General features: G+C 37.5%; 1 protein-coding gene across 9 annotated transcripts; it reads left to right on the top strand.

Annotated features, from left to right (window-relative positions):
- Nucleotides 1-43,010: 43,010 nt before the first annotated feature.
- LOC309591127 (sodium channel protein type 2 subunit alpha) lies at nt 43,011-102,376 on the top strand (the record flags this gene model as incomplete). Of its 9 annotated transcripts, none has more annotated exons than XM_082313013.1 (26): nt 43,019-43,285; nt 46,471-46,619; nt 49,154-49,234; nt 50,955-51,083; nt 51,562-51,653; nt 52,753-52,965; nt 56,588-56,651; nt 57,220-57,361; nt 58,205-58,411; nt 59,830-60,120; nt 63,346-63,693; nt 64,720-64,852; nt 66,501-66,739; nt 67,701-67,874; nt 69,607-69,963; nt 71,577-72,056; nt 86,418-86,538; nt 86,910-87,064; nt 88,046-88,219; nt 90,380-90,502; nt 94,676-94,957; nt 95,493-95,546; nt 96,621-96,762; nt 98,453-98,577; nt 99,613-99,883; nt 101,181-102,376. In XM_082313013.1, 26 exons carry the CDS (start codon nt 43,019-43,021, stop codon nt 102,374-102,376), a joined length of 6,009 nt encoding a protein of 2,002 aa, XP_082169139.1. The 9 variants fall into 9 exon arrangements, with proteins under 9 accessions (XP_082169141.1, XP_082169139.1, XP_082169137.1 ...); XM_082313011.1 differs by having other exon boundaries at nt 63,346-63,726; XM_082313009.1 differs by having other exon boundaries at nt 52,753-53,025; nt 59,833-60,120; nt 63,346-63,726.
- Between the last annotated feature and the right edge of the window lie 19,165 nt (nt 102,377-121,541).

Here is a 121,541-nt window from a genome sequence, read left to right as displayed (position 1 = left end):
TTTTCTGGAAGTGAAGTGATGTTTAGGTTACTATGCTCTGATGAAATTCCAAATTGGCTAATGCTGCGTTCGATTTACCCTAAAAATAAAAGGATGGATAAATATTAGTTTGTTGTGAAGACAATCTAAAATGAAATCTTTTTATTGAAATTTCTCATGCATTTGTGCACAGAGGCTAATTTCACAAAGAAAAACCTATACTCTTATGTGCTGAAATGCTTTGAAGTATTTTTTTACAGTTATAGATGATCTTTTCATAACTGACATTTACCTTGTTTTCCTGGTGTGTTTACACTATTTTTCAGTGCTTTAAAAATATTTGAATAAGAAATAGAACTCCAAAAAGAAAAAGAGACCCCCAAAATGTCACGGTTGTAATTCAAACTGGTAATGCAATGTAATGCAGAGTTAATGGAGATATCTAAAGAGATATCCAGTCAAAACTATCCATGGGTCCTAAACGAAGGAATCCACGAATGTTGGTTCCACAAAAGTAGGTATTTCCAAGGAAAGGAGTGACTTCCTCAAAGCTGAAAATAGCCCCCAGCATTTAGCACCTGCTCAGAACCTGCCTCTTCTTTAAACTGTAATCTACTAATTTAAACTATGATAATTTGTGTTTACAGGTCCTAACTGACTAATATGTAGGATTTGTTTTCCTTTTTTCCATTCCTTCCAACATTTATCATTCATCTATTGTGTCATTTTCCTTAGACTATAATTTATCTGTAGCAATGACTGTCATTTTTGTCTGGATTTGTACAGTCAGCCTCAGTAGCCTGTAGGCATTAGTGTTATGTAACTATTTAAAATAAAAATAATGAAATCACCACCAGGTATTTATTAATAAAATTAATAAATCACAGAAGACAAAAATACTTACTTGTTATGAGAATACAAAAACAACTAATAAGGGTGTGTAACAGAAATAATATTTCCTTAACAAAACCTTACTTTAAGAAGATTTAGAATGGGGTAGTGATAAGTGGCTGAATATGAATTGGGAGTTCACATTGGCTGAAACCCGACCAAAAAGAACAGTAAATACAGGAAACACTAAGGAATTAATACTAACGTGGATCTTCAGGGATGTTACCTGCAATTTTATTTAATATCCTCAGTAGTGACTTGCAATAAGGTGTGAAAGTACATTAACTAAATCTTAAGAACCTCTACCTCAACAAAAGAAAGTACTGTAAGAGTCTGGAAATCTGGGCAGAATATAATGCATGAGGTTAAATCTGACTGGTGAAAGACTAGGCAGATGGGAGAACACTCAAACCAGATTAGATTAGAGACTGGAAAGCAATCTCAGACCTGTCTGAAAGATCCAGAAGCTGCTTCTTGGGATATCTTTGGACACTGCTCTCTCTCACCAAGACACTGCTATGGATAATCTTTCCCCCTGCTTGTTTGCCTTTTTGTACCCACTGCCATTCCACACTCATCTCTTTTCTCCCCGCTCTACCTCACTGCAACATTTGCTTTTGAATTAATTTGTTCCTATTTCTTCTCTTCTCCTACCTAGGAGTGGAAATAGTGGCTTAGGATTCTTACATCAAGGCTAACGTATGCTGTACCTAGTAAACTAGAGTAATCAAAAATAGGTAAGTTATGTAAAGAAATGAACCTGGATTCCTCAGATATGTACCTTCAAGTTGTAGAACCCCCAAAATAAATAATTTGAACTATTTATTTATAAAAATTGACAAAAACCTCTAGGAATTCTTTAAATGCAGGCCTGCCTTATATTTTCTTTAACACCTTAAGTTGCCTCTGAGAAGGTGTAAAAGGAGATCAAGTGTGAATACTTGAAGTATTGGAGAAACCTGAAGAAGGCCAAATGAAAACCATATGCAATTTAAGAGGAAGAGGAAGGGTGTCTTTCTTAGCCCATCAACCTAGTTGCAATACAATACTTAATTAATGTTTTGCAAAAACCTTCCAATGTTAAAGATCCTTACATTCTAATGGAAAATAGCTGCAATACATGTAACACAAATTTCTACAGCTAGACCTCATTAAAGATGATAGTTTCATTTTTCTACTGATATTTTAGTGAAGATATATAGCACTATAGCAAATGGCCATCTTATGAAGTGAAACATTATTTCTGGCTGAGAAGAAAAGATGGTCTTACCTTTATTTTTCTAAGAAATGCCAAATCTCAGAATTTAGCCACTGGATCTTTTGCTATAATGAAAACAAAAAGGCTGCATTTCTAGCAGAAAATGGAATTGGTGAGAAAAGTTTCTCCTTGGGAGCTGAAGCTTCTTCAAGACTGAAGTTTCTTCAAGACTCTCTCATTCTTTGTTCCTGTGTCCAAAGCTTCTCAAAATTAATTGTGGTAGACAAAGATAAGTACATATTCCCATAGACACATTTTTCCAACCTAAGAGCAAAGAGATGTAGGAAAAGCAGGATGGAACATGGGTTAGTCCACAAAACCTAACACAGCCCAAAAGTACCTTTAAGAATATCCTTTAAGTGATATGAGTTTCAAAAATTCCATTTATTCTTTTAACTAAAAGGGAAAAATGGGTCTTGTTGAGATTACTGCATGACTAGTGAAGTCTTTAATAGACACAGGGTAACTGTGCCCAGGCTAACAGGAGTGTTCTCATCTGTGGCTTAGGGAACTGCACAGTGTATCATTACTCCCCACTGGATTTACTGTCTTCAACCAGGAATAGAAGTTAATTCAGCCTATATTTGCATGAAAATATGGATACTTCTGCATGCCATTTATCTTAGAGAATGTTGGTATAAGTGTTTTTCTTTGTGTGACAAAATTTTTCTTCCATCTCAAGCAATGTAATAGCAGAAAAAGATGATTTCTTCCCCGGGTTCATCAATTTAAAGATTGCATCATTACAAGAGCTGACCAAAGGCTGGCTGTGGCTTCCTCAGTCTTTAAAGCTTTATTAATCTGAGTATCTAGTTCATTAAATGTAAACAGTCTACTTACAGCTTGCAAACTTTAGTCTTCAGCCATTGAGATTGAGCTGAGATGTCTTTGAGACATTTATTCTCATTTGGACCAGATATATTTCTGGATCTTTTCGTACTATTTTTATGTTGTTGTTATTTTGGTTTTATACCTATAGAAGAAAAGAAAAAGAAGACATCCCTCTCTTTTAGGTCTCAGCTCCTGCCAAAGCACCCCTTAATAATACTTTTCTCCAAATGTAGTGAGAATGAGCAGCCACTGTAGGAACTCTGTAGATAAAATAAAGAAATTCTGTGTAGACCCAGATCGGGTCAAAGAGAGCACAAAAGGTGGGAAAACAGAACATGAAAGCTTTCTACTAGGCCACTGCTTCTCTTATTTATAACGATGGAAGATCTCCAAGTACTCCTACAGAAAATGTATTTAAAATACTAACCTAGAATTTACCTAGTACTAGTTACTATTAATCTAGAATTACATTTTCACAAAGATACAATAAGTGGTACCACAATTACAGCTTCTATTTCTTTAATAATGTAACATAAAGTCATTCTGATGATTGCTAACAGCAAACTCTTTCAATGTGCTGGTCATTTTGAGTCAGGGACTGATTCAGCACATCTTACTGGGGTGAGTCACTACTGGAGAGGCTCCACTGAAGATATCTGAAAGCTGTGTCTCCAGTACGACCCTCAGGGGATCGTGACTCTCATACTGCCACCAATGATACTTATCCACCAATGCATATTTTCCACGGAATGCAGCTTTCCCTGGGGGTACATAGGGGATTTCCCCATCCCTTTGCCTATTGGGTGCATCTGGATTCTGCCTCTGAAGTAACATTGTGGCTGAAATCTGATCTCATGGTCAGATACAGTGCAAATAAGCAAAAGGTGTAAGTGCTGCTGCTTGCAGGCTTTAAAATAATATGAAAGGGATACTATAGCTTCCTAATAAAAGACTAATCACTAATAGTAAGCATTCATCTGACATTTATTTTCAAAAGAGAGGGTGTAACTTCTATCCAGTTAAAATATTTGCCAGTTTGCAAAATATTGAGGAAATCATCTTTAATGTGCGTTGAGGAATTAATCTTTAATGTGAAAATTGTTAACAACACTAGTAATTTCAATAAATCTTTATTTTGAATTAGAGCACAAGGCAGTCACAGAGAACCTTTTTTCACATGTAACCCTATCACCTAGTATCCATCTCCCTATTTATTATATCCCATGTATGTTTGTACTGGCTGTATCTCCAATGGATAAGGGATGCAGCTTTGTATCTACTAATGCTATACATCGTGGTAGTATAGTAGTATCAATTGTATCAATTTGTCCTGAATTTATAATAGGCCTAGGCCATGTCAGAGTAATTCCATTATGGAATTTCAATTAATAACTCATCTCATATAGTTTTAAGCATTTTTTTCTGTATAATGCAAATATTTGCAAAACATTGAAAAATGGTTTACTTTTTTTTTAATCTAGTGTCTTTGATTCTCACCCCAAGACTAGAAATTTTTCATAGGCAGGTCCAGATTATACAGTTTTACTGTAGCTGAAGGTGATGACAGAGAATTATTTTGGCTGATATGTTTACCAAAATCATTTTTATTTGGGATAGATTATCCTGATTCAGCTTCCAAGAGAGAATCATAGATAAAATCTCAGGCCTAGTGAGTGGTGATTCCTGATGGACAGACTATATATATTCTTTCCTGTGGGACTTTTTCCTGAACTCTTCTGTCTATATGGCATCAGCATTTATTTAAGACTGGTTGAAATATCCTTTGAATTCTGAGACATGATATTGCTTCAAAAAAAGGTTCAAACTATATCCTCATGCACTTGAGCTCCCTTTCAATGTAATGATGAGCTGGAAAAGATAGCTGCGTATTATTATCACATTGTCCCATGGCAAAATGTGTTGATTCCATCTGAAATGTGATTTAGAAAAGAAATGGGGCTATTCAAAATTAGACACTTTTATAAAGACCATTATAGGACGATACACCAGTGATGGCTTTAACTAAGTGAAATCTCATGTTAGAGACAAATGCCAGACAATGAATGGAAATCTTGGGCAATTATACGGATATTTGAAGTGTTAAGTGGTTATAAAAATCTTAACCCGATTTTAAATTAACAAGAAACAGCATTACCCACAAAACTACTTGTCCAGATTCAGAATGATTTGTTTCATGTTCCCCATATTCTAGATTCAACTAATTCCTAATCCTTTTTGTAATGAAAATTTAAATGTGCTGACAAGTGAAACATTGGAACATACACCAGTATCCACTGCAGAGGTGTTAAAGAAGTCACAATAAAATATCAGTTAGCAATATCTAAATACATCGCAGTATCACTTTTACTTTGTAAAAAAAAAAAATAGAAAGCTCTGTTTTTGAAGTAATACTCTTTTCTAAATTTTTCTATGGAAACTTATGAAAATGCATTTGCAACACAAAATAGTGCTTATGAACCTAAAAAGAAATAACAAACTAAACTCAGAAAATTAACTGAATCATTAGGAACCATGCAGCTGGAACACTTACTTTCCTAGTCTTACTTAGCCCCGGAAACTAATCAATACAAAATATGAAAGAATAAACTTTGTATAGCACAAGATTAATGGATTGCATTTAGACTTTGACAGTTGTCTAGGAAACTGAAAGGGAAAAAATTGGAACTTCTGTCTGAGAGGCTTACACACAATTCTCGGCTGAATGTGATCGTTACTACACAAGGAGGAAAATGCACAGAAAGTCAACATGAAAATAGAGTGCTTTATACCTCTGGTTTAACACAGACTATGAAAAATGTACATGGATTTTTTCAAGGCGTTCATTCAGGCATCATGGAAGTGCCTAATAAAACTTAACCAAGCCCTAAGTTTGGAATGTTTTCCAAATGGATTGTGGAAGTAAGACTTTGATCTAGTCACTACAGGTGTGTAATAAATCTAAAGGAGCACAGCCTATGAGGTACAAGTTCTACCACCTCTTTAAAAGGTGTCTCGTAATGTTGAAATTTAAGTATGTCAACTAAATATTGTACTAATAAAAGGCCTTTAGCTTTAAGTAATATACACTACAGGATGATAGCTAGTGTTATAGCAGCTGCTAGAATTCTAGTATTCTTCCTGTTATAACACAAATTAAAGCAACTTGATATGTAGGAAATACATGGCAAGTAACTTAAACTGGTGTTAGTAAAAACCTCTCAGGAAGACTTCTTTAATACTCAGTTACAGCTTCACTCGATAGGAAGAAATTCCTTCCTAGCACAGGTTGAATTTTTTTTATATTGCTTTTGGTCTGAACTTGTGTCTCAGGTCAGACTTCTTCATATGAACATTTTGGCCTTAAATATTAGTGACAGGTTTTTCTTCAGACATTTCATCTGAATGAAGGTAAACATTAGGATTGCCCTCTCCATTCTTTCAGTTCAATCTGACCTTGGACTCTTGGGCCCTTTTGAGATTAACTACTTATTTCTGCCATCAAGTTTATTTCACTTAGACCTAAAATAACGTTATAAATTATTGCCTTTCTTACTGTAAACTCTAGCACTTTTGCTTTCATCTGTCGTACACAAATTTTGCAGATGATTGGGCTTTAAGTTAAAATAAAGTGAAACAGAATTTTAAAAAAAAGATTCAAAGCTGTTTGTGATGAGTGAAATTTGCTTTGCTCCTTGATGGGTGTAAGAGTGCAAGTTAGGCATATGCCTTCACTCATCATTTAAAAGTGCTCTCTCTGTGTAACATAAAAGTTATCACAGAAAACTTGAATTTTTGGACACAGTTTAGATTTAGGGAATTCTTTTCATCTAAAGAGTGCCTTTCAATGGAGAACGGACTCAAGTATCTGTTCAAATAAGAACAACTTATCTGTGGTTAAAAATCTCTGTCTTTGACTATGAAGTTAGGTTAAATTTTATAAAATGTATAGGGCTTCTTCATTCCTTCGTTCTTAAAATAAATTATGCTAAAAGACCAGAAACATTGCTCCCCTCTCATATCAAAAAGGAGGGCCTAATACTAAATAAGCAATGTCTAATTTAAGCATAAATCATCAATAAATGGAAACTGCCTGCTATGTATCTCTATCCAAAGATCTTCCTGTTAAGTGGTTATACTGCAGCATAGTAAAGGGTATCACAGAGCCAGTAGTACTGATACTCTTCCAAGCCATTTTCCATATTGGCATCTGTGATATCCTTTCAGATTTACTAGGGTCCCTCATACTTTCATTCAGGAAATCCTACAAAGAAATATGAGGATGTGCCTGATGCAGTGCAGGTATAGGGAGTCAGCTGCAGGTGCTCTTCAGCTGATCTATACATATGTAGTAACTTCAACACATGTGAAACACGTGTGAAACACATTGGCTTTGCTGAGCAGGTAGCTCAACAGTACAGCATGTATGCAATCGATATATCCGGGATCTGCCAGACTCACTGCATATGGACTACACAGTCAATATATACATATTCAAAACATGATCATTTGATAAGGATATACGACATCCATCAAGTTGGTGGATCAAGTCAGGAATCCAGAGAAGTAGCAGGAAAAACAATTCCAGGTTGAAAAAGGGACCTGTGCACATGGTAGCTCTATGATTAAACTTGCCTAAGTAAAACTACTCAGTAAGAAGAAATCAATAACAATGAAGAATGAATGACTAGACAAATAATTAATCTGAGCACAAATAACCTTTTCCTTAACGTTTTTACATGTGAAAAAGCCTCATAAAAGCTTAAGCTCTTTAATTAATTTTTAACTTTTTTGTTGCATTTTTTACTGTAAAACACATCCCATGATCTGTCTTAGTTGGTAGAGTAACTGAACAGTAATTTTTTGTAGGAAGACCTTACCAAGACTGGTGACCATTTTAAAGTTTAGCAACAATTTGAAATGACAGTTTTGGGGTGGGCTGGCTGGTGCTTTTGGTTTGGTTTCGTTCTTTTTTTTTTTTTTTAACAGAAAGAAATCATTTTGGGATGGGTAATGGAAAAAAGAGAGACCAGATACTCTTGTGACCTAGAATTTAACTTTGTTACTCCTGTTTAGGATTGCAGTGATAGTACGCACACATTATGGTTACTCAAGAGCATATGGTGCTCCTACTCTATATTTATATTTTGAAGTAATACAGTCCCTGCCTGAACTGCTCTTATCCCCAGTCCCTCTGCTTTACCTTGTCATAAGACAAAGAAAATCAAGCAATAACATTGTGGCAATAATATACTAGGGATTCCAGTTGTCCATAAAGAAAATTTTGATGAAAGCAGATGAACAGCTCCCATATCAAGGTCCTATGGGAGGGCAATCAATACCAACCTTAGAGACAGATGCCATTGGCAATGTGCTTCAGAGCTTTTAATCAGGAGTGGTAGCTGTAATGAGTAACAGCAGCTTTCCACTGAGGAGGATGCAGTTTCCTATAGATGGATTTTATGGTGGTTGACACTTGATTTGATGGGCTTACTGAAGCCACAGCTCAGACTCTGTACATTTGTTCTGTAAACAGTCTGGACTAGTGAGCATCAATTTTATTACGATATTTTAAACCTTTTATTTGTTCAAGTGAGGATGAAAAAACAGTATTTCCTGCAAATGGCAACAGTAGATATTACTGATTAACAGCAATAAGGTAAAAAAATATAGAAGAGTTACACTGTGTGGCAATTAAGATAATTAGACTTTTGAAAGTTGTTTCTAAATTCTAACTAGAATTTTCTGATAAAGAACAGAGTAACTGTAACTTCCTGAACTTACTGTCAACAGTCATTTTCAGAGGTCAACAAATAGATCATCTTAACAAATACAGTACCAAATATCAGAAACTTGCATTTATTTTCCCTTAGGTTTAACTCAAGCAGAATTCAAGCAATTTTTTCATTTGTCACCTTATGGCAAGAACAGCATATGGGTAAAAAGGGCCAGGATTTGCACTTTTGAGAACAAGGTCACAACTTTCTTGCCTTGTACAAAGAACTCTCTTAGCATCTACTATTCTCTGATCCATCAAAAGTTGTGGGACTCCAGCAATGGAATTAATACATAGCACACACATAGCATATTATACAGGGCTGAGAACGTCAGCAGCAGAAGAAAATGGATACCATCAGTCAGAAAGTTCCATCTTACATCCCACCATCCTTTTTGCTTCTAAAATCCTTAGTCTTCTCAGGCAAATAAATTTATCTCCACGCCTCATCTTCATAAGGTACAAGTTAACTTATCTAATGCTATCTGATGAAGAAAAAGAGGTGAAAACACAAAATGTGTCATCAGCATATTGATTAAAAACCCCATACTTTCTATACTTCCTCCTTTCTCTTGATCCCTCCCCACTCCAAGTTACCTGACAATAAAGGGAAATGACCAAATTCTCACTCTGACAGAATCTGAGAGGGCACAAGGGAATTGTTTCATGTTGTCCAACGAAAATGGGAAAGTCTCTACCTCTGCTAGCATCTAGTATTATCTAAAGAGAACTTTACAATACTGAGCTTAATTGGCACAGCTAAGAAAATCAGTATGGGCTCTTAACTTCTGCTCATTAGAGGGAAAAATCATAAGCTAACAACACAAGCACAATTTCTATAAATATCAAGGCCTAACAAACAACATGTCTGTTTAACAGGTGCTACGAAGCTTCAAATTACTGCAGCAGCTCACATTTTAGTCTTGAACAATCTTTTCTCCCAAAATGGAGATGTGTAAGAGAGCAAAAATTAAATATTAAACTGTTAGAGTTAAAAAGTCTTCTTCTGCAACTGTTTTCTTGACAAATCAGTTATGAAAGCACAAACGTGATATGTTTTTAAAACAAACATCATCATTATTATTATTTATTTATTTTGAAGTTACACAAGGATGCCACAGGCACATTGGTTTGGCACCATAAAAAATACAAATTAAAAACTTCATTCTTTCATATCACTACTTCAGGTACAGGCCTCACTTGCTACTCTGAGTACCACCTGAATCCCAGTCCTGCTTTCTTTTTCATATATGGATTGAGATGGTGATATGAAACAGTGGGCTTCTTATTCTGTTGTATGGGGTTTTGGCATTTTTTTATTTCTACTGTTTTCTCTTGGAAGTAATTTCCAAATTAATACTATGACAGCATATATAGTTTTAATATGAACATGTGTCTGTAGAACCACTACTGAAAAAAGAATTCACGTATCAAGTGATCTTCAATAGATATTTTCCTTTTACCTTTAATAACTGACTGCTTTAATTATTACTGATAACAATGAATGAGACAATAGATAAATGGAGAATAACATGAAATATAATAATTCTTGTGCTGATTTCTTCAAACAGTCCTATTAAGAAGCATATATTAAGCTAGACAGTAATGTTATAGACAAAATGTGAACTGTATCGTCAGTGTGGACCTCTGGTTAATTAACAGTTGGTGAGCCCATTCTCTCATACACACAGACACACAACCATGCAAAAAATGGCACAGAGAGAAAATATTTCCTTACATATCTTTTACAAAATCTAGCTAATAAGGGAATTTCTTCAAATACCATACATATATATATTGAAAATAGCAGTAACTAACCATATAGATTTTATTCCTGGATCATCAGAATCTGAGATGCTGAGAATCTTATGAGACCTGGTGTTCCTGAGCCTGCATATCACCAGATTTTTCTTCTTAGGAAACAAGGTCACTTCTATAAAATGCTAGGAATTAATTTAGTATACCTTGATTATAAAATGATCTGATTTTGCAAGTAAGACTACTACATTGCAACATCACATTAAGACTAAGAGGCCAGATACCAGATTTAATGAGGTTAAAATGAAAAAATCACACCATCATCACAATCAGTCAGTACAAAATGGCTTTGAATTCCCCATTCCATCTTTGACTCTACCTTAACAGCAAACCAGAGGGTACAATCCGATTCTGAAACGTGGAAAAGATCATATTGCTAAGATTTATTATGGGTACAATTAAATGTTTTGCCAGCTTACCTGATTGAAAGAGAATGACAAATCACTGCAAAGCCCAGCATCCAAAAATAATATGATAATATATGTCTCCTCCTGAAATAGTCCAGATTTCCATCCACAAAGCTTTACAAATTAATTATCATTTCTGTATTCTCAGTGGAAAAGAAAACACAGAGACCTTTCCAGAATCCTCTCTGATTCTGCCTCCGCTTCCTGTTCTCAGTCTCACTCTATGGTACCCAACATATATCAGAAAACAGCTTATTAGGAGAGGGGGGGTGAAGGGTGGGGGAACGGAGGGGGAGAAGAAGTGAAAAAAATGCAGCACCTAACGTGGCAGCTCCACCTACTGGTAAAGATAATGAATACGTACAAAGCGTCAGTTTAGGAGGCATCTTTAGCCCAGTTTATTCTGACCTACGCTTCAAACAGCTCCTGTGTAGTAAGTTCCTCCAGGCAAGAAGCAGAACGGACCAACAAAACCACACTGATTATTGAATAACCCTTCTAAACACTTTTTCTTAAAATAATTAAATTTAAAAACAGTTGTCTGTATACATTCAGCAGAGCATTTAGTTTTAAACGTGCTGTTCCCTTTAAAAATCCATGGGAAGAGAGGAATGTGTAAATAAGAGAGCACAGACACTGACTGCACCCCTGAGTGGTGTATGCTGAACTTGCTGATGATCTTTATACTGTCTTATTCCTTAAATACTACCACGCACTTTTGGCATCACGTTCATTTCTTTTATGCGCGTAAAATGTACTATGCTTATGTAAAAAAGCATAGCTCAAAGTCTTTTCCTTAGACAGGATTCCTGGGCATGTGCAGATTTACATCTGCTTACCTAGGATTCCTTTGGCCATCCTGGGAAGAATTATTAGAGCAGTGGCTCCAACATTGCCTGGTCCATGGGCAACAGTACTGAGTGAATAATGTGCTTCAGGCAGCATATTATTTTGTCCTGCATGTCAGTTTGAGGAGTATTGTGTCTGTGGAAAGCAAGATGTAGAAATGCTGAGCAATGTCAGCAAGTGTGTGCAATATATTGACTCATAGCCTTGGATTACAGACCACTACAGTTCCCAACTAATCTAAAATCAAGCTACCAGCTTTGTTCAGTCATGTGGGATTTAATGAACAAACATTATTCCACAAAACAAGAAAAAGGAGTATAAGAGACAATGAATATTTTGCTATCCAGTAGCTCCTGTACTTTCTTTAAGTACCTCTTCAGTAGTGACTAGAGACAGCCCCATTCTCTGTCCCACTGGTCACGTACTTTGTTTGGGAAGCGAGGACTCCAGGGCAGCCAGCACCTATCCAGCCTGATGGCCGCTACTGAACCACAGCTACGCAAAGCAGCAGTAATGGTGACAACTGCCTACAACTGATATCCCTTATCTCTAACATCATACAGATATCTCTATTTAAATTAGCATACTAAAACCACAATCCCTAGGCATTTATGTCAATTTGTGAGTAGTCCTGTTTATTTCAGTTAAGCTTGCTGCGTGCTTGACAGATATAAATACCAAATTCCTGAATTTGGCTAATAACAGCAAACAGAAATACATTTTCAGAGGATGCATGTATTCTGTATGTAAATAATAATCTCTGTATATTAAGTGAAAGAGATGTTCCCCCAGCTTGCAAATGCAGCTGCATTACTTTGCTTGTTTGTTTTTGTAAAACACACAGGGACACTCCTGGTCACCCTGTTCAAGCAAATCCCCCCTTCATTTCCAAGAGACTTTGAGGGTGTGAACATATACCACAGTTTTATAAGAAAAAAAAATTGTTCTCCCTTTGCTTTTAATATTTACCTTTTGAAACTTTCAGAAGTTAAGAAGGAATGTATTTTTAATAAAAATGTTCATTGTCTCTAAAGCTTTGTTTTGCTTTCATAGGATTATGTTGCTTGGCCCATGAATGAACAGAAGCTGGTGTCTTGATTTTAAACTGCTTAGGAACATTGTTTTGCAACCGTATTGTGTTTTGAAAATGAAACCAGTCCTTGGATAGGACTTTCCTTTGCTTACATGCTGCATTTCTTTTATTTATTATTTTTAATCTTAAAAATTTTTCTTTGGAAGTTTTCTTTAGGAAGTCTTTATGTCACAGTCCAAATGCAATCAATCATCATCTAGTAACATCCTAGTTAAGGGTGGGTTATACTTCTTGCATCTGTTTCTCCTGGAAAAATAAAAAAATTCTAATCTACATAACAAATTGTTTCAACCTCATAAAAAATAGGAAACATAGTCCTTAATACCAGCAGTGTAATTCCAACAGAAAAGGGTGTATAAAAAGCAGTTTTGAACCTGAGCTGTTTCAGAGATTTGATTCTCTGATAAGATTTATAACAGCGTATTCTTAGAAAAAGTAATTTTTCTGCGCTGATGTTCCCAAAGATGGTTAGATTAATGTCATATTACTAGAGAACCCTCAGTCCTGCTTTTTTGTGGCAGTGCCTTTATATTGATTGCAATCTTCTGTGAGGTACCCATTGGCACAATGACTATACATAATGTATTCATCTATACTAAGGCAGCCTTCTCATAGGTGTAGGATAGAGAAATCTTGTGTCACTGATTCAAACAGTTCAATTATCAACCCTCATACTAAAAAAAAAAATCCAGAAAATAAAAGTTTTGTTTGTAGAGATGATCATGCCACACAAAGTCATAGTAAGTATTCATTTATGAATACAGCTCATATATGGCTCATATTCTTCTTTAATCAATGTACAGGATTGCCTGTATAGTGATTCAAATTCATTTAAACCAGTCAGAGTCTTTGATTTACTGAAGCAGAGTTTGAATCATGTTCTTATGAATTCCTCAGCACTTTTTAAATCTATCAGTGGAACAACAGGGCAGAAACAAATAACTATGCAATATGCATAAATATACACTGATACTATAAACACATCAAACCATCTATATGGAGCAAACACCCCCACACACACCTGAATTTTTAAATATGAAAATTTCATTTTAAAAAATGATCTTTCACCACAAATCTATATAAAATGTATATATGCGATACATACTATGTATAGCAAATGTATACATACTGTGTATACAAAATCTCTCTCCCTCCTTTCCTCTGCCTCACTAGATCCCACTCAACAGTCAACTGCCAGACCTGAAAATCAGAAGTGGTCATTTAAAAGACAACAACAAATAGACTGCTTTGACAAAAGTAATTTATAACAATGCCAGCCTGGCACTTGTTTCAATTTAAATTATTAGTACAACTTTTAGTGAATAATCACTGAAAGTTCATTTCAGAAATTACATTTAAAAATGTAACTTGAAAAGCCCTGACATTTCTAAATAATCTGTTTGTCTGGGAATCCTGCCCCAGGTGCAGTTATGCTGTTATGCTCTCAGTAATGAGTGAATAAATGCAAAGCTATTCAGTCACTTTTAACTAAGCAGCTGAAACAGAAATGTTGAAGTATCTTAGTTGCAAAAGAGAAAAATAATTTTGAAGTGTTAAACACGAATGAATACAGCCCCTGTATGAATTCTCATATAAGGGCAAGCCCTGTACATAGCTCACATGTAACTTATCAGCAATGCAGTCATCAGCTTGTTTTAACATCAAATATTTTGTTTGATTAATACCATTATTTTGGGACAATAATTCTCTTCAGTAATTCTCAGGCACTTTTGTGAACACTATACATTATACTACTCATAATTTGCCAAATCAACACGTACTTAAAAGCACCAAAATATAAGACATGCTTTCATATCTATTCCTTTGACTACTTACCTGTATTAGCCTTTGAAAGTAACCTAAATTGCAGTATTTAGCTGTGTGATGGATCTGACTTTAATTCAAGTTCAAGACTGGCTGATATAAGTGTATAAATGTATTTTTCCACCTTTGGGTTCTTTCTTTTTTTCTCCTTTTTGTCTCTAGAGTGCAGAATAAAAAAAAAAAAATGCTTTTAATAAATTTTGTCCCAGAGTTACTAAAGCATATTTACAAGCCATGGACCTGCCATAGTGGCTTTCCAGCTAATAATCTGCACTTTTACTTGAGTATCTATTTTTATTTGACTCCCGCTTAGGGTGGTAAGCAAAATTTAGGGAAGGCAATACACTCAGCTGCCATGGAAGAATCTGCTCTAACTTTTAAGGATGATCAGTGGTAGGCTTGCAAAGGAGTTTCAACAGTTTCTTTTTATTCAAAAACTTATAGGTTGCACATGTGGAATTTCAAAACTGGGAAAGAAAATACAAAATGTGGCAAGCAGTCAGATGCTATAGAACAGAACTGCAGAACTTCCTGGGATAAAGAGGAGCCCTAGGATACGCCTCAACTCCACACCCTTCCTGTATCATCAGTAATAACATAATATTGTTTGTGTAGGATCACTTAAAAGTATAAGGACTTAATAGTAACTTAAGTCTTTGGCTGCTAAAATATTTTAACAGGCCATAGAGGGTACTATCTGAAAAATTATCTGCTTTAAGGTATTCATAATAATATCATAATAAAGATGCAATCAGCAATCTGTACTTTAATGGTTGTAGCTTTCAATAATAATACAAATTTATTTTAACATTAATGTTACTAAATAATAGTTAGACCTCTCCTGTTCTTGTAGAAAAACAATACAAAGGCCATACCCAAATGGCCTCAGAAAATGCGGTCCAAATAATTCCATCGTTTTAGTAAAAATGAATTAAAAGTAAGTCTCAAAGCATAAACCACCCCGCCCACCTTCCATAAGTGCCTAAGTGCTTCCAAAATATTGATGTCTAGTTACAACTTTCCTGTCATTCACATGAACTACAATCGCAATTATAAAATTATTGTGAGTTGAACAAAATGTACACAACAATCACAGCTTAGAAATGTCTTAAAATATTCACATTATATATACAGTGTATATATAGACACACACACTTTGTGTACCTATATAGAAAGAGTAAGGATCTTGTGTATCTGCCTTTTCAATAAATAAGATCATCTGAGACTGATATCTGTTTAGTCCGGTGGTCTAACAGTGGCCAGTACCACAGGCTTCTAAGTTCAAGATAATTAGAAGCAGACAATAGTGAAATAACTGGTCAATAAAAAGATTTTTTTCTTACGCTGGTGACCCTCAAGCTAGAGGTGGGTCTAGCTGGCACACTGCTTGGTTGCAGGAGCTCCACAGCTAACTTGGTGTTGTTAAGTACTGAGTGAGAGAGTTGTTGAAAAGTTTCATAGGTTAACTGGAAAGATATAGCTTTCCCACCATATAGGTCCTAGATGTTTCTATCCTCTAGCATGTAGCAGGCACTGCATCTGCTGCCACTACAGAAGTAGTCTGGGAATTTCTGGGTGCTAGGAGCAACATTCCTTCTAATCTTGTTAGTCTTGCATGAGAAGACTTCTTATTTTATGTTTATTTCAGCATAAGACGGGAGAGTGATAGAAGGCAACTAATTCACAAGGAAATACTTTTTTGCATGACATATAATATACCTTAAGAACTTACAGATATACAGGCCAAAAGCCTAGGAGGATTCTGAAAAACACTAGATATTTATGTGAGTAATAAGAGCTAGAACAGGGAGCAGGCACTGACTCAGATAATAAGGATTCAGTGTCTAAGGCTTCCAAACTTCTTGTGTAACTTCCAGAACATAATGTATGTTTGTATCTCAGTTCCTCATCTATGGAATGGGGATAATAATTCCTGACCTCGGAAGAGGCTATAGGATAAATTAATTTTGTTAGCCAATCATGCTGTAGAGAACAAGACCGAAGAGGTATTTTAATATTCCCTGTAATGTCCAAAGAGGCCAGACAGGCCTAGGAAGCTATTATTTTAGGCACTATATATTCACAGGACACAGACCATGTTCAAAAGAATCTACTATATATATATATATGACAAGACAAATAAATAAAGACGAAATGCAAGCAAGCACTTTCAGAGTGAACAAATACAATTTCAGACAGACAGATTTTAAGAGGTGGACAAATGAATTAAATGATACCTCAGCAATGAGTGCAGTAGTGCTCTCAGAGCTAGTAACAAAATCTAATAATGTTCTCCCAGGACACCTATAAACACAGAGATTGCATTCATATGTTTTCATTCCATTTATTGCTACTGAGTCATGTGGTTTAATTGGTCAGATGAAAGGTAATCATCACTTGGAGAGAGGGGAGGTTTTGTTAAGCAAACCTCAAGTTATGATTTATTTATTTGCTAGTCTTTTAAAGCTGGAATGCCTAGAAGAATTGCTCTGTTTAATAACATATGCTTGCCAAGTTGATTTTGCATTAGAAAGTTTCTCTGCATCTCGCAGTATGCCTAGCAGTTATCTGCACTGAAATAGTACCTTTATAATTAAACCGTGAAAATGTACTACACTGAGAGAGATTATACACAATTTCAAACAATTTACTCTAATATGTTAAAGAAAAATAACTTTACCTTGATTTGCTTTTGGCCAAGAATGATAAATATGCAGAACATGTGAACTGTTTGGTGCATTGAATCGTGAAGCAAGCACAAGTTAATGCCTTAATGGTTCTGACTATAGGCATACTAATGTCTCAGAGAGCAAAGATGGAAGTGATACGTACTTTCAAAAACTGTTGTACACATTCCTTTTCAAATCTGTCTTCACCGTTGATCATTAAAAGTGACTTCAGTATTAGCCCCAGGCAGGCAAGAAATTACTGTCTTTACATTTTGAAAATATTATGAATGTGATTTAAAATATTCCCTTCTTCAAAAGTAATTACCAAGACCAAATAGTTTTCATTACATAGAAAAATGTTCAGAAATTTTTTAAATTCCAAAGCTGTCTTTCTTCTTAGGCGGAGGCAAAAAACTAGCAGCCTGCACTAATACACCTCAGATGCAAAGATTTTAGATATGAAAACAATGTAACAAAATTGAAAGATTGATGACGTTTAGTAGTCACCAGGGTAATTTCTGTTAAAATAACTCTGGAACAGGGAAAAAAATGTGCTTCATATTTAGAATCATCTTAAAGTTCAGTTTCACTTCAATGAGTAATTTGCAAAGGTGACTCTCAGACTTTAAAGGCAAGAATGATAGGCCCTATGATTTCATCAGAACTAAATAACAAAGGCTGATAACTTTTGATTGAGATTCATTTATGTCTTTTAATAAGACAGATGACACATCAAGGAACCATGAACCTGTTCACTCTGCAGACCTGACTTTTGCCTTAGCAATTTACAGATTCAGGTCTAGAGTTTGAGAGTTAAGAGATTTATGGATAAAAAAGACAAAAAGGAAAAGTAAGGGTTCTAAATACATGAAATAGCTATTTCTTTGAGGCATGTAAAGGACAGGTGTAGATAAGGGTCTGTTGGCCAGAATAGCCACTGGCATTGCTCCTCAGGCTTAACATCCCATGCGCTGTGGAAACTGGAGTTTGACCTTTTGCTCCATCTCTTCTGGGTAAATGTTTTTGCCTGATTTAATAGAATGGTTATTTTTTATGCAGATGACTGTTGGCCATGCTCTGAGAGGCAAAGAGAAATTTCTGGTAGAAATGAGCTCTATCAGCATGGTTGAATAAGCAGAAAGATTCTTCTAGCTATCCTAGTTTTAAGACACTTAAAAAAAAATTGGGAAATGAGAATGGTTCAATGGATATTTGTTTTCATTCCTAAATAATTACTATTAATATGATTAATAAAACCATGAATAAACCATGTTTGTAGGTGTTGTTGGAGAGCTTTAGTGGATTTATAATCAGCTCTGAGAGGTTTACTGGAATTTGTTGATTCTTACAGTGGTCTTCTGAATTTTTCATAGAAAAACTCTATTTTCTCACGTACTTGTAACTGGGCAAGTCTGTGCCACTGACAAATGCAGTTTTCATAAGAAAATGTAAACTTAGAAAATTCCTGTGAATTTCAGCAGTTAATTTTTTATTGTCTTTGACTTGTTGTGGCATTTTATTGTGGTATATGTGAGATATTATCATATCTCATTTTATACTCTTCACAGAGGATACAGAAAAGCAAAGCTAGCTTTGCCAATGAGCTTTACCATTACGATGTAATTGTCATATACCTACAGATTAAAGAAGTGAGAGAGTGATAGACTGAAGAAGGATTAAGATTACAGAATAAAAAAAAGAATAAAAGTTTCTCTGACTTTGGGAGAGAGAGACAATAGTGTTTATAATGGAGCTGAAATGCATGTTTCTTCCCAGTACTCCTTTAACTAAATCGTTACTCTACAGCTAAGAATTATACATTAGTATTATTATAAGTAATAAAGATTCATAACAATCTTCAAATCTCTTGTAATACTTTTATCTCACTTTTCATATTTCAAATTTTATTAATTCAAATGATTTTTTTAATATAGTATAGAAATTCCTGTTTGGTTTATGAAGTAGGTTAAATTAATACTCTAAATTTTAATGTTACATATTCCAATGAGATGATTGTTTTGCGAAAAGTACATTCAATAAATGACTTAATTAAAGCAGGCTTTAGAATATCAGCTTCACCAGTTTAGGCCTGTAGTAGGCCTATATTCATTCAGGGTGCATTTCCATATTTGTACAAAGTTGTCCAAGTCTATTCAAAAGCATTTCATGTTCCACGCGCTTCGGACGCTGGCCATCTTGAAGTGCAAGGTCTTCGTGGAGCGGCAAGATGAGTTGCAGCACCACGGACAGCGCCCACGCCCTCCCCCTTGAGGCGCGGCTATAGAAGTTGGTAAAAATTGTCTGTACTTTTCAGTGAAATCTTTTTTCACAGTATAAATATTATTTTTTATATCACATAGTACTTTAGAGCAAAATTTCCTTAAAACAACGTCAAGTGACAGTGTACTTTTTTGTGACAATAGGATTTCTGAAACACTCAGTCCATGCTCGCATATTAGGTATTTTGACCTATTATTATCATTACTTGAACTATTTTAGTACTTCGGAATGCTTTCATGGTCCAGGATCCCATTGTAGGGATGGAACAAGCATAGAAATTGATCTTTTTGCTGAAGAACTGACACTCCAAGGGTTTGTGATAACTGTGATGAATGGTTTAAGCTGATACAAATATGAGTTGCTACTGAAAGGGGGAGTCTCTCCAGCAACTTCCCTGTGTTGACATTAGTGATTTTTGTGATGAGTTAGATCATGGATCCTATTAAAAATTCCATGGTTTTCATCTAGATCCACTCCTAGTTAACTCTTGCACTTTTTCCTCCCCCAAACCCCATGTTTTGTTGCGATGAAATTTTCCTCCACAGCTGAGAATTCTTGAGCCAGCCCTGCATGCAGGTGGCTGGTAACTGTTTGATGTGGCAGCACAGGTGTAAGTGACAGGAAGCTTTGAGATAAAAGTGGACACACTCAGCTATACAGCATTCCAGTATAAGGCATCCTTTAGTAACAGTAAATCTAACATTGCTATCATGGGGATCGTAGCTAGAGGCAACTGCGGTGAGGCAGTCAACTGGCATATTAGTCTTTTATAACTAATAGTATCCAGAGTACCAAAGAGCAGTTTCAAGATGCTATAGAATACAGACGAGAGCCTTGGACGAAAATAAGTAAAACAGATCACCATAAGAACTCTTTATTGAGCAATAATGTAATAGTCCTGGCTAAATCCAAGCATCCATTCCTTTTGTCTTATGTAACATTTTTTTTTCCTCTGCCTTTCAATAAAGATATAAACGTAATTTATATTTTGCAGAATCAATAACCAAAGGGGGAAAAAGCAGGCACTCTTATTTTCTACTATTTTGTAGTGGTGGGTTCTGAATAAAGAATGACTTCTTTATTTTTAAACATAACGTGCATTAGTACCTAGTAAAATAAAGATATCTGGCAGAACCTTGAGTTTTCTGCAATTATTTGTATACAGATGTATCCAAATACTCACTTCATTACTAAGACAAACCGTTGTGCAGTTTAAATCTCAAAACAATATTTAAACATATATAAGCATTCATTAGTCCTAACCTACTTACTTTATTTTAAAGCTGTAGAATCAAGGGCTAATATGCGATTTAAACCAAGTGCAGTCGTTTTGATAGGGTGTTAAGAATCCAGCTGAGCTCATTTCCTTGCCAGTAGGTGGAGCTAGCACGTAATACGCTGCCTCCTTGTTTCCTCCTCCTCATCTCTTCCCCCCCCCCCCCCCCCCCCCCCCCCGCCTCTTTTTTTCGCCACAACCAATTTTCTGATCGATGCTGGGATTCAAAGAGTGAATCTCAGAACAGGAAGCAGGCGAAGAGACTACGGAATACTGCAGAGGTTCCTTTGTTGCTTTGATGGGGAGGTTCTTTCTTCATTTCTTTCCTGTTTCATTTCAGTGAAATTAAGAGTTTACAAGCTTCTTTGCCCAGGAACCTGAACCTGCAGCAGAAGGAACCTCATCATCTACAAGTGTATGGATATTTCTTATGCCATGATTTGTAATTCTCTTTTAATCAGGTAAGACAACGTGATATTTAATTAAAATGCTTAGGCAACAAATTCCAGTTCTTGTTTTGTACCAAGATTCCTCTCTTGTGGTGCCACACCTAGTATTCAATTAATATTAATAGAGCAAGAGGAGAGGAAATAATAGCCATCTTCGCCACTGCATGGATTTTTCATAGTATTTAATTAGGTCTTAGCACAATAATAAAAAATGTTGGTCTTTTGAGTTCTCTGGTCCTATGGGTTTTTAAGATTGTACATTTATAATTGGAAGTTCTTTTGAGTTTGTATTTTTCATCCTAATTGTGGTAATTTGTTGCTGTTGTTTTGAAGTGGTCATCCACAAGTGTTTTCTTTTTCTACTGGAGGTTATATTGGTGCTGTATCCAGAATACAAATTGGAGTGTATTTTAAAGCATATGAATACATCCCTGGGATTGCCCAGTTTTAATGCAGAAATGTGCTGTTGCTTCTTTATACCATCCTCAGTCAGAAGCTTTCTTTACTTCCTAAATTCATCTTTTTTTTTCTGTGAGGTACAGGAGATTTACAGGATTCTCCCCTCCCTCCTCTCCCAAAACAGCCTCTCCTTGATGGAAGACAGAATGGAGGACTTGTCTGTGACTAAACATGGTTTTGCACTACTGCAAATATCATATGAAACACATGTGTTTTGTGAATCGTTTTATAGATATAAAAGAATGATTTTTTTGTTGTAAAAACCTCATTCCGTATTGCATGAGAAACAAAAATATTCTTTTCATTATTTTTTCAGATGCATGATACACACTGAGAGAGACAGCAGAATGACTCAGGAGGTGGGAAGCTCATGCAGCACCCCCTGACTCTTCTTTCAAATCTTCTATTTTTATTCTTACCTCCCCTTAATTACAGCAATAATTTATTTAGTCGGGAAAAACAACATAGAAATGCATTGACTTACACAGTCACAGGTCAGAGAAAGGGCTCGGTAGCCAGTATGTGAGAAAAAAAGAATGTGTGATTAATTTAAACGCATTTTGCTTTCTGTTATACGGTGGTAAGTAGGAAAGCACTGAATCAAAATTTTCACACACCTGTGTAAAGGTAAACTTCTTTTTTTTTTTTAGCAGTGATTACTGAAGCAACAGAAAATTGCCTGTTGGGATTTGAATGCTAGATGCTGCCTTGGCTTTAGATGATTCCTTAGATATATGTGAAACGTTAAGAAGGTTCACACGCATTCTTGCCATCTATGCATGTTGCCTGCTTAGTTGTATTTTTCTGATCAGTGTTTACAATATGTATATATGGGTATGGCTCAGCCATTGTAGTGCCTGAAGAGATCTTCACTAGGTGGTAAATGATCATCCATTCTTCAGCAGAAATGGAGAAAAGATGAATAATAGCATCCAAATGATCTGCAGTTTCTTCCAGTGACAAATGCATTAAATAAATTATGCTCTCTTATGTCTATAGGCCCCAATTCAACAACACACAGGCATGTCAATGAGATGACTCACATTCTTAATATTAGACAAGTGGATAAGTACCTGGCTCTGTTCTCTTGATTTTTAAACTACAATGTTCAGGGAGATAATAACTTTCTTTTTTAATCACAGAGATTTTGCAATGTTCATAAAATGCAGTTAGTAGGCCAAACTAGCATATAGCTTCAAAGACAAGCTATAGATTTACTCTTACATTTAAAAAATAAAAAGAAAATCCACTGAGTTGTTACAAGCCTTTAAAAGAAAACATTGAAGCTGAATTCTTTCTTACAGATTTTAGGTACATTAATTGTGAACATTAGTCTTTGGGAAATCGAAACACATAAATGGCCATATCATATCAAAGCATGATCCAGTTACCTTTCAGCAGCGATGGCTAGTCAGATGTTTCTGGAGGAGTTCAAGAGAAAGTTGACCCTAAGAGAAAGCTGGCCCTCCCTACCTTTTGTGAAACTTAATTTTAGGGGATAGGGGATATTTAAGCCTTCTTGTTATTTTTGTTCATCTGAATTACTCTAATTGAAGTGTACTCTGTACACATATAAGCATCAGATCTCCGCAGCAGAGACCAGCAGACCCACTCTGCAGCCAGAGCAAGAGCCCAGCAGCAGTTACGCTGCCAGCGCTCCTTGCTCGATTTCTTCATCACAGACCTTGATGAATGGATTTGCTGGGTCACTACCTGCAGCCCTGCTTTACCCTCAAGTAGCCCCTAAACTCCCCCCCCCGAGGGGACAGAGAGGACACTGAAATCTAATATAGCCTATCTGCTTGAAGCGTACTAGGCACCAACAAATGCAACCGTAATCCCTCCTTATGCATTGAGCTCTCGGATGGAGCATGAAAATCACAAACAAGCTTTTTACTGTGTTGCTTCCATTGTTTTAAGGGCTCACACACACTCGCACCAACTTCTCCAGAGGATGATGTAGATCCTTTGCGGTGGCAGACCCTGGTCCTGTACCCCCCCAGAGTGGGGGCAGCCTCTCGTCCATCAGAGGCCCCCTGTTCCTCTCTTCGCCCTCAGCTTGCTGAGCAGGCGTCGGGGAGCCCAGAGGCCTCCTTTCTAGAGGCTTCCTGAAGCCACTCGAAAGAATCCATTTCTTGTCCCTCCTCTCCTCTCGCTGACACCTACCAGTCTGAGAAATGCTGGGTTAAAAGACATTTCTGCCAGTGATGGCCTGAATCTCCTGTTCTTCTCTTATTGTCTTTGAAAGACAAATAATGTACCTGATTTCAAAGAGGTGTTAATGAGGGGAGGCAAGTGATGTTGTGAATCACTAAATACCGTAAAGATAAGAATCATTAAAAAAGCTAAGGAGGAAACTAATAATTCTGTAATCACTGCATGTTTGGGAAGATATGCAGTAAAGAAGGTTTGGAGCCAAAATACTGAAAGAGGACAACTTAAAGAAACATTGAATAACTATATTCATGTTATTCAGTTCAAATTCCTATTGCTTCCCAGCTTGCAACTTTAGCTCTCTTATTTCTGCTCCTGAACCTACTGTTGTTCCTTTTTCTACCCTTCCCTCCAATTTAAGTGAGGCTTCTTCCTCTTTCTGCCTCTTACTGGTTTGGAAGCAGCAGAAGGGCTTTGCTTCTGCTCCTAGTTTCAGCATTTGATGCCTCAGCATCTATCGTTATCAATTGCACTGAAGGGGCTGCTAATGCTAAGCAGAAATACAGTCAACACGTGTCAGCTCTGTAAGTATTTATTGCAAGCTGCTAAGAAGCTTTTTCTGAGCATATTTAGAAATTATTTTAGAGAAGTGCTGAATGGCCAGATTTCAATAAATTTAAACAGGAGCAACAAAATGCAAACTCTTACATTGCCTGAGCAGCCTACTTGACAAAATTCAGAGTAAACAGATTGTAGCAAAATTTCAAAAAAAAAAAAAAAAAAAAAAAAGCTGGAAATACACTTTAATGCTGCAGTATTATCAACATACTCATTAAATAGGCACAAAAATAGTTTTTAATCTTCCTATTAAAAAAACCAACAACATAGATTCATTGTTCTTTCCTTTTGGTTTTTAAACTTTTAGATTAGTGAAATAACACTTTCAAACTCTTCCCAATAAGCAGACTACTAATGTACTTTTTCTATTAAATGGTGAAGTTTTTGTTTTTATAAGCATTCAAGCTGAAAGAAATAATAAGTATCATGAGGACACATGGATCCGCATTGTCAAGTTAAGCTCTTCTTTCTAACTCATTGAAAGAAGTATCTCACCATTTATACTGTCATTAAAGAAAGAAATCAGGATGAGGCCAACAGCATAACCAAATTCAGTCTCAACAATTAAGGTTTGGCAAAGCGGAAGCAATTGGAAAGAGACTCTCATGATGGAAACTATTAAGCAAGCAAAACTCTGTCAGCTCCATTCATACTATATAGGAAACAGTGCAAAAAATATTTAGAAATCAGCAATAAGTTATTTTTCAGGTGTCTCTATCTGAAGTTCAGTGATTGTTTCTATATGAAGTTTTCGTAGGTTTTGTGTAATTGCGATCACAGTTGCTTCTTGATTCTTAGCTCAGCTTCCCTTAAATGTGGGCAGAATCTGATTTTGGCCAGATGAATTCTTCTTTTGACCTGCTAATGCTAGCGAGTTCTCACGCACCATCTTTCCAGAGATCCTCACAGGTACCTCCCATTATGTGGTGAAAATGCAGACCTCCCCCATCAAGAAAGAGGATAATGTTCAATAAGGTAATGATTGCTCCATGCAGTGTATAGTTACATTACTTAGACAAACTGAAAACATGTAACATTAGCAGACATGCATTTAATAATGATGGATGTCCAGGCTTTGAACACAGAGCAAGTAGTCTTCTCGTGGTCCAACGTGGACCTGTCATATGACAGGAGATGCCTGATTTTTGTGCCACGTGGTGCTGCTTGTCTGGTCTTAAATGGAGTTGTAACCTACAGCTTTTGAGTACATTTAGAAGATGTCAAATGACCCACTTCAGCCAAAAAAACTGTGTACCATTCAACCCCGCAGTAAAAAGCATGACTGCAGTAGGTTTAGCCAGCTCCCAGCTTAGTCCTTTGGTTTCAAAGGCATGGGTGTTATTTATACATTATTTTTTTCTACACCATCCTCACCATGTTTCACCCTCCTCAGTGTAACAGCAAATCCTCAGCAGAATTTGACCCCAATGTAGTTTTGTTTGATGATAAATGTAAATGACTCACTCTGAAATTAGGAGTCTGACTCAAGTTCTCTAAAGCAATACACCGTGTTCTAGACTCACCCATTTGTCTCGGTAGGATCACAGATATATTAGGAGCCAGATTCCACATATGCATACAAAATGGAGTCAGATGCATGCAGAAAAACTTGACAGTCTCTGATCTCGAGAAGAATAGTGGCCAGAGTTTAATGCATTGTAAACTGCACACAGATAGAGCAAGGTTAGAAAGAAGTGTCCTTTCCCTAGACACTGTGGTCTGAATTTGCTGTTTAAAGATGAGTTCCATACACAGGTGCCAACAAAAAGAAGGCTGAAGTAGCACCCAAGTATCTAAACAGACCATGTACTTATAAGGAAGCATATGGCAAATTTCTATACAACCACAACTATTATGAAATGAGAACTCTGCCCAGGATATTTGAAATTTCACAGCCTATCTCTAAGTATACTCATTGTATTTTGTTTATTAGCAAATATTTGTACCAAATGCAAACCAGTGGAAAATCCTACCTCTTGGGCCACAAGGCAAGCTTTGTTAGATCAGCTTTCCCCACTGAAGTCTCTGGAGACGTTATTCTAACTGGGGCTGTGGCATGCAAGGTCATATCACAAGAGTATAACAGGTGTATTTGTAGAGTGTGTGAGGTCCATATGTTTTCTCTTTACTGAGAGTCAATAATGAAACCATGGAAACTAAAAGATAAGTACTGATACCAGGCAGAATGAAAAAATCTTCCATCTGTAGTTGCGTTAACCTGAAAGTGGACATGGGGCAATCACTGCACGATTGTTTCCAGATTGAGACTTCAGTGATGGCTGCACAAACATCCTGATGGCAAATGCATTCGCAGAGGTTTGATTTTGCAATGCAGGGGCATGTTTCCATTTTGTAGAATGGGAAGTACCACAAAAGTGCTGACAGTAGACAGCCTCCTAGGTACCACGACAACACTGCTGAAAAATTATCCTAGTGAAGCAATGGGATTATGCTTTGAAAATACTGGGGTGCAGGATGAGCTAACAGTTTATTTTAATCTGCCTTCTGGAAAATACTAACAGACAAAATGGAAAGTGCCCAATTTCTCTGTCAGTAGCAATGGTAAGATGCAAATCTTAAAGTTATTAAGGAAATCAATTTGATTAGGAAGCAATAGACTGTAAGTGTTACCGGGCCATATTTATGAGAGTCACTTTTCAATAGAGTAACATTTTACGTCTTGCAAACAGTTTGCTTTTGTAGTTTTGTTGGCTAAACATAGGCAACAGTCAGAACCTTTTCAAGAGTTATTGTTTCAAATGATTTTTTTTTTTACAATATTTTCAGTTAGTTAACATATAAAGCGCTCCACAGCCTTTACAACATTTATGACTGTAAAAAGGTATTTGTGCTTTTTCCAGCTGTAGTTTTTATGAATTACATGATCTTTGCTCTGAAGCAAAGCTTTGCCCTCTAAGCCAAGCTGAAGGCAGGTTAGCCTTCACACAGAGAAATCTGTTACTCCATTCCACCAGTATCCTTCAGGAAAAAAAAATTATTACATTTGAATGTAAGCCTTAGGGTATGAAGATGATGACCTTTAATATTATATAGGACACTTGGGTGCTATTACTCATGCTGATATCTTGCTCTGTGGAGTGGCAGAGGCTGGGAACCCAGAAGCATTCTCCGTTGCAGGGAAAGGGATTATATTGCTTTTCTCGGTATTGACCTCACTTCCAAATTAGTTTAAGGATTCACACATTCTCAAAATAATCTGTCCTTAGTGAGAAAGAAGATGGATATGATGCAGAAATTAAGTGAGCTGGTATAAATTTTGTAAAGATGGGTGAACAGCTCTGAAACTGTGACAAGGAAAGGAAATATCCCTTGGGGATCTAGAGAAGAGAGAATGATGGGGGGAAAGCAATCAAATGTAGGAGGGGGGGAAGAGAAATTTTAGGAGGGTACACAAATTCAGATCATACGAGAAAAAAGCAGAATCCATTGTAAAGCAAATATTGAAACCCGTATCCATGTTCCTGTACGGAGGTGAGAGGCGTGGCGTGCATGGCTCCAGTGGGAAGATCTCCTCACGGTGGTATAGCTCCAGGTCGCAGGTGATACTGTGAGCAAGGAACGTTTCCAAGAACTCTTTGGGGAGCTCTTGTATTCCCTCTAATCAGAACCAGTTTTGCTGGCTCAAACATAGTGGGAAAGGAAAAACTCTCCTGAGGAGGTTTTCAACATCTGCTCCCTTGCTTTATTCACATGTACCAACAAATGCAAATGGCATATACTCAAAGAAAAGTTACAATTAGGAAATGATTCTGAACTGGAGTAAATTATCAAACTCCACTGAACAAATCGCAGTTCCAAATCATCCAGCTATAATGGGCTGCTGTTGTATTTTAACCTAGACTTTTGTAGATTACCCTGAGCAATCCTTCTTTTCCCTGTAGTTATAAAATGATACTATAATGAACAAGCATCACCTCCTTTTTGTTTTTTGGTTTTGTTTTTTTAAAGTTACCTTGAAACTAAATCTGCTTTTTCAAAGACAGTGACTGAACTTTACAGCTGTTGGTTCTCTGTGGATTCTTTCATAAGTTTTTCCCCTCTTATGAAAAAATTGAGGAGCTAAAATAGATTAGTTTGGGGCAGATACATGGTGTAACTGTTCAGCTTTCCATTTCTGGCACATTCCCATACTTAAAAGAAGTGGCACAGAAGTTTTCTTAACTTCACTACCCGGGAAAGTGATGTCTAAGTATAAAGTAAGGCACCCATTTTATTGCAATAATACTTTGCCATCAGGTAACTTACTAAGGGATTCTCATGAATTTGGCATTCTAAAAAGGTATGTTCCAGCCGAGGCTCATGTTAAATCAGGGGACTGTTATAAGCCATACGGTACAGAATGTCAGAATAAACACTCATAACGATCTCCTCTGATCCTACATTTATGAATCTGTGTTGCTCCCTCAGGCCTTTCAAGTTTCCTGATGGAATAGTGATATTACCTTTCTGCTCTTACTTAACTGTGTATGTCTGTCATGTGTACTTTGTCCCTCAGGATACCTTGATCCATAAACGTGTTTTTATAGCGTTCAGAATATTCTCAATTAATGTCTTGAGATGACAGTTAGGTTATCAGGACACTATAAAAGGCAAGCAGAAATTGGGCCTGGCAAGCTGTTTCGGTTTTTTTTTTTTTTAATGGCATTTCTATTTAATTGTGGGCCAATTAACTACTTGGTTTCCTTTCAGATAAAAAAATCTTCTGAATTTAATAGAGTTGTTTAATGCTTCCTAATGTTGTATATCTGACTGAGCTTTTCATTACCCAGAGAAACAAACACGCTGGTCAGGTCACCAGGGAGCAGTGGTGATGTTTGCTGTCTTCCTTTGCATGGGAGGCGGGGGGGATGAAGCTGTAGCTCTTAAGTTTTCCAATGATTCCTGTATGATGGTTTGGGAAATGCCGCGTAACCATTTGGTTGTGTTCTGCACAAGTCACCAACCGTATTATTCATCATGGGATCTAATTTCATGCTGCTTGGTTTAATTCTTCCTTTTTGGTTGCCAAATTTTGAATATACATCCAGCCTTAAATGCCTCACACTGGTGATATCTTCATTTAAAAGACTTACTTAATCAACTGTAGAGATGCCTGTAGTGTGAAGTTTTGGACAGTTGGCAGAACTGTAATAAATCATAACTATTAGAATTACAGTAATTAATATATATGCTAAATACTACAACAGGAATATTCAGTCCTCACCCTGCCTCTGTTAATGTGTATCAGTATGCAAACCACATACATTTTGATATGTCATTCTGTTTCCAAAACCACGCATGGTTCTGTTTCTCAAAATGGAAAGGGGGAATAATGTCAATAGGTGCAAAATGAGTGGCTGATGTTTAATAAAGAGGTGGTGGAAGTACAAGGTTCCACTAAATATTTCACATTTTAAAAAATCACATTAAAAGTATGTTTGTAAGAGGCAGAGTGGAGCAGTCAGTTATGGGACACTGAATTAAGGCTGTCTTTACATTCTGGAAATCAGACATACGATTTGTAGCCACCTGTGAGAAGAGCGATTAGAGTGAATTGGTTGCCATCATATCAGAGTACTGAGTAGGATTCATCTCATCTTTCTCCCTTTGTAGTCAGTGGAGAGAAACAGGCACTTCTAGGGCACAACTTACCTCATCTTAAGGTAGATATCTAAAATAGGTCAGAAGAATTGCCTTTTAAAGGACCCATTTTTCTCCAGTGAATATGAAAGGAGTTCAGATTGGCTTAGATGCAGATGCCTACAGATACAGACATCTGACACCAGGCAAGGTGAATCCTACTCGTGACACAGGCAGAGGTAACATCCAGTTCTCCAAGACAGCATACAGACCTTCCACAAAGGACGGTACTTTTTGCCGACATAGTTATCATCCTTTTTCCCTTTCCCGCTAGTCACTTCTCCCGATCCACGTGCAGCACCAATGAATCAAGGAAGTCTCCAAAACAAATCTCACTGCTTTTAAAAGCTTGGCCAGTGAAGACAGTGAATGTTGCATTATAGTATCTACTGACAAATGGACCAGAAGTAAGGCAGATCTCAATTCTAGCATATGCTGTCATTTCAGTCCTTCTTCCTGCAGTAATAGGTGTTTTTATTGGAGTGTTTGTACACAATTGTAGGGAGACCACATTGCTACCCATACGAACAATTAGGAGTTATTGAATATATGTTTACACATACTTCACAGACCTCTGAACTTGTCATCTTTGTAGTTCTCTATAAACTCATTTACAGATCTTATTGTCCATCCTTCCAAATAATTCCAGTCCAGTTACGTCAGCTTTTTATTCCCTCTCTTGTCCATTCAGTTCAAGCTTTTTGCTTTGTCCTATCTTGGCTTGCCCCACTATACTGGCTTCCCCCTTTCCCCCCTCCCTTTTCCTTCACTTTTTCCCAGCCTGGTCTCCTGTGAGGTCAAACTGATCAACCTAGATGATTTTGTTGGTCATAATAATCTACAGGTCTTTGAGCTTCTCTTGTCTGTCCAACCAGCCCCAAGGACTACTACAATTAATTTTGAGACAATCTCTTTATCCAGGCAGACAGTTCTTCCACATTTCATTTCCCTGGAGGCTCTTTCTGCTGCCAGTCTTCAATCCCAGATATGTCTCCCTTTCTTCCTACCTCCCTCTTTTTCCTTCTGTATTTTTTTTTTTTTAATAACCAACGTATAGGATCATTAAGAACTCAAAGATGAAAGCCTTCCCACTCTTAGGTCAGCACAATCCATGAAGACACAGACTTCAGCTACAGGAAAATCCCCTCAGCTGGACACTGAAACATTAACAGAAGAGGCATTATCTCTGGAATTCACACCTTTAAACCTCTGGGGTGTTCTTCCAAATATATGCAAACTAATTTTTCAAAATTTTTCAAGTCTGGGCAAGTATTATAGATATTACTCCAACAGAAAAGTCCAAAATTCAGAATGCTGTTCTGCAAAAAGTTCCGCAAGACTTCATGTTCATGCTTTGAAAATTGGCAGCTATAAAATTTTAAAGAGAAATATATGTCCATAGCTTTTTCTTCGAAATAGTTGCATCATTTGAGTTGAAGCTTCCCTCCAAAAATCAATCCGAGAAAAAAATGGAAAATTTTAGCCCCAGCACTTGAAGTTTGGTGTAATCAAGCAAGGGAAAGGAAGGAGGTGGGGGAGGAGGAAAACAGGACAGGTCAGGCATCTCAGTAATAAACAGTACCGCCAGCCCCATCTGTAATTGTCATGAAACATGACAACCCGTAACTAGTAGCTGGCTTGGACCCACCTGCACTCTATCCCTAAGGATATAGTAACAACTGCTAACCCATAAACCATCATAAGAGTAAAAGAATATTTAAATATGGGACCTCATCTATGACTTAATTTCCAGAATCACTGAAACCACTTTTCTTCTGGCTGATTTGAAGTGGCACTTCGCTGAAATAAAGCCAGCTCTTCCATTCCGGTGGCAAAGGGAATCTGGTGGAGACAACGCATGGGGAAGGGAGTTGTGCATTTTAGTTGTGCTTTTTGCTGTTTCTATCTGCTTTGGAGACCTTGGTGTGTTTCCAGGTGCAGCTGCATAGTAGGACACGCAAGTAGGGGCATGAGTAGTGCTGATGAGGAAACGCAGTCTGTGGCATTCTGCCCTTGGAGGCTGATGGATATCCAGGGAGTGAATGCTTCTTTCAAGCTGCATTAACTCCTGCAGGGTCCCCTCGGCAGCTGGTGCTGTGCAGCTGCGGGGAGCCTGTTGGCGGCAGCGCAGTTCCCGGGGGAAAACTCTCATATGTCATCCATGGAGATGTTTGTTTCCCCCATGTGGGATGGTCCTCATGCTTTCTGTGTCTATTGCATTTTGGTTTTAGAAATAAGTTCCTCAAGAGGCAGTTGTGTTTGTTACTAATAAACTAACTTTGCGATTGCAGGCCTATTTAGAGAATGCTCAGATTCAGATTATCTTTGTTTATTTTGCAAAGTTACAAATTAGATACATACCTCCTCATGCTCTCTCACATATACCAAACCTAAACTCAGGGTTATTTGGCATGTGGTGGGGGAGGTTATTTTTTCTTAAAAACATACCAACAGCTTGAAATAAGGACAAAGTCTTTTAAAAGCGGAGATGATGTAAAAACTGTCCCAGCACCCCGCTCCCCATGTCCGTTTCTATGGTTTTACAGTCACCATTTCCTATTTAAAAAAAAAAATAACAAACACCCCCACATGAAGAAGGGGAATTGGCTGAATGCAGACAGTAAGCAGCATGGCTGACTATCTGTACCCAATACAGACGGTAAACAAACTTAACAGAAGGAGGGATGATGATCCCCCGGTTCCCTCCCACCTTGGTGGTAGAGCCTGGATTTGGGACCATCCCTGCTCAGCTCCTGGGACAGAGGGGACCCTGCTCGCCAGGGCTCCAGCCTCTGCCCGGGCTGGGGCTGGCCCAGGGCCTCAGCTGTTCCTCCCTGTTGGCTCTGAAAGGCGGGTTCACCTCATCCCCGCGGCGTCAGGCCCCCTTCTCCACAGCAACCCCCCCCTTCCACTCTGTAACCCTGCCGCTATCTACCCTACGCTAAATGCCTGCTCTTTTCCGCCCCTCCTGCTTCTCCCGTTTGATTAGGTCCTGCTGAAGCAGGCAGGGGAACCTTTCCTTCTGGGAAAAATGATCTGCCTGGAGCAGGTTTTAACGGGGAGCCTCCGCTGCCCGCGGGCGGCGGCGGCGGCGGCGCTCCCCTGCGCTGCGCTGTCTGCCAGGCCGCAGCGCGGGTGCCGCAGCCGCCGGGCCGGTTGCTAGGCAACCTCCCCCCCCCCGCTCCCCTCGGCGCCGCTCCGTGCCGGCGGCCCCGCCGCCATTGCAGAGCCGCGTCCCCTCACAACCCAACAGCTCCCCGTCCCTCTCCCCACCCGGCTTTTCACTCCGTGTCGTCGTTTCGAGCGACATCGGGCTGCCCGTCTTCTCTCGTTGTAGTCCGGTGTGGCAACGTGAGTTGCCGAGGCCCAGGGCGGAGGCTCGGCCGCCGCACCTGAGGCGCCCGGGGGCGGGCTGGGGGGTGGCACCCCGGGTGGGCTCGGCACTGCGGCCTGCGCTCCGCCCTGCCGTCTCCCTCCTCTTTCCGCAACGCCCATGTCACCTGCCTGGTGGCTCTGCCAGGTTAAAAGGAGCGGGTGGAAGTGGTTTGGGTTGAAGTGGAAGCTGGCTGCAGCAGTTTACTGGGGGGGGGGGGGGATCCTTGGCCCTTTGTCCTTGACGTGAGGGGAGTTTGGCCCAGCTTTGCTGTCAGAGCCTGACCTGGGCTTATGTAAGCGATAACTGAAAAGGCTCGGTTTTGTTCATAGGTTGTGTTTGCAACAGAAGTCAGTAAGACGCTATAAAAGTGGAAACGCACAGTGTTCTCCATGATCGCTTGCCAGTAGGTTCAGAATCACGATTTATGTTGTTTGTCCAAAATTGCTAGGTAGTTGTTAGGGGGATATTAAAATCTCCTATCTACCTGGTGTCTTTTATCCAAAAGGATATAAATTATATATGACTGAACTTTCTGTAGCCATGCTGTAGTTAAGATTAATGGAGATTTCATTCTAAGCATCTTTACATAATGCCCATACTGGGAATGTTAAACTCAGGGTTCTGGTTTGTCAAGAAAGAAATCACAGCATGTTTTATTAACAGCATAAGTAGTCAGCACATTCTCCTATTCAGGCATCTGGAAATATCTAGCTCATCCCATACATATGGCACTTCTGTTATCATTACATCTTTGAATTGTATAGTCACTCTCCCCACACAAACACACTAAAAATGGATATATCTCTAGCCTGACACTTATTTATACAAGAATGTACTTGTGGGGATACATTTCTCACATAGGATATCAGGGCAAAGAGCGATTTGATGAAAAGCCCACCTCAGCTACATGGCTGAAAGGCCTTAATCACTTAACCAGCTTTATTAGGGATTTGGTGAATGCTCTTCTCACATTACTTTGTCTCCCATGTTGCTGTTTGCTTTGGAGACAGACAGTATTGTACTGCTATTATTACTCTTTTTGTAAAGGGACACTTGAACTGTTGTTTTGAATCTTTCTCAGGTGTGAGTTGCCCTTTGTTTGTTGCTCTGGTCATGGAGCACCAGAGGAGCTCATCTGAGTCTGGCAGAAAGCTTATTTCACTGTATACAAAAAAAAAGTTAAGAATGGGATTTTCATCAAGCGAAAACCCCAAATTGTCTAATGCTAGAAAGAACGACTTAAGGGCCTCTTATCTGGAAAAACAACAAAAAAAAAAGCTTTTTTGTTCACTGACATTTGATTGAAATTGTTCAGAGACCATTTCTGATGAGGAAAATGGAGTATGTAACTATAACCAAATGCAAGTCATTGCCAGTTATTGGCTGACTGTAAGTAAAGATAATGATCGACTGATTTTTACCAATGTATTTTTCATACTTCCTTGGAGTACATCTTGCCATAGCCCTACGGGCAGTACCCTGAAATAAGTTTTAAAGAGGATGAGAAAATTGATTTGAAGGAACCCCCAAACTTTCCCAATAGAGGTCTTTCTATACCTATCTTCACCTTAGATGATTCTTGCGGCACATTTTGCATAAAATGCTGTCCTGATGTCATGATGTCCATGTTGAAAGGCAGAGGGTGATCCTGATCTTGGAAGAGCAGTCCTGAGGCTGCTGTAACGGAATGCAAGCCCAGTTTGATGCCTAGATTTGCCAGTGTTTGGGCATTTTAATAAACCTTTTTGCTTTTTTATACTGCCTATACTGAGTTCTACACCAGGTAAAAGATCTGCACTAATATTTGTTGACTGTACAATTGTTAGAGCTCTGTTCAGCTGCAGCATTCAAGCATTGAAGATCCATTTATTCATACTCTGGTGCCTTAAGCCCTATTGAGCTTTGCAGTTAGGAGAAGCACTAAAATTTGGAAGACACTATAGATAGTCAGCTAGTCCTTTGCACTCTAAAAGTGAGGGGACAGAGTAGCCTCTTAAATTCTGTAATGTGACAGATCAGCTCTTTGATCTGGCTGAAATGCAGCCACTTGTTTGTAGTTTTCAGCCAGACTGGTGAGCTGATCTGGCTAAAATGCAGAGGTGCAGAAGTGCTCAAGCCAGCACAGCGGGAACTGACCAGGGTGAGGGTGGGTGGAGAATGGAGCTGTCCCTTCTGACAGCACCATCTCATATTGGCTTAAGATTTTCAGTAACTGCATTTTCAAAGGTGACTTGCTAGTTATACATCCATTTAAAATATTGGACAATGTGTAGGAAGATGTATTTTTATATAGCTCTTCTAAGAGCCATTTGGAAAAAATTGTTGTATAGAAACACCTACTGTGCAAATCTCACGATTCAGCACATAGATACTGTATGAAGAGCCTTCTGTCAGAGCTCTGACTACTGAACATACAATGCAGCATAGTATGAAACACACAAACCGCAAGCACAGGAAAATTGATTTTTATTTGCTGTCTACTAATTTCAGCAGTGGAGTGGTGAGACCATAAATCTTGGCAGAGATACTACACCAGCTGTAAACCTTCCACCTTCAGACAGGGCAATCAGATGTTATACAATCTTTCATGGGTGCTGACACATCCAGAAGGGCTATAGCCCTTTGAAACAGAACAGGATTTTTTTTCCAGCATTTATTTTACCCATGTGTAGGAATAGCAGGGAAGCGAGGTGTGAGTAAGAGAAAGGACTATGAAATGGCTCTTTTAAACTTGATTGTTTTAATTTCTTTTTGTGAGAGTAGGGGAAAAGGAAAATACTGGAAGGAGAGAGACATAAGTAAAGAGAAACTGGGGGCACCTCTCTCCTGTTTCACACCAATGCTTCCTTAGGCACTCTCATCTCTTTCTCTGTAAAGAAGTCCTTGGGACTTTCCTGCATGTGGTGTCACTTTTTTCTATCCTGCACCCCACTGACTCTTCCAAGAACTTCCTCAGCCAACAGTGATCGAAATGAAAACCCCTTGCTTTTCTGCTTCTCTGTATATAAACAATAAGCTCTTGCTCCCTTGAGGCCTGCGGAGAAACGCAACAGATGGAGCAGCACAAAACAATGAGAAACCTACACTAAGTCCCCAGAACAGTGATGGCCTGTTACAAGCTTCTTGATTCTCATCCTGATCAGTTTTGCTACAAATCTAACACTCATCACTGATCTTTCTTTTACAAGGCCTAGCCTTTCTTAAAGCCCTTGAACGATTGTGGTGTGTCTACTCTGTTCATTCTCTATTTTCACTGGTAAAAGGTTTTCCTAACAAATCCCGCTTGCCGCAGTTTAACCCCACAGCCTCTTTGCCTATATGCCAGATAAAACAAATTCCTCCTCTTCCTTGGAGGAGCTTTCTAGATATATAAAGACTGTCATCGTGTCTTCCATCAATCTTTTCGAAGTAAAATTAAGACAGAAAGAACTCAAATAAATCCCACAATTCCTTGGATGTTTTCTCATGAGTTATGTTTTTATCACTGTGGTCTGAATTCTTCCCAGGTGGCCCCCATATTTTTTGAAATGGAGTACCCAAGTTGGACGTACTGCTCCAAACAGAAGAGTAGAAGGTCATTTTACAAGTTTATAAATCCCAAGTACTTGTTTTTGGTTTTTTTTTTGTAAAACTCACAGTTTTCACTCATGCTTGGTTTGTGATGCAGTAAGTACTCTAGATCTTTTCCTGCAGAGCTATTGGTGGGGTTTTGTTCCTCATCCTGTAATTTTTCAGTTACTTATTCTTGCCTAAACAGAAAACTTAGAACTTGTATCTCTTGAATTGCATCATTTTTTGAGACCATTTTGTTATTTGCCAGGACATATTAAATTCTAATACTGTCCTCCTGTTTATCTGTAGCCCCTCCAAGTTTCATGTCATCTGCAAAGCTAGCTTTTCAGTCATCTAGATCACCATGAATAATTGAGTAGTATAGTAAGTGTTTTAAGTAGCATGGGGGGAAGAGGTGACAGGAATTTCTTTAGATACAGTGTATTTGATTAAATGTATACTATTCACAAGATGAAAAAGCTCCTTTTTCCCTCTTCTACCCCCTTTGCTCTTTAAATGCAAAAAATACTATTTCATTTTAGAGTATAAACCTCAGGGTTTTTTAAAGATTAAAGTTCTTAGAGTAGTATTAACATATTTTGCAAACTACAGCAAATACCACAGTAACCTACACTTTGGTCTAGGTTGCTCGTCACCATTATAATTTTGGGACAGATTTTATTTAAAATTTAATTAATTGTTTCAGGAAAGAAAGTGGAAATATGCCAATGTAATTTGCTCCTATCACAAAGTTGGGAGGCATTGTCAAAGAAGGAGCAAGCTATTATACAGAGAGGACTAGATGAGCTCGATGACTGGTGTTACTGGAATGAGATGAAATTCAGAACTATAAATGAAAAGTCATGCACTTAGGGACAGTTCTAATATAGCACAGGAGCACACAGCTGGAGAGTAGAAGGATCACAGAACCACAGAATGACAGCAAGTTGCCACTTGTGCATTTTAATGCTCCGCTTTAACATTGAACAAAGACAGTTAATTTTTACAGATTTCTGAGGAGAAGCTGGTAATGTGTTTTCCTTCTGATTTTATTAATCAGGATTGTCTGTAGATGAAGGGCTCCTAGACAGCCAGGAAAAGACTCAGAAGTTTCTCTCAGCTCTGTCCTGTCAAAAATCATTCACCCTCATGTAGAGTTTCTTTACATATGACACTGAACAGTTCTTCAACTCTACCCTTTATATGGGCCATAAGTGTTTTTGCCAAATGAGTAAAAGACAAAGTCCACTTCAAGCTTTCAGATGTGCAATAGTAGTGGGAAGGTGGATACCACTGGTGATAAAATTATTCATAAAATGTACCCATGGCTGTAGGTAGGAAGTTAGACAGCAGTCAGAAGTTACCTATTACCAGAATTATTCTTATTCCATGTTTATATTTCAGGTAAATTTTGACCATGTTTGAACAATAGTTTTTAAATATAGGTTATGTTGGGTTGGTTTTTGATTGATATTTACTATTTGATTTGATCATTTTCCCTTCCTATCTCTACTAATTTTATCTGTTACATTTTGTCGTGGTTTAACCCCAGCCAGCAACTAAGCGCCACACAGCCGCTCACTCACCCCCCCCATGATGCGATGGGGGAGAGAATTGGAAGAGTAAAAGTGAGAAAACTCATGGGTTGAGATAAAGACAGTTTAATAGGGAAAGCAAAAGCCATGTTTGCAAGCAAAGCAAAGCAAGGAATTTCATTCACTACTTCCCATCAGCAGGCAGTTGTTCAGCCATCCCCAGGAAAGCAGGGCTCCATCACGTGTAACGGTTACTTGGGAAGACAAACGCCATCAAGCCGAACGTCCCCCCCCTTCCTTCTTCTTCCCCCAGTTTCTATACTGGGCATGACGTCATACGGTACGGCATAGCCCTTTGGCCAGTCTGGGTCAGCTGTCCTGGCTGTGCCCCCTCCCAGCTTCTTGGGCACCAGGCAGAGCAGGGGAAGCTGAAAAGTCCTTGACTGGTGTAAACTCTACTCAGCAACAACCAAAACATCAGTGTGTTATCCACATTATTCTCATCCTAAATCCAAAACACAGCACTATTACCAGCTACTAGGAAGAAAATTAACTCTATCCCAGCTGAAACCAGGACAATTTACTATTGCTATGTACTATCTAATTATTCGAATATATTTTACGGATTGTTACTAGCTTCTCTAGAGGTACTACCGTGGTCTCCTCTTTAGAAGTATATATATTTCTCTTTTAGACTGCAAAGATCATATTGTATTTCCTGCCTATTCTGTCTCTCTAAAATACTTGTTTTTTCACCTTACAGCCTAGCAAGACTGTAGACCCAAGCGTCTGAGGCAATGGGGTACAATGTCCCACTGGCTATTTCCTTTTTGTCTTTACTTTTCACTGTCCCTCCTAACGCTATGTGTGTAGATTGTATAGCACTGGTGGAAATTAAATTGAGATCTTCGGTAATTTCAGACCCAAACAATAAGAAACAAATAATCAGACACTTTAACTTAATATACTATTAATGGGAGAATGAAGCTCCTTTTCTATATTGTGTGAATTAGCCCAGCTTTTCAGGTACTTGGTTTATTGTAACTTCCATAAGCAGTTGCATAAAGGCATATGTATGTATCCACACACATAAATAATCAAAACACTTTTGTAGTTAGAAGCTCCTTTACCCCTTCTGTGAATCTGTGCTGTCTCATAATCCTCTTATTTTGAGACTGCAGAGCAGCTCCAAGTAAACCACAGTCCTAATTAGAGCCAGCCAGAAGTTTTCATCCAAAGCTTTTTAACAAAAATATTGGTTACATGGAATTGTCCGCAAAATTTCTATTGATTTCATTGAATCATTTGTGAAATTAGAAAGGCCTGTCAAATAAAAAACTTTTCTAAAAAGGCTTTTAACATTATTTTAAAATGTTTAAATGATTCAAAACCAAATCAATACTTCTGATGTGGTTAAATTATATTTCTCATTCGACACATTTTTTCTTAGTTGCTGAAAATTTCAAAAGCACTGTTTTGATCCAGTCAAGCTGTTCATTCCCTCACCACAATTACCAAAGAACCAAATTATCAATATTTGTCCCTCTCGTCATTGTCCTTTTTTCAAAGCCACAGTGGCGTTTCTTCAGCTACTGTATTCTTTCCTTCTCCAACCTTTCTCGCTTTAGAATGACCCTTTGCTTTTTATTGCTTTCCACAGCTTCTATAGTCATCTTCACAGCTTAAGGAAAGGAGATGGCAGAGGGACAGAAGTAAATGACTGCCTAAAGGTCTGAATCTATAGATACAGGAATGTGTTGCTTGAAAAGTTTGAAAGAGATTTGGGTACATGTGAGAGCAGGAGGGAAGGGCACCAGGCCGATGATGGGGAAAGAGAGAGCCTAAAAAAGTGATATTAGTGCAGTGAGACAAAAAGTATGAAAATCAGTAAGCACAGAAAATACAGAGAAAGCAGGAGAGTGAAAAGAAGTAGGACAGCATTTAGGTGGGGTGATGCCCAAAGATGATGTCTTATTGATTTGCCACATGGGAGGGGCTTGCAGTGCTCCTGATCATCCAGTCTTTCTCCCTGCTACAGTGGGTGATTTCTGTCCAGGAATTCACCACTGCAGTGAACACTCAAAACTGCCATCCTTCCCTCTCATTGCTGGCTTTCCTGGGTTTAGAAAGAATACACATCAAATACATTGTATAAATTTATTTTAGAAAACTGATACAAGCTATATCTTAAAATAATCCAGACTGCCGGTAATCCAGTCTCAGCAACTGCTTTGGTTGTACACTGTCTGTGCAACCTCCATTTTTCTATTTCTCTTACTTTGCTCTCCCTCCTACTTTCTTTCTGTGTCACCTTCACAGTTTTAACAGCTATGGTCTCATCAGCAGTAGCTGCTATATTTTCAAAAGAATTTTTGAGAATCCTGAGACCTGGCTGGTTATATAAAATCGTGTATTTTAGTCCCAGAGTCTCAGTTTAAGCAAGTGTTCGAGCATGCAAAAATTCTTTACCATTTCTGACAAGAATTTATGGCTGTATATCAGTACCATCTAGTGGCAGTAAGAGTTGTAGCACTTAGTAGGCTCGCACAGGAAATGCCAGATTTGACTTCAATAACCAGGATCCTTCAGCAGGAAGTTAGGTGTGGTCTGTAGAAGGAGAATTTGGGGGAAAAAAAAAAAAAAGAAAGAAAAAAAAAAAAAGAAAAAGGAAAAGACATGATGGAATTTTAGCTGCAGTCTTCCCTGGTGCCATTCCAAACCCACATAAGTGCAAGATTCTCCACTGGTAATGAATTTTTAATTCTTTCCTGCAGTATTACAACAGGATTATGCCTTTTTTTTTTTTTTTCCTCCTGTAATTAACAATAAAATCTAAGAGGATTCTGCAGCAGGACCACTTTCATTTTCCTAATTAACCCTTCTGCTGCTACTAGTCAGTGCAGCTTCCAGCAGCAGTTTGCTACAGACCGTCCATGACAGAATGCACCAGGTGCATTTGCCTGCAATGCAAGAGCATGCTCATAGGGAGACCTGCAGGAGTTGGGATGTGTGTGGATGTCTGTGTAGGTGTAAATGGCTGTGTGCATATGGTTGAAAAGAGGAGAAAGCATCGTGTTGCAGTTTATTTAGCAGGTTTCAAAAATATGAATTTGTTGCAGCTGTCCTGGAATATATGTATCTAGCGAGACAGTAAAATAGGATCATGCTGATTGTATTCTATCTATTGTATCATTTTAATTTGATAATTGTTTCTTGGGTATATTGTCTTACTCAGAAGTTGTTACTTTTTATTGCATTTGCTATATTTTTAATGTGCTTACTCAGGAGAAGGACTCTTGAGAAAAATTCTTGAAGGCTACGCCAGAGATCCCGTTTATGATTTCAGAACAAAGTATTTCCATTGGGAATATTTTCCACTTGTTCTTTTTAACTGAACTGTCTGGAGACATTAAGAAGAGATGGTTTGTCTCTTGTTAGTGAAAATTGTGAAAAATATATGCAATTGATATGGTATCAGATGTAAAAGACCTAAGTGCAGTATGTAATGATTAAAGATCATTTTTGTTTAATCCAGCAATTCTTCCAGTGCACAGTGTGTTGCCAGGCAGGGGATCTGAATACAGGTGCTTATGCCTGAATCTTGTTTCCTGAGCTGGCAGCTCTGCAAAGGCAGCATATTTGTACCCAAAGAGTGCTTTCAACTGATCCCTATGGCCTTACATGGCAGTAGTGGATTCCAGGAGTCATTTCTGGTCCTTCTAGCTAGAGGGAGGGTTGATCCAAGGGGCAGCTTTCAGGATAATAAGGAGGTGATTTGTCTGGAGTCCCACTCCTCAACACCAAACCAGGAATGCTTCAGAACTGTTGATTCCTCACACTGAATGTGGTGGAAAATATCTCCTACTTTATTCACTGGAATGCATAGCATTACCCTTGATAAAGGCAAGAAGATGTTATTATATTGTATGTGACTTTTTTTTATACAGTCTATAAAATTGGCAATCTATCGTCACAAGCACTAAGTGAATTTTAAACTAAATGTTTTAAGAATTGATACCTTCAAGACAACTCTAAGAGGCCAGCTGCAAAGGAAAATGGTTTGTCTTGAAATAAAAACAAATTAAAAAATCCATGTCACAGCATCCTCATCTTGGATGATAATTACTGAATGTAACAAGATGTCCCACAGAAAATTCTATGAAGGTTTTTTGTCCTTTACATTGTTTGTAGCTATTTGTGTTGCTCCAAATTTTTTCTGTTTTTTATATTTTTAGCACTTTTTTATGAGAGAGGCTAAACAGTAATTAAGAGGTGCAGGATGAAAAGATGGCACAATCAGTGCTGGTACCACCAGGACCTGACAGCTTCCGCTATTTCACAAGAGAATCACTTGCAGCTATTGAGCAGCGTGTCAATGAAGAAAAAGCTAAAAAATCCAAACAAGAACGCAAAGATGATGATGATGAAGATGGCCCAAAGCCCAATAGCGACTTGGAGGCAGGAAAGACACTGCCATTTATTTATGGCGACATACCTCCAGGAATGGTGTCCGAGCCCTTGGAAGACCTGGACCCATACTATATCAATAAAAAAGTGAGTGTGTTATATATTTCTATCAGACCTTAAGAAGATTAAAATATAAGGAACCATCTCACAGACATAGTACTTCCAGTATTTTGGACCCTGTCTTTAGGTATAATACATTCCCCCAGCAGCTGATTTCATTGGCAGAAATCTCAATTGTAAGAACAGAAGTTAGTAATGAAAGTTGGTGAGACCTGGTATGTAGGTAGAGATGCGTTTAGGTTTATTTTAATATATCTGGTATTTTACTAAAATTTGTAACTTTCAATGTTTTACACACAGGAGAATTGAAGAAGTAGCACAGGGGTTATCTTTAGAATTATTTTATTAATTGCTGTATTATAGATGTGAAAGGCGCAGATCTTCACTATAAAACCCATCTCAAAGGTAGCTAGACACCTTCTCACTAGCTTTCTTTACTGTCACATGGAAAGCCTAGTTTGCATTCTCTTGTTGCTGGGAAGGATAGGGAAGTATGCAAATGTAATTTCTCAGGATATGCTGAAGATCTTCCTCTTCCATTTTGTGCTCAATAGAGGCATCATATATCCGATTTAGACAGTCTGGGTGAAAAAATTTTCATATCCAGATTTATATTGTTCTATGATTGTTATCAAAGAGGAGGTGTTTAAAAGCGGGAAATAAATAAAGAGGAGGTAGGAATTCCTCTTGGAGTGTCAACAGAATGTTATGTAATTTTAAAAATATTTTATAGAGATGTTCCTTTTTTAAAAAATAAAACCTCATATTTTCTTTTTGTTTAAAGTAACAACAACTGTTGTGGCCAAGCACAGAAGTGCTGAACTTTACACTTTTGACCAGATGGCCTTGGGTTTCCTCCAGAATTCCAGTCCCTCAGATTTTGGCATCATATGTATTGCACCATCATTATTCTATTAGTAAAGAAAAATTACTGATATTCTTTTATTTTTGTGTCTTCATAATTTTTTTCTCATGCTTTCTATTCTTTCCTGTGGAAATTAGCTAATGAATAAAAACAAGTGAATTTAAAAAAAAAACCATGAAAGCAAAAAAACTACTTCAAAGAAAAAGGAAGAAACCCCCCAAGAATTGTTAGGAGTCAAACTTGAACTAAGTAAAAAAATACAAATGAAGATATTTCCTGCAAGAATTAGGGGTATGCCTCATCACTAATGTGTTGAAACAGTAACAATATAGGCATACCGTGATAAACTGAAGAGAGACAACAGCTTTAAAAAAATTAGCTGTACCTTAAATGCTCATTGCAGAATTTCTAAAACTCAATTCATGCTATGGAGAGTCATGAGTTAAATTTAAAAACAAGGTTTTCAATTAAATATTGTGTTCTGCTCCCTTTACTCAAGTGATTTACGCTGTTGAAGTCTGGAAGTAAGGCAAATGGAATTTGGGTCAAAGTGCTGATCCCTTTCCTTCCTTCTTTCCCAGTTCTGCAGTAGTAAATATCTAAATTCAGTGCTGGAAATCCTGAAGTTAGCACACGTATTATCATGCTTTGGAAACTATAAAAGTAATTCTGCAATGAACTGTGGACACAAAGTAAAATCCTGCTGAATTGCTTGTTTCTGATAGAGAAATGCATAGCAGTTGTCTTGATCTTTTCCAAAAGCATAGCGGTTTCTAGTGGGAGACGTAAGACTCCAAACTATACGTGCATTGCAATCATAATTTCTCCTATTATTTGTCTTGATGTTCTTTGCATATCTTTGAACATCCTTCTTTAAGTCAGGCTCCATTTTAATTTTTTACTATGTCTTGATGAGTCAGCATCGCACAAATGATGCTTCATCAGAGGTTTTCTCAAAGTAAAGGGAACAGAAAACATTTGAAAAACTCTAATTTGAAGGCAGGTTTTCTTGAACTCCAGGAAGAATAGTAATAGAGTTGAAAAGCAATGGTAGCAAAGATAGTACCTTATAGACCAATACTTTCTCCTCTACAATAAAGGACCAAAGTATGGCTTAAGAATTAATGGGTATCTGGGAATGCAAATATGTTCAGTTTGGAAGAGCTGAAAGTTATGATTTCAGGCAGGGGGAGGCATTGTGTTTTCAGGATTTCAGCTGCTGTATTTGGCACACCTGCTCAGAAAGTAGAGCATAATCTTTACAAATGCTGCCCTCTGATTCCAGCTGAGGCAGATCATGGCTCCTGGCAGTGCTCCAGGTTTCCATGGCTTATGTTCCCTTTGGGCTTTTTGGGGCTGCCACAATGCTAGCTAGATCCACTTACTTTCAATGAGCATGAACTTTCACCCATGTGTAGAAAGAAGAGATGATAGAAATAGATAGGAATTTCCCCAAATGCAGAAAGAAGAGATGATAGAAATAGATAGGAATTTCCCCAAATGCATGGAAATCTAAATAATTTTAAAACTTACTGCATGTTAAATAAAGGCTTTATTCTTCTTTATTTCCCAGGTTTTAAGAAAACTATTACATTTATAGATGCTTTTTTAAATGTTGGCAGTATGCATGAGTTATTTCTGAAACTGTGGAGACAGTGAAAATACATGGATTATTGAATTCTGTATTAGGTAAAAGTAAAGCATGACATAAGAAAAATAGACAGAATTGCAGGTATGAAACTCTCGTAAGAAATAGTTAAAAAGAGAAGCAATATGTAGAGTACCGAGAAAACTATCCAGTACATTAGTGTTATGTTGAAAAACTAGTTATTGAACACTCTCAATTTCCTTATTTTCATGAAGATCACTCCTCAAATTTAGATCACTTTGTAGTACTATTGTCGTAGTACTTTGATGTGATAATTAATGCTGGTTATTTGATTCAGGGAATGTTGAAGTTTTGATGGCTCTCATTTTTTTTAAAGTTGTGTACATCAGTGTATATATTATAAGGTACAAAAGTATACTAATTATTTAAATATTACGTACATTTGTGCCTTATATACCTGTCTTTGTTTTCTAGCTAGCAATATCAGAATTACTTATGATTTCTAAATAAACTTATTCAAATGTTTTCATGCAATTATATTTGTAGTAATTTGGCTGGACTGTACTATGTGTGAACTGGACAAGGGGATTGTGATTCTGGGGGAGGTGTAAGTGGAAGAAGAGTTTAACCAAATATGATTAACAATGAAATGAAAGTGGTTCTGGGTTTGAACTTGTAACTTGTTTGTAACATGGTATCTTTTAAATGCTGTTTTTCATTCTGTGTTTCTTTTTCCAGACCTTTATAGTATTGAATAAAGGGAAGGCAATATTCCGATTCAGTGCCACCTCTGCCCTGTACATGTTAACTCCTTTCAATCCTCTTAGAAAAATAGCTATTAAGATTTTGGTACATTCATATCCTTTTCAAGTGGTTAGTCTAAAACTGTAGTGAATGAGATGTTTCTTAGTATTTAAATCATTCTCTGGCACATGTCCCAGGATCAGTATGATCTATAGTCCTTTGTCCCTCTTCTCTCTACTATTTCTGTCTTCTGTTCTTTTTCTTATTCCCTTTTTACAGTTGTTGCCATTGCTGGATCTTAATATAGTAATATCAGAAGCCAGACAACCAGTCATAGTCCTTTGCAATTTCTTCCTGTGTCTTTTTTCTTCCCCCACCTATTTTTTCCCTTCCCTCTTATTTTTCCTATAAGCATCACATCTTTTTTTGTCTTTTCCCCTCCTCCACATTTTTCATAAACTGCAGATGTAGTGCTCAAAATACTGTCAGTTCTTCACTGACACTTTGTGTTAAAAATCCAATCTTTGATCCCAGGTTTGTGCTTCCATGAATATTTAGTGAAAATATGGTTTCATTATTCCTTTTCATTTTCTGATACAGATCACAATTGCAGAAGGATAGGTTGATAAAGCAGCTTAGGTTTCTTGTTTTATTATACATTCTCAGTCCTATATGTATCTTACATGTCCATTTTATTTCTTGATCATTGTTGCATTATGCACTTGTAATCCTGTAGATGTTTTAATTTCAGTCTTCAAGTAGGTCGTGAGATTTCCACATTGCAGATAGAGATTTGCAAAGCTAAATGATCATAATGACTTACCTATTATTTTGTCTTTTTCAGTGTTTTGATAGCTGACTATAGTAGGCATCCCACTGGTCTGATCCCAAATGCTGATACGAGCAATGAGGGCATTGACTTCAGCAAGTCTGCTTACTTAAGGAACAAATACAAATGTTTGCATGCTTACATTTTACAAGAGTCTAACATAAGCACACTGAAAGCAGTTTTGTGTATCATTACATAAAGGGATCCTAAGATCATGTGCAATAAATCTTGAAAGGATTTTTAAAAATCTTGGTATAATGGAAATCTGATAATTACAATGGTTCTTATGTGCTGGGTGTTGTTATCAACGGCTAGCCTGCAAATGACTTCAGAATCAGTCATGATACTACGTAGTCTGTTTTGTATTTGCTTGCTACAGGTGTCACTACAAATAATTATTTGTCAATTATATGACACTCCTTAGCATGTTATAGAGCATTATTCAATTACGTGGAATAATGGAAGATTATGGGACGGAGATGGTGGTGAAGAGCTAGAGTCACCAAAGTCAGAATGTCAAAAAATGTTTAAAATTGTGGGAAGGTATATTCTAGTTATTTCTCTACTGATGAAAGAATAGTGAGGATTTGCAACTCTGAGAAGACATTTCATCAAAAAGGATTTTGAAAGCCTATGTAAAATACAGGCTTGTGAAACACTCTTATAAGACATTATTTTTTATGTTTTTTAAAATACCTTTCTTTCTCTTCTGCTCTGTTCATATATGAATTATATAGTGAGAAGCTAGATTCTGAGTAAAGGATTTGAAATATATTTACTGAGCAGAAAACCCGAAGAATTGTTGAGTAATTGTAATGCCACAGTTGTTTGACAGTTCAGAAGGCAGAAGTATTTACTGTCACATGAAGTTTTTTTCATTAATGTAGACATGCAAAGAAAACTTTGTGAGGGGAACCTCACAGTACTTCCCACCCCTTGGTTTTCAATTTAGGAGCACTGTGTGAACCTGCATTTTAGTTACAGAAGCTAAAGCTCTTCTCAAAATCAAGCTTTATCCTTTTTATAGTTTTAGGTGATGGTACCATCACGTGGACATTTTGTGCTTCATCTATATGGTTTTCATTTTGGTGTTTGTATTTTCATTTCTAAGAAGAATGTCATCAGTCCTGAGAGTGAAAGGTTGTAGATGAAGAGCAGTTCTGTTAAAATCAATGAAGTTAGTTATGAATTGGACCTGTTCTGGAATTCTTTTTAGATTTCTTTTTTTGAGAATATAATGTGCCTTCCCCTCCATCAATATTTATATTACAAAAGCCATCCATAAAGCAAACAGTAATAAAATAATTTTCCCCCTAAAATTTCCCTGTGCTCTCTCCTACTATGTGATAACTAGGTTTCAATATATGTATTATAATGATAAGCAAAAATGATGATACGTGCCAAAATTTATGGTGAAACATAAAAGAAGTAAGAAAATGTATTTTTCACTGTTTTGTATACATGAAGTAGATCAGATTTGTCTAGATCATCCAAAACAAAGGCTTTTTGTGTTATTCCACTAAATTAGAAGCTACTACTTCAAACTTCCACATTTTCAGTCAAAAGAAAAAGTAATCTAAGGTCTTAAAATTAAGCGCTGTTTTTTTTTTTTTTAATATCTTTCAGATTTTCTAATTTTTAGTACGTGATTGTTCTCTCTTAGCTAGGAAGCAGTGACTATGGAAGCTTTAATATATTCAGGGCTTTTCCCTGAGTGTTAATGGAGCAGGGGAGGAATAAATAGCTCCTGATAGTGGAAATCTGCAAAAGCAGCATGTTATTTGATACTCTTTTTATGAGATTTTCTTTCTGGCTTACGTTCCTTAACTCTTAACCTACATTATTCAGCATGCTTATCATGTGCACTATTTTGACCAACTGTGTATTTATGACCATGAGTAACCCTCCAGACTGGACAAAGAATGTAGAGTAAGTTAAATGGATTTTCTTTGAATAATATTCAGTAATCTGAAATAAACTGCTGTAAATTATTTTATATTAGGATGGCATCCACTAGCAGCAGCTACCTTGTTGGCATATCCTTTCAACAGCTATTCTGATGATAGTTTCTTCTGTGTAATATTAAATACATATATTTTACAACACTTCCCTCATTACAAGTTGTTCGATGTCCATCCTTGGCAGCACTAGATGGGGAATGTATGAAGAGAAGCTAGTCTTATGACCATGCAAAAAAGTGGATTATAAATATTTTCCACTGCATTCTGTGTTATGTCTGTGCAAGAATGTGGGGAAATACACTCTTCCATCTCTATTGCAATAACCGTTACAGATGAAGGGAGCATCTAATGGATGGCTATGTTTGCCATAGTGCAGCTTTCCTTTACCAAAGACAGTCTAACAATGGAAAGCTTGTATGAACAATAAGCTATTAAAAAAGAGGTTTAAGTGGTTGGCTATTTTTTCCATAGGAAGAGAAAAGGTCCAATATGATGTCAACTACTTGGCGCTGATATACAATTGGTACATATTTTGTGATAGTTTCAAGGCTGTAGACCACAGTGTGAAACAGTGCTCTTCATGGTGCTTCATTTTTGCAATAGCATTTTATGCTTCTGCTGCTTCTTCATTCCTAACTGCTTTGGATGATATGTACCTGTTTAATCTTCAGTAATCAAAAGTGAAATCATAGGGCTATTAAAGTCAGTGGAGGCATTCTCATTTTAAGTTCAATATGAACATATATGTATTCAGGATGTCTAGCATATAGTAAACATTTATGAATAAAGATAGCTAGCTTGAATATTTCTTCATGTCATTATATTGTGCCATTTAGATATACAACAGAAGTCCTTCTCATCTGTTGAGTAAAGTTGTGCAGGCAAGAAATTTTCGCTTTAGTAATTGAACTGAAAAAATTCACATTGGAAAATTGGTTTAAGGTTGGCTCAAGTCTGAAAACCTTTCAAGCCTTTTAAGCAGTTTAATTTGAATTTGAAATTACTCAGAATGCCAGAATTTGAAATTACTCAGAATGCCAGAATTAAATATTTTTACTTTTTACATTTCAACCACATTTTTTAGTCAAAATGAGTAGGTGAATTTTATTGGCATTTGTAAATATTTTTGGTTGTTCTTGCACAGGATTTGCATCTGAAAACACTCGTTTCATTCCAGTATTATGCCTGTCTTGCTGAAGGTGAAGTACTGGATCCACCTACTCTGTAACATAAAGTTGATGAGGGCTGATGAGGGTTGGCATGTTGCCAGCTCATGATACTAAGCAACATTTCAGCATAAAAATAACATTGAAGAAAGAAATTTTTAATCTGGAAGCAAATTCTGAAATCCTAACGTAATCCATCCGTGTGTTGGTTATAACATGGATTCAGATTGGACATAAACATGCACCAATGAAGTAACCGGGAATTTTGCAGCTGTCTTGTGGGTATAGATTATAGAAGTTGAACTTAGGCTATAGGTTGTCATTTAGTCTTGTAATCATAATTTGATACCTCCTTCTTCCTTATGGTATAAATTCTGCAGATGTTTAAAGTTGGTTGTAACTTCCATTAAATTCTTGTGCCACTTAAAGAAAAGAAGATGACAATAAAGCAACTAGAGAGCATAATGTGTAATGATAACATGTATGTGTTTCTATAAACTCTGTCTTGCATATTTTCCTCAGATACACATTCACTGGAATTTATACCTTTGAATCACTTATTAAAATTCTTGCAAGGGGCTTCTGTTTAGAAGATTTTACTTTTCTTCGAGACCCATGGAATTGGCTAGATTTCACTGTCATTACATTTGCGTAAGTCTACTTTTTTTTTTTTTAAATCTTTCTGATAGCATGAAATTAGTGACTAAAAATTGCCTCATATTTTGTCAGCCAGAACATTTGGAGCCTGGACTTCCTGCGGTTTCAATATGTTTCTTCTACCTCTTTTACACATTTTAGTGTTTCTAACTAAGCATGTGCTGCAGAGGCCAGCATGGTGTGCCAGCTCATTAGGATTGTGAATGCCATCAGCCCGAACTGTTCATATCCTGTCTCCTTTCTGCATACCAGAATTAAAGGAATCCTTTTGACTTCCTGCTATAAGCTGACCAAATTAGGTTTCAAACATCAAGTCAATGTGGTTTATTTTGATAAAACTTAATTTTATGGTCAGAAGCATATTTATAACACAGGCAAAATACAGCGAACAGTGAAGAGGTCTTGATCAAAGACCCAAGCAAACAGGATAAAATCTGCCTCAATTTTGAGTAACTGTGATTTAATTCTACAGGTATGTAACAGAATTTGTAAACCTAGGCAATGTTTCAGCTCTTCGAACTTTCAGAGTATTGAGAGCTTTGAAAACTATTTCTGTAATTCCAGGTAAGAAGTAGTTGGTGTAAGGTGTTAGGCCCCTCGTAACTCCAATTGTTATTTGTGTGCTGTCATTGTGTTTGTGTGTGAACTCCCCTATTACAGATATGTGACAGAGTTTGTGGACCTGGGCAATGTCTCAGCGTTGAGAACATTCAGAGTTCTCCGAGCTTTGAAAACAATATCAGTCATTCCAGGTGAGAGCTAGGTTAAACACTGAGGCTGACTTTTGTTCCACAAAGGCTATACTCACGTTTTTAAAGCATACGCCTTGTTTGCTACACATTGTTAACAAAATAAAAAAGCAGGAATCAAGACATGTAATTTTATTTAAATTGATTCTTGCTTTTCTTATATCAGTTGTATTTGCTTTTCAAAAAAATCAGCCTTTGAGTTTAACAAATTCTTGCATGAGATATTTGCAGTAAACAGCCTATGTGATTTGCATCTTATGACATCGAGCTTTCCTTTACATGTTTTAAATATAAGTTAATTTTAAGCTTTCATACTGATGCAAATTTTGTCATTTATTGCAGGCACTTGATATAGCAACTTAATTCAGTTTTAAGTCATGTATAAAAAAATTAAACTCTAAAGGATAGCATGGGCCGTGCATGGGGTATTGTTTTAAAGATGTCTTTCTTCTCCAAACCATCACCCCTCTTATACTGTAAGAAGATTATTATGAGGATATCATTCAAATATGCACTTATACTGTCTTTATAATGGGTTTACTAATGCAGAATACTTTTAAAAAGGTTCTTATAACAAAGGTTTGGGCAAGAAGCATCAGCAAAAGCAAAAGATGCTTTTCTATGTAGGTTTGAGATATAGCATGAATTATAAAATCACTTGTTTTGGCATAAACAATGTGTTTGGTATTATCTACTTTTTATTTCTGTACACTATAAAATAAGCATAAACTTACAGCTTTTCATTCATCTTCACAAGTAATAAGGCTTTTCATGAAAATTATTGTATCACAAATATTAGACTCATTTAGTTGTCATTTTGCATGAAATCTTTATCTTGTCAGGAAAAATCACATGATTTTTTTGTGTGTTTAGTATCTGTTTAGCATCATAATAAAAATCTTTTCTTTTTGTAGGTTTGAAGACTATCGTGGGAGCCCTAATTCAGTCTGTGAAGAAGCTCTCAGATGTTATGATCCTGACTGTGTTTTGTCTGAGCGTATTTGCACTAATAGGGCTGCAGCTGTTCATGGGCAACTTGAGGAATAAATGCCTGCAGTGGCCTCCAGACAATTCTACTTTTGAAACAACTGTTATTTCCTACTTTAATAGCTCTATAGGTGAAAATGGTACATTGATTAATACAACAATGACAACATTTAACTGGGATGAGTACATCGAAGACAGAAGTAAGAGTTAATTATATCATCTACATTGATCTTCTAGATTTTGATTTTCTAGAAATTCTAAACAGATACAAAGGCATCGGTATCTTTCCATTGCAATTAAAATGGTGTAATCTGGCCAAGAGACATGAAAGCACTTATTTTGTGAAGTAAATAAAAGAAGAGTCATAATGTAGTTTAACATACTTATAATGTTGTACTTGGTACCGAAATATCCTTTTACCGAATATGACTTTTAGAGTAAATCCACATTGCAGCGCAAACCAGAAATTTCCATGCTGGCTTCAAGCCTCCTGAAATAGTGTGACAGTCCTAATATGGGATCCGAAATCATATAGCCACATCAGTGCAAGATAAGGCCCAATATCATAAATCCACATTTGAACGTCAGTTAGCTCATGAATCCTGCCACAGTATGTAAACGCAGCTGCGGTGTTTCTTCTGGAACTTGATGAGTGTCTCTGCACCATACTTCCTTGCACAACATAGAAATGCCTTTATGAGAGTACTGGCAATTTATCCCATGCTTCTTATTCTAGGAAAATAAGAACTAGATTCCATATTATGTATCTTTTAATTTGTTTCTTATCTGTGGAAAATCAAGAAATTAGCATTTTGGTCTCCTTTGTACCTCCTAATACAGTGTTTTCACCGTTTTAGGCAGTTAATGTCACTACTGTGTTAACAAAAATTATTTTAAAATTCACATAGAACTACTCTGAACGTATCTATAGTATATTGCTATTCTGTCTCTCACAATGGTAAATAGCTGCAGTCTCTCCTGTTTATCTATACAGTCTCTCCCATTTTTTTAGTGTATTTAGGGTTTTAACTTTGTAATTAGGCATAATCTTAGTTTTTTTATAAAGTCTGTATAAATGTTGTAACTGATGCCTGTATTACTGAAAGTTAGGAAACCTCCGTCAAACAGCTAAATGTTTTTGGATCCAAGTCTCATTGCCTTATAATCTTTTAATACACTTACCATTTCAGCATGCCTATAGCATCATAGAAATGTCGTCTTGGACAAGATGTTGAATGATAACCTATTCTTAAAAACATCTGAAAAACAGATTCCATTCCATTCCCCTTTAGCAAATTCTACTACTACATCACACAAATAGAAAGATTTTTCTAAATATCTGACCTAAATTTTCCTAATTTCATATTGAATATATTACTACTTCTCCTGTGGACTTAGAAATAAGATAATCGTAGACTACTTTATATTAGTCTTTATAATATTTAAAAATTGTTACCTTCTTTATTTCTGGTATTTTGTAAACCAAGCAAGCCTATTTTCTGTTTTGCATTTTCTATATCTATTTTAACTTTTTTTTTTTTTTTTTGGACTCTTTCCAATCAGTCTGGGATTTTGCTTTTTCTTTTTTGTTTGGGTTTTTTGTTTTGGTTTTTGTTTGGGTTTGTTTTTTGTTTAATGAGATGCTCAAATCTGGTACTTATTCCTCTAATAAAGCTACGAATTAGAAGTAATTACCTAATGTGCCATATATGGAACATTCCTATTAACACATCTCAAATTACATCATTTTTATATCAGCACCCTATTGTTGATTCACAGTCAACTTGCAGTCCATGACAGTCACTGCATCTTTTTGTACAGCAGTGGCTGTGGCCAGATCCTATCTATTTTGCATTTACGTATTTGATTTTGCCTTGTCAACTGTAGCATTTTCCACTTGTCTCTGTTGAAATAAATCCAATTGCTTTTGGACCAGCTTGTCGGTTTGTAAAGGTCATTCTAAATTTCAATCATCTTCTCTCCTAGCTTGATGTCCTCAGAATACTCGATGCGTATTTTCTATTATTTCATGTCTTGAGTTGGTAATGAAACTTGTTATGAAAACCGTGTATAGCACAGATCCCTGGAGGATCTTCAGAAAGATGCCCTTCTGAATTGACATTGGGCCACTGGCAACTGCTCTCTGAGAATCTTTTTTCAAGTATTTTGTGTTGATTCCAGCCAGAACATATCATCTCCTTTGTTTGCTTATGAAAGTGTCATGTACTTGTACATGACAAAAAAAAGTACAAACTTGTACCCATGAGTGTTGTCCTGTTATTAAGTTGGCAGGAAAGAGGAATCGTTTTATATATGGCATATTTTTTATAAACTCATATTGACTATTTTTATTACTTTATCATCTTTGTATTGAAAAATTTATTTATTTATTTATTTAAATTTAAATGTTTTCCAAAATAGTGGGGTGAGAGTTGAGCTGACTGGATAGTTTAACTGGATCCTCTGCTTACCAGAAGAGGGTCTGTGCCACATAAGAATATGAATTAGGCCCACAGACCATTTTGAAAATCCATTTTGGTGCCTATCTGCATCTTTAAACTTCTAAGCTTTTTAAGTAGGGGTTAGATCTCTCACAGGCCATGACTATGTGAGCACTGGAATGTCTAAAAATCCACTGTTTCCTTATCTGATATCTGAGAATAGATTGCAGATGCATAAATTATGCACAGAATCTCTCTCTCTCTCTTTAAAATAAGCAGATTTTATGCTGTCTCTATCGTATACTGGTGGTGACAGAGTAGAAGCAGTCAATAGGAACTGGTTGCAATTCCCTGCTTGTCTCTTTAGCATTAGCCCTCGGTTAGTTCATGCCAGCTAAGCTAGTCCATGCCAGCTGGCAGTGAATCTCAAGGAGCCATCTGCTTCCTGGGAACAGCCAGAACATACCTAATTTTGGCAACTTTAGCTTAATATGCCACCTGACCCAAAAATCTCCACTGGAGATTCCCATTTTACCGTAGGAATCCCAAACTAGGAATTGATGGCAAATTGGTTTTCCCTTTCTGCTTCAAAGCAGAAGAAAGAAAAGAAAAGAACGTGCCGGGGGCTTTTAAGACTTCCATCTCTTTAAATTGTCTTTTACTTCATTTTTAATAGTTAGCCTATTAACAAAATACGTATATATACTTCAAGTACATTCCTCTGCTATAGAATTTGGTGTACTAATTTTTTGTAATGTACAATAAAAGCTTGGTTTCTCCTTCAGCTGCTCAAGTCAAGATCCAGTTAGCAGTTTCTTTTGCATGTTGTGTTGTGTTTTCATGCTGCAAAAATTTCAGTACTTTTTCAAGTAGTATTTGGATAAAATAGTATGTAATGAATAATAATAAATTAATAACACTAAATAGTATATATCAAAATGCATGATCAAAGGCAGGGAATTGCCCTCATCCTTTGTCTTGTTTTCCTGTTTTTGTTCACTCATTTGCTGACATACACAATTTGGTAATCCACCCATTGTATCTTACTCATTTGGGTAGGTTACTGAGAATTAGCTGTACAACTACCTTTCTATTTTCTAAAGAAAGGCCAACTTCAAGACTCTATAGAAAGTCATTTTCCTGTCAAAACAGTATTTTCCATGCTTTTCTCATTCCTAATCATTATATATTGCAGTTAAACTGTTTGTTAGCTCTGCTTATTTCTTTAAAGTGTAAAAGTCTATATCATTGCTCAATTTCCATTAGCTATAAATGATGTCTTTCTTATCACCTTTTTCATTTTTTTTTTTAAAAAAAACAGATCATTTCTACTTCTTGGAAGGACAAAATGATGCTCTGCTGTGTGGCAATAGCTCAGATGCAGGGTAAGAAAACAGTCATAATTTTTCATTATGCATCAAGAAAAAATAATTAGCTACTTAGAATAGTTCAGGTGGTCAACTTTAGTATCAGCTGTACCGTAGAGTTGCAAATTACTGATGTTTTGCAATTGAAGCTCTACCTAAATATAACCATCTATGTGATTTAAGTTTACACAGGCACTTTCTTCAGCATCTTAGACTAATTTTGTAAAGGTAACCACGTGAATGCTATGTGCATAAATGTTGCTGCCAGTTGCGGACAATTGTTTATCAACAGCCATGCTAGTTGACATTCTTCTCTTGTCCTGGTGGAGATGTGTTGATATGACAAATTGTGGGGAAGGGTAGATTATTATTAGTTATGTTATTAAAGCATTTAAATATGATTAGGAAATGGAATTAAAAATTGAAAACCAATAAGACATATATTTTTATCTTAGGCACGTAGAATAAAATTTTACTTGTTCATAATTTCATTAGCAACTGGTACTCCTGAACAATTTTGTGATTTACTATAGCATATCGTAATTTAGAGTAGTTGTTAAAAATAGCATTTCCTCTTCTTTTGTAGTCAATGTCCAGAAGGATATATATGTGTGAAAGCTGGTAGAAACCCCAACTATGGCTACACAAGTTTTGATACATTCAGTTGGGCATTCTTGTCACTGTTTCGATTGATGACTCAGGACTTTTGGGAGAATCTTTACCAGCTGGTGAGGACTTATTAAAATAAACAGCACCATCACCAATACCATTACTACATAGTATTTGCATAGTTATTTTCATTCACGTGTCCCTAAGGTCTTTGGGACAGAAATCATCTTTTATTTCATATATGTAAGCTATCGAAAACAATAGAGGCCTTGTTTATGATTTAGGTTCCCATGTGCTACTCAAATACATAATAAGAAATAGCTGCTATTTTATGAAGGTGGTTAAGCGTTATTGTTCTTTTCACAAATGAATAAATGAAATTAAGTTGTTAAAGTTTCTTACCCAAACATGCTGTAAATAGATGCTAGTTAAATTGATTTGCAGTCTAGTACAAATATGTTGTCATATAGGGTCATATATATGTTGTCATATAAGGTTACATCTTGTCCCTGAACTACACATACCCTTAAACTGAAGGACAGCGATGTTGTGCAGCATAACATTTTGTATACTGCACTTTCTTTGTGGCGTTGTAGTTTGGGACTGATGAGACAAGAAGGTAAGATGCTGATTAGTGGCCCCACTACTGTTACATTTAAAGGCTATAATATAGACATATAGTGGGGGCAGCAATTGCTACTACAGATTCTCATTGGCAGAAGTTCTGAAGTATTCAAGGTACAGAATCTTATTTACCTTGACCACAGTAGACACAAAACTTGGATTTTAGCACATGTAGCCAGAATATAATACTATTTGTATATGGAAAAAGTAACTAAATAATCTTGTGCTAACACAAAGCAATTTTTAAATGTATTTCTAGATTATAACACAGATGCTACCATATTATGCAACCGTATTTAAAAGTCTGCTAAAAATGGGTATTATCTCTTTTTCCCCAGACACTGCGTGCTGCTGGGAAAACATACATGATATTTTTTGTTTTGGTCATTTTCCTGGGTTCTTTCTACCTTATTAACTTGATCCTGGCTGTGGTTGCCATGGCCTATGAAGAACAGAATCAAGCAACCATGGAAGAAGCAGAACAGAAAGAAGCAGAATTTCAGCAAATGCTGGAACAACTGAAAAAGCAACAGGAAGAAGCTCAGGTATCCCTGTAAAGTAAAATTCCTTCTTCCATTCATGATTGTGATCAGATGCAGTATGTCCATATATGAGAATAATTTTACTCCCCTACTCCTAACTATATATTACCTCCAGTCTTATAAAGTCCTTCGTTTTGGAAACAATCTTTAATGTTTTCCATTGCACTGTTTCTGCTGGCTTGAGTGAACCTGCTGATTTGTGACAAAAATTATAACCAATAAGCAAAAATACTCACTTTTCAAATTGGAGATGGAAATTAACTTTTTTACTGAACGCTTGAACAAGTTGCCCAGAGTGCTTGTGGAATCACCATCCTTGGAGATAATCAAAAGCCATCTGGAAACGGTCCTGGGCAACATGCTTTAGGTGACACTCTCTGTGCTGGCGCATTGGACACGATGACCTCCAGAGGTTCCTTCCCAACCTCAACCATTCTGTGATTCTGTGAAATGGAGATGGAGGTGTGGGGGGAAAAAAAAATCCGGAATTCTGCTTATTTAAGTAACAGAAGCAAAACTATTGTAGGTGCTGTGGGAGAAATATTTTGCTTCAGCTACTTTTGGCTTTTTCTACTCCTTCCTCAGCTCTCGCAGCAGAAAGCCATAATGTTCCAGGTTTAAAGAAAACTGGAAAAAGTGGAGAAACTGGTGGCACAGACATCATGATTACATACTGCTTTGAAATTCCTTTTCATTTTTTGAAGACTCTGAAATCTTTAATAGGATAATTGATAATGTCTGCTTGGCATGTGGCCACATAGAGCAGAAGTTGAACTATGTCTTCCATGTAAGCGCATGACTGAAGTCAGCAATAGGTTTTTTTTTTTGGTTGGTTGGTTAATTGGTTTGTGTTTGGTTTTTTTTTTTACTTGTAAATAAATGTTAATCAAATACTCCACAAATATTCAAAACTTCAAACAGAATCAGCTCTCTAATAGCCTGCAATTTAAGTCAAATATCTGATTATGATTTGCAACTGAGATAAACGTTACACCAAATCTTTAATAGACTAGAGAGTATTCAAAACCCAGCAAAATGGTGTAAGAAAGTGTTGCTTCCTGTTAACAGGGATATTTCCTGCTGTTTGAGCCTTGTTTCCTTACTTTTGCATAGTATTTCAGGTGAAAAATTCATTGCAAAATAGTGCTCCAATCTAAAACAGGTGCTTGTTAACTTGGTTTTCTGACAGCACAGTTTTCCCTTGGGCTGCTCTAACTCCTGGTTTATGGAGCAGTGGCAAATTATGGCTCCGGTGGTATTTCACAAATTATACTTCTTATGATATGCTGGGTTCAGTGAAGTGGGATCACTGCTTTTATTTCAAAATCTCTGTTTTTTTTAACAACGGTAATACATTTAAAACAGTGAGTGGTGTGTGTTTGTATACGTGTTGTAAATTGCATATGTGCTTGTACGTATAGGCAGCAGCAGCAGCTGCAGCAGCTGACTCAAGAGATTATAGTGGAGTAGGTGGAGTAGGTGGATTCTCCGAAAGTTCTTCTGAGGCATCAAAACTGAGCTCAAAGAGTGCTAAAGAGAGGAGGAATAGAAGAAAGAAGAAAAAGCAAAAAGAACAATCTGAAGGCGAGGAGAAGGATGGGGAAGAATTTCACAAATCTGAATCAGAGGACAGCATCAAAAGGAAAGGTTTCCGATTTTCCATTGAGGGGAATAGACTGACATACGAAAAGAGATTCTCTTCCCCACACCAGGTACCATAGTATTATTACCTCTTAAACACCTTTGTTGTCTACGCATCATATAAACAAAAGCCTGTAAAGTAGTTTGATTAATTCTTGCAAAAGATACAACAGATTATTTAATATCTTAAATCAAAGTATGACCAAGTTAATCATTTCAGCCAAAGATGAAACTGTAAGAATTTGAGAGATTTTGTTTTTATTCTGAATATATATGTGAAAAATCAAAATAATGTGTATTAATTAAAATGAGTTGTATTTCAAGTTTCTTAATGAAAATGGACCTATCTCCCCATCAAGATGGATGTATTCAGTATGATCAGTGGCTTCAAAATTTGGTGCACACATACAAAGGCATTTCATGTTTTAAATGAGAAAAGTACTAAATCTGGGATGCAAAAAGCCCAGTAGAAATTGCATAAATGTTCATGTGAAATTTGACAAATTAATTGATGTGAGACCATTTAATTGATGTGAGACCATTAATTGTGTTATCTTAAAGAAGGTGGAAATATCTGTGGCAACGTGTCCTTGCATGTGTTCTCTTACATTGAAACACCAGTGACTCAGAGTGCCATCTGCCTCTCCCATCCAGACATTTATTTCATTTGATAGTTTTGTCATGTTATCTATCCCTTCTACAGTTTTCAGAGCTCATCTTCATGTGCTCGCTTCCAACACTCCCCTCAGAACTTCAAGTCCAGATCTCACATCCATTCTGTCCTTTTTCTGCCCCTTTGTGTGCCTCAGTATGCTTCTTCCTTTTATCCCCACCTTCTTGATTCTCCCTTGTCTTTATGACTTGCTTTCTCCCTCTTTTTAGTCACTATTACTAAAATCATTCTTCCCTTTTTAATCCTCCTCTATTACTGTTTCTGGAAAGCCTGTTTCATACCTAAATAGATCATGAGCATCCATATTCTCTTCATGTGTCACTTCCTCCAGCTCCCATTCTTGAAAAAGCTCAGACCTCTTCATCCAATATTTTCTTATTAAGGACTGTCCTCCTTAGACCAGGGTGTGGTGGGAATATAATGTTTCAAGCTTCCTATTTCTGCCAAGTTAACTCCTCCTTCCACTTACTTCGTCACGTACTTCCTTTTTTAATAGTACTGCTACCTTCCCCCCTTCCCCCCCCCGCCTTGGTCTGCCACCATTTTATGTTATTAGCTGTCTAACTAGTCTCTGTAAGACCTCATTACTGAATTTAGTTAGTTCATGATTCATTCTGTTCCTTATACAAATTTTCACACCTATATCCATTGACTTCAACTTCATGTTGAAGACCCATCTGATCCCGTAGGTGCATATTCTTGCTTGTGTCTTCATTCAATCTGCAGCCTTATTCAACTGCAGCTCAATTCATCCATCTTGTAAGAAATTAAGCATTCCTCATACAACTTGCTTCTCTTACCTTTTCATCTCCAAGTTCATTTACAGCTGTTTACTATGACAGCCTAGCAATCCCCTCCCCTATGGTTTTCCAACCCTAGTTCCTTTTTACTCTGGGCTCCAGCCACTAAACAGAAATTCCACTCACCAGTTTTTAATAACCTTTTCCTAGACAAAACCCAGGTTTATACCTCATCTTTGACATTTTCCTTGACATTTCACTTGCCTTCAATGTAACTGGCTATTATGTTCTTCTTGAAAACGTATTCTTCCTAACATTCATGATTTTGTCTCCTCTCAATTCTCCTGGTTTAGTTGTGCTTTAGAAGATCCTTTTACCCCTTTGACAGTTTTCTAAGGGATTTCCACAAGGCCTTTTGCTAGTTCCCTTCTCTCTCTCTTTTTCTTTTTTCTTTTTTTTTTTTTAACTCTACTCTGAACCCACAATTGTGAATCATTTTTAACTTGGACCTCTTTCCATGTCCCAATTACTGCTGTATTCATCAAGAATGTTGTTGCAAAGAGCACTAACCTATCTCATTGCTTTTACCTAATCTGCTAGTAAACATATCTACCTAAAGATATTTTTATAATACCATAAAACATACGTGCCTAAAGTTCTTCCCAACCCACCTTGTCTACTTACAGTAAACAAGTCAAGTCCCAGCTTTGACTGACCCATGCCAGCATCCATAACCTCCTGTTAAATTTTCAAACTAGTTTCTTTGAGCTCTTTCTGGTATGCTGCCCCTCATGCTTGGAAGAAGGTCCCATGAGTTTCCACAGAACACTTCATTGCTTTCCTCAAATCCCTCTTTAAAACTCTCTTTTACCATGCTGCCTACAGAAAGCTTGACAGGGAAGTGACTTCAGGTGAGCTAAGACCACTGTTTATCATACCCATCAATTTTGCCTCCTTGTATTCCCTCTCTTTTTGTGTCCATCTGTTGTGTTACACTTAGATGATAAGTTCTTTGCAGAGTGCCTTTTTGTTCTGCATTTTGCAGTACCTAGAACAATGGGGCTCAGGTCCATAAAGATAAGTTGCAGAAGAGAAATAAAGACACTGCTTTGTTATGTATCATCTCTGCTATTCATAGAGGGTTTGGGTGAAATCAGGTACTAATGCTAATCAATCAAGTCAAACAAATAACTGATATGAATTAAAGTTAAGAACATGTACAATTATTTGCAAGATGAGAGCATTATTTTGATTCTGATCCTGAAAAGATCCTGCCATAGCAGAGCATTTGCTCACATGAGTAAACTGATGAAGATTAGTGAGACTGTTCATACAAAATTACAGGCATATCTTTGCATATTCAGGATAGCTAAGACTTTAAAAAAGAAAGAAAAACCTTATTGTGGCCTACTTGACTAGTATCTGAAAAACATGTGTTTTTTAAACGAGGCAGTATTTGGGATCTACCTCTGTGTGCAGACTGAGTCACAGGAAATTTGCCTAAAATTTTATTTACTCAGCCTGTCAGAATAATGCCAACCTGGGGTAAATAGTGTCTAGATGTCCTTACTCAGTTTATGAACAGTTGGTAATAAAACAGGCAGAATGGCAGAGGAAGCAATTCTGTCAAGCAGTTTCTTTAATTAAACCAATTGATTTCATATATCCAAAGTAGTAAAATAACTAGTCTTTGTCTGTCACTTACGTGCTCTTTGTTTACTATCCAAAAGGGAGTGTATTAAGGGGGGGGCCGTACCAGTTCATTTCTTTGTAGATGACCTTATTCTTTAAGACATATTAACACCGTGTTTTTTTCCCCTGTATGAAAACATTATATTTGAAAGTATTTTCAGCTGATAATCATTGTTTTTATTTGCCTGCAGTCTTTGCTGAGCATTCGTGGCTCCCTGTTTTCCCCAAGGCGCAATAGCAGAACAAGTCTTTTCAGCTTCAGAGGTCGAGCAAAGGATGTAGGATCAGAAAATGACTTTGCTGATGATGAGCACAGCACTTTTGAAGACAATGAGAGCAGAAGAGATTCTCTCTTTGTTCCTCATAGACATGGTGAACGGCGCAACAGTAACATTAGTCAGGCCAGTAGGTCATCCAGGACAATACCTCCACTTCCAGCAAATGGGAAGATGCACAGCACTGTGGATTGCAATGGAGTAGTTTCTTTAGTCGGTGGGCCGCCAGCTCTGACGTCACCTACTGGACAGCTTCTGCCAGAGGTGATGATTGATAAAGCAGCCACTGCTAGCAATGTAAGGAAGTCTGCAATAGCTCAGGCATGATGTCCTCTCCCTGTATGATCAACTACTGTTTCTACAAAATTTAGTCACTTGGGAATTATTCCCTTTCTGGCCAAGCTGTGAATGCTCCTTTCATATATTCCAGTTATAAGCCAAAGTAGGAACTGAAAATACATGCTAATTTGCTGGGAATTAACAGAATAGCATAGTAAAGCATTGAATAAATATAGTATGTGTAGTCTTATAGCCATTGATTCATTATGCTAACTGAAGACTTAACTGGAAGATTCTGTATTCGTATATCAGACAGGATATCAAAATGAAAAAAATTATAAATTAACTATATTTGCTTAATGGAATATATTAAATGAGTATTTAACTTCCTGCTGACTGTATATGAAACTTTTGATTTAACACTGATAGTACAACTTACATGGGTTGCGATAGTGTTCCTGTCACATAGTTAATTTTTCTAGGGTTTTTTTTTTTGGAGATGTCAACATTTTAAAATATTTTTTTCTTTTCTATTGTTTGAAAAAGTGTGCTAGGAAATTGATAATTTATTCTAAATTAAGAGTTATCTTAAGAAAATACACTTACTCTCTGTGCTTTTACGGCTAGCTGTGTGGGCTGTGCATTTTCATGTTTAGAAAAAGACTTCACTGCCTAATTAGAAAGATATTTAAGGCAGAGCTCATTGACAAGCATTGTGGAACTTTTTAGAGTCTAAAAACTCTTTATAGTCTAAAATATGTTTTTATGTCTTAGCCCTGTTTCAGCAAAATACTTAAAAACATATTCTTTAGGCACAAGAGCAATCCTACTGATGTATTTGACTATTTGCTGTATACAAAGTTAGGCATACATTAGTCTGTTGCAAAATCACAACATAAATGGAGCATGGTGCAGGACAGCGAGTGTTTTAAACCATTATACTTTTATAATAATTTACAGTGTTATTAAATGAACAATCAATAGGCTATTTTATCAGTGTTTTATTTTCAGGGCACTACTACAGAAACTGACTTAAGAAAGAGGCGGTCGAGTTCTTATCATGTTCCTATGGACTACCTAACAGATCCTAGTGCAAGGCAAAGAGCAATGAGTATAGCCAGCATGCTTACAAACACAATGGAAGGTATGTAACAGAATTTTGTATGACAATGCCATAAAGTGCTATTAAATGTATGATACATTAAGTAGTAGTGGTGTTTTAAGGCAGATATTTCAGCCTAAAGGATACAGGCAAGATGAGATTTGTATACAGAGGTAGTATTTTTTTTTAAAGATGGACTGATATATTTGGAAAAGCAGTCAAGCTTTCAATATACTAATAGGTTTGAGGTGGAAGCAGCAAACTTTCAAGTTAAATGCAAGCAGAAAGGAATTGATCACTGCAGTGTTTCTCTAGAGAAGTTATGTTTTGGGGTAAAAGCTCTTTTTAGATTACTGAAACAGCTATGCTTCTTGCAGTAGAACAATCCCTTTCTACCGATTCACCAGACATGCTGTTTCACAAAGGAATGATCACGTTGTTCTTTCTGTAAGGCTAAATACAATGAATCTGAATCATGGAATTAAGCAACTACTTGTAAGAAAGGGCAAAACATTACTTTGAGCCTTAAATGACTATGCCCAAAATAGCAAATGGGAAGGTAATAATGAGCAGTTTTGCATGTGTGGACCGTAATACTGTCTAAATAGTTGTCTGACTTCAGGTTTGTTCTAAATGTTTATCTTTCACGAGGAAAATTTTAAATATTTTATTCATTCTATATACAGAATAATAGAATGGCTTGGGTTGGGAGGGACTTTAAAGATCACCCGGTTCTAACCCCCCTGCCATAGGCAGGAACCCCTTCCACTAGATCAGGTTGCTCAAAGCCCCGTCCAACCTGGCCTCGAACATTTCCAGGGAGGGGGCATCCACAACTTCTCTGGGCAACCTGTTCCAGTATCTCACCACCCGCACAGTAAAGAATTTCTAATCTAAATCTACCCTCTTTCAGTTTAAAACTGTTACCCCCCATCCTATCACTACACTCCTTGATAAAGAGTCCCTCCCAGTCTTTCCTGTAGGTTCCCTTTAAGTACTGGAAGGCTGCTACAAGGTCTGCTCAGAGCCTTCTCTTCTCTAGGCTAAAACAACCCCAACCCTCTCAGCCTGTCCTTACATGGGAGGTGCCCCAGTGCCCTGATCATCTTCGTGGCCCTCCTCTGGACCCGCTCCAATAGGTCCATGTCTGTCTTATGCTGGGGACCCCAGAGCTGAACATAGTACTCCAGGTGGGGTCTCATGACAGCGGAGTAGAGTGGAGAACCACCTCCCTTGAGGTGCTGGCCGTACTTCTTTTGATGCAGCCTAGGATGAGATTGGCTTTCTGGGCTGTGAGCGCACATTGCCGGCTCATATTCAGTTTTTCATCCACCAATACCCCCAAGTCTTTCTCCACAGAGCTGTTCTCAATCCACTTATAGCCCAGCCTGTGTGCCAGATTTCTAAGACAAATATCTATTTTGCATCCTATGTAGCATTTGCTTGTGAATTGTTATTTTATCTATTGAATATTTAGTATTTGTACATTGAATTTAAAACATAGTGGGACAGATTATTTTTAATTGTAATTTCTTTTGACTGACAGTAGCCTTGGTTTCAAAGGGTCTACAATATCAACACAGTTTATCAACAGTGCCTTTGAAAACAGCATTTAGGCCTCAAGGAAATACCCAGGTGATACTGCAATAGAGAAATATGTTTAAAATGTTATTTTCATTTTTCTCTCTAGAACTAGAAGAATCCAGACAGAAATGCCCACCATGCTGGTATAAATTTGCTAACACTTGCTTGATTTGGGACTGCTGTACTCCCTGGCTGAAAGTCAAACATATTGTAAATTTGATTGTGATGGACCCATTTGTTGATCTGGCCATTACTATCTGCATTGTCCTAAACACCCTGTTCATGGCCATGGAGCACTATCCGATGACAGAACAATTTAGTGGTGTGCTTTCAGTAGGAAACCTTGTAAGTCTTTCATAGTGTACCATGTGTGTCAAATGCATTTTTCTTAAATAATTCTTCTGTGACCTATGTACATATGTTTAACAGAAAATGTTGACTAGATATTTATAGGCTAGGGATGGTTGAATTTAAATTTAAGCTGTACTGAATCCCTCTTTGTTGACATTTGTGGATTTCACTACTCTTGCTTTATGGAGCAAAAGATAGTAAGATTTATTGAGTCAATATGCATTTTGATTTTTAAAACCTTCAGCTTCTGTCATTGAAGCTGATTAAAGAATTATTAGATTCTAATATTAAAATATTAGAATTTATCTAATATTTTTTCTTGGATGGATACTTACAAATCATAAGAACTTTCAGTTCCATTCCCACACCTGTTCCGCTCCTCACTAGCACCTCCTGAGGTCCTGGGTGTTCAGGGAATTGTAGAGGGGAAGGACCCAGCAAGCATGGCAGATATACTGCAACTCCGCAGGAAATGCTGAAGTGGCATGACAGTGCCTTCCGCAGGTCATCCTAAAGAAGAATAGTTCTGCTCAACTTTCAGTATGTTTTTTTTTCTTAATAAAATAATTGTCCCTCTCATAAACCAATCTTTATCCCTAGAAGCAAAAAGATGTCCCAAGGGCAAAGATGAGATCTAAGAAGGAAAAACTGAGCATTAAAATCAGGAGAGGTTCCGTGTATTGGTATTTATACATACATAGTAGCAGGCTGGATAAAAACCATATTTTTCCCATGTACCTTTTTTTCTTTGGAAACCCAACATTGTGATGCATATGTAAGCTTCAAATCTGAATTTAATTCCTAACCTCAATGTATGGCAATATAGAGAAGCTATTCAGACTTATCATGGATTGCTTGCTGAAGATACAACTTACCAAAAGTTGATACCATTAGTTTTATTTTTTTAAAATATTTTCTCATTAAACTGGAGTAAGAAACTGTATTTTCCTTGCAGGTGTTTACTGGAATTTTCACAGCAGAAATGTTTCTCAAGATAATTGCCATGGATCCTTACTATTATTTCCAAGAGGGCTGGAATATTTTTGATGGTTTTATTGTGAGTCTTAGTTTAATGGAGCTTGGCCTTGCAAATGTAGAAGGATTATCTGTCCTTCGATCATTCCGATTGGTAAATATACTAATAAAATATGTTTCTATGTTATATTTTTGTATTTGTGCATTATGTTGTGCATTTTTCATTTGTACATTATATATTTGGCTAAGACAGAAGATCATTTCATAAGAAGTTACAAAATACTAAATTGCATACCCACTAGATGGCATGTGTCTATGATGTCGAGTTTGTCTTACATATTATCTTAGTAACGTCTATTTCTTCTTCAAGACATTGTCAACATAAATTCTGTTCTTGCAGTGAGTATGCTTTAAGGATTACCTGTTTTTAATAGCAGTATCTCTTAGAGTCTTTTTCTCCCTAGATGAGGGAATAAAAAATGCAAGAGCCACAGGCCCTCACTACTTGTGACTGAAGATTAGTAAATTGCTTGGTAAATAACTGATTAGTTAATAAAAGTTTATTGACAGTTTTAGCTGATAGACTTCCATTACCAGTTTGCTTACATAGTTAGTTTTAGAAGAGAGTAGTGTTGAGATTTTCTTCTTTTGATGGGGATTTTTCATCACTACCATCCTTCTCCTTACCATCCTCTGCAAGAGTCCATCTGCTGTCTAACAGCTTTTCTGTTTGGAAGTCACTACAGTATCTCTGTCTGTTATTGGATATCTCTGTCATGAATAGGAACTTGAAAAACCCTGGTCTTGCTGAAGACTAGGCTAGCATGCAAGTTGATGTTCAAATCCTTCTCTGAAAAGACCTACACAGTAAGAGACATGAAGCTAGAGTTCCTAGTCATCAAGCTCAACTTTTGCCTTAAATAAAGCAAAAAATATTTAACTTTATTTAAAAGTTAAATAACTTCCCTTTAAAAAAAGAGAGGGTTTAAATTCATCCATTTGCTGGTTCTCTGTGTACCATTATATTGCATTTTGCCCAAAGTCTAATATCTGGATTCACTTCTCCCTCAGTAACAGAATTCTGTTCTTAACTTTGCACCTATATATTTTATTTATGTCTCATCCAATGAAATAATATTTAGATTTAGATTCCTTTTAGTATTCTCCTCTTTCAATTGTCTGAACACTTGCTATATCTTTCCGAATAATTTCATTTTTGTCTGTTTCAAGTTGTACTGTAATATAACACTTTCCTTTGTCTGTTTTTCTCAATGTTGTATGACAAACTTTGTAAGACACATTATGCTTATTTTAAATGACAGAAAAGATATTGTTAAAGATACTTGTGAGTAACTTGTATGCCTGTCATTAACAACTCTAGCTTGTTTTTCTTTCTAGGAAAACCATTTCTTCCATCTCTCTGCCAATTAAGAAGAAAGAGATCTGGAAGTGTCTATACACTTACAATCCTCTTAAGCTGATCACATTTCATATGTGCTGGTTTATTTTTAGTAATATTCTCTTAGAGTTAACTGAAGGAGAAAGACTGTTTTGTCCAACTTGTCCAACAAGTACAACTTGTTTATAGATATTTAAAGTCACCAAAAGAGGCAAAGTCTGAATTGGAGACTTTGTGATAATTGCAATGTAATTGAAATGAGCATAGAGACAGTATTTTTGACTTCTTATGACTTAAATCGGGACTTAAGACTGTTGATGTCTAGTATTGTACAAAGAACTGGAAACACAGATTTTGTAAATAAAGTTTCTAAAGGTTACAGGAGACGTGATTTAGACACAGGATAAATGAAATATGAAATGTATAGCAATAATTTCAATTACAATTAGTAACATGAATAACTGTATACTATTCTTCTGTTTTGCAGCTTCGAGTTTTCAAATTGGCAAAATCTTGGCCAACTCTAAATATGCTGATAAAAATTATTGGCAACTCAGTGGGGGCTTTGGGAAATCTGACCCTGGTGCTGGCCATCATTGTGTTCATTTTCGCTGTGGTTGGGATGCAGCTGTTTGGGAAAAGCTACAAGGAATGTGTCTGCAAGATCTCTAGCGACTGTGAACTTCCACGCTGGCACATGCATGACTTTTTCCACTCTTTCTTGATTGTGTTTCGAGTGCTGTGTGGAGAATGGATAGAAACCATGTGGGACTGCATGGAGGTTGCAGGCCAAACTATGTGCCTTACAGTCTTCATGATGGTCATGGTGATTGGAAACCTAGTGGTATGTAATCAGTGGGGATTTTTTAAAACTATTAGAACATATTTCCTATTTTTCATGATTTACAAATCAGAGATGAAGACTGGAGAAGGACTTTAGGAGAATGTGTAATTCATTTGCCCTTTCTCTAAACCAGGTTCAAATATATCTTGATCATTTACGAAAAATGTTTGTCTACCTTTTCTTTATATCTTCAGTAAGCTTATAACCTCTTTAGTAAGATCAGTGCTGAATTATGCTTATAGTTAAAAATGCCTTTTAAAAAATATCTAACTTAAATCATCTTTTACAGCCAATTAAACTGACTGGTGTCAATAGTGATGGAAAACAGTTGGTCTTCATGAGAACATTTATATTACTTAAAGGCTTACTGTTTCCACTTTCAGCCTTTCTGAAACAAAATAAGCCTAGCTGTTCAATTTTTTCTTATAGGTGATGATTTCTAAACTACTTATCCCTTTTGCTACTGGCCTCTGAATTCCTCCAAGCAGCATTTTGGACAGAGACACAAGTACTGAATAATGTGGAATAATTATACTTCCATGTCTTACACCCAACATTCCTTGTGATACATCCCCAAATGACACATGAAATTTCTGCACCAGCATTGCTTTCCTGATGTAGCCTATATGCCCTTTTCTGCAGTGCTTCTACCTTGCCAGTTTTCACACCTTCTGTATATGTACTTTTCATTTTTTGTAACCGATATTTCCACACTAGTACTTGAGAATTAAATGCCCTATTGATTTTGAATCATTTCACCAGTTTACCATGGTTATGCCTAATGGTAGTTCTTTCTTGCTGAGTGCTAGCATCCCTTCTCTTTTTTGGTATCATCCACGAATCTTATAAATATGCTTAGCCACAGGCATAAATACCAAGTTTAACTGGACTAATGTGGGACTCCTGTGATATACCTTCTAAAATATTCTGCAAGTTTGAACAGAAAGAATTGACAAGTGTAATTTAAATATTATTTTTAAGCAGTTTTGCACATAGTCTGTCGTAATTACGTGTAGTCCAAATTTCTCTTGTGTTTGTAAAATGTCATGCAAGAAAGCCTGAAATAGTTCCCTAAAATTGAGATGTATCACATCTGTGGACTCGTTATCTCTTAGCTAGTTTTCCTCCCCAGAACAAAAATAGACTGATACATTCTTGGCAAATATATAAGTTTATTATATTCTGCATTAGAGACACTGAAACTATGGTCTGTTGAACTGTAGAAGATGAGTCTGCCTGCATTCCCCTCGCCTATGAACACTACAGCAGATGTAGCTTGCATAAATTACTACATCATGTATCCTGCCTCCTTATATCATTCTCCATTTTGAGCAGCAGACCTGGACTACTTCCAGTGTGGAGGAAAAAGTCAAGGAACAGCTCAGATTTTCACCTATATTAGTCAAGTTAAACAAGCTAAAAATGTTTTTGGCAAATTATAATAAAATATGGGGGATGGGGATTATGGACTGGAAAGAATAGCAGAAATGTGGGTTGAAATAAAGTGCTAGCTGTGAAATAAAAATTATGTCATATTGAACAACCCATAATGGAATTACTTTTATGACTTAAAAATAAGATATCCAGTATATTTTCTCCTTACTGTCTTTTAGGTACTCAACCTCTTTTTGGCCTTGCTGCTGAGCTCATTTAGTTCAGACAACCTTGCTGCTACAGACGATGATAATGAAATGAACAATCTGCAGATTGCTGTGGCAAGGATTCAGAAAGGCATAGATTATGTGAAGAGAAAAGTGCGTGAATTCATCCAAAAAGCCTTTGTTAGAAAGCAGAAAGTTTTAGATGAAATCAAACCTCTTGAAGACCTAAACAACAAAAAAGACAGCTGTATTTCCAACCACACAATAGTAGACATAGGTAAAAACCTTGCCTATCTTAAAGAAGGGAACGGAACTACCAGTGGCATAGGCAGCAGCGTGGAAAAATATGTTGTTGATGAAAGTGATTACATGTCATTCATAAACAACCCAAGTCTCACTGTGACAGTGCCAATTGCTGTTGGGGAATCAGATTTTGAAAATTTAAATACAGAGGAGTTCAGCAGTGAGTCAGACCTGGAAGAAAGCAAAGAGGTAAGACTATTTCTATATTTAAAATACCCTGATACTTTTCTTTTTTTCTGAAGGTTACTAGTGTTGAATTCAAATCTCTGTTTAATTCCTGTATAACAGTGTATACAAATTTGTAATGGTATTTAAGGTAAATTGATGTAAGGTTGAGGATTTTGAATGAGATGGTAGGACAGTATTGCATTTACTGTAATAATCAAGATGCACAAGACAATTTTTTAGAAGATTAATATTTTTATTCTATTTTATTTCCTTAAATCATTAACAAGAAAATGAACCGATTTAGTAGCCCTGGATACAAAAAGTCTTACAAAATGGGGTGTGTGTGCAAGTTTCTCCATGCTTATTTCATCAGTGCAGTTTATTTACTCTTTTGTCTGCTTTCTGGAGTGCCTCCTGTCAAGTTAACAGTTCATTCGGATGCTTTTAACCTTTTTGATATAGTCAAAATACATTTAGATACATCATAACTACATTTGAATACCGGACCACCGTCACTAAATGATTTCATATAAATCACTAATAATCCATCTGATAGTAGCAGAACCACTGGAGAAGTGAAGTAATGGCCTTATGGTAAAAAAATTATGAAGCTTTATATCTCAATATAAGATCCTTTCATATGGTTACCCATTGTCATTTTTAAAGCTTTACGATATTGGAGTCTGTTACCTACTGTAACCGGAATAAAATGTACCTCTTTCTGGCACAACGTGGTGCCAGATGGACAACTCTGAGCCAGCACTTAGTAAGTTACAGTGGATGCTGAAGCCATTACTATTGTGTTAACCCAGTGCTCTGTCCTGCACAATTGTACATGGTGGAGGCACACCACCTCAGGTGGAGTAAGTCTATGCTGTGCTTAGTTCACTCAGAATTAGCATGGGTATTTTTGAACAGTACTGCATGCTATGGTGTAGACATAAACTATCCTAAAAGTTTTCGTAAGTAATTGCCTCGCGCTTGAATATGAGGGCATAAATGTGGATAAGATTATAGTAATTCTCACCCTGAGATCCTTTTTTGTACAGACTGCATCACACATTTAGTCATATTTTCTTGTTTCTTATCAGAAATGTCTTTATTGTTCTTTTAAAAATATTTCTTTTTTGCAGGTTGTTTGTATTAGTATTTATCTTACTCTTCAAAACCATGACTTGGGTGTAGAACAAAGCAGAAGTTGTTGTAGTTTAACCTTTAATTATCCTGTGTAATGGAGAGGGTGATTATATGAAAGTTTCTTGGTCTGAATGTAGGATTTTCGTTGATTCTATTCTATCTTTGTACGTATGATAAGAAAAAGAATCTTATTCAGGCACCTTTACACCACACAGGGCTAGTGCATTGTTCTGTCCTTCCATTCTTCTGCTGTTCCATTGTTCTATCATCCCATTGTTAACTGTTTCAAAACTTACTGCTGCCAAAGGAGCAGCAAATTCTGCTGCTAATCTGGTCAAATTCCACCTATCAGTGAGATCATCCATAATGATTACATATGACAGTAATGGCACAAGTTATTTTTCTGTCTTTTTGTAAATCACGTGGTTTCTTGGTATAGGCCTGGTCCTTCTGGGTTTGTTCTTTTTTTCCCACTAATCATGTTAAAGTCCATCTACCACTTTCAGCCTTTTCCCTGTTTAGCAACTAGTGATAGCCAGAGGATGTACTGAAAGTTTGGGAATAAAGTGTCTTAAGTTAAAGTTCAGTAGTAGGAAACAGAATACTTTGGATTTCTTCATCACAAAATATTTATTGCTATCTTGGTGGAGTAACAAATACCTATCTGTCATTCTGTGTTGTCTGTAAAGTTAGTATAGTATTTCTATCAGTTTCAAGCGTGCTGTCAACCTAAACCTATCCTTCTTCATAAAACATTCTAAATGCCTCAATTGGAAAGTGTGAAGAAGATAGTATTAGTTTATTCTGCAGATATATTGTGACTTGCAATAATGCTTCAGATGATATTACTGCATGAATGACACTAAAAGAAAATCTGACACAAATACAGTCTGAGATGTTGACTGTGAAGTCCTAGTACAATCAGAATTATGCAATCAGGAAAACTCTTCTCTCTTCACTTCTTATTTGAGCTCCCACCCATTTCAGATTAATTCTGATAACGTTACTGATTCTGATACTACCACTACTCATAGTAGTAGTAAACCATGTTTTAAATTGTCCTATATACTTTTCCTGTGCTTGTTCTTTTTTAAAGGTTATGAAGTTATGTATGTATTATCTGAAGTTTTATCAAAATAGATTATAGCTCTGATAATTTTTAATTGGCAACTTCTCTGCAAAAAGTAATTTGGAAATGTAATTGGATTCTACTAATTTAAATACTATATGTCATTGAAATGACTGAGAAAGAAGTAATTTAAATATTTTCATTAGTGATTATTAGATTAATTAGCTGCTGAAGTCTGTTTTTAAAAATGTAATCACAGGACTGTTCTGTACTAGTGGATTATTCTCCATTTCTTATGCTGAAGCTACAATTGTTGTGCAGAAAATAATTTGTGATTCACTGAACAGTGGTAGTAAGAAGGACCATGATTTTTGGTAGTGTCTAATGATTAAGGCATCTGTTTTGAGAAAGAAATCTTTCCCTGCTACAAAATCTGTTTACAATTTTTTAACAGTCAATAGTCAGTGGCTAAAATGCAGAAACTGCCTTGAAATAGGGACTGAAACCTGAATTTCCCATATGAATTCCCTGATCACCAACATTCTCCCTTTTGTTTCTTTTTGTAGTCCCCTCAATCTTTAACTATTTACTGCACAAGACCATTATGTTAGTAGAAGAGATGGAGGATGTACCTTATTCAAACTTACAGGCTGGTGGTTAGCAGGACTGAGTATGACCACAATGACAATGGTGCATCTATTTCTTCATTGTATAACAGGATGGTACGACTGCTGACTGTCTTGATTAGCCAAATCTTTCCTTTTCCCAATGGAAGGACCAAATTGGGTTATTCTACAAGGTGACAAAAATATTGGTTTGAATTCCTATAGGGAAAATTTTAAAGCGGATTATCCCACATTTGAGACATGAGCTCCAGTCATTAAGCTTACACTATAAAAGAAAGGCTTTCTCCTCCAGATACAATATTTAAAGGAAAACAGTGTCCTCACTGCATTCTTGGAGGCACTTAATCCTGTAATTGTGTGTGTTAATCATGCTTCAGGAACTGTAAACTGATCAGGTGATAAGACAAAGAAATGCATATTCAGTCAGGAATGAGCTAGTGCCAGGCAGTTTTGACTGCTCAAGCCTGAAACTCTTCTGAGCATGTTCAGGATCAAAATTTCTTACTCTTGCAGAAGTTGAAGTTAAAAAATTGAAGGGAAATGTTTACAAATTTCAGGCACCTTCAAGAGAGACACAGCAGTTAAGCAAAGACATTGTGAGCATACTTCTTATTTAAGTGCCTAAATTTCAAACAGATGTTAACCACAAAAGTGCATTTTTTATCTTAATCCTAATTCCTAGCCTTCACTAGATAATTCTTATCCAACATGGTTTTTGATATAGAGAAGAGTGATGGCTTATTAGTCACATGACCAACACTCTTGTCCATGAAAATGACACATAGTAAAAGAAGGCATTTTTGTAATTAAAAAGTGACTACAAATGTTTTTTTTGTTCGAGGCTTCCTCTTTTTTGCCATGCCATAATGTGCCTCGCATTTCTACCCTCTTATTTTTTCCCATTTATATGATTCTGCTGTTGCTGAGTGTTGATCTGTCAGTCACTTCATTGCTTATACCACGAATTAGAAGAGCTGAAGTTAGAAACTGCCACCAAACCACGTTCAATTAGCAGTACCCCAAATGAAAGGCAGCTTAGGCATCCGTGTACTCTGCACAAGATAGCCAGATGCTAATGAGTGTGTGTCTGTGTGCTTTTGTTTTTCTCTATGTATATCCACATGCATACACGTATTCACTGTGGTATAGGGCAATAAGCTGAATTTCTACAAAGTAATTATAAATTATTAGAAAGTTTTAATTAGGTATATTAGTGTTTGTTGAATTCTTTATTATAACATAGATTTTTCTAGTATTTTGATGGAAATATTAACTAGATTATGCCTTTCTAGAAACAATACATACAATATTGTACATGCTAGTAAGTGTGAATTTACAAGGAATTTTCTAGAAAATTCCCTGAAACCTAAACCAGAATTAATTATGAGAAAACTGTGTCCATAAGAATGGTAGTGGGGGAATACAATGTAATAAGGAAATTAGAGAACAAAACCTAAATAAAACTTTACCATGGAAGTAAGGTCATAAACAAATATGGGGCCATTGTCCTATACGTAAAGGTTTGTGGACCTCAGCTGCATCACTGCTATCCAGCATAGAAGGTATAAAAATAATTTTTCCTTTTTAGGTCCTTAAGTACTATGGGGATGGTTTATATAGAAAATTTTGTAGTGCATGTATAGCTGTGTAATAATTAGAATTTTATGCTAAGTGTAACTTTTAGGCTAGTAATTACACCAAGATATACCAAGTTACAAGATATTTTTAAATGCCTTGAAAAATATGGGATCTCCTAATGCTGTTGCAGACACCTTAATAATGTATATTTTACTTTAAGCAGTATTCAGCGCAAAAAAAGCAGAGGTGCTGTGTCCTGAACTTCATTTCCTACCATTCTTACTTCTCACAGGAGTAGAACCAAGCTGGATCAGTCAAGCGGGCAGCTCTGGTGCCTTTTAGCGAGGCAGAGCATCGTGTCACCAATTTTACACAGGTTACCTAAGCAAGTTATACATCTATATGTATATACTATATAATCACTTTTTAATGGATATTGACTGGCCTGCATGCTCTTCAGCTATGATCCTGTCCCATTCATTGCAATAAAGTACAAACATGCACAGCTGCTCTCTGCTGAGTCACGGGACTCGCATCACAGCATGGTCAGGCGAGATCGGCAGCCCCAATATTTCTGTGGTTCAGATGCTATACTTTCCATGATATTTAATAGTATTTTGCAGTGCATGCTATGTACCTTTCCCAATCTTGATGGTAAAGTTTTCAGGATTCTATTTCTGAAGGGCTTTCTTTCCTTTTGAAGGAAGACAATATGTAACATGTAAGCTATGTTTCTCATCAGAAGCTTATATAAATCCATCTGTAAATTGTGTTGATAATGAAAGGCTGCTAGCTGTTTTGGAAAACTTTCATACTATTGTATTTTAGCTTATAATGGAGGTAACTTGCAAACTCATGATAGTCACATTTATTTTTCACGTTTTTTTTCTTCTACATGCTTTTCTTCAGTACTTGTATAAGCATTTAGTTATTTTGGAGATTAATATGCAGTACTTGAAGCAACATTAAGCATGAAATTAATTTAATTTCCACAGTCAAAGCATGTGCCCATCATATGGTTAAAAAAGCTCATCCAAAACTGATATTTGGCTGGTCAAACATTCAGAGATCAGTTCTGCTCTTACTTACGCCCACACTTACAAGTGTAGAGGTGCAAAGAGAAAACTGATAGCAAGATCTGGCCCAATTCAGTCTTACCACAGCTCTTTAATTTATGCTCACAAATTGACTACCTCCCCAAACATCTAAAATTGTCTGCTCTGAGAAACTTAAACTTATTCTCATCTTATCAGTAATAAATAAAGTTCAGCAGTCTAGTAAATAAGCTACTGATTTTGGACAAAAAGGACCCCAGCTTCAGTATGATTTACATCTTACCTGTTAAACATTACCATAATATTTACAACACCATAGTTGTATGATGCTGCTTTCAGTTTGGTAAATCAGTGGAGTTAAAATAGACTTATTGCATAGCTTTTTGTCTCATATTTTGTAAGGAATCATTTATCTGATAAGTCATATTTTGATTTAAAAATATTCATCATCCAAAATCCTTTGACACTGAAGAATTTAGGCTTTCAATTGTTTCTGAATTGGTCACATCGTATCGGCATCTTGTGATTCATAGTGGATGATAATAAGTTGTTAATAATAGAGTTAATTGGAGTTCGCTTAATTAATCTTTACAAACAGCAGTCCCTTGCTCTGTTTCAGAAATATCCTTTCACTATTGCTTGTGTGAATTAAAGAGCCTTTTTAAGTAGCTTCCAGTGGGAGTGCTTTTCCAAATATTTCCACTGCTACTTACGATGCTTTTGCTTTCATCCAACATTCTTGCAAATATTTTCATTTATCAAATGCTCATAAATAAGTAGATCAAAGGAATTATGAATAGCAATAAAGTACAGAGTGGACTATAATTTAGGGATCCTGCTTTTTGCAGTATTTGCAAACAATCATAGAATGATAGAATCCTAGAATCGTTTAGGTTGGAAACAACATTTAAGATCATCACGTCCAACCGTTAACCTAGCACTGCCACGTCCACCACTAAACTACAGCCCTAAGCACCACATATACACATCTTTTAAATACCTCCAGGGGTGGGGACTTAACCATCTCCCTGAGAAGTCTGTTCGAGTGCCTGACTACCCTTTCAGTGAAGAAATTTTTCCTAATATCCAACCTAAGCATGCCCTGGAGCAACTTGAGGCCATTTCCTCTCATCCTATTGCTTGTTACTTGCGAGAAGAGACTGACCCCCACCTTGCTACAACCTCCTTTCAGGTAGTTGTAGAGAGCGATGAGGTCTCCCCTCAGCCTCCTTTTCTCCAGGCTAAACAACCCCAGTTCCCTCAGCTGCTCCTCATAAGACTTGTGCTCTAGAGCCTTCACCAACTTTGTTGCCCTTCTTTGGACACGCTCCAGCACCTCAATGTCCTTCTTGTAGGGAGGGGCCCAAAACAACACAGTATTCGAGGTGCGGCCTCACCAGTGCCGAGTACAGGGGGACGATCACTTCCCTAGTCCTGCTGGCCACACTATTCCTGATACAAGCCAGGATGCCATTGGCCTTCTTGGCCACCCAGGCACACCTCTGGCTCATGTTCAGCCAGCTGTTGACCAACATCCCCACGTCCTTTTCCGCCAGGCAGCTCTCCAGCCACTCCTCCCCAAGCCTGTAGTGTTTCATGGGGTTGTTGTGACCCAGGTGCAGGACCCAGCACTTGGCCTTGTTGAACCTCATACAGTTGGCCTTGGCCCATCGATCCAGCCTGTCCAGATCCCTCTGCAGGGCCTTCCTACCCTCCAGCAGATCAACACTCCCAGCCAACTTGATGTCATCTGCAAACTTACTAGAGAGTGCACTCGATCTCCTCATCCAGATCATTGATAAAGATATTGGAACAGGCCTGGCCCCAGTGCTGAGCCCTGGGCAACACCACTTGTGACCGGCTGCCAACTGGATTTAACTCCATTCACCATCCCTCTTTGGGCCTGGCCAGCCAGCCAGTTTTTTCCCCAGTGAAGAGTATGCCCATCCAAGCCATGAGCTTCTCCGAGAGAATGCTGTGGGAAACGGTGTCAAAGGCCTTACTGACGTCTCGGTAGACAACATGCACAGCCTTTCCCTCATCCACTAAGCGGGTCACCTTATCATAGAAGGAGATCCGGTTAGGAAAGCAGGAGCTGCCTTTCATAAACCCATGCTGACTGGGCCGGATCACCTGGTTGTCCTGTACGTGCTGCGTGATAGCACTCAGGATGACCTGCTCCATAGCCTTCCCTGGCACCGAGGTCAGGCTGACAGGCCTGTAGTTTCTTGGATCCTCCTTCCGGCCCTTTTTGTAGATGGGTGTCACATTTGCTAACTTCCAATCAACTGGGACCTCCGCGGTTAGCCAGGACTGCTGATAGATGATGGAAAGTGGCATGGTGAGCACCTCCACCACTCCCTTGGGTGGATCTCATCTCACCCCATAGACTTGTGCATGTCTAAGTGGTGTATCAGCTTGCTAACCATTTCCCCTTGGATTATGGGGCCTTCATTCTGCTCTCTGTCCCTGTCTTCCAGCTCAGGGGGCTGAGTACCCCAAGAACAACTGGTCTGACTATTAAAGACCAAGGGAAAGAAGGCATTAAGTAACTCAGCCTTTTCTGCATCCTTTGTCATTATGTTTCCCCCTGCATCCACTAAAGGATGGAGATTCTCCTTAGCCCTCCTTTTGTTGCTAATGTCTTTTACCGAAGTAGCCAGATTAAGTTGTAGTTGGGCTTTGGCCCTTCTAATTTCCTCCCTGCATAATCTAACAATATCCTTGTAGTCTTCCTGAGTTGCCTGCCCCTTCTTCCAAAGGTCATAAACTCTCCTTTTTTTCCTGAGTTCCTGCCAAAGCTCTCTGTTCAGCTAGGCTGGTCTTCTTCCCTGCTGTCTTGTCTTTCGGCACATGGGGACAGCCTGCTTCTGCTCCTTTAAGATTCCCTTCTTGAAGAGTATCCAGCCTTCCTGGACTCCTTTGCCCTTCAGGACTGCTTCCCAAGGGACTCTGTCAACCAAGCTCCTAAACAGGCCAAAGTCTGCCCTCTGAAAGTCCAAGGTAGCAGTTCTGCTGACCCTTTCCTTACTTCTCCAAGAATCAAAAACTCTATCATTTCATGATCGCTATGCCCAAGACGGCCTCCAACTGTCACATCACCCACCAGGCCTTCTCTGTCTGCAAACAAGAGGTCCAGTGGGGTGCCTTCCCTAGTTGGCTCCCTCACCAGCTGTGGCAGGCAGTTATCTTGCACACACTCCAGGAACCTCCGAGACTGTTTCCTCTCTGCTGTATTGTATTTCCAGCAGGCATCTGGTAGGTCGAAGTCCCGCATGAGAACAAGGGCTAGCAATCATGAGACTTCTGCCAGCTGCTTATAGAATACTTCGTCTGCCTCTTCGTCCTGGTTGGGTGGTCTATAACAGACTCCCACCAGGATATCCGCCTTGTTGGCCTTCCCCCTGATTCTTACCCATAAACACTCAACCCTATTGTCATCATCATTAAGCTCTAGACAATCAAAACACTTCCTAACATACAGGGCTACCCCACCGCCTCTCCTTGCCTATCCCTTCTGAAGAGTTTATAGCCATCCATTGCAGCACTCCAGGTGTGCAAGTCATCCCACTGTTTCCGTGATGGCAACTATATCATAGCTTTCCTGCTGCACAATGACTTCCAGCTCCTCCTGTTTGCTGCCCATGCTGTGTGCATTGGTGTAGATGCACTTCAGCTGGGCTATTGATCCCACCACATTTTTGGGGGTAGGAGCCTTAATTCCTCTGTGACCATTCTCAGGCACTTCCATGGTTTCTAACAAACACATCAATAACCCTTGCATCTTTGCTGCTGCATGGATCTCCATCCCCTGCCTCCACTGAGATGGCAGACCAAAGGACCTCGCCAGCACACCTGTTTCTTCCCTCATCATTCCCTGCAACTGGAAGGATAGAGAACACTACTTGTGCTCCTGATCCCTTAACCAGCTGTCCCAAGGCCCTGAAGTCTCTCTTGATTGCCCTTGGACTTCTTGTTGGAACTTCATTGCTGCCTACTTGAAAAATCAATAATGGATAACAATCTGAGGGCCATACCAGGGTAGGAAGTTTTCTCTTCACATCTTTAACCAGGGCCCCAGGGAGGCAGCAGACTTCCCTGAGAAGTAGTTTCAGTCTGCATATTGGGCCTTTTCTTCCCTTCAGAAGGGAGTCTCCTATGACAATGACCCATCTTTTTTTCTTTATGGAAGCAGTTTTGATGCAGGGCATAGGCCAACTTAACCTCGGCAACACCTCCAAGCTAGATGAACCATTGTACTCATTGTTGTTCAGTTACACTTGCAGAGACTCATACCTATTATGCAAGGGCACCTGGGAAGGTGGGGCAGTCACAGAGGAGACCGACCTGCTGCGCCAGGCAGGAACTTGTCACCACTGCCCCCTATCCCTTAAGTCACTGTGTTCAGGCAGGTGGAGAGACGATAGGGAATCTGCCGTATCATGTGTCCTGTCTGCCTGTTGGGCCTGTCTCAGGGAAGGCAGGGTGTGATTCCAGTAGTCTGTCTCTCTCTTGAACTCCCTGATACTCCTCAACCTACTCACCTCATCATCACAGAATTGTTTTGCTTTGATTTACAATGATTTTTTTTTTTTTTTAACTGATAGAATTATTATGCCTGACTGTAAAAGCACTAGAAACAGTGACATCCGGATTCCACTTAATTATACCAGTGGAACCACAATGATATTTACCACTTGGTCAATTTTATAGGCGATATAGCTGTACTGAAAAAGACTGGATAAGTTTGGATATAATATTGCTATTTATATCACAGAACATCTCATTCTCATACTGACAGCCACACAGCACTGAGAAAATAAAACCAATACAATTTCCATTATTTAACATTTTTACAGGTATTTGGGAGGAAAGGAAATTAAAAGCAAAACCAAAAAGCTGGCTTCTCTTGGCGCCATCTTCCTGCTTATGTCTGTTCTGCTCTTTGCTCCTTCAGTCCCTTAAATTATGATTTCAACAGCTATTAGTGGCATCCTGGCCGATCATGAAATTTCAGGCTTTATTAAAAACGTTAAACTAAGAGCTGTTCAGCTACTCTCAGATAATCATCTTGGAAATAAATAAAGAAAGAAATGTTAGAAGCTCAAAGTGGCCTGGCTGTAAGTGAAGCAGAATTGTATGAATCTATGAGATGTTGTCGAGGTTCAGAAAGTAATTATGTCAAAAACTTCCTGACCTAATCTTGGCTGCTGCTTTTTGCAACGCTGCTCTGATAGGCAAGCTGCTTTCCACTTTCAATTTCTATCTTGAAAGCTAAACTAAAATCTGTATCTCATACTGTACTGTATTGCTGACTAAAGCATGACTGGCAATGCTGTTAGTAGATGTGACGTAAAAGATATCTAAATCTCTATGATAATTAGTATATTGCTGCTTTAGAACCTTGTAAGTACTTTTGTCCCCTTAAAGGAGATGGAGCATGCACATTCTGAGGTTTTGAAAAGTAGATTTCTCTGAGAATAATTTCCTTAGCATACTATTCAGAAAAAATCTAGCATTGTAACTCTCTAAGTGTGTCTAATACTTGACCCTGATAAATCTCTCATAATCTGGGTGACTGAATACTTTTGAAACTTAGAACCATGGTATAAAAAAGGCTTAAAAAAGACTTACTATTATATCAAACACAACATTTGGGTTTGAGGATTATCTTCTTTCCACAGGTTCATTTTTTTTAAAAAAGCTGTATACATGTTAAGTATATAGCATTGCCTAAATCCAGTTTTTGTAATGCTTGTGAGCCGAGAAGAATTTATCAGGTATAAAGGTAACTTTGAGATATGTTAAGGCAAAAAACTGGGACATATACTACATAGCTAACATATCAGGGTCTGCAATTAGGGGTAGTCTAGCTACCCAGCTGGATTCCATATGTGTGAACACAGTAAGTGGTAGAAAAAGTCTTCCTGTGTATTAAAGCATATGGACAAAACATAATCAGCAATAACATGGTCCATTCCCAGGTGATTTTGTGTTGAATACATAGAAATCAGTACAACATCCCTGGGTCAGTTGCTTTATACCAGAACAGAAGTTTGCTGTGGAAATGTGTGATTGTTACTGAAAAGTTTTCCTAGCATACTGAACTTAATTGATTTGGTAAATTCTTCAGATGTTGTATCGTAAAACCTTCCTAGCTGTTTGTAATGCATAATTTTATAAATATTGTATAGAATGCCATACAATACCTGCAATGTTAAAAATAACAAAGAAACAAAGAAAAAAATAAGTAATTATTTCTGTTGAAAATTTTTAATTTTTTCTTCCCCAAATGATACTGAATTATTACAGATTGAATTTATTGAATAATTTTTATAATATGCTTCTTCATATACTGATCAGGTTGGAGCTAAATTCAGGTATAATAGAACAGCATGCTAAGGAAATACTCTTACATCAACAGAAGAGTAACTGAATTCTCAGTGGGATAAGGCATTTAATTGCTGTGTTTCAAGTAGCTGCTGTTGATTTAATTTAGGATTTTTCTGTTTAGCTTAACTCCTGTGATTATTATTACAGCTCTTTAAAAGAAGCATACCAGATTTTCAGTGAGAAGAGACTTGTAAGATACAACTCACCATACATACCACACCACATAAATAAAGATGGCTTTCTGATGTTCCTGATAATTGACTGTTCTACTGTATCATTTTCTACCTTTTATACCTCATCTTTTTGATCTCTCCTTATAGTGGATATCTCTAATCTTCCATCTTGAGTTAACTGTTAGTCTTACGCAATTTCAGTAATAGGAATTCATTACCCCTTCTTAAAATTAACATGTGCTGATTAAACTAACTGCATAATATCTGAGTTACTGAACTCTTCATTTTCCTGTAAAAGAATGGACAGTAGGTCTTTCAAATTTATGGTTTAACCAGTTCATAATTTTTGTTTGCTCTGCTACTACTACAGCATTCTGCTAGAAATGCTGTCCAGATCGGAATGATGCAAGCAACATTTTAAGAAAACTCTACATAATACAAACAGATAGCCACTTCTCAGTTTAAAAATTATTTACTGTATTGTATTGATAAACGTTATTTTTTAATACCATATATAAATTTCTTTGGAATGTACCTTGCATTTATGGTATTTCTGGCCTTTCCTCAAACTGATGATTGACTTCCACTGGTATTTAAATGCTGTGGTCCTTACTTGAGGACTACAGTATTCATCCCATACTTTCCAGTCTCTCCATTTTAGAGGCAGTATTCCACAATGACCAAACTGCCATGCATTATCTATAATTTGAATATGTTGCAATGGGAAATTTGTAAATAATGATCTGCAGAAAAGTGTCCATTCATGTCTTTGTACATTTGACCTAACTCATAGATTCTAAAGCTCATGCACGAACATGAGACATGAATATGTAAACTGGGATTTTCAAAGAAACATAAAGCAAATGGATGTGCAGATATCAGTGAAATTACATGCGTAATATACCCTACAATAAATGTTTCTATTTGTTTGGTCTTCCTCTAAAATGTGGGCTATAGTGTACCGTGGTACACAGAAATCAAAGCTAAGTCTATGTCAAAATCACAACATGATATATTGTCAGTGTGATTCGATAAAATCAGAATGGGGGAGAAAGGAAGTAATCTTTTTGTTTGAAGAACATACTTAATATTGTCTGCAATGTAAAATTCCATTAAAGTCTTATGGTACGTTCTGTATTCACATACTAACATCGTTTACATTTCCTTTACGAAAACTATATAGAATTTGGAGCTTCTCAAACATGTTTTAAAGGAATAATGCCTCTAACTTCAGTTTTAAATGTCAGCAAAGATATATATTTAATGTTACCGTGGACCATATCTCTGTCTAATATTAATTCCCTATAGACTGTATTCTAAATCTGCTTACATCATTCCCTTTATAAAATTAGCTACTTATCAATGCAGCCATTTTACTGATGTTATACTCCATATAGTGATAACATTAGAAGAGTCATAGAATGCCATGATCAAACTACTTTTACTTATTATAGTACTCATATTTGTCTGTTGCCAACATAATGTGATGGTGTGAAAGAATCATTTTGAAGATTTGGATTATGTTATCAATATGATTCATTGGTGCAGTATTGTTTTATGACAGTATTGTTCTAAAAGCATTTGTTTTCACTTTAGTCCTCCAAAAATAAAGATTTTTTTTTGCTTTTATAGTAATTGGACATGTATGTGTACTGTACCAAAGTAATAAGTAGTTTCAAAATGCACAATAAATTCAGAAAATGCATTGGCAAGTGAGAATGCAAAATATCAGCTACTGCTCTTAAAGTAATGTGCTGCTCTTTTGGAAATAGAGAGACTTACTTAAACTATCCTATACAACTCATAACATGTGTTTTCATGTCAATGATAATGAAAAGTTTATATTCAAACTTTTTAGATTTTACAGACTTTATAGAATAACATTTACTTGAGACATGAAAATACATCTGTGCAGCTTGCTGTTGGTTTGGTCATGACGTTGGAAAATTATTTGTATTGACACATACTATCTGAAGTGTAATCTAAAATGCAGCCACATGATTGAAATAATGAAACAGTACAAAGTGTGGAAGGCACCCATTCCTAACTTACTGAAATTTCATTTCAGAATTCTTATGTGTGGCTCAGAACAGTAGTCTAATAATTTCAGCAATTCCTTGTATGAAAATATCAAAATATTTTCAATAGGGAAAATGCACATGATGTAGTTTCTAATCTTGTGACCTCACCTGTGGTAGAGCAATTTGGCATTACAGATTGTAGATAAGAAATTATTTTAACGTCGGAGCACGGAATACATGCAAAATATTTTCGTATGCATTTCAAACATGAACTTCTATTTAAAATAAATAAAATTGAAAAAAAATAATTATGTGGGGTTTCATTCACAGAAATTAAACGCATCCAGTTCATCAGAAGGCAGCACAGTTGATATCGGACTACCTCCAGAAGGGGAACAGCCAGAAGCAGAACCTGAAGAAGCTCTCGAGCCAGAAGCTTGTTTTACAGAAGGTAGGTGAAGGAAAATATAGGCGAGGTGTTTAGACCTAACTGTGTGGATTTGGGCTGGATTCTATTTTTATTCAAAATCAAGAAGAAGCTTTGTGATTATAGTTGTATTTTCTGTTTGTATTAGTAACACCTTCAGAGGTACTGCCATAGAGGTACTGTTCTCACGCTCTCTCTCTCTCTCCTTGGAAGGTATTACAAGCATTACAAAGCTTTAACTTCAAGTATTGAAACGAAAATCCTCAAATAGGAGATACTTATTTACAAGTATCTATTGCAGTAGTACTGAAATAAGCCAAATTACTTCTGTTCATTGTGATTCCTAATAAATATTTACCTTATTCTGACATCTCAAAATTTATTATTGCACTTAGGCTGTGTGCGGAGATTCAAATGCTGTCAAGTCAGTGTAGAAGATGGGAAAGGGAAAATCTGGTGGAATCTTAGGAAAACCTGCTATAAGATTGTTGAACACAACTGGTTTGAGACCTTCATTGTCTTCATGATTCTTCTTAGCAGCGGTGCTCTGGTAAATTCAATGTGGAAATATTGTGTCTATTTTAAGCAACAAGCATTTAGAATTACAGTTAATTATATAGCTGTAGGTAACATATCAGAATTTAATATCCAATTCATAAATGTTCTAATGTTGACATATGTCAACAAGTATTTGACGTGTATTGTAGGATATGTGAGAGTTTGCTCACAGGCTATGAGACAAATTGGCAAGTTCAAAATTTAGTGTTAATGGAAATAAGAAATTAGTTATATCAGATTGGTATTCACATGTCTTCATATTGATGATAATAGCTTTTTTTTGTCTTATACATATTTAAAATAAACCACAGATGAGCTAGGAACTTATCAACAGCAACCTGAATTGTCAAATTGAGATGTAAGGTGCCAGCATGATTCCGTCAGGTATTTTACCAGTTTGATGTTAAATCAGGTGCACTGAGTAAGTACTGAAGTAATTAGTTCCTCATAGCAGGAGCAAAATATAGTATACTTGCTACACTTGGGTCAATGCAGAGTGATTCACTGTCAATGTAGTCATTTTCTTTTGAAAAGAGTTACTAATCTCTGTTCAGGATTGCTTTGTATGTTAGTGTGTATAGTTTGGTTTCAATTATTAGTTCCTCAAAAATTCTGTATCACAGAGTCATTATTAAATCCCTCATATAATTTTGATAAAAAGTTGTAGCTACCACAAAGGAAATCCTTATGTCAATAAGACATTGCTATCCATGGAAAAGAATGAAAATGAGATTTGGAGGATGGTATTACAGTAAGTTTTGTGGATCACTGTTCAGCTCAGCTGACAGCTGAATATTGTGTTTGGACCCCGCTTTATGAAAAGACTACAGTATGGCATGAAAGCAAAAGCTGTGCTTGAGGGAGGGATATATGCCCTATCATCACATGTATCTTTCCAATTCAAATTCTTTCTTGGCTACTGTATACCACACTGCAAGACATTTAATTATATCTTCAAAAATATTTTTAACAGGCATTTGAAGATATATACATAGAGCAACGTAAAACTATCAAGACCATGCTGGAATATGCTGACAAAGTTTTTACTTATATCTTCATTCTGGAAATGCTTTTAAAATGGGTGGCTTATGGCTTTCAAACCTATTTCACTAATGCGTGGTGCTGGCTGGACTTCCTGATTGTTGACGTATGTATTCTTTTTCATGTCTTGTATGACAGGCTCTAAAAATCAGAATATTATGTTTTCAGAATAAGCTTTCTGTTCTATTCAATGGAAACTCTATTTTAAAACTCTTGTTGTGGTATGGTTTTTAATTCTGTTAATTCTGTTCAGAAAAGAAAAAAAAATTAGATATACTTATTCCTCTAGAGATGTTTTGTTGATATTCTCTAGTTTTATGAAGTTGTAATGCTTTATTGAAATGATGCTTTTTACTTTTTTTTCTTTGCGGTGTGGAAAGGATGCTGTTCATCCTCTTCAGTTTTTACTGTATATGGAATTTAAATATTTCAAAGCAATTTTTTTAAAGGTTTCTAACATTCTAATCAGTTACTGTAAGTGTCCCGTCACTTACTCTGTGTAATATGGAAGGAAAATACTGCTAGGAACTCTCAGTTCCATTGTACTATTCAGTACTCTTGCACTTTTCACTGCATCACATGGGGAACCTTAAAGAGACACTTGGAGAACTGCAGATGAGCTCCCTTAGAATGGGTTCTCAAGTGATTTTCAGAAGGCTGCACCACCAAGGAGCAGACACACATTGTCTGAAGGAGACCTAGTGAGAAGTGCATTATAATTTCAAGTCTACATGCTCAACAATGTATGCACAGTACTGGGCAGCATAAATGGAAGTCTACAGATCTTTAACCATATAGCAGACATTCATTTCCCTTCCATCCCCAATAGCCTGACTACATCTGTCTGTGCTAACAGGGCATCTCTCAGTTCCACATACGTAATTGCCATGGAATGCAAGGTAAGAATGTGTCGAGTCACTTGTTCGCTCATTCCAAAAAGCAGTAGAATTCTGTAGAAATCATTATGTATCTCCCTAAAACTACAATGACATGATATACCATGAAGTCTTTACTATACAGAACCTGGAAAACATTATAACTTTTAAATCTATACCAGCATTGCAGATCCTGTGATAAAGCATGACTATATGCACACTTAGTATTCTGTGGTCGAGTCTGTACCCTTGTAAAACATTTATTGGCTCAGTCATCAGATGTGTAAATTACCATGACCAGTGGAGCTTTACAGAGACCCTGTGGACAATACATTACACTGTCATTATGTGTATTGTATTTATCAACAAATATTTAATTTTTATTCGATAATCTGTAGTTTAGTTACTTCTGTGAACTTTATAAATAACTTTATTAGTTTTTCATGGCAACCTTACTCTGGTGCAATTTTTTTCATGGAAAAAATTAATCTCTGAAGCATTTTTTTTTTTACTCCTTACTCAGAGGATTGAGATAATGAAGCAAAAAGATTAATTTGGGAATGACAGAATTAAAAGAGAACAGGAAGGATGGAAGGGAAGGGCTTTAAATGGAAGGAAATAGAAGATGGTTTGGGTTTTTCTCTTTACTAGAGTCACTCCTTCCCAATGGTTTACTATAAACACATTTCTAAGGATTATTGATGAAAGATAATTGTATTATTTATTTTACAGCTATTCTAGTTTATTTACTCATCTGCCTGCAGACCAGACCAGCGTTATGCAAGCCAGAATTGATGAAGTGGTTAAAGGAGTCACAGGGAATGTAATGAAGTGTGGATATGCCTAACAATGAAGCTTCTACCATTGTCTAACAAACAGTTGGTTATCAGTCTTGATTAGTCTGGTTAAATCTGAACAGCACTGGTAGCTATGGCTGTTGAATAAGATTTTCTGGACACTAGAAAGTTACATTTGACCAAAGGCCAGGTCTGGATGTGGTTTTTGAGAGCTTTTACATTCTCATCAAGTTCTGAAGATGTCATGGAAAGTCCTAAATTCACCATTCCAATTCACCCAACTTTTGGGAGTTTTCTTTTTGCATGTGACTTCATTTTTCTTTAAATACCACCAAATGTTGACTGGTTTATGTGAATTTAGAAGGCATTTTTATACCATTCTACCAACATGATTTCATGAACAGGTACCTAGAATATACTTTTATTCTACTTTGTCTGACTTGAAAGATCTTTCTGCATTATAGAGGGATTCCTGGAGAAAGAGGTCCAGCCTTGAATCTTCTTGAGAAGTTCAGGGCACACATCATTCCCACCATATGTATCGAAAGGATATACAAGATGAATGAGCAATATTGCCTTTCTGTTTTTGTGTAGGTCTCTTTGGTTAGCTTAACAGCTAATGCCTTGGGCTACTCAGAACTTGGTGCGATTAAATCCCTTAGGACACTAAGAGCTTTGAGACCTCTAAGAGCCTTGTCGCGATTTGAAGGGATGAGGGTAAGACAAAATGAAAGAATCTGAAATAATGCATGCATACATAGAAACAATGCATGCAGAATAATCAACGACAAATCCATGCAGAAATGCTACGCTATCATCCTATATATTTTACATTTATCACTAACATATAAGCAAAAGGCTTCATCTGCTTATATGAATTCATGTGTTATTGCACACATTGTTACACTTATTTAGGCTCCTTGGCCTTTCACCCTATTTCATATTTTCCTGGAGGGCCCAAGGATTTATCAACTGCATGGATCTATGCAATGCCACTACAAAACTGAATTTATCCCATACAAATACTATAGTCAGAATAGTTTTAAAAAAACAATACTTCCTTATAAAAGTGTGTGCGCATATACACACATATATATTCACGTGTATTTCATACAAGTACAGAATATCATGCACAGTCTATCAAATATCTTTTAACCTACTATTCTGTAAACATTAATTGGGAATTTCTGTTACAGTTCAGAAGTTTTGTAATGAATTCCTATGTTAATAAGTAAATTGGCAGCATTAAAATACCTGCTCTCTTTTAGATTAGGACTATTGCATTCTATTTAAGACAACTTTTCTAGTATATCAAAGATGGAACTGGCCTTATGATTTCTGGCCTGAATTGGTTGCTTACTGCTTTCCATATTAATTGTATTCTGCTATTCTACATTAAAGCTCTAGAAATGTTTCTCTTAGTTGTAGTCAACAACTGGAGATGGTAGATATTTGTAGCTCCAGCCACAAGATGTCTGACTTACGTTAGTAAGTACATTAGTAAGTACGTTAGTATCTCACTAAAAAACGCATTAGCTGTTGGGGTTTTTTTATGAGAATGATTAGCAAAAAAATGAATACAAAATATTACAAATTTTATATGCACAGAAGTTGCTTAAGTGGCAACTTAATGTGGCAAGGAAAAAACAATCACTTTGTCATGAAAGTTTATGGGTAATTGTCAATCCCATAACTTCCATGCTTGTGTAAACTTTACCTACTTTGATCCTGTAAAATACCCAGATAAGGTGGAGATTTACGACTTTAGCAAAAGATATAACAAAAAGTAGTGGATGAAGTTAGATAACTTCAGAGTAGAAATGTGGCCTATATTTTTATTAGTTAGGCAATTAACCACTGAAATTTTCCTATGGATATAATGAATTTTGCCTTATTTAAAGTAATTAATTTCAGGCTTAATATCTTTAAAGATACAGTAGCTCAAGTTGGTGAAGAAATTAGTATGAGAAGATTTTAAGGTCTGATACGTGGAAATTCAAGATGTCTGTTCATAACATAGTAATTTCACTGGTGTTTAACATCTGTGAACTGAAAGGATGACAATATAGTGTGGTGCATATATTTGCATAGGCACTTAAAATTACTTCCAGTGAGCATTATACTTCCTATATACAAGCAAGAAATTCCATTCTACACATCTAAAATTTTTAACCACCATACTATTCTCTAGGATCAGGACTTGTGCCTGCCCAAATTAATAATTAACAGAAAACATTGCCCCTATGGAAAACATGATGTTTCCCTTGCATCTTCCCTACTATCGCTAGGGGAAATACACTTTAATTTGCACTTGGGACTTCATGAAAGTAGCCTGTGGGAGTATAATTAATCTGTCTGTGCTCTGTCCCAAGCAGTATCACTCACTGCTGTATGGTGCTAGGCCCATCCTACCTTTTTTTTAACCAGTAAACAACACTTTTAATGTCTTTCTAATGCTTTCCCTACTTTCACTTGCTGTCAGGCCTTGCCCTCTTTTCTCACACGCCTACTACCAATGGAAGCTAGGAGGTGTCTGGATCAGTGTTTTCAGTGATGCTCAACAGCATGTTTTGAGTGTCTTCAAATGATTCATATTACAAGCTGGTCCTGCTATAGCTTCAGGACTCAGACTAAAACCAGAGAAAGTAGGTCAGCTGTAGAAATCCAGCAATTAAAGAAAGAAGAACATGACTGGACCTGCAGCTGTAGCAGAAAGAGGAACAGAATTCTCGGGTGTAATGAGATTGAAAGCTCGAGGACAAATATTTTCACTTCATTAACTATCCCTTTATATCTCAATAATTATTCCTGATGGATGATATCATTACATTTAAGAAATCTACTTATATTTTTAAGTAGAAGAATTGAGATAAGTTTAAATAAAAATAATGTAAAAATAAGAACTAATATATATTTGGAAAATATTCCCGAATTGGGAAAAAATGATGCGGCATTTATTATTCCAGTCAAACTTCCCACTAAAATCAGTGAGTTCATGGATTTCCAATTTGAACTAATTCAGCATTATTATTAAACTATTAATTTTTTTAGGTCAAACTACTCCTCATGGCCTTCCACAGTCGTGTCATTGTCAAAGCTGAGCGTACAGGTCTGTCAACATAAAATGGCACTGTTGAAATAGTCAGAAGAGATGTATCCGTTAGTCAGGGAATCCTCTCTGCCTGGCTGATGAGTGAAAAAATGCTATATTATTTTTGCTTATTGATTTATAGCAGGTATTGCTAAGGAGATTTTTAGTATGAGTAAGAAACTATTTTGTTTGTTTTTTAATTTCCCCATTAGTAATAAACATTTGTTACAACATCTGATTTAAAATATGTGGCAAAAAAAAGCATGGAAGATTTGGACTTCATCCACCATTCTGTGCTTTTATAGAGTCCCAGAGTAATTTACGTTGAAAGGAACCTCATTTGGTCCATCTCCTAAATTTAACATAACAACAATTTTATTGAAGTCCTATAGGATCTTGAATATTGTCCAAAGTATGTATCACCCCAAAGAGGTATTGTTTTGGCAGGAATGGAGCCCTGAAAGTACAACAAGTATTGTTCCTTTCCTTCAGCCCAAGTCTACTATTTGGTATACATGGTGGTGGTTCATCACCTACTCTAACATTCAAAGGTTTTATTTTCTATTCTGTAAAATGGCAAGGAATGAAAGCTGACCTACCTAGATGACTAATTTTACAAGTAATTGATTCTATGGAACCTATTAATTGTATATGTAAATGTAATGCCAAAATATTTTACAGGCTTAAGCTATGTATTTGTATTTCAAATAGAAACAAATAGCATAGTGTGCTAGAGAATCTGATGTAGTACCTAAATCATGTAAACTAAGTGAATTATAAATAATATCATGTATGTAACACCTAATGTCCTTCATTTTAAAAACAAAATCTTCATTAGGTTCTAAGGATCTGATTCAGTTGTTTTGGCAAAATTGGCAGCGGTGCTCCATAGTTATTAAATTTTATATTGTTAGACTTACTTACAAACAGATTTAAAATAGGAGTTAACTAACTTAGCAGTTCATCAATTCAATCATTAAATAAATCATTCTCATTCATAATGGACCTACTTTCTCCCTAATTTTATTTTCTTTACTATTTTATTTTTATTCTGGCATGTTTTTAATCATCATTCATCATCATAAATGAACTCATTTTCGTATTTTTCTTTCCTGAAGCCTGATTTTCCCCAAAATTCATTTGGGAATTAAATCAAGTCTCTTCCTTCTTCAAGTCTTATCTGTCACTTGCCTAAACACTACCAGCTCTTCTGCGTTCAGATACTCAGCTCATTTCCTGGTTTGAACGTGTCTGCTTTTCTGGTTTTATGTGTAACCATTCAAATGAACATGCATACAGCCCTGCATTTTCTTTTGTTTAAAAGAAGTCTTAAAATTACTTTCAATTAAAAATTTGCTCAGTAATATTGATTTGGACTGTTTATCCAGTAAACACGTAATAGAAAAAAGTTCGTTGTGTTTGATGCAATCAGTCATTAGAAATATTATGGATGTGGTTTTGCAGACACACATTAAGTAAATATTCTAAAAAGAATTAATAAATGCTGATCTTTTTCTGTTTGATTTTTTTTAGTTTGTTTTACCTGTTTGTTCTTCTTTTTCCCATTCTTTAAAGCTACCGTTTGCTACTGTTTGTATGTTTTTCCTTCTAATTAAGTTGACATTTTGTCCTTCCTCTACACTGCTTTCCTTACTTGTTACTCTCAACAATTAAAAAAGTGTAACACAGATATTAGAATTAAAATAGGGTGTTACATTTAAGAAAGGCTGATGAAGCATTGTAAGGTACTGGTGCCTGTGTTCTTACACTGTCTCTCTTTGATTTCGTTTGTACTCTAGGTGGTTGTGAATGCCCTCTTAGGAGCGATTCCATCCATTATGAATGTGCTTCTTGTTTGCCTTATATTCTGGCTGATCTTCAGTATCATGGGAGTAAATCTATTTGCTGGAAAATTTTACTACTGTGTTAACACTACAACTGATGAGAGATTTGATATCAGCCAAATCAACAACTATAGTCAATGTGAGGAGCTCATAAAAAACAATGAAACTGCCCGATGGAAGAATGTGAAAGTTAATTTTGATAATGTAGGCCTTGGTTATCTTTCTCTGCTCCAAGTGGTAAGTCACCACTCCTTAATTTCTATTTCTATCTCTCTCTTGTTTTCTTGTAACAGTATAAAGTAATTTTTCATTGTTTCTTTCATTTAGAAATCTTGTCTCTCACTTCTTGGTTTGGAATTGTCAAGTGTGGGATAAATGCATGACTCTACAGAAATAATACAAAGCATAGAGGCTATGCTGACTATGAGAAAAAATATGTAATTCAAACCTAATTCACCTTAGCTGCATTGAATCTATATCAAGTACACCTACTTTGCTCATACACAGAAAATAACTTTTATATCAGATTATAATTGATAATAATTGATAAACATTCTTAATAGATGCTGTGTCCTCTATAGTCAGATATTAGAATTTGCTTGCAATTCTCGTATATGAATAAAACATACAATAGAAGGCAAGAGTCACCTATTAACTGTGCTCATGTTTATGATGAGCGCTAAAGACACTTACTCTTCAGCTCCTAAACAATGTTTCTGACAAGCCATTTTCCAGGAAAAGCATGAGGTAAACACCAGTGTTCTGTTTATAGGCTACGTTTAAAGGATGGATGGATATCATGTACGCAGCTGTGGATTCTCGTAATGTAAGTATAGTCCCTTGACTCCATTCGTTTTGACTGTATGAGCTCCAAGATTTAACAATGTAATTTTAACATCTTTCAGAAATAACAGTAAAAATGAGAGAACAAGGAGTTATAGTTTTGTAGTTAAAGAAAATGGAAACCATAGGAAAAATACAACAGACAAAGAAAGCAGAGGAGCAGTCCTAAAGGATTCCATGTTCTCTATGGTGCCGTTGGACCAAAATTCCTCAATTCCACAGCAGACTTAACTATTGCCATGAAATGCCTTTTCCTCCTCTCATTATGTGCATTGAGGCATTATTTACATTTGGAAACCGGTACCGACATACAGCTTAGAGATGATTTTTTGTAACACTGACCTTTTTTTGAAGTTGAGACTTTCACTGTGCTCTGCAAGCCGCCTGACTCCTTTCTTCAGGGCACAGTTCCTATTCTTTACTCGGCCTGTGCATTTTCTTACCCTTTTGCCTTCCCCTTGCTCCCTTGGTGCAAGTTGTCCTCTAGTTCTAAGTAGACAACTGAATAAACTATACTGGTAAAGCTCCAGCTCTTTTGGTTAGCTACACTCACAGCGGGAGGCCTGTTGTAGTATAGTAAATGTGCATAGCTGTACCAAGAAAACATGCTTACTCTAAACATGGCTTGGATGCCTCTCTTCCATAATCCACGGCAGTTTCCTAAGTGCCTATAGCAGTGAAAGCTCCACAAGCCCACATCAGGGGCCTCCCAAGAGATACGCAGAAAAGTTTGCAGCTTTACGAGCTGGTGTTCCTGGTTGTCTATAGACTCAGACAGATGGTACTATACTAGCTTAAACCAATTGCGTCTTCAGTATTTATTCTACACTCATACAGGCCAGTTACATTTTTAGAAATGAAATATCAAGTTTGATAGCAAAGTAAGTTCTTTGTCAAGAATGTAACTTTATAGATTGAAGATCAGTGGGATGGATATGTGGGAACTTGACCATAAGAAGCAAAGACTGGAGTGACAGAGCCCTATATTCTATCCAGCAGATATTTGATTCTGTGCTCACAGTTAAACTAAGGCTTAGTTTCTATGCCTTTTTTTCAGGTTTTGGATCAGCCTAAGTATGAAGATAACCTGTACATGTATCTTTACTTTGTCATCTTTATCATCTTTGGATCATTCTTTACCTTGAACCTTTTCATTGGTGTCATCATAGACAATTTCAACCAGCAGAAAAAGAAGATAAGTACTTCATCATTGTTCTGAACAGATGGCTAAAAAAATGCTTATTTTTGGTCCACACACAATAACTTTATTAATAAAATATTTTTTTGTTTTATGATTGTCATGGTTTAACCCCAGCTGGCAACTAAGCACCATATAGCAGCTCGCTCACTCCTCCCATAGTGGGATAGGGGAGAGAAACGGAAGAGTAAAAGGGAGAAAACTCGTGGGTTGAGATAAAGACAATTTAATAGGGAAAGCAAAAGCCACGCACACAAGCAAAGCAAAACAAGGAATTCATTCACTACTTCCCATCAGCAGGCAGGTGTTCAGCCATGTCCAGGAAAGCAGGGCTCCATCCCGTGTAACAGTTTCTTGGGAAGACAAATACCATCACTCTGATGTCCCCCCCTTCCTCCTTCTTCCCCCAGGTTTCTATGCTGAGCATGGCGTCATACAGTATGGAATAGCCCTTTGGTCAGCTGGGGTCAGCTGTCCCGGCTGTGTCCCCTCCCAGCTTCTTGTGCACCCCCAGCCTGCTCGCTGGTTGGGTGGTTTGAGAAGGAGAAAAGGCCTTGACTCTGTGTAAGCACTGCTCAGCAGTAACAAAAACATCCCTGAGTTATCAACAGTTTTCAGCACAAATCCAAAACATAGCCCCATACTAGCTACTATAAAGAATATTAACTCTATCCCAGCCAAAACCAGCACAATGATAAATTAATATGTGCTCTGCATATTAAATACATTAAATTATTAAAGCTTACAATTTGGCTTGATGAGGGTTTGATGGACAAGTGACAACATATGTCTGTCCATGGTTAGTGAAATACCCAATGTCATCTTTGTAAAGATGTGGATTTGGGGATGGAGTCTATAAAAGACTCATAAAAAGGTTAACCATTGAAATAGCTAAATGTAGCTATAAAAACTCTTAGCTATACTACCTCCATGTCTCAGAGCTCAGCAGTGTAGATTTCTGAACTCTAATAATAAACATTGTATTATCTTTATTTGTACTGTCTTTAGTCTTCATATTTCATCAATGCTGCCTCAAAGGTATCAGAGTTTCAGCTGCAGAACTAAAGTATCTGTCTACACAAAGTGTTATGGCAGTGGTGGAAGTGCTGTTGGATCCATGTGCTGAAATGGGTTGAGATGGAGAGAAACTGGCTTTTTTTTCTACTCATTCCACATAGTAGTTCCAGGATCTCCTGCTTCAAGTCCTGCCCCAGTGGAGGGATAAGAAGACGTTGTGAAATATGGGTGTCTGGATACCTTCTAATTATCCTTTGGTATCATAGATGTCAGTTCTGAAATTTTGCCAAAATTTACTCTAGAGGAAAAACAAGAGAAAGGGATTGGAATATTTCATTAGTTTGTGTCTCTGTAATAACTGATGGAATTTAGTAGAACAAAGAAAAAGCACCTCTCTCTCCTCTGTACCCCCCCTCTCCCCAAGGAAAAGCAGAGGTCTACCACAAACAATGCAAGCTCAAGAGCCTGTCAAAAAAACCCTAAACATTAAGAGTGGAATATGTAAAGCAATTCTTCTGTTACCAAAGTACTAATAATCATGATAAAAGGGGATTTTTATGTCTGTCCTAACTTTTTCCTAAGAAAACTTTTTCTGAGAATGTGAACAAGAGTGATTATTACTATTCAGTATCTTTGTTTATAAGTAACCAATAGAGATATGTGATTGTAACCAGTTTTTGTCTCTCTGGTTTACTTTGGAGGTCAAGATATTTTTATGACAGAAGAACAGAAGAAATACTACAATGCAATGAAAAAATTGGGTTCAAAGAAACCACAAAAGCCTATACCTCGACCAGCAGTAAGAATAACAATCTTTTCTGTTATTTTACCTTTATTTAAAAATGGGATTGTTTCAATTATGCCTTAGGCTGAATTAAGTTGTAAGCTAAAAAAACAAGTGATATAAGAAAAGCCTTATTCATCTGAAATCTATTTTTTTCTCTTTTGTCATCTGAATATGTAGGACACTTCCCTTTCCTTTTTTCCCCCTCATTTTCTCTCTGCTGATGGCAATGACGTTTTATGTAGCATTTTTTCAAAACGCTGGTTTGACTAGAACAATTAAATGTGGCAGTGTATTTGTCAAAATATGTGAAAGCCTTAGGGCACAGGCTTTTTCAATCACCGAGGAAGACTCTGAAACTGCTGTATGGGGGGCAAGTTACCATATCATTGCCTGAAAAAAAGTCCTTTTGCCCCTCACATTCCTGTTGCACAATCCATACAATGGTTTTCTGTGCTGAGCAGGGCTACGCTAGCACTACAAAGAAGGGTTTGGCTGGGGCAGAGAATGATTCCAGCTCTGCAGTTCTACTTCGGATTGTGGAACCTGCTGTGGCCAGTCCAGCCATCAGCAAATTCTCTATAGCTGAAAAATAGAAGATATTGTTTTAAAGGTAGCAAGAAGAGCACTGAACTCAGGGCTTGAAAACTTTCTAAGTTTTCTGGCAAATGAAGTGCTTTTAACTCTTGGCCTGCTCACATTCCCCGCCCCGCTTAGCTTTTTTCAAATTTTGCCAAGCTAAGCATTCAGTTAATAGCCTGTGTCACAAAAGGTTACAGTGAACTGGTTCAGGATGGCAAAGTCTCCTTTGCAACTTTAAAAAATGCACCATGCATATTTTGAAATCATCCCTTTAATGCTTGTAAACACAGTAGTTGCATTTCTATTTAATTTGTGTTTACATGTACAAACTGGAAAATTCATACAAATTGAGGACTTCATGGAAGACATGAGATGCCTTTCATACTAGATTTAGATAATTTGTAGCCATTTTGAAAAAGAAATTTTACCCAATGCATATTGTAATGAATCTTATTTTTCCCCCTCCAGAACAAATTCCAAGGCATGGTCTTTGATTTTGTAACCAAACAAGCATTCGATATCAGTATCATGATACTTATCTGCCTTAACATGGTCACAATGATGGTAGAAACAGATGACCAGAGTGAAGACATGGAAAACATTTTATATTGGATTAACCTGGTGTTTATTGTACTTTTCACTGGAGAATGTGTCCTGAAATTGATTTCACTTCGCCATTACTACTTCACTATAGGCTGGAATATTTTTGACTTTGTGGTTGTCATTCTCTCCATAGTAGGTAAGAACAATTCATTTTTATGAAAAGGCTAATTCTGTGCAAACTGAAACATTTTTGGCATGTAAAGTCTATTTATATTTTGGTTCAGCATTGTCACTAGAAAGTCTGACCACAATTTTTCTTTCTTCTGATTTCATATTATCCATAAAATAACTGAAAAGTGTGGTAAGAAATTTTTTAGCATTAGGTTTCATACACTCTCACTTTTCTATTAGTTGAAATTAGATCTTTATTCTGAATTCAGTAGAAATTTCTCAGCACAAAAACAAACCCATACATGAAAGGCAATTTTGATATAAACTAACAGTGGCAGTTGCAGGAAAAGAGTCCAGCAATCCCAAATTCACGAGCAAAATCTGTGTGGTACATTTGTTAGGCTAGCATGCAAGCACCCAGACAGCAGGGTAAAACCCTCTGCTTGCTTCACAGTTTTGTTTGATCCTGAGAGGTTTTATGCCTGAGTTAGAGTGAGCAACCGGAGAAGCAGAGCTGAAGACGATGTAGTAATTAATACATGGCTCCACTAATCTTTGTTTTATCTAGAGTAGAAAACCTGGAAGAACTTGAGTAAAAATTCTGTCATTTTAACTTCTCCGAACTCCTTAATATGTAAATCGGTTTTGTCATTTTTGTATGGAAACAGGATGTAGTTATTTTTCTGCTTTGAGGCACATAATATAATGCTCAATTCTTCTACTCCTCAGTGAGTTCTGAGAAGCCTTTTTATTATCAGTTTGTTTATGTTCGGAATTGCTGTGTCATGAATACTCAACTTGTGGTCATGTTATTTCATGTGTGATTAAGAAGTTGTAGTTCTCTTCAAGCATACATGTTTTCTTTCAATACCATACCTTGATTACATGGCATTTTAATACTACTACAAATATGATCTTTCTTTGGATTAACTGAGATTATTTTTGTTACAGTTAAACAGAAAGCTATTCTTCTGGTCTCAGCATTTGCTAGTCTACATACATTAGTTATCAGTTTGTCCTAAAAAAGATTGATGTGTATTTGTGTGTCTGTTTGCATACGTAGTCATACAGTTAATACTTAGAAATGTCATGGATGCAGTTTTTCATTATCCTGCAAATTACTTCAGAATTTCTATTGGTATTTATGGGTTTCCAAAGCATACCAAACTGTAAAGGTTTTGTAAAACAACTGAATGGCTAATTTCTAAAATCTGTTCAAATATCCTATTCTTCTTAAAGTTCTACAATGTTTGTAGGATGTCTTTAGGAGTGGTTTTTAAATGTAATAATGTTTTTTACTAATTTAACTTGTTTTTCAACAGGTATGTTCTTAGCTGAGATGATTGAGAAATATTTTGTGTCCCCCACACTATTCAGAGTCATCCGACTTGCCAGAATCGGTCGAATCCTGCGTCTCATTAAAGGCGCTAAGGGAATCCGCACTCTGCTTTTTGCGTTGATGATGTCTCTTCCGGCTTTGTTCAACATTGGCCTGCTGCTCTTCCTGGTCATGTTTATCTATGCGATATTTGGCATGTCCAACTTTGCCTACGTTAAGAGGGAAGTTGGGATTGATGACATGTTCAACTTTGAAACGTTTGGCAACAGCATGATCTGCCTGTTTCAAATTACCACATCTGCTGGCTGGGATGGTTTGCTAGCCCCAATTCTTAACAGTGGGGAGCCAGACTGCGACCCCCAAAAAGATCATCCGGGGAGCTCTGTGAAAGGCGACTGCGGCAACCCTTCCGTTGGGATTTTCTTCTTTGTCAGCTACATTATCATATCATTTCTGGTAGTGGTGAACATGTACATTGCTGTGATTTTGGAGAACTTCAGTGTTGCTACTGAAGAAAGCGCTGAACCCTTGAGTGAGGATGACTTTGAGATGTTCTATGAAGTCTGGGAGAAGTTTGATCCTGATGCAACACAATTCATAGAGTTCAGTAAGCTATCAGATTTTGCAGCTTCGTTAGATCCTCCTCTTCTTATAGCAAAACCAAACAAAGTCCAGCTTATTGCAATGGATCTGCCCATGGTAAGCGGTGACAGAATTCACTGCCTTGACATCTTGTTTGCTTTCACAAAGCGTGTTTTGGGGGAAAGTGGGGAGATGGATGCCCTCAGAATACAGATGGAAGATCGGTTTATGGCAGCCAATCCTTCAAAGGTCTCCTATGAACCAATTACAACCACATTAAAGCGGAAACAGGAGGAGGTATCTGCTGTCATTATTCAGCGTGCTTTCAGACGTCATCTTTTAAGGCAAAAAGTCAAAAAAGTTTCATGTATATTTAATCAGGATAAAGGTAAAGATGAGGATGATCTGCCCATGAAAGAAGATATGATTATGGATAAACTAAATGAGAACTCTACTCCAGAGAAAACAGATATGACCCCATCCACAACCTCCCCACCATCCTATGATAGTGTAACAAAGCCAGACAAGGATAAATATGAAAAAGACAAATCAGAAAAAGAAGATAAAGGTAAAGACAGCAGGGAAAGTAAAAAGTAACACAGAATTCTGTTTGTGATAAACTGTTTACAGCCTGAGAAAGTATGTATTTGTGTCAACAGGACTCCCGTAGGAGGTACATGCCAAACTGACAGTTTTTACATATATAAATATATATATAATTATATATATATATATAAAAGGTCAGTGCCTATAACAAGACAGTGACCCCTCGTCATCAAACTGCAACTCTGTAAAACAGGGTAACATCTTGACAGGAGGTTGTTGTTTTTATTACCAGCTGACACTGCTGAAGAGGAGATAAAATGGCCAATCAGACTGTAGGGACCAGTTAAAAAAAAAGGTGCGAACCTAGGAATCTCTGTGTTTAACATGAAACACGCAGTACAAAAATTGTATCCACTGTTTGCATTTCAACAGCCACATTTGCCATATTTTTACAAAAATCAGTGTTGGTGAACTTATCATTTTTTAATTCACAGGTTGTTTACTATTATATGTGACTATTTTTGTAAATGGGTTTTATGTTGGGGAAGGGGGTATGAGAACCAGGTGTTCTACTCTCGGATTCTCTATAATGTACAGACAGAAGTGATTTGCATGAAGGCATGCTGCACTTGTAGTTCATGCATGGAAAAACATGACGTCGCACAAAGCAGCAGAGTCTGACTACTTCCATGTTTCAGGGTGGCTCTATATTTTGAGGTGCTTAATAAGAGTATCCATCTAGTATCTCATCCAGACAAATCTCAATGTGCCTGTAAAGTCCCATAGAGTCTACAATAATAGAACAGATGTTTTATTTTTTCATAAATCATTTAACTGTAGTTGAACGAACTCTGCATAAAAGATTTACCGAGGGACATAGAGTCCATTTTTAAGTACTCTTCTGTAGAAAACAGCTCACCTGAACCTAGGAAATTGAATTTACCAAAAACCCACAAAACTTAAGAATTATGAAGTTGTTCTGCTTCACCCTGCAGTATCGTTTAGCCATCTTCTGCTCTCGGCAAGGTTGACATTGTATGTGTTGATTAAAAACGTACCGTCTATGTAAATAGTTATTTTATCCCGTGGTGCATGTTTGAGCAAACAAATAATGACCTGTGCACAATATTTATTGCATCAAATATGTACCACAATAAGTGTAGTTTGCAAGCTTTCAACAGCTAATATGAAGTATTCTGTACCATTATAGATAGTTTGGAAGCTATCACTGATGCATGTTTATCTTGCCTTTGCTGCTGTAATTTTACTCCTTCCACTGTTAAAAGTCTAATATGGGAAGCCATATCTCAGTGGTTAAGTGAAACAAATTGTTCAATCGGTCATCATTCTTTCATGACATCAAGCAATAGTTTGCAGCTATTTAAGAGCTTCTTGCTTTGCATTCTGAAATTTTAAGTGACTACTGTACGGTATATAGTCAGACTGTACAGGATATGTTGCAAACTGCTTAATCTGTTGAAAAATACATGGATAGAATTTTCTAAGAAAATATAAATATTGTAAAAAATACCATTTTATTTTATTTTTCAGCATTTTGTACATGAATAAGAAATGAGAATTATCTTCAGGTTGATGTCACTGTCACTTTTGTTACTTTCTATCCATAGCACTTTTTAATTCAAGAACTTCACAAAATAAGAAACAAAGGAAAGAATGGGGTAGCTTTAGGTTTCTGCTTTTTTATTAGTACTGTATTTTTGCACACATTTTAATGTGAAATAAGTTTCAAACTGAGTCCAAAATGCACTTGCTTCCAAATAGATATAACTTGTAATTGAAATGTGGTGGGGAAGATTTGTTTAAAATTCTAGCACTGCCTGCATCAGAAGTTTCAAGGTAGTCTTTTTATTCATGAAATCTTTACCGGTGTTTGTTTACATAGACTATTCTTATTCTTGTTGATTCATGCTGCACTAGAACTGTTCTAAATATAATATGGGATCCACGATGTTTTTTTTCCACAGGAATTAAATAGCAAACTTGTATAATTGATCACATCAGGATATTTTGTGTTTCTTACACAAGCAAAAATTCGATGTTGACTCCTCCTTTTACAAAAATATTGACTTGTGTGTCGGTGAACTGCATGCAGGAAAATGCTATTACCATAAAGAACAGTAAACCACATTACAGTTGAGCCAAAAGAATAAAGACTTCATTTTTTATTGTATTTAATTGTTCTGTCTTTGTTTTCATCACTAAAACCTATTGGCTATCAAGAGGTGCTATGAAAATAAAATACGAATCTATAAAATGTTAGAAACAAGTAGTGATTAAAACTCATTATGATAATAGATTTGCAAAAAGTAAAAAACTGAAGCCATATGCTTTCAGAAAGATCTTTAATATGCTTTGCACTTACACTCTTCAGATTATTAATCCTATTTAAAACTATTCTATAGTAGGATAATGTTTGTGTGTACATGATGCTTAAACCCCTTTTTCATGTCAGGTACTCTGAGACAACTAGGAAAACAGATGTTAAAGAAACTATCTAGCTATCAAGGCTGCAAACCAGTATGTATAATTTCAATGATATTTTACATTTGAAGTGAAGAATTATCTTTGTGTTATATGAAAAAATTTCTTTGCTACATAATTTGTAAAATATTTATTATTTTGCTTTAAGACATGAGGGGTAGAAGTCAGCAGAAACTGCTGGAAGTTTTGGTAAAGCATCAAATTTGTAGGTTTTTTTTTTTTCATCTCAGGGTGCCGAATGCAATTCTGATGTGAAAAATACTATAATTTTAAACTTCTGTGGTGAATTTACAGACAGTACTTTTCACTGTCAGGGAGCTGGCATACACATCGAGCGATGTGTGCGTGCCCATGGAAGGGCTGATACCAGAATGCAGAAGGTAGGTGTAGAACAGGCATTGCAGGAGTGGTGGCAGTGGAACTGAGAAGAATTTTGAATTTTGGGGGAAATATAAGTATTCATTGTGTCAGTCTTGTCATGCAAATTACCTAATCTATCTCCACTTTACAGAATCCCTCATGAGATGCTTGGAAGTATGTTGGAAAAATGCCTGGTATCAAAGTATTTCTTTTTCCCCTAGCAGGGCTTCCTATACTTTGAGACAAAAAGCAGTTTCCTGAGAATTTGAAGGACCAGAAATTGTCATTACGCTTCTTTTGACTATGACATATGACTATCTATCTTCTCAATGCATTAAAATGAGATTTCATTTACATTGGTGCAAAGTCATCTGTGATCCTGTAAAACATGCTAAAAATGGTTCTGAATAAAATAGCATTTGTGACACTGAAAGCAGTAAAGGAAAATTTTTAGGTAGCAATCATATTTGAGCGCTATTTCTACAAAGAAATTTCCTCTGTTGTAAACGTAAAGTAATGCCTTGAAGGTAGGATACACTGAGCAAATTCAAAGCTAAGGAAAACGTGAACAAACTCTAATAACCATCATAGATGTGCAGACTTATATCTCTCTAGAGTTATCAGGAAAACCAGCCATACCCAATCACGTATGTGATGTGTAAGTCCTAGTTTTGGGTGTGGACCCCAGACCAGGAGAAACACTTCCAAGCGGAGCAGTAGGATGGTGCTCTTCATCTCTTCCCTCAAGAGTTTTCAACTGCTAATGGTCTGTTGAGATCATTTACTCCTAAAATGAGTATTGCTGTACTAATGTAGCAAGCTCGTAGACTGCAGTGTTGCAATGAGATTTTTTACCTCTGCCTATGAAAAAACAGTTATCAAGGTCTAAGACATGAAGAGATGAGGGAGTCTAAAATTCTGTGATTTAAGGACCAAAGTCATGGCTGGCTGGTTGGTTTTGTGGAGGAAAAGGTATTGAAGAAAATGCAGATACATATTTGTACGAATTAGACCATTCAGAAAATAATCAGTATGCTTCTTGCAGGGATTTATACTTGACAGAAAACTAGTACGATTAAAAAAAAAATTAAATACCTCAAAACTGACAAGCAGATATGTTTTTGCTTGCCCCCCCCCCCTTTTTCTTTACATATCTGTAGATTTACAAAACCCACCTGCTAACACCGTGAAAACCAATGATGCACAGGTTTATCCACCACAGCAATCTCCTGCGTTTTACTCACTCGGTTACGGAAGGACCCCTGCCTTCCCCCTCCCGCCCTCTGCGGCCATCGGGGCCGGACGGCGAGCCGCGAGGGTTCCAGCAGCCTACGGGCCTTCCCTTGCTGCTGCTGACGAAGCCGCAGCGAGCGCTCCCTCAGGCTGGGCTCCCCTGCGGCCCCTCCCGCCTCAGAGGCGAGCGGCACGGAGCGGGCGGTAGCCGCGCGGCCCTTCCCCGCTGCCCGCCGGCGCGCAGCTCCCGCGGCCCAGCGCTGCGGGCGGCCACCGGCCCCGCGGCACAGCGCCGCTCCCCGGCCGCTCCGCGCGGTGCGCCTCCGCCGGCGCCGCCCCGTCCTCCGCTCGGCCGGCGAGCGCGGCGCGGCATGGAGCGGCGGGCAGGGGCTGTCTCCCGGGCGGGCAGGTAGCGAGCGCCCGCTCCGAGCCCGGCCGCCATCGGCTGCCTCCGGACCCGCCCGCGTCTGCAGCCGCCGGGGCCGGGTAAGGGGAGCGGGGGGAACGGCGGAGCGGTGGCGGGCGGCGAGGGCGGGGCGTGCCGCCGGCGGGCCGGCCGCTGCCGATCTCCTGCGGGAGACCGCGGGCTGCGGGCGGCAGGCGGGGGCCGCGCGGCACGGCACGTCAGCAGCGGCGCGGGAAGGCGCTGCGCGGCGGCCGCGGCCCAACGGCTGGCGAGGGCGGCCCGGGAGGGTGGCGAGCGGCCGCCCCGGCCCGGCGGCAGGTGAGGGCGGCCCGGGAGGGTGGCGAGCGGCCGCCCCGGCCCGGCGGCAGGTGAGGGCGGCGCGGGGGAGGCGGCGGCCTTCGGGAGCCGCTGGGTGTCAGCCAGCCCCAGAGCTCGGGAAGCGCCGCTTGCAGGGCCCTCCGCTGGCGGTGGAGGGCCGGGGGCCAGGCGTTCCCGTTACTTGTGTTATTCCTAACTGCCAGCGTAGGACCGAGTAACCTGGGCGGTGGCAGGATTAGTTGAAATACCAGTTTTTCCGGTGAGGACCCGTAAGCGCGTTGGGTGTTTCTAACCGCGGTGGAGGCTGTGGAGCAAAGGTGCACCCGTTGTTAGCCCGGGAGCTGAGGGTTTCTTAGTGAGGAAGAGAACAAGCTCCACTAGTACGTGGGTTTGTAAGTTGCCCAGAGAGGGCAGTGGTCTGCAAATCAAAGATTTACTGGATGCTCGCCTATAAAACTGCCCTTCCTGGTGTTTCTGACACCTGAGGGGTGAGGCGAGGTGGCCTGCAGCACCCCTTTGGGGCCCTGTGGGTTTTAGCCGTCCCCGGGCGCTGCAGGTGCCCCAGCACCTTCGCTCCCAGCTGTGCTGCGCAGGTCAGAGTCCCTTGGTGGAAGTGGGTCTGCCGTGCTGTGCCAGACTGGGCAACGGGAGTGCTGGCGTGCAGTGGGTGTCCGAGCCTGCCCGCCTCGCTGCACGGGTGGTGGCAGGGCAGCGCGAGGGCGGCTGGTGATGGCCGGTGTAGTCACAGCTGTCCGCTGGGATAGTGGAATAAATGGGAAATGTTTCATGAGGCTTCTGTGTACTCTGTGGTTCTGGATAAATCCTGTGCTGCTGCAAGACTGTGCTAGTCCTGTGTGAGAAACTATGTTCTGAATCTGCTTAGCACAGCAAACTCTGGAGCAACAGATACCACCAGTTCTTTCTTTGCCTGAAACACCTGGTCTAAGCAGGCAGGAAAGACACACTGTTGGGCAGGGGCAGCGGCTGGCACAGACTGGTAGAGCTAAGGAATAAACAGGTGGCTTCAGGATGAAAGACGTGCTCAGTTTCCCATGTTCTTTCACTCATACTGGTGAATGGTACCCACCTGATTTTGCAGTGTTCTCAGTGAGGATGTGTTTGACTGGGGGAAGATTCGTTAACTAAAGTCCACCACAAATGATTGCACATCCACCTTTGTCGCCTTTGTTCCGTCAGCATGCAAACTGGAGAATGGATTTTTTTACGTAGTATGTGTGGAAAAAATAAAGCTCTAAGAAGTTTGTAAATTTTGATATCTTTACTCTGGCAGTGGTAAAGTAAAAAAAAGACACAAGGGCAAAGGTGTTAGAGTGGCATACCCTAGGTTGAATCCAGGACAACTGTGCTGTTTAGTCTTGTCAGAGGAAAGCAAGCTATAGTAATAGTGATCTCTAAAATACCGCTTTTAAAAATTGACTATAAGGAAAGGTCTGGCCTTTCTGTATGTCTGTTCTTATCTGTGGTTTCTGTTTTAATGTTATTTTTGTGTTTATTGTTTGAAGCATAGTTCAGGCTAGCCCAGCAACATACCTCACTAGTTGAGGGTGAGTCACTAAAAATCTCATCTATCGTTTGTTTAAGATAAAGAATGCAATAAAGAGCAGGAAAAGCAGAGAGCTCACAGAGATTGTCTCTATTTATCTTTCTTTGTGACTAAGCATCCTTTATTTTAAAATGTTCTTGGATATCTTAGCTCTTTAGATCTGTCTACCTTTTATCATGAAATAAACAGAACTTTCTGCAGCATGTGGTATAAGTTTGGTTGAACCTAGAGAAATCTGTTTGTGACTTGAGTTAGGTAGTCTCAGATTTCTGGAATATAAAGCACTTGAAGGTAAGCTGGCTTCTTCACTCTGTGGGGACCCTTACTTGGCGTAATAGACTGAGAAGTGTTTGCAGCATGCAGTGTTACCTTACTGTGAATTTATCATCGTTACATGTCCTGTGCCTTACTGTTTAGATTTTGGATTCTGTCAGGTCGTTCTAATGGCAATTTAAAATTATGTCCTGCCTTTGTGATTGTATAGCAACGGCGGGGTGGGGGGGAGGGAATAAGCAATAAACAACTGCAGGAGGTTGTAATTGTGGTGTTAGAACACACATCCACTATTGTAAATTGTTGTACTTTGGAAACAAATGGCCTTGTAGAGAGGCTACAGATTAGAATACAGCCTGGTTTGGTATTTGTCACACTGGTAGTACAGTAGTAGAAGCAGCAGCTTGCTTTAGCCACAGACAGATGTTACAGCACTAATGTAACACATCGATCTATTTGTTCAAAGTGGAGAGGAGAGTGAATGGCGCTGAACTGTGGTTTGGTTTCTTTTCTAAACAGCTAAATATAAATAGGGGAATCATCTACAGGTGGTTGATGGTGACTAACTTAGAGAAACAGTGAGCCAGGGGAAGAGGGGAGTTGGATGTCCTTGGCAGCAAAGATGTCTGCCTAACACTTGTATGAATGTGAGAAATGCAGAGCATCCATGTTACTGAAATAATGACTCAACAGATAGATGCAGTGTTAAGTGAAGGACTGATATATGCAGATAAAATGATCTAGAAGGTTAAATATTGTCATGAGTTTACTATTTGTAGTGTACTTTGTTGTGTTATATTAGTTACTTTCTTACTCCACAGACCTTTTTCCTCACCAGTCACCTCTGAGGAAAAGACACTTGTATTTTTGCTAATTTTAAAAACTTGTCAAATGAATAATGCCACTCTATTATGAATATAAAATATTACCTTTAAAAGTACTGCACACTTAACTGTTTCACTTTGTTGTTGTAAATTGCTTGACTTCTTGAGACTGATTTAAATAAATTTGCAATTTTTGCAAGCCATATTAAAGATGCAGGTGTCACACGCAACACACCCCCCCACCCCCAATCATCCTTTTTACTGTATGGCTTTGACAGGTTAAAAGAAAAAAAGCCTGTTGCATTTCCCAGGTGAGTGCATTCCCCATTGGAAGTGCCTTCCATTGCTCTGAATATCCTCAGTTATTTGATGATTTGTCCAAGCATTTCACAAGACCTGCGCAGTTCTGTGCCAGGATATGTAGGCTAGGTCAAAAAGGAGAGTGGGCACGGCTGACTTGTAGGTAGCCGCCCTAATCTGTGTTCCAGGGAGGGCAATGAAAAGAAGAGTTAATCAAAACTAATTGGTTTCAGTGGTACTACATTCTGTATAATGTGCTGTCTGATAAGCAAGTGTTGATAGAACAGATAAAAAAGTATGCATTTAAGCACAGATAAAAAAGAATGTATTTCCTAATTAACGGTTCAGCAGAGCCATCTGGAACCATGAACCAGTCTGCAGATAAGACTTGTACTTAGTTTCCAAGGTTTCTTTTTGAAGTTTGTCATAATCTGATACTTAAGTAGTTACAGTGTTAAAAGAAAAATGTATTTTGTTAAAAGAAAAATGTATTTAAAAATAGATATTGAGACTGCTTTGACATGCAAAAGCAATTTTTGCAGATACTGTTCTGCAAAAGTGTTTTCTCCGGAGTTCTTCGCAACTTCATTGTTGTGTTACAAATCAGCATATGGCCTAGAGGTCACATCGTTTTAACAGCGTTGCTATGTAGTACTTTTCATGTGGTGTTCTTGAGACATTTTATATCATATATATATTTGACATGAAAATAAATCTAGCACCTCTAGAAGATTATAATGGGGTGCTGAAAAGAGTATGTTTGATAGTATGAATTCCATGTTATTACGTGGACTCTTTGATCAGTGTGTTGGGTTTTTTTTATTCACGCTTCTGGGAACTGTTTGTGTTCAAGTGGGAATTGCATGACTCTAGGTTTGACACTGATTTTTCACTTTGATTTGAAGTGCCATCAGCTTTCTCAAAAGGCATGATATTCTGTTTTAGGAATCAAATGTTACTCTCTGTTACCTGGGGGGAACACAGATCCAAAGGGCAAATTGTGTCTATAACTAACCTTGAAATATTGTTTTAAACAATTGCATTATAAGTCTTGCTTTATACAGTCTGTCTTATGCAATATTCTTTTTTTGTGTGCTTTTCATCAAGTGTCTTAGTCTTTTGTTTGGTTTTTTTTCCTTTTGAAATATCTGCTTATTGTCCTATGTGTAGATGGACTGAGCAATGTAAATCATTAGTGCACACTTTCTACCAAGTATATCTGGAAAAGACATATACACAAGTTGGTATTCTTGCATTGTATATAGTACATCTTAAACACTAAGTTGCTTACTTTATTTTGTATAAACTATATATATATATGAGATCTAACTATATATATGAGATCTAACTATATATATGAGGTAGATATATATATGAGAGAGAGAGATATATGAGATCTAACTATATATATGAGATATATATATATATGAGATCAGGTTTTAGTGAAAATTGGCAAAATATGTTTGGAAGGAGAGTTTGTGGAAGTAAGATTTGAGGAAGCGTTTTGTTTTCAAGTTGAAAATACACAAGCATTTTTATATGAAAACCTGGACTACGGGTAATTTCCCAGCAGACATGTTTCTGTTACAGCCTTGCTATGTCATGACTGGCTTTTTTTGCAGTTCCCATGGCAACAAGGATTTTTGATCTGCAAAGGAGAATACTGTATATGGTTTGAGGGGGTATCAATTTTCTTTATTACAGAAGAAATTTTGATCCATGAAAGCTGATCAGGCACACTGCTGTCGTGTGTCATCCTCCCCCCCCCCCCCCCCAATCCCTCCCCTTAATAATCTGTGTTTTGCCTGTAAGATTACATGTAAATGTGAATTCCTGCTTGACAAGAATACAGTTACCGGTTCTGATTTTTGACTTAGTATAAGAGATGGTGGAAAATTTGTAAAGCCTTACTGTAGTGATAGCACGTGTCATCTTCCAGCTGGTCTTGACAAACAGGAGGCTGTTGTATATGCGTGTAAATTTGCATATATATTTGTGAACGTTGTATGTGTGTATAAGAAATAATGAGAGTTAAAGTTGCTCAGGATTTGTGTTGGCTTCTGCTAATGTTTACTTTGACTGGGACTTGTTTCCAAGATGCATTCATAAAATATTTACTTTTTAAATGGACTCACACACTTTTAACTAGAGAATCTCAAAATACGGTACCTGACTCACAAGCTAACATTTGTTATCAGTGGCAATAATCTCGTGTGGTTTTGTGTGTGTGCGCGTGTCTATCCCTCGCCCTCTCAGGTGAATGCATGGGAGGTATGGGATGTTTGGGATGTACCCTTAGCCAAATAGTTATAGGAGAAGCCTTGATAGAGAACCTATGCTTAGGGCATGGGTCATTTTTTTTAAATTAGATAGGTTTTCTTTGTTGTTGTTGTTTTTTCTTTTTGAGCACTTGTTCCAAAAAAAAAAGAAGCCAATGCAGATTTGTCAAGTTCCCTCCAACCCCCCATTAGTTTCTTTTCTTTTTTTCTCTTCTTTTTTTTTTTTTTTTTTTTTTTGATAACTGGTAAAAAAAGAAAATGGGAATGATGTAGTTACTGAAACAAACAGCATAGGTAACCTAGGCAATTACTGTTTATGTTGTAAAAGCCTCTGAATAGTACAACTAAGAAAGATACCTTCATGACATCTGAAAGGCAATTTAGAGATGCATTAAAAACAAATTTGGAGAGTGAAGTCTGCTGCCAGTGGCCTGCTGGTCTTCATGTGGTTTGGGCGGGGAGACCTCTGTCTCCCTCTGCCACGGTGGCCACACGCACATGTAGGATTATTATGGAACCATGAAAATGAAAAAAACACTACATTGATCTCTGCAACTGAAGCTACTCATCCAAAGACATGCAGTTCTTCTGGAGAAGTATTGTACAAGAGTAGGGCAACCTAGTATTTAGGTAATAACTTCATCCAAATACCTGTTAGTAAAAGATTTTTTCACTAGTGCTATCACCCGTCTATGTCATAGGTGTGACAAAATAACTTGCATATACATGAGAGAGAAATTGAGCTTCACACCCATATCCAGGCATGATACCCTGGATGCATTGAAGCGCGTGACAGTGTCGTGGTTTAACCCCAGCCAGCAACTAAGCGCCACACAGCCGCTCACTCACCCCCCGTGATGGGATGGGGGAGAGAATCAGAGGAGTAGAAGTGAGAAAACTCATGGGTTGAGATAAAGACAGTTTAATAGGGAAAGCAAAAGCCATGTTTGCAAGCAAAGCAAAGCAAGGAATTTCATTCACTACTTCCCATCAGCAGGCAGGTGTTCAGCCATCTCCAGGAAAGCAGGGCTCCATCACGCGTAACAGTTACGTGGGAAGACAAACGCCATCAAGCCGAACGTCCCCCCCCTTCCTTCTTCTTCCCCCAGTTTGTGTACTGGTCATGACGTCGTATGGTATGGAATAGCCCTTTGGCCAGTCTGGGTCAGCTGTCCTGGCTGTGCCCCCTCCCAGCTTCTTGGGCACCAGGCAGAGCAGGGGAAGCTGAAAAGTCCTTGACACTGGTGTAAGCACTACTTAGCAACAACTAAACCATCAGTGTGTTATCCACATTATTCTCATCCTAAATCCAAAACACAGCACTATACCAGCTACTAGGAAGAAAATTAACTCTATCCCAGCTGAAACCAGGACAGACAGTATCAGTTTTTTCAAGTGAAGCTAGAAGTTCTGAAATGACTAAATTGTTTCTTGGGGGTTTTTTTGCCACCCACCCGTCCTCTAGGAGGTGGATTGAACACAGTAGGTGCATGTAGTTTAGACCTTTGTGTCACCCTTCTCATGAAGAACAACTTTCAAGTCAGTTCAGTGCTAATATTGGAAAAAAGCTCACAACCTGCAGTAGTGTATCATTCAGAATGCTGTATGTGATTCTGGAGCATCCTTATGTTTGGGAATTCAAGAAAATCAAGGTATGAAAACTGGAATTTTGAACACGGGTCTGCAAAGATTTATGGTGCCTGATAGCATCTGGCAGTGTGTTGCATACCACCTCCTCCCCCGCCTCCCAACAGAACCTCAACCCATTTGCAAGAGCTTGAAGCTTTATTTTGATATTCATTTTTCTGGCTTTGCTTGTAATACTAGGCAGTGCAGTTTTTCACTGAATAATAATTTGTCCAGTGCTCCCTGAGAATCCAAGAGAAAAGATAGTTGCTAGCTTGGGCTTTACACTTGAGAAATGTGCAAAGTTTAGGAGAAGGGATCCCTTAAATGCAATGAAAGAATAAGAAGAGTTTTGAGTTGCGATGTCAGATATTTTCCTTTGTACATGGAGAGAATGTGGGGCTGGTGATTCTGCATGAAGCTGGATGAATAGGTCAAACAGCTAGCTTCTGTATCTCTGTTGAGACGCATTAGGAGGAGTGACAATGCGATGACATAATCACTGACCCCAGATTGTTCTCAGCTATAAATCCTCTGGTTGCAGTCTCCACTGTTCCTCAGCATGTGCTGTTCACGTTTAAGGGCTTTTCAGATCATCTCCATCACCATCTGCTACATAATGGAAACAAAACAATTGTGCTGTGTGTGAAGCCAGCTGACTCCCCGAGTGGAGATGGAGGTTTGCAAAATACATCTCGTGTCTAAGAACTTGTTTGTCTGGTTGGTCTCATTGGCATACTGTGCACTAGTCACTACGCTGTCATTATGGATGAAAAATAAAATGACGTAGTGACTCATTTACAGGGGCATGCATGTTTTTTGAGCAGGTCAGATACTGCATATGTATGTTCTCATGCTTGCGTACAAGAAATACTGCACATCCTAATGTCTCTCTGAATAGAAGAAGGGAAACATAATCCATATGTGAAACATCTTGTCAGCATGAATATGTTGGTAACGTTTGTCCTGCATGGGCAATGAGAAGATAAGCAACAGGATTTCTTAACTGCAAGTATTCACTAGGTGTCAGTGCATGATCACACCGAACTGATGTTCTTGCTGAGTTCTTTGATGATCGTGGTACCTCCCTTATGAATAGGGATTTTAAAGAAAATTCCGACTTTTGTCTCCGGGATGTAGTGTGGATTAAATTTAACTAATGATTAAAAGTAATTAATTCAGTCTTGTTTTTAGTAACAGTCTGATAAAAATGCTGATTTTAAAAAACCCAACACGTTTTGTGCTTAATAAAGCTAATTGAAAGACTTGGAATAGCCCCTGTGTTGATCATTATCTGTTTTTCTTGCCAATATCTGCTGATCCTGGGTGTGACTAAAATTGCTATTAAGATGAGGAGAAATTACAGTTTTCATAGTGATACATTATCTGTAACACAAACACATTCACTTAATTATTTGCAAAACTATTGTTTTCTTTCAGGGATGTAAAAGATCAAGTCTGTAAATGTCAGCTGAAGTGGAGGAAAACCCAATGAATATAGCTAAGAAAATCTTGTTCTCTTGCCATATCGTGTTACTAGAACGAAATATATTTATTAGAGTATCTTGTATTACTTGCATCTCAATATTAATTTAATACTATTTGCTGGTACCCTAAGGGAAGTGTTAAAACTCATGCTAATAGATAAGAGAAGTTAGTTTGGTTACAAATACATGCTTTTTCACTCATGCTTAACACTGTGTTGCTACATATTCAGTATATAGCAGAAGTACTGATGTGATTGTTCGATGGCAGACCCTTCAGTATTTTCCCTATTGTTGTAGCTCTATAAGAGGATCATCTTTGGTGCCATCTTTGTTTATTCATACCACTTAACTGTCACATAGAAACTATCTGATCATCAGACAAAGGCATAGTTCTTCCACCCTGGTGTCCCTCCAGTAACATCATGCAATGACATTTAAGCACTGCGTCTCTCATCATGGGACACAGCTACCTGCCTGGCCAGATTTTAAGACAAATTCTGATTGAGCTTGTATAAGAAGGTCCATAAGAGATGCAGTAGGAAGACTGTACAGATTAAAATAAACCACTGTCTAACATACAGCTCTCCTTTACAGAGACATACTGAATATAAACACATATAACAAGTTCTAAATCTAGGAGAGCTTGAGCGATTTCTCGTTGCATATGACTCTGACTTTGTATCTGAACGTTGAATGAAAGCCCATTCTCCAGCTTCAATTGCTCATTAACTTCACCAGAATTATTATCTATTCACAATGATGCAAAAGAGAGCAGATTCTGTCACTGTCTTAAAAATTGTTCCTAACTAAGGCTTAACAATTGATGTATAAGAAATGCTGATTTTCGTTTTTAATGGCAACTTTGGGATTCTTCCAGGACCTCTCTTCAGAAGTTGATCTGTCTGAAAAGAGCTCTCTCTGCCCAGTGACAAATTTTTATCCTCCCTTGTTTGACATGTCTTGAGAAATTTGTTTAAAATAATTCCTGATGCTTGCTTTCTACTGTCCTGCTTTTCATTGCCAACCGTGACATTCTGTTGGTATGGTTCCTTTGAAGTTCATGATTCCGCTAAGCATTTTCTTGCAGGCCTACTGCTGAAGGTGATTAAAAAGGCATGTGCAACTCAGGAAATCAATTTGATGGTTCCCTGTGGCTGCAACTTTTACAGTAATACATACTGTGTTTTAGCATAGAAAATAGAGCTCGTGTCTGTGCAAAATATGCAAAGAGAAATCCAGTCATTCTGCATTTCACTGGGGTTTCCACCTTTCTAAGATGGACATAGTAGCACAGCAGGATGTCTGAATTTCTGAGCTGAGAGTATAGGCAGCTGCATGCACTGAGAATCCAAAGCACTGATCCCTCTTCTATGGGTGGACTCTTAACATAATAGGATTTTCTCTTTTACCAATGATAGACATGTACTTGTTTATTGTAGTTAAGAGCACTTCCTAATAAAGTGAGAGACTTGGTTACTGTTCTTTCCTTAGCCTGAAAGTGTTCAAATCCACACCTGCATCTTCCAGAAATGTACCACAATTGACAAGCTATAAAATAATTTGGGGAAGACAGTGCTAAGCAGGGGTCTATCTTTTCTTTTGGGTGACATTGGACAAAAAGGGGCGTAACACTCTAACCTGATATTGGGTCATTCAGTTGTGCGGAGGGGTATCTGGGCTTTCTTGTTCACAAGACTGTTTTGGAAATACGGACTAGACTCCTGTTCCCTCCCAAGTGAGTGTTCTCTTCTAGAACTCTTTTGCAAATCTGTATATGAAGACGCAGGTGGATTGTTTGCAGAACACTGTTTTCTTTGGTGTGGCTGAAGTTCGCATCGCTTGGGGAACGAGTACACTTTATCAGCAAAACTGTACATCGACATTTTGAACTGTGCCTTAGCTATGACAGAGCAAAAAGGTGGACAGTGACCTTGTTGCAAGAAGCATGACAAATAAGGCACCTGCTGAATTTCTGAAAAGGCAACTGATCTTTCATGTAATTTCTTTAGGGTTTTTTCGCCTCCTTTTTTTTTTTAACAGCTCTACTGTTGACAGGCCTTATATTTGTTTACTTTTCATTCAATAGCTTAATTTAATGCTGTACTGTTCATCTGTTAAGATTAAAGATCTTTAATGTTTGTTGCATGTACAATGGTGAATTTTACATTAAAGAGCCAGTTACGGGTTAAAAAAAAAATACATACTAGAAAAATCATAAATGGAACAGGTGAAAGAATGGCTCTCAGAAAGCAGTAGTACTGAAAGGCTGATAAGTACTGGTTATTTACACGTTCTTACGGACTGGACATGATTTCCTCAGATGCTCTCTTTCCCTGTCTGTTTTGCTGAGCTATGCATTGGCAGCACTGGGGAAAAACAGTGAGTACGATCAATAGCAACAGTGCACAGCCTTTCTTAAAACTATGTGCGGCGTAAAGGAGGAGATCCTTCCTCAAAGACTTCTGGAATTAAAATTTGCACAAGTGTATTCAAAAATGTAGTACTTGTATTGGTAGAAATGTAAAGCAATGTTATGTTTGTGTTTGGTTGTTTTTGTTTTTTTTTTTTTTAACCAGAAATTATTTTATGAAAGAAATATATGATTTGTGCTTGTATAATGTACTTGAGGACCAGATTCACCATTTGGTCCCTTCTCTTTGATCACTGTTTGCCGTATGGATGTGCAGAAAATCCAAAATCTGAGTCAGAAGAAGGGTGACTTTCAGATATTAGTGTAGCCTCATGAGATCTCTGGTAGTGTACATGGACTGATTGTGGGCGGTCTCCCAATATTAACTGTGCCGGAGTATAAGGCTGCTTTTAAGTGAATGCGACCAGTGTGAGGCTGAGGACAGGGTAGCTGTAGAGTCATGCATGAAGCTGGGCTGGGTGGAGAGAGCAGAAAGTTGTAGGGAAAAAACAAATTAAGAAGGCTAGGTCACTGGCTGAAATCAGGATGGTAGCACACAGGGCAAAATTTATCAGATAAAAATTAAATTGATTTTTAATTTTTTTCTTTGAAAAATGAGAGATGCCTACAATGCTAACTTGGGGTCAGCATCAAATGTTTGGAGGAAATCTATTTTGGTATTATTCCTGTTCTTAATTTTTTCCACCTTTCCTGTCTGAATTAGATGTTTGTAATTAACTGCAGTATATATTCAGCTTCACACATTTGTTTTTGGACTTTTTATTATGTCGTAGTACTCCAGGCAATGCCAATTTCTGAAAGAACTACTAAAGACTGTCAAAAAAGGGAAAAAAATCATGGTATCTGTTTGTTATTAAGTAACTTCCAAGAATGTTTGAATACACGTACATGCACATATGATCTCAAATCAAATTTCAAGCATTTTCTCCAAATGTAGGTTCAGCAACAACATCTACGGGAGTCAGTTACCACGGGCATTCCATGTAAACCAGGCTTGCTTTTGAGTAGGAACTTTGATCCCATATAGGTATTAAAGACTGATGCTGTAGTTCCTTCATCAATAAAATCCCTTATTCATAGTACTAAAAGAGAGGGGGCTGGGGAAATATACCTAATACTTTCCATGTATGGTCTTTGGTAATTATTAATAAAAGAATTAAAATCTCCAGGCAACCTGAGACACGTGGAAGCATTTTTTTTTTTTTTTCAGGCATCTTTATGCATAATTGCCAGCTAGGTCAGAACTGGCTTGACTCAAAATCAGCTTAAAGGTTTCATCAAGTCGGTGCATTAGTAGAGGAAGAAGGAATATATATAAAAGAAGAAACTCGTCTAACCTGCAAAATAAGCAGAAAGAAAAAGAACCCTTATTAATCTTTCAGGTACTCAGCTGTGGTGACTTAAGTGAGATCTCATAAGGCGCCTGTCATAGCAGTGAAAAGTGGTATTCCTCCCTGACCTAGCTGTCAGTCTGTGTCTGTGTTCCTTCTAAAAGGGGTAGTACCTCATCTTTTTTCTTACTGCGCTGTGCCAGCATTATGCTCCTTACTGGAGCAGATATGGCTGAAAACCAAGAATTTTTTTTTACAGCTAATAAAAACTGGGTTAGTAAACTTGTTCGGATTTGCTTAATTTTGCCTTTCGGTCATGAAGTCTAGATCATGGTTCAAAAGAAACTTGTTTTTAAAGTCTGATGTTTAAGGCTTGTGTACTGTTACTTATTTATGAGAAGCTCATTCCTGATTTTGGGAAGAACTTACCTGACTTGGTATGTAAATAATTAGAATTGGAAATAATTTCCATGCTAGAAAGCTGCTTTGTAAGATAGTCACAGATGAATTAATGGAAATCCATGTACACTCTTGTGCAGAAGTTCTTTGCTTACCTTTTCTCTCTTTTGTGTCCTATATTATACCACTTTTGGGTTCACTGAAGGCAGGTGACTGTACTCTTGAGTTGATTGAAGGAATATAAATGGATGTTGGTAAGTGGGTGGGAGTCTGAGGAAGTTGAAATTTATGTAACTTGCATTTCTAAGAGGTGAAAATTAGTCTGCGTTGAATACGTTTCTCAATTTTGCTCTGTTCTCATGCAGTGCTATTTTCATGGAGGTTTCTGGTGTTTTTTTAAGAGGAGAGGAGAATTTGTTTTGGTTTTGCTTGGTTTTGTTTATCAAGGAGTAAAAAAAAAAAAAAAATTACCTATTGTAACAGAGGTGCTGCATTACCGCTTCTCTTAAAACTAAGGAAGGAACTAATTGGCTCTGCTTTTGGCCTTGAGCTGCACAACAAACAGTGTAGGGGTGTGGGTTTTGGGGTTTGTTTGTTTGTTTGTTTGTTTGTTTTTTCTCCTCGCTGTCTTAGAATAGTTTTTACAGCTCCTTGATAGATAATTCCTCCTAAAGTAGGATGTAGTCAAGTTTCAGATCCACTGACCAGTATGGTCACTTTCTAGCATGTCTTGTGCCATATAAAAAGGGCTTGGTTTGTTACTGTTTTAAACTGGAACAAACACTGTTCAGCACAGCTGCTTCAGAGACAGCAGTCTCTTCTAGGCTCTATTAAAGAGTAAAAACGTATGAATGCTGTGGTAAAGTAATCCTATTCTTCTTTCCTGAAGCAGTTTCGATTTTCAAACTACATGGTGATGTGTTTTCACTGTGCATTGCCCATAATTATCCAGCTTCTTCTCCAACCTGAACAGTCATCCCTTCAGGCTTCATTAAATGCAGTCAGTAGGGCATTGAAGCCAATATAGCTTGTTGTATGACTTCTGCATTTTAATATGTTGCTATTTCTGACTGGTTCTGGTTTGCTCAGAGACTCATGGAAACTGTATCACACAGGTCTTATTTGATAGCTTCTTGCTATTTAAACCTCAGACTATTGGAAGCAGTAGTCGGGTGCCTGCTCAGGTACTACGTGCCTTGAGAGATTTCTAAGGCTCGTAGATGATGGCATCTGTCCACCATTTGTGAGAAAGAAACCTCAATTCTGCATTTGTTTTCAGTCATAAATCATAAGTAATTTCCTTGCAATGGTAGCAGCTTCAAATTAAGGAAACCTCGGCCTGGATTTCATAATTAAACATCAGTGGGTTCCAGTTCTTTTGACCACACCGGATTTTTCCAGGCAGCAGCCCTGAGTGCACACCAGTAAGCCATATACAGTTCATTCATCACTTTCTTCTTTTTTTCTCTATCAGTGTTTACTCTGCTTGGGGACCATGCTGGCACATTTCTTAATGACAGTGGATGCTGAGTTGCCGCATGGAATTGGCAGTGGCTGTGAAATTCAGATAGTCATGTTGCTGCCTTACAAGCTTGGTCCATCCCCCTTCAAGGATCTTTCCAGACATGTAGGATGCTGAGAAACAAGGTGTTACAATGTCTCTCTCCATTCAGGAGATCTAGTAGATCTAAAGGGTGAAATGTGACATATCTTCCTTGGATCTTGCTAGCAGAATGGTGAATAACTTATTTCTAGACTATGTGTGAGAAATGTGTTCTGACGTCCTAGTAACAATCTTTCAGGAGAGCGTTTATGCTGTAGGACATCTGACCTCTTCCAGCATTAATAGGTGAGGTGGTAGCTCTTTTGCTCCTGAGACAGAC

This window comes from Platalea leucorodia (assembly GCF_965183815.1).
Source record: "Platalea leucorodia genome assembly, chromosome: 5".
Lineage (NCBI taxonomy): Eukaryota > Metazoa > Chordata > Aves > Pelecaniformes > Threskiornithidae > Platalea > Platalea leucorodia.
Note: the sequence above shows the minus strand (reverse complement) of the source record. Positions and strands in the feature narration are given on the sequence as shown.